General features: G+C 39.4%; 10 protein-coding genes across 13 annotated transcripts; 5 read left to right on the top strand and 5 right to left on the bottom strand.

Moving 5' to 3' along the window:
• LOC109949940 lies at window positions 8,971–11,377 on the top strand. 4 transcript variants are annotated; one of them, XR_002272261.1, is made up of 3 exons: window positions 8,971–9,104; window positions 10,040–10,174; window positions 11,045–11,377. XR_002272261.1 is itself a non-coding variant. In XM_020566934.1 (3 exons), exons 1-3 carry the CDS (start codon window positions 8,978–8,980, stop codon window positions 11,207–11,209), a joined length of 354 nt encoding a protein of 117 aa, XP_020422523.1. In that variant the 5' UTR covers window positions 8,971–8,977; the 3' UTR covers window positions 11,210–11,377. The 4 variants fall into 4 exon arrangements, 1 of the variants encoding a protein (XP_020422523.1); XM_020566934.1 differs by having other exon boundaries at window positions 10,040–10,101; XR_002272263.1 differs by lacking the exon at window positions 8,971–9,104 and adding an exon at window positions 9,601–9,646 and having other exon boundaries at window positions 10,040–10,101.
• On the bottom strand, window positions 27,793–29,393 carry LOC18772334 (geranylgeranyl diphosphate reductase, chloroplastic). The gene has a single exon (XM_007207552.2). The coding sequence runs from the start codon at window positions 29,181–29,183 to the stop codon at window positions 27,837–27,839; it is 1,347 nt and encodes a 448-aa protein (XP_007207614.1). The 5' UTR covers window positions 29,184–29,393; the 3' UTR covers window positions 27,793–27,836.
• Window positions 29,465–31,779, bottom strand: LOC18772000 (GDSL esterase/lipase At1g71250). Its single transcript, XM_020567158.1, has 3 exons — window positions 31,496–31,779; window positions 30,071–30,718; window positions 29,465–29,951 (listed from the first exon to the last, which is right to left on the bottom strand). The coding sequence occupies exons 1-3, from the start codon at window positions 31,752–31,754 to the stop codon at window positions 29,698–29,700; spliced, it is 1,161 nt and encodes a 386-aa protein (XP_020422747.1). The 5' UTR covers window positions 31,755–31,779; the 3' UTR covers window positions 29,465–29,697.
• LOC18773695 (F-box/WD-40 repeat-containing protein At5g21040) lies at window positions 38,945–41,573 on the bottom strand. Its single transcript, XM_007204937.2, has 2 exons — window positions 41,302–41,573; window positions 38,945–41,034 (listed from the first exon to the last, which is right to left on the bottom strand). The coding sequence occupies exon 2, from the start codon at window positions 40,900–40,902 to the stop codon at window positions 39,199–39,201; it is 1,704 nt and encodes a 567-aa protein (XP_007204999.1). The 5' UTR covers window positions 40,903–41,034; window positions 41,302–41,573; the 3' UTR covers window positions 38,945–39,198.
• Window positions 51,733–52,411, top strand: LOC18772663. The gene has a single exon (XM_007206718.2). The coding sequence runs from the start codon at window positions 51,988–51,990 to the stop codon at window positions 52,246–52,248; it is 261 nt and encodes an 86-aa protein (XP_007206780.2). The 5' UTR covers window positions 51,733–51,987; the 3' UTR covers window positions 52,249–52,411.
• Window positions 53,515–57,000, top strand: LOC18773416 (4-hydroxy-tetrahydrodipicolinate reductase 2, chloroplastic). The gene is made up of 8 exons (XM_020565011.1): window positions 53,515–53,971; window positions 54,131–54,368; window positions 54,480–54,613; window positions 54,707–54,781; window positions 55,304–55,405; window positions 56,238–56,347; window positions 56,431–56,518; window positions 56,715–57,000. Exons 1-8 carry the CDS (start codon window positions 53,735–53,737, stop codon window positions 56,781–56,783), a joined length of 1,053 nt encoding a protein of 350 aa, XP_020420600.1. The 5' UTR covers window positions 53,515–53,734; the 3' UTR covers window positions 56,784–57,000.
• LOC18774788 (hyccin) lies at window positions 57,079–58,480 on the top strand. Its single transcript, XM_007206439.2, has one exon. The coding sequence runs from the start codon at window positions 57,368–57,370 to the stop codon at window positions 58,466–58,468; it is 1,101 nt and encodes a 366-aa protein (XP_007206501.1). The 5' UTR covers window positions 57,079–57,367; the 3' UTR covers window positions 58,469–58,480.
• On the top strand, window positions 66,765–68,349 carry LOC109949629. Its single transcript, XM_020565712.1, has 3 exons — window positions 66,765–66,886; window positions 67,029–67,367; window positions 67,413–68,349. The coding sequence occupies exons 1-3, from the start codon at window positions 66,765–66,767 to the stop codon at window positions 68,347–68,349; spliced, it is 1,398 nt and encodes a 465-aa protein (XP_020421301.1).
• LOC18773814 (TMV resistance protein N) lies at window positions 78,838–83,341 on the bottom strand. The gene is made up of 5 exons (XM_020565325.1): window positions 82,704–83,341; window positions 82,019–82,479; window positions 80,799–81,900; window positions 80,347–80,631; window positions 78,838–80,245 (listed from the first exon to the last, which is right to left on the bottom strand). Exons 2-5 carry the CDS (start codon window positions 82,474–82,476, stop codon window positions 79,079–79,081), a joined length of 3,012 nt encoding a protein of 1,003 aa, XP_020420914.1. The 5' UTR covers window positions 82,477–82,479; window positions 82,704–83,341; the 3' UTR covers window positions 78,838–79,078.
• On the bottom strand, window positions 103,892–105,214 carry LOC109949628 (protein FAR1-RELATED SEQUENCE 5-like). The gene is made up of 2 exons (XM_020565711.1): window positions 104,260–105,214; window positions 103,892–104,031 (listed from the first exon to the last, which is right to left on the bottom strand). The coding sequence occupies exons 1-2, from the start codon at window positions 105,212–105,214 to the stop codon at window positions 103,892–103,894; spliced, it is 1,095 nt and encodes a 364-aa protein (XP_020421300.1).

The raw sequence follows: 106,985 nt of genomic DNA, 5'->3' as shown, positions 1-106,985 counted from the left end.
TTTATAATTGCTATTTGGTCCTAAACATAATAGAACCGTGAAAGCATTAATGTCCCAAGGTTATTGTTTCTCTCTTTTCGTCTGGGGCGGCTGACGGAAGGTACTTTTGGTCCTTCTTCTTTTGAATGTGGGGCGTGCCACCACCAAGCCCCGAATTTGGACTTGAATAGAATGTGAGTAGATGGATGTGTTGCGCTTCTAACTTCTGACCAAACGATTGATCGGCTAAGGATGGAACCTCCTCTTGGCCTAGATTCTTTCACTTCCTCGGGCTCGAGGATGGTTAGGTTTCGTACGAATGCTTTTGTGATTTTTAGACACTAAATATGCGTATAAAAGTAAAGATAAGAATTTAAGTGCGATAAAATAAATCAAAGGGATAAATAAAGCAAGAACGAAATAAAAGCGATAAGAACGATAAGAACGATAAAATAAAATAAACTTGAAATTAAACTTAATTGAAAGTACAATAACAATGAAAGGTAAAGCAATTGAAATAGACTTGAATTTAAATGACAAGAAATATAAATCGAACAAGAATTTAAATGACAAGAAAGATAAACTTACACTAGAAAAAGAAATGAAAGGTCAACTCTTTTAAAACTTCTTTCCTTCCAAGGCCCCCCTAAATCCGTACGATTGCATTGATTGAGATATTCTGACATGCTTGATTCTTCCTTGCTTTGGAACACTCGGAGTTACTATACAAAAATCCTTTGATTTCTTTCCTTGTGAGGCCTCCGTCACGTGCACATAATCCTCCGAAAATCCTGGGCTCGAATTGGTGTCATGAGCTAAGACCTTTGATCTCTTGGCATAACATGAGGGTGCCCTTCGTGATCTTTGAATTCTTGGAGCTCTAAAATTGGTCCGCTGAGGAACCTAATTCAATCTTTATATTCTTTCATATATATATATATAATTACACGTATGGGTCACTTGGTTATTGAAGTCGGCACCAAGCATGAATTTTTACATGCATGAATATCAATCTTTCTATGCATACTTAGCTGGGCCTCTTGCCTTTTGAACCTTAAGAGGTTTATCTCCTCTCTTCTTTGTCAACTTACTAACTTCTACTTTAGAGTTATTTGCCTCAAAAGCCCCAGTCAAATGGGCCTCCAACTCCGAGATTGGCTCTTTCGGGGCCATTACTAAGACTCGACCATTCACTCATTCTCGACGTATTTTCATCTCTTCGGCCGCGGCTGCCTCCAAGGAAGCGACAACATCGGCCTTTGCCAACTCTAACTCCTCCAATCGACTAATTGGTCAAGTTGAGCTTGCCTCTTGTCCGCCCATTCTAACTCCGCCTTGCAAGTGGTGGGATATTGCCTTTAAGCCCTTCTCGTTTAAGTCTTGCGCAGAGGTACCTGTGGGAGTTTTGGGCCTCTGCTTCTATACCATTGGCCCACCTTTGTGTTTGGCACTTTGAAAGTTGGTACACCACTACCGTCCGCGGGGCAGGGTCTTGACACATAGGCCACATCTCGGCTTTTGCCTTCTCTCATCGAAATCCACATGCTTCGATTTTGGCTTGAGTCTGGTGAATCAATATCTTCATACCTTAGAGGGGGCATGTTGATTTCTCCGCTTCGGTTGATATCTCAGCCTCTCGTACCTATCTTGGTACTCATGCAATGGCCGTTTGTTCGGCCTCACTTCCATTCTGTCCCTTAGGTTATGTGGGCCGTAATTCTTGACCGGACTTGTTATCATATTCCTCTCAAAATCCTAGATCTGCCCGCTTGGATTTGATCCTTGGTTTTCTCCTTAAGCGGCCCCTTGGTAGGTTCCTTGGTTGACTTATTGGGCTTTAGCGGAACCACTTCGAGAGTCACCTCACATTGGCACCGACTGCATAGCACAATGGCCTTTGGAGGTTCTTCCTTGGTCGAAACTTTTGTCTCGGGAACCTTGGTCACTTCAGGATACATTTTGGCCTTGCCCTTTGCCTTAGGGTCCACCGGAATCTCCCTTGCCCTTCTTTATGTCGTAGCCTTTGCCGAGCCACCCAAGTCCAACCTTGGCCTAGGTTAGTCTGGCCTTGGGAAGTTAGCGTTCGCCATGTTGACTTGAGCATTTAGGAAAGGATTCTGGTCGACGCCCATTGTAGCTTTCTCCAGAAATTTCAAGATCTTCCGATTGATGAGATCCTGCACGACATTTCGAAAAACCAAACAATTGTTAGTCGTATGAGACCACACATTGTGAAACTTGCAATAAGTTTTATTTCTAAGTTCATTAGCCGACGGAATATCATGATTATTAGACTATTTTATGATATTTTCTTTCAAAAGTTGGTCGAAAATTTGCTCGGCTTTAGAAATATCAAACGTGTAGGACTTTGTTACGACCGCCTTTTGGGACGTTCCACTAAACTTGGACATCTGGGCCATGGTCGGCCTTTGATCCTTAGAGGCTTTAGACAAAGCCTTGCACACATATGGTCCTTTGGCCACAATCTCGGCCAAGTTTACCCCAGCCGACTATTCTTCATCCTCTAAGTAAACCTCATCACCTCTTTCTTCTGAGTCTATATCTTCAATGTCCACCGCGTGGACCGCCGTAGTCTTAGACCCGGAAGGTTTGGTTGAATCCTTATAAAATGTCAACTGAGGTGTTGGCCGCCCTTTTTGTTGCTCCTCATTTAGAAGAGCTTCGTATCGGTCCACCTGAAGTAAAAGAACATAAATATCGAGGAACTCAATTCCTTCGAATTTCTTTCGGAGGTTAAGCAACAATCCTCCTTGGGCCAATTTTGCAAACTCGTGCTCCGACATATTGACCGTGCACCTAGCCCTTGCTTCTCTAAATCGCCCCAAATATTCTTGGGCCGACTCACTTGGCTTCTGGCTTATCTTCGCCAAGTCAGCCATCGAGACTTCCGGTTCTGGTCGATAGAATTGCTCGTGGAAGACTTGCTCCATAACTTGCCAATTCAGGACGGAGTTCTGCGAAAGCTTAACATACCATGAGAAAGCTGCTCTCATAAGGGTACTCGGAAATAGCCTTAGTTTCAGGGCCTCGCGGTGCCCAATCTCCGCACACTGGGCTGTGAATTGGCCGATGTGTTCAACGGTTGATTGGAGCCCATCTCCCGAAAATAGTGCAAAATCCAAAACCTTGAAACCCCTCGGAAATTCCTCTTGATCAAAGTGCTCTGGATATGGCCTCTGGTAGACCGGCCTACCAATCCTCCTAGCATGTAGCACCATATCTTGAATCATTTGTTCGACCGCACCTCGGTCGATTGCTTGATTCCCTAGCAATGGGTTGTTAACATTCCCGCCGGGATTATTCCTACCATTGACTCCGGCAAATTGGTTGATATGAGGCCCAGCAAAATTGGCTCCAGCCCCTTGGTGAGCTTGTGGGCGGAATTGATTATATGGCGGGAACATTTGGAATTGGTTGACTGCCGCATATGGATCGTTGCCCATTTGCAGACCATTAAACACTGGAGCTGGGTTGCCCCAAGCTGGTGGATTAGGCTGGGGCAAATTTATTCCAAAGACATTTGGTTGGGCCTCCACTTGAGGCCCGGCCGCTGGTACTCCATTAGGAGCCCCTTGATTCCCATTTTGGCCATTTTGTTGGACTAACCATCGATCAAACCTCTCATTGAGTAGCCATTATCTGTGCCATTGTCTCCATGACACACATGAGTTGTTGGAGTTCCAATAAAGTGGCTGGATTCGGCCTCAAGACTGGTCCCCCTGGGACTTCCGTAATATCTTCGACTAACACTTGGTCGTGGCCGACAGCCGCGTTTCGGCCAGGGCCATTTTGCTCTTGTTGAGCGATCGAAACATTTTGTGGCTGAGTATTCTTAGGGAGCGAACCAGCCATACTTGTCTCTGATTCCAACCGAAGTCTAGATTCTTCAAATTCTTGATCTCTTCTAGGATTCTTCCTAGTGTTTACGACCATACAAAACCTAGTGGTCCCACAGGGCGTGCCAAATTATGTTTCCCTATTTTCGCTAGAGGAGGCCGACGGAAGGAACTTTTGGTCCTTCTTCTTTTGAATGCGGGGCGTGCCATCACCAAGCCCCGAATTTGGGCTTGAATGGAATGTGAGTAGATGGATGTGTTGTGCTTCTAACTTCTGACCAAACGATTGATCGGCCAAGCAAGGAACCTCCTCTTGGCCTAGATTCTTTCACTTCCTCAGGCTCGAGGATGGTTAGGTTTCATACGAATGTTTTTGTGATTTTTAGAGTTTTAAGTAAAAATAATGCAATTAAACTAAATATGCGTATAAAAGTAAAGATAAGAATTTAAGTGCGATAAAATAAATCAAAGCAATAAATAAGGCAAGAACGAAATAAAAGCGATAAGAATGATAAGAACAATAAAATAAAATAAACTTGAAATTAAACTTAATTGAAAGTACGATAACAATGAAGGTAAAGCAATTGAAATAGACTTGAATTTAAATGACAAGAAATATAAATCGAACAAGAATTTAAATGACAAGAAAGATAAACTTACACTAGAAAAAAGAAGAACTCACTACACTAGGTACTTGAAAAATAAAATCCTAAGTTTAGGAAAAGAAAAGTGCGAGACGAAAGATAAGTTTGTTTTTCTGATGTTGTGTGTCTTCTGCCTTCGTCAGGCAAGGTTTATATAGGGCACTCGTCAGCCCATGGGCTGGCCATTGAATGGCCAAAGATAAACTCTTTTAAAACTTATTTCCTTCCAAGGCCCCCCTAAATCCATAGGGTTGCATTGATTGAGATATTCTGACATGCTTGATTCTTCCTTGCTTTGGAACACTCGGAGTTACTATACAAAAATCCCTTAATTTCTTTCCTTGTGAGGCCTCAGTCACGTGCACATAATCCTCCGAAAATCTTGGGCTCGAATTGGTGTCTTGAGCTAAGACCTTTGATCTCTTGGCATAACATGAGAGTGCCCTTCATGATCTTTGAATTCTTGGAGCTCTAAAATTGGTCCGCCGAGGAACCTAATTCAATCTTTATATTCTTACACGTATAGGCCCCTTGGTTATATCAATCTTTCTATGCATACTTAGCTGGGCCAACATATATATATATATATATATTATATACCAACAGCTTGCAATTTGATATATATGTGGCTGGCCCTTTGGTTATTGAAGTCGGCTGGGAACATTGAAATTTACAAATTAAAGTCTAATATATATATATATATATATATATATTAGACTTTAACTTTCAAACCCTACAACCTGACTTCGACCGTAATAATTTGAACATTCCAAACCAACAAACACTCGGCCGCCACTCCTTTGCCCAAGAGCCCAGCCGTGCTTCCTTTGGCGCAAATACTCGGTCGAGATTATTTCAACTTCTCCAACAACAACTCGGCCGCAATTTCTAGCAAAGCCCGACTGCGTATTCTTCAGCCCGAAAAATCCAACTTGCGCATCGCTTGGGCATCTCTGGTCTCCCCATATTTCGGCCGCCAAAGTTCCAAGACCCCAGCCCAAAGACTTGGCCACAGTAGTAATTCAAAACCCAGCTGTGATCTTCCAAAAATCCCGGCCGTGCATCTCCTTGGTCAACAAAGATCCGGCCATAGTATATCCATTTCGAACCCCGCCATAATTTTTTCAAATCCTTGGATCAGTTTTGGCCGTGATAGCTTGTAGCCTGGCCGCGTTAAATTTCCAACTATTGCCTATGCATATTTCGAACACTGCCCAGCCTTTATCGTCCCTCAGTTTCATTCGATTGCCAAACTCAAGGTCCCGGGCTGCCAACCGTTAACATGTTGGCCGTATTCCATACACCCCGTGTGATCTGTGCTTTCGAAAAGTGCCCGAACTTGGTAGATTTTCGTCACCCCCAAACAGTTATCTAATGGATGTTGCAGCACTCGGGCAATAACTATCAACTTATGTAAATTTCATGGCATTTGCATCCGGGTCTCGTGTACAAATCGCTGGCCTCCTAGACTTGCTAAGCATGTAGGGAATACCTGCAGTAGCAAATAGTACTATAAGTTGCCCATACTCTTTTTGAAGATCAACATCTGTTTGAGATATGATCATTAGATGAAAAAACATCAAAACCTCAATCTAACCTAATTCATAACCTAAATACTACCCAATGCCAAGACTACAAAGTAAAATTGAGTATAATATTTGACAACTTGGAAAGAATAAAAAAAAATCAGTTACATTAGCGACTTTAGTGGACAAGTAACAAGTTCGGCAACAAGGTGGGTTTGGTGGTCTCATAGTGTTCGGCAGCCAGCACTCAAATGTGTTTGGTGTTGTGTGATAGTATATTAAGATGTACCAATGATATTTTTGGTAGTTAAATAGAGTGTACTTATTTAATTTTATATTTTGATTTAAATATTAGGGAGTACTTAGATCATAGGTATACTCAGTGAATTTTAGGGTTCATTTAATAACACCCATCAGAAAAGAACAACTAAAGAAAGAAAAGTTGCCTCTAGCAAGTCACCTTATTTGGGATTGTTGAAGCCAACCGTGGGAGCAAATATTTGCCCTCCAATTATTAGAAGGTACTTGGACATAAACGAGTTTAAAAGGACAAAATTACCCTTCAAATAGAAAAAAAGATCGGTACATAATCAACCATTAATTAGGTGCAGGTAATGTTGAGTCACATAGTTGACAAAGGACGCATCCTCTAATAGGGTTAAAAAAAAAAAGGCTTATGCACTAGGGGTGGGCACAATCTGATTCAACCCGGTTCTCTCCTAAACCTGAAGGGGCAGAAGAAAAAAAAAGGAAGAGGAAGGGGAAAAAAGTTTGTGTTTCAAGTGTTTTTCATTGTTTATGTGTGCTTTTGATATTGTGAGTGAATCCAAAGAAGAAAACGGGTAGGTGAGAATATTAGTGCCACATAAACGGACTTGAGCAATTGCGTATGAAATATGGTTTATTCAAAGGCCTCAATTTCAGAAGTTTGCATGTATGGTTGATCTTCCCTACCCATAAAATCAACTATTGGCTTGGCTTTACTACACGCCACATAAACGGTCACATCACAAAGTTATATATATTTATTATAGTAATCAAACATCTTGCACCAATGTCTCTTTCTTTTTGGGTTTGATTTGACATACTCAACCCTACTTTTGACTAATAAAGCAAACTTGGAAAGTGGGATACACATGAACAACTTCTTGGGAAGTGAGGAAAATCATAGGAGTGGTGAGGAAAAATAAAAAAATTTCCTGTTGGTCGGGTTTTTGAGAATGTCAAACCGGAACTAGAAGTTGTCAAAATCGGTCCGCTTTGATTTTTCAACGATTTTTGACTTTTTAGTCACCTTTTTTTTTTTTTTTTTGCCCAGTTTGGTTCGGTTGAACGATTCTTCGGTTCAAATGCCCACTTAATCAAAAGTTCAAAAGCACTTAAAGCTTAACAAGTTAAAACAATGCTTAATAAAAGAAAGCCCATCAAGACCCATCACTAGTCAGCAAGATTTTAATAAGTGAGGCTCAATTACAGAACTTGATATCCATCACAACAGTAATGGACCAAAGATCACATATATCCAAATCCAGTAATTATCCTATGTTCCTACGTCAAATGGCTAATTGACTTGACGTGCGGGCTAATAGGTCTTAACATACCCACTTAACAAACAACACGTAGCATCTCCCGACAATTAAACCACCAAGACTTAACCCTATATAAGCTAACAACCATCTCTTAGAGAAGGTAATTTTTTCTTGAACTAAGAACCTTGTTTTGCTTAAACCTCTTTGCAAAGACTGACTTCGGCATCAAAGGCTCTTTGGCTCAACCACATTGAAGTGACAAATACTTTAATCGTTTTTTCTTCTTGATTTTAGGGTGCAAACGACTATTCAGGCAATCGAAAAATTCATATCCCATAAATTGGTGTTATCATTGAGAATTTGTTACATACTCGTAGCAGTTTCTACCACAAGCAAAAAATCAACTCAAGATCTTAGAAAAAATTATCACAACAATTCATTGTCCTAACACGTTTGGGTAGACTTTGAACGTCGATGGTCGAGAAGCAATCAAGGGGTGCAATAGCACCTAAAGGAATGAGGGAACTTAACAGAGCCTCGCCTCCTAACTTACACCTCTCAACTCTGTCGCCTTAGGTTCATAAATGATCTCCTCGAACAGAATGCAACTTCATTGCAAGAATTTTAATATCTTTATGGTAGAAAAACGTGTACGTACACAAAGGACTCCTAATGAAGAGAAGTACCGTATATCCTAAGGTGGGAGACTTAGGAAGAAGCCAGCATGCTCAGAAGACGAGCCTAACATGGGTCATCATGTTCATAGAAGACGAGGGAAGGAACTAGAGCACTCAATGGATATGCTTCGTTAAGGAAACATGCATCTAATGCTTAGGAAATAAACTTTAGCCACAACTTTTACAACAAAAACATTCTAAATGGTGGATTCATTTTGTTTATACTAGTTGAGCTAAATATTTTTCATTTTAAACCAAGTATCTTAGCCTAGTCTCTTTAAACACAAATAGAAAAGGGAAAAGGAAATAGATCTTTACCCTTGATGACATTTTCTTGATTCACTACAAGAAAAATATACTATGACAACACGTTATTAACAGCGTGCGTAAGTTAGCGTTGTGGAATTAGACTTTCCACAACGTGCAGAAGGTGCATGTTGTGTTATACAACTTTCAACAACGTGCATTTAGTGCTCGTTGTGGAAATGGAATTTTGGGGAAGTTCTAACAACGCACCTGTGCGTGTTGTTGTATATGGAGTTCAACAACATACAACGCATGTTGTCAAAACTATATCAGTTTACTACAGTAAAAAATTCCTGAAAAAACTAGCCGAATTTTTTTGTGGGAAAAACTCCCGCACTCTTCCACTAAATATTTCAGTCTCCCTCTCAAATGCTTTATCGTCTCCTCTCTTTCTTTGGTCTTTCTCTTTATCTTCTAAACTCTCATTTCTTTTCTCTCCATCTCTTGCGCTGGCCTTCTATGTCGCTCCAACTCTCTAAATCTCTCTCACAATCTGGTTTTTTGTTTGTCGTTGGCTCTCTCTCTCTCCAGCCTCTTCCTCCATTCCCGAGTAGATTATCCAACACTCTCAGCCTCTTTATGACAGGTAAAAGCTTTGCTTCTCTTCCTCTCTCTTTTTAACTATGTATGATTTAGATTATTCAAATCAAGCTTAATGGTATTTCAATCTAGGATTATGGTCTAGGGGTTTTGACAAATCGGTTTCAATGTTCCTAATATGCTTTAGGGTTAAACTATTTGGATAGTGAATTGTAAGTCAAAACAAATCGATTTCAAAACTCGTCATCTCTATGGAACCGTCTCTAGGAACAAATCTCCAAGTACTCCTTCGATACTCTCCTCTACAGAGTACTTCTTTTTCTTCTTATTCTTTTAATTTGCAATATTTGTTGTTTTCCCTTCATTTTCTCTTAATTCTTTTTAATTATTTCAAATTTGCTTTTCATTTCCATATACTGTATTGGTTTCTTGAATGCAGAATTTGGTGATTTGGCATCTATTGATAGTTGGCCTATGTAGGCTAGTGTTTGGTTTGTTTAGAACCTACCAGAGTCCGCTAGGGACCTCCTACCCAAGTATTTGAAGCACAATACCCTCTCCAGCTTTGTTAGGCAATTGAACACCTATGTATCTCTCTCTCTCTCTCTCTCTCTCTCTCTCTCTGTGTCTTTGCTCCTCATGGTTTATGCTTTTATTGGTGATTGATTTTTTACCAACAATTGATGGAAACATAGATTGATTTTATTTGTGGAGTATGTTTATAGTTTACCCAAATCTAAATCATTTAGGAGTATGAGGCTGCTGAGAAAAACCTAAATTTTTTGGCTATGAAAGGAAAAGGAAGAAAGGTGGCAATTTTGAGATAGTAGTTTTGTTGAGTATGGCTTGGAGCAGAGTCAAGTCTTTAACCATCTCGACTTGGTCTTTCAGTTCTTACATGTCTTCTTTTTTTCTTATTTATCTTTTTAAAATTCATTTCTTTATATGTGTTTTTTATCTGAACCTCAATTCAGTTTGCAGGAAATTCAAGAGAGGAAATTCATAAGAGAAAAAGAATCATTTTGCTGGATATACTGATTCATGTAAGAATTTGTTTCTCTCAATTGTCAACTAATTCACACACAGATGGCTGCCCTGCTTGCTATTGATCTTGAGGTATGTATGTATTGCTTGTTCTATGTATGTTTTATAAAGCTAGAACAACCTTCTTAGATCCCAAAATTTGCACAGAATCTGTAATCTCATATAAACTATGCTCTAACATTTTTTCTGAGGTTACAATAGTGGTGCATGTGCTTGTATCGTTTTCTTTTTATCCTAATTTTATAAGTACTACTGATTGGGGTGAATGGTATATCCTCATATTTTGGGAAGTCAGTTATATATTAGTAAATGCTTCTCTGTTCAAAGCCTTGCATTCTTGTCTTTTAACACTTGTAAAATTGAATCTAGAAGGTGGAGACCAGAATGAGGACTGTTGCTTCTAGTGAAGGGAAAGCAAGTCCTTCGTTCGCACATTCATTTAAGTGTCATCGTTCTTATTTATCATATTTTAAACTTTTACATGTTTTTTTCTTTCTCTTTTGGTGGATTTTCTGGCATTTTGTGTTTGGTTCTATGTGATTTTAGAAAAGGTGCATGATTTAACAGACATAAAAGATTACTTTTATAATTAGTAGACAGATAAGATTGACAATGTTTAACGATGCGAAATCAAGTTTGTAATGAAGATAGTGTGAATTACAAAACACGAGATAATTGAAGAGCTCAATGTGAATGTTTATCATCCACAACTATTGGATCAAATCCTAACAAACTAACTACTAGCAATTATATATATATGTTCTCAATGTGGGTTGGATAGATGGGTTCCATTAGCAGCCTCATCCCGAATTGTAAATATTATTCATATTTTCTTATACTATTTATTGAAACTTACATGTGCATTTTTTTTTCTTTCTCAATGCACATAGTTTATGATTAGAAAATCATTATCTCTGTTTTTTATTGTCCAAACCTTTTCAGAAGATATTTAAGAGGGTGAAAAAAGCTTGGAAGCATGGTAAGGAGGAGCTTGGTGGATTATGTGATGAAGAGTTTGTTGATATTGGTACAAGTGAAAGAACTATAAAGGAGAAGCTTAAGTGTACCTTATTTAGTGATTATGAAGGTATACATTTATATATGTAGAACTTGACTTGTAGGATAATCATGTATATCAATTTGGTTTAGGTTTATTCTTGTAATTAGGCATGTAGTTAGAAGTCCTAGAATACTTCAATCTTCTAGATTTTATTTTGTTTTATTGTACTTTTGATATTGTATGCTTTTGAATATTAATAAGTAATTGATACGGTTTTTTGTTGATGGAATGGCAACAAAAAATGAAATGGATTATGTATTTTTCATGCAATAAGGTGATTATAGCGATTGGAAATAATTATAACATAATAATATTTAATATCACAACGTGCAAAGGCTGTTGTTAAAAAGTTAACAACAACGTGCATATGAACATTGTCAATTAGGTATTCAACAACACGCTGAACACGTTGTTGTCAGCCTCTTCCACAACATGCGCGCGTTGCATTTACTGGTGTTGACAACGAGCACTAATATCAACAACAACATGCGAAGCGTGTTGTTGAAAGCTGTGAACTTTTTAACGACATCGGCTTCAACAACGTGCGCCGCATGTTGTCAATACCCTTCAACAACGCACAATGTGTGTTGTTGAATGACTTTTTTCTTGTAGTGATTTCTCAAAAATAAACACCTTTGTTGGAAAGGCCTTTTGTTTCTCTTGATTTTGACTCATTCACCCTTAAGACTCCAAGATTGGAGTCCTCTACCTCACCACACGAAATGCTCCTAGAGATGAAGAGAAGGCAATTACGAAGTATGGATGCTAGCTTACTTCTTGATTAGACCAATTTTTGGTTTATGGAAGATGAGATACAAAGATGATCACTCATCAACCAAAGTAGGAAACCAAAAATCCTAGCTAGGTTTTCTCCAACACTTAGCTTATATAGGACAACACAAAAGACAAGGGGAGAGCTTCCCCTTAGTTTCCTAAATTTGGGTGGGTATTTGGGGCTCCATTTGATCCACGGGTCATGTCATCTTATATCATTTATCACTTGGGCCCAATAGCCTTTTGAGCTATTTTGTCCCTTTCCTTTTAAATCATATTTAAAAGCCCAATCCAATATTTCTATATGTCAATATTAATTCCATAATGTTAAATTATAATTATAGTAACCCGATCGAACTATGTGACTTTGAACAATTACTCCGGTCAACATGCTGACTTTCAACCGTTGACTTTGACATTTGATTATCAACCATTGACTTGTGTCTCCTCATTTCATTTCTCCTCCTTTATACTTCTAATCATATTCTTTGGGTGCGTAGATTCGTAGTTTTCTTTAGCAAGGTAGTGGGTTGACTCAACTCCTCAGAGATGATTTACGAATTAAATTCCACAATTTAATTCTTCCTATTAATAAAGGTTAATTGAAACCTTTTATGACATCTATAAACCATGGTTGTTGCCTAACAGTAAGTTACGGTTATCCGAGCTAAATGAGACGTTGTGAAAGAACCTATTCAAATTAGAATGACCATGCAATTGAATCCTTCTCTTATGTCAATACTCCTTATTCACATTATTAGATCATGAAATCTGATTGTCAATATCTTAATGTGAATCATTCTTTCTATGTGATTATCATGGTAAGATTTGAAGACTTCTTCTTTCAAGTCTTATCCACTACTCTACGTAGAGATTTGACCAATCATATCTTGGAGTATTCTCTCTCTTTTACTGAGAATAGAGATTCCTTGCTGTACATTCATTTGCTTCCATGACTCTATTGAGAATCCTAATGAGCACCTTTAAGCTATACCTAATTCAGCATGATCGTATAGTGCCCTCAAAGATTAACAACACAGCCACAAAACATCTATGATGCCTCAGATCTAAGGATTAGTTTGCACCATTGCAATTTATGAGTTCCAACTTGACATGTGAGTAAAGACTTTCATGCTTTAACTCATGTGTTAGATTGCGTTCAGTGTACTTGTTCTTCTATAAGCACCTACACATATATCAATGTGTCTCCACACTTAATGACTTGAAACCTTGTCATTCCCTACATATAGAAATGATATTGTGTGTACTAGTCTTTACAGAATATTGATGCCCAATCAATATTCCTATGACCATGAACATATTCAGGATTCAGGGATGATAAGAAGTCTCCATGTATGCAATCTCATTACATAGTTCTTATATCCACTTGTGTATTATTTGGACTATGGTTATTCAACATATTGAAAGATAATATAGGATGATTTAATGTATAAAACAACCTTTCTTGCCCATTGATAACATAATATGTCTTTTATCAAAGATGTCCTTAACTCTAACTATTACATAACTAGTTGACTTTAAATGCATATTTCTAACACTTCGCAAGAATTATCCCGCGTCGTGATCTTTGGGAATACTCGAACTAGTTGGTGGATTTGGAACCTCTTAATAGGGAAGAACTCATGCGACCAACACTGACCGTCTCTAGCATAGGCGTGGAAACCCAACGAAGTGACCATTCAACTGCTAAAAGAGGTTCCTCTTGTGTGAGTCGCCACAATAAAGGAGACAAAAGAGCAACAAAGGCCAAGCACACTCTCCCAAAAGGCAACTTATCCCCACAAATGGAAGCCTTTTTCAAAATTAGTTAATAGGAGCCAAGCGAAGGTCTATCTACATATTTGAAGGAAGAACCTGATACCACTTGTGCAAAGTAGAGGTAAAGTGGTTTAGATGAGTGTGAAGTCAGAAAAATGATATATGACCGTCACAAAGGGGTAAAAATCTCTGCAACATCGAAGGAAAACAAGTTGTAGAGGGACATATAGTTGATGTCCTCTTCACCCTTTACCAACAAGATTCAAAAGGTAAAGCAACTGAAGAGGTATACCTTATATAAGCAGCCCAACTTCAAAGCCCATATACCTTATATATTCCAAGCCCAACCGTACCTCACCTCTTTCATCTCCCAATCTTCATTATTTTCTTTCAACCGCCTCCTTCTATCTTATCTCTTATCTCCTCTCTCTTCTTCTCTCTTCCTTCAGTAGCTTCATCTTATTTTCATACCCAACCTCTTCCGCCTTGTACGTATAGATATATCATAAGAAAACTCTCAGAAGTGATGATCTCCGATAACATATATTAATTTACACCTTGCTTTTAATTATTCTTGTCTTGCTGCCTTGTATGTAGAATTATTGGCTAGGAATTTGGTAAACTGATGCATGCTACTAGATGCAAATGGCGCTAATGTGGAAGGGATCTTGCTTTGTGGAGTTTCAAGGGTAGGGAGGCAGCATGACCTACTATTGTCATTTTACAAGTTTACAAATTTTAATGGACTTTGGGATTTGTATAACTTTTTTGGATTTGGAGATGTTGTGGAAATCCCTATCTATAGCAATATCATGAATTAAGAAGAGATAGGGGCCTCATGCTTGTTACACAAAATTTAAAAGAATAATTACATGAAATGGGTTTTTCATATTTGAAGGGTGAAAAACAAAAACAAAAACAAAAATGGGCTAAGGCCTAAATCAAAAATCGGCAAAATCGAATCGGAAACGAACATGTGCCTTTTGGTTCGGTTTTCCTAGTCGTTTTAGGCAAGAACGGACTGAACATAATTGTGTATATTATTCTGTTTCAATTTCAGTTTTGGTTCTAGGGGAAAACCAGAATGAACTAGATTGTGCCTACTCCTAGCCACCACTCAAATGACGTGGTTGTTGGATCGAGATGAGGCTGCGAGCTCACTCGCTTCGCTAGGTTTGCTATAATTTCAACCGAAGTCAATGGTTGTGGTGGCGACAATGAGAAGAATATGGTTTTGGTTGTTTTTTTGTAGTTTTTGTTGAAGTAAAATTAATATATTTTACAGTAACATTAAAATAAAATGATGATATATTAAATTTTAAACTTTTTTTTTTGTTTTGTTTCAACTATTAGATTAGATCCAAGGGTGAGTGACCACAATTTTCTTAGACCATAGGCTGTAAGAGAATATGATTGTGTTTTGCGTTACTCTTTCTTTGTATTGTTACTTTCATGATTTTAATTGATTCCTTGTTCTAAAATTTAAGAAGAAAAAAAGCAAAAGAATTCAAATTCGTTTGTTTGAATGCATTGTCTTTACTTCTTCTAACTAATATACACATACCACAAGTAAAAATTTAGCTGGAAACAAGATATGCTTTTGTATACATAATTTCAAAATAAATCAAATGAAACTCTTTTCATACCAAAAGAAATAAAGAACAAAATAAAAGGTAGGTATTGAAATTGCAAACCACCACACAAGTTTCAAGCATAAATTTTGACCAACAAAAAAATTCAAGCATAAATTATAACGTCAACAAAATAATTTAATATATGACAGAAACAATTAAATAATATAATATTTTTCATACTAAATAATATAACAGTTTTAGTTCAAAAAATTCAATTGTTAGGCGCAATATAAAAATATAGGGATTTTCATGAATAGGCCCATTCTAACATGACATATTATACAAGTACCCATATAGAGCTTATTTAAAAACTAGCCATTTGTCATTTTCTAATTGGTTCTTAGAAAATTTTAACACACTAAGAGCATCTCCAACACAGTTGATATCACCTCATCCCTAGCTATTTTGGCAAAAAAAAAAAGGAAACGTGCGACTTCATCAGGATGGCTACCTCATTCGCTATTTTGAAAAACACAATTTTGACTTGCTACATCTGGCTACTAGGCGAGAGAAATTCAAGGCTCGCCATCTCCTTGCTATAAGGTTTATGTTTACTCAAGAAAGTAGGTTTGCTAAATGATCCATCAGTGTGATGGAGAGTTATATTTATAAACAAATTACAAGAGCTAGTTACATGGATAAGATAGGACACCTTCTTGATAAGGCAAACCTTGTATCAGAATTCAAAATACAAATACAACAGACTTTCAAACTGTGAAACGTACAAACAATATCACGAGTTTGAATTCCAATTGATGTATGCTCCAGAGCAAAAGCAACTTGCTATTAGGCATGAAGAAGTTCAAATTCAACATCAAAGTGAGGATTCTAGAATAATGGTAATGGATACTACTAACGTGCTACCAATGCAAGCAGAATACATTATAGGCCTTCAAAAAGACAACTTGGCAAAAAGATCTAGCAATAGTTAAAAGTCTATTTCTATAAGTGCAATGCATTTGAACCTTTTTTTCTTGCATGTTAAAACTTTGTTCCTTTCATATGGTTTTGAACGAATATGGTTTTGAACAAATTCCATTAGTCCTAGAGAACACTCACATGTAGGTTCTTTATTTGGAATTTCCCCCATTCTATCAAAGTTGTGGATTTGACGACAATATCCCTCATCATATTGCTCCTCCTCAATAACCATATTATGCATGCAGACATAATAATTTTCATTGTGTTTTGGTCCCCATAATGTGATTGAAGCACCTCGAATGCACGTTCGACGTCTTCTCTAACTGACTCTTGAGCAGTAGCAAAATATTTCTTCTTATTTCTCTATGGACCAGAGATTGTTTTTATAAATATTGACCACATTGGATATATACCATCAGGGAGATTTCCATGGTATAATCGTTACCATTAATTGAATTAGTTGACTGGAGGAGCATGGCCTTTAGCTAGTTCATTGAAAATGGAAGATCGGTCTAAGACGTTGATATCATTATGGGATTCTGGTAACCCAAAAAAGGCATGCCATATCCAAAGATTATATGAAGCCTATAGCTACCAAAATAATTGTTGGTTCATGGAAGTGACCAGAATACATACCTTGCCACGCATATGGACAATTTTTTCATCTCCAATGCATGCAGTCAATGCTCCCCAACATCCCAAGAAAGTCAAGTTGTTCCCTAATTGCAAGCAATCTTGCGATGTCATTGCTGTTTGGTGATCTCAAGTACTCATCACCAAAGGTTGCAACAATTGCCTTGATAAATCTTTTCAGACTCTCCAAAGCAGTGCTTTCACCAATCCTCACATATTTATCCACGTTATCAGCGGCATTTCCATAAGCAAACATCCTTAGTGTGGCTGAGATCTTTTTAAGGGATGGCAAACTAAGAAGTTCAACAGCATTCCTTCATCAAATAAAGTAAGGATCATAATTTTCCAAATCACTTTTAAGTCGAAGAACAGTGTTGCGAGTTATTGGAACCTCCTCCTAAATAAATGGTTATGAGATACAAGTGGATCAACGAAATAATCTTGATAAATATTTCGACCACCTCAAGCTATGTTGCGTGGAACGACAACACAACATTCAACAAAACCACGAAGCCTTGATGTTTATCTCTCATGGGATAGATTCTTTGTTTTTATATGTGCAAGCAAACCATCTTCATATTGGTCATCAAGGACATCATTGTCGAAGACAATATTACGTAGAAAATGACTTGCTATAGAATGACGGGCCATAGATAATATTGAGAAAATGAAGGAATGGAGGAAAATGAGTGAAGACATGTTCGTATTTATAGATAGACAATATGTCATTTTGGAAAAGAAAAAAACTACCAGTTGGAAAAGTAGATTTTAAGAAATAATAAAATATTCGAGGTTAGCTAAAATAGAGAACATTGCTGAAGGAACCACCTTTTAAGTGCCCCTTTGGCATTACTTATTTGGAGTGATAAGTGATTTTAAAAAAAAAATTAGGAAGCCCAGCCCGTTTGGTAACCTATGAGAGAATCACTTCAGGCTGGTTTGGTACGTCATACTGTACTGATTAATTTCTATATGATAGTATTAATATGTTTCGGAGAGTACTGACTGTTTATCCATAATATTATAAGGTGTTTGGTGTTGTTCTAGATAAATAGTCTAATTAAGTTATACTGTGTTTGGTGTTGTTCCGAATAATATCATATCATACTATTTTTTATATGGAAAAACTATATAAAACCCCCCAAACTATAAGGTCATTTCAAGTTCATACCCACCTTTAGAGACATTTACGAGTACATACTCAAACTCCCAGAAAACCTACAAATTGCCCACATCGTTAGTCAGACTGTTAGTAAGACTGTTAAATGCTGATATGGTGAATGCGGGTTCCATTTTTTAATGACGTGGACTTATAGGTGGACAAATAAATAATAATAAAATTATGTACACATTAAAAATATTTTTTATATCATATTAAAATCATTAACAAAATGAAAAACAAAAATGACAATTCTCCTCTCTCTTCTCCTACCCAACCAACCCTATCTCCCTCTCGACTCAACCAAACCTCTCAGCCATCCCTCTCCCGTCGCCCTTCCCCAAACCCAACTCTCTTTCTTTCTCCTTCTCTTCTTCCCATCCCCCCCAAAAAAATCAGATCAACTGGAGACTAGGGATTTGAGCTAGACGAAGGTTAGGGTTTCGATTGTGTTGGCGAGGGCAAGAGCTTTTTTCTGTTTAGAATTTTCACAAGAAAACATCAGGAAAGCCCTCGATCGAGCCTGGTTGCTACCTCCATTATCTCTGGTGCTTCGTTGTCGGCTTCCAGCGTTGAGTGAATTGCAACTTCTTGATATTTTTTAGGATGGCAATGGCTGGAGATTTTCCAGCTTCTAAGTCGGTGTGGCTAGGCCATATGCGTAGACCGTCGTTTAGAGGATGGCAGTTGCTGAGGATTTTCCCACTTCTTCGTTGGCGAATTTCCGATGGCTGTGGACGGTGCGAACCCTTGGGCTTGGAAGTTGAAGACCCCTTGTCCTGGTGGTATGCGATGTCAATGTCGAAGTCGGCAAGGAGCAACTCCATAGTTTGAGGTTATGGGAGGTGTGGCTGCTGGGTTTGGGTTTGGGGGGGCTGCTGAAGATTTTTTTATTGTTGTATTTTTATTTTTATTCCTTTAATAGAATATTCAGATTTTTTTAAAATATTTGAAATTATAATTTTTAATTAATTTTTTGTTCACATGGAAGTCCATGTCATTAAAAAATGGGTCCCACCTTTGATACATCAACATTTAACATATTCACTGATGGTTTGGCTAACGGAGGGGGTCATTTGTAAGTTTTCTTGAGTTTGAGTATATACTCGTAAATGTCTCTAAAGGTAGTTATGAACTTGAAAATGACCTTATAGTTTTTTCCTTTTTTTATTTAAATTCTTTGATAATTTAATGAAAATTTAAATTCATAGGGAAATTGGGGAATAATTTAGTGGGAAGTTAAAAAGGCTTTTAATTTACATGTTGCTTCTTTCCATTAATCCCATATATCCATCCATCATCATGAATTTTCTTAAATACGTTTTAGTTAATTTAAATAACTAAAATTTAATTTCTAGCATTCACCAAATTAAATTGAACAATCCACTCATACACCAAACTGAAGCTTACCAAACTCATCCACTCATCCACTCCTTAGCAACCAAACCCAAGATTTTTGGTTGCTCTCCAAAACATCGAGTTTCAATTCAATGCAAAACATAGACAAATAAATAAGGACAAACTACAATAAACCCCCCACCCTATAGAGTCATTTACGAGTTCATACTTGATTTGGGGACATTTACGAGTACATACTCAACGTCGCAGAAAACCTACAATTTGCCCCCTCCGTTAGCGAGATCGTCAGAAAATCCGTTATCTGCCTATGTGGCATTTATGGGACCTATTTTTTAATTGACGTGGACTTACAGGTGGACCAAATAAATAATAAAAAATTATTTTACTATTTAAATTATTTTAAAAAATCTCTCTCTCTCTCTCTCTCTCTCTCTCTCTCTCTCTCTCTCTCTCTCTCTCTCTCTCTCTCTCTCTCTCTCTCTCTCTCTCTCTTCTACCATAGCCTCTACCACCAAACCCTCCTCCATCTGATCCACATGTACCACCAAACCCTTCTCCGTCTGATCCTCATCTACCACCAAACCCTCCTCTGTCTGATCTACCCCTACCACCAAAGCTCAGTCACTGCGTCTTGACCATCCACGTCAGAGAAGTAACGGTCATCAAGGAAGTTGACCACATATTTGACGACGGGGACTGAGTTGGCGGCCGAGTTCGTTGAGTCGTAGAAGGGCGTCACGGGTCCCAATCTTGACGACGAGGGAGAAGGGGTTGGACATGTCATTCGAGGGATAACCGACCTGGATGGAGGGTCTGGATCCGAAGAAGGTGCCAAGAAATCCCACCAGACTTGGGATAACCGACCCGAAAAATCCCACCAGACTTGGGAAACTGCAGGAATTTTATTCTCAATAATAACCGCCGAACTGGTGATATCCCATTTGAACTATTCAGATGCAGTAATCTCGAATGGATATCACTCACAAGCAAAAAACTAAGTGGCGAAATCCTGTAAGAATTTGGCCTTTGGTTGACTGGCTATTCTGCAACTTGGGAACAATAGCTTGGGTAGGCAGATACCAGGAGAACTGGCCAATTGCAGCAGCTTGGTTTGGTTGGATTTGAATAGCAACAGACTCACTGGAGAGATCCCACCTCGACTTGGGAGGCAACTTGGGGCCAAATCCCTTAGCGGAATTTTCTTTGGCAATACTTTGGTATTTGTACGGAATATTAGGAATTCTTGTAAAAGAGTAGGAGGTTTATTAGAATTTGCCTGAATCTGACCTGAAAGGAGGTGAAGATTTGGGTTTGGGGGTGGGCGATGGGAGAGGAGTGGCTGGGAGGTTGGGTTGAGTCGGGAGGAAGAGTGGGTTGGGTACGAGAAGAGAGAGGAGTTTTTTTTTTTTAAAATGAATTAAAAAAATTTTAAAAATAATTTAAACAGTAAAATAATTTTTTATTATTTATTTGTCCACCTGTAAGTCCACGTCAATTAAAAAATGGGTCTCATAAATGCCACATAAGCAGATAATGGATTTTCTGACGATCTTGCTAACGGAGGGGGCAAATTGTAGGTTTTCCACGACATTGAGTATGTACTTGTAAATGTCTCCAAAATCAGGTATGAACTCGTAAATGACCTTATAGGTTGAGGGGTTTACTGTAGTTTGTCCAATAAATAATTCCACGATGCAATTACATTCATAACCTAATTTCCACAAAAATGAAAACTCATAACCTAATTTACACAAAATTTAATAAAAGATGAAATATATAAAGAAAGAGAAGATGAAGACAGGAGAATAGAGAAGAGGCATATTGGAGAGAGAGAGAGAGAGAGAGAGTGGATAACTGGAGAAGAGTGAAGAGAACAACTTGTGGAGAAGAATCCTAGGGAGAAGAAGATGAAAATAGGATTTTTCACGTGATTCTTTTTCCCTGACCATATAATTAAGCGTGTATTATCTAAGCCGGGGTGTGTAGGTTGTATTATCGAAATTACACTAGTATTGACATTAACTACCTTTTACAAATATTTAAGAGTAATTTGACATTTTTTGCCGCTGCAAAAGTTTCATCATCATTTCCACCTCCTAACCTTCCAGAGATTGCATTTGCAGGTGTTTTTAGTTTCTTTTATTTCATCGATGCAATCCGATTGAATTTTTTTTTAAATCCCTTTTTGAGTACTTTACTTTTGATGTGATTTATGAGTTCATAATATTGAGTGTGTTAAGTTCTCCATTACTGTGGCGAAATAACATATTTCATGTTCTAGAAAAGTGTAAATGCTTTTATCCTAGGAGCTAGAAGAGTTATAGTCAGTGGTTTCATCGCAACTTTATTTTGATAAGCATGTGATTACCTCAGTTTTTATAGTTGGGTTAACATTTTTCCCCAGGAGTAAATTACGACGAACCTTTTCCTCTCACTTTCAGGGAGAACTAGTTTGTATGCCTATGTTTGTTAATTACTTATGGATGTGATGCAGATCTATTGCTTCAGACGGGTTCAGAAAGTTTACTTTTACTTCTTATATGTGCAAGTGTTTATTTTGTTCTCTGTGACTGTATCATTACTCTTTGAGATCCTTGCTCTATCATATATTAAAGGTGCGGATTGTTTCTTTAGTTCTAGTTTACTTTCTTAGTTGTAAATTTATGTTTCATTATTGTCTTGCCTTTTGTTTTTTCTTTTCCTTGTCTCTATGCCGCTTATCCATAGTTACTTTGTTTTCTTGTCTCTATGCCGCTTATCCATAGTTACCTTGTTTTCTTGCATGCACTAGCCTATTTTGTATTGGACATTACCTTGATTTTCTGGAAAATCTCAAGCCTCTTAGAACATAATCATCAACGAAGATATGATTCTGGCAAGTTCTATTACGAGACCTCTTACATGTATTTGACTAGTTCACCTTTTTCCTGCCGATCACTTTTTTAGATGTTTGTTGAGGTTTGTGGAATCTGAACTGTAATCCTCTCTAATGGAAACCCTTCCTATAATTTGGCCTTGGAGAAAGGTCTTCTGGAGTTGCACTGTGGGTAGTTTGTTGCTTTGCCAAACCTTACCTCCTTATGGAGTTGTTGAATGCCAATTAGGAAAAAAGGAATCTTCTATATTTTACAACATGATATGATGAAAAGGTAGTTGTCTTCCTTTATACTGTACTATTGAATACTGCGATGAACTAATGTTAGAATATATATATATATATATATATGTTGATAGATGAACATCTATGCACTGTTCAGATTAGAGAAACATCTATGTACTGCATTTGAGTTGTGGCAAGTTTGGTTTGTTTTGTAAGTCACTTGTATACCTATTATTTTCTTTTGTGCTTATATATAATGTCTTTATTGCAATATGATGGCAAAGAAAAATACTGGCTTCACCACAACTGAAAATGTTGCAAGTGGATCCCGAAAATTGTCAGCATTGTGGAATGCTTAAACTATAGCCATCTTCATTAACCTTTGTATCAAGGAGGTGGATCTAGGCAATCGTCCCGGTACTCACTTTAATAAAGTTGGATGGGTAAGGTTGGTTACAAATATTAGTAAAGAGATAGGAAGACCATATGAAAAATTACAATTAAAAAACAAGTGGGATTTACTAAAAAATTTGTGGAAATTATGGAAAGCACAAGATCTCTTTCAACATTCTGGTGCGACCGTGAGTAGATATTTTAGTATCTTACTTGTGTCTTTGGATGTAATTAAAGCATTGGAAAATGCTTTTAACAACACTCCAATGGAAATCCTACAAGATTCTAGACATATGCTTCATTTCAAGGTAACTATCACATAGCCGCACTCTGATCCCCTTTCTCTTTGCTTACAACCAACCGCGAGGAACCTAAGGGGGGGAGATGGCCACTGCCCCTCCTCCCCTCCACCTATCTTCCCCTTCCTATCCTTATCTCCCTTTCTTTTTTCCCCATATTTTCCTTTCCTCTTATCCCTTCTTCTCCTTCTCTTCCCCTCCCCAGATAGTATAGATCTGTTTGGATCTAGGTATGTTTCTCTTTTCTTTCTTTTTTTTGGTTGTTTTTGCAGTGTTCCAGGCGCCTGGTGTTGTCTTTGTCTCAGCGGCGGCGACTGACGCTAGATTGTGTCTTTCCTTGGGAGAGTTGTGATACCTGGTGGCTGATATTTTGTCTCTGTTTTAAAGGTGGCGGCAGCAGCGACGATGATGGTAGTTGTTGGGATATTATGCTCTTCTTTACTCTACGCCAACCAAAGAACTATGCTTGGTCATATGAGGTTTTCATTGTCAGGTTCTGAGTTGAAGTGGAGTGCTTTTCATGGGTCTTTTTATTGTTGTTTCCGTGTTCATCCTCCATGTTCTCTCCTGGTTTCTCATATGGTATGACTTACAGTTTGTATAGGTGTCAAATGACTATGACTTTGCTCATAGAAGGCTTCTTTTGACAATTAGGATGTTCTGCGGTCCTCTCCTGTGGGTTTACTATTTGGGGTTTCTACGATCCTCTCACGTGGGTCTACTGTGTTGGTCTCTAGTTGCGGTTCTCGTCGGAGGTTTTTGTGTTAGGTTTTGTTTTTGACTTGTTCTTTTATTGTAATGGTCCAAAGCGACCTGAATTGGACTCTCATGTTAGTCCATGACATGTGTGGTACTATTTCCTCCCTTGGGATTTGTCCCATGAGGTTGTCCTATGAAGGTTTTAACGAGGCCACTGTATCATGTCGCTCTTTATACGTTTGTGGTTTTATGAATGAATTTCTCCTTCTCAAAAAAAAAGAAAAAAGAAAAAAAAAAAAGAGGTAACTATTCCATTTACTACTCTTAAATATTTGTCTATGTTTTATTATGTTATAATTAATATTATGCTTGTCTTTTTATCGTATCTCCTTCTAATCAAATACCATTTATTGGTAGAAATGGAATATCTACTCAAAATGTGATGGCTACATAAAATTTTGACATGCAATTTATATTTGCATGTGCCTGATGGGAAGGCACGGCCCATGACACAAGGATATTTCTATCGGCTTTGCGTGATCAAACTTTGAATCTTCCTAAACCTCCAAATGGTACTTCTTAGGGCCTAAATTCTACATGCCCAGCCCAAAACTATTGGCCCACAATGATAAACAATTCCAGGCTCCATGTTTGAAGAAATTAATTTTCAGCCTCAAATTGAAGAGGCCTATGCCATTTTTAAACAACCACCAAAGTTTACCTTGTGTTTGGGCCAAAACTCTGCACGCTAGCCCATTTTTGTCAAGAGACCCATGAACAAAACATTTGGGCTTTTTTTTACAGGGATTAGGAGTCAAAAACCAAAATGCTAAAATAAGTCCAGACCCTTTTAGCATATTGTGAATTTAGCCATATTCTAAATAAACATCATTAAACCATTTTGTCAGAAAACTCACTCTAACCAAGGAGGAAGCAAGTTAGCAATAACTTTCTAAAAAGGTTTCTCTCAAGAAATCCCCACGTGACTTTCTGACCTTGGAAAAAGTCAAAACTTTCAACTAATACAGGGGAGGTGATGGGAGTTAATGAAAACAGGTATTTTACGAAGACTTCTCCATTTTTTGCGCCAAAAAAGAAGATCAAAATCCCTTTCTATATACGGAGAAATTCTGCGCCAAAGCAGGTGTCATTTCCAAGAGATAAGCATACTACATTTTTTGAGAGATAAGTAGGGAGCAAGGGAGTTATTCATCAGGAAAAGCAAGCTGACCATCATGACAGATTGCATTCTTACAAAGGGCGGTTAGAGAAAAAGAAGGAATTAGTTTTTCTTTCAGGAAAAGCAGGGAAAAGACCACCATAGGAACAGACTGCTGATGGCTTTTCTCTGCCAGAATAGATAACTTTCCCATTTTTTTTGGCATTTAAAAAGAAAGATCTTTTGAAAAGATTTGCAGCCCATTATTCAAAAATTAAAAACCCCACTCCAGCATTTTCTATAAAATAAGTGAGAGTGTGAATAGATGAAGGACATCCAAAAAAATTAATCAAGACAAAAACTCTCAAAGTCATAACTAACAAACTCAAAATGATCAATTGATCTCAAAAGCCTTCAAACACTAGAGCGACCAAAGCTCATTGAGCCAAAGAAACAAGTCAGCTAGAATTCGAAACTCTGATTTCAGTTCAGTTCAGAGAAACAGTTTTACAAAGCGAGATTCCTTTCGTTACAAATTTGGTTCAGCACAAGCCAAGTCAAGTAGAGTCTGGGTTTTTAGAAATATGAAAACCTCAACAAATTTATAGAAAGCCTTGGTCAAGCAGAATAGGCACCATAGCGCAGCTTCAGCTCAGTGACCATCAATCCAGCCACTTCTATCATCGTCAGACTTGAGAGGCCTCAATTCTGCCCGTTCAGCAAGCCTTCCATGGCTCCTAATAAATTGAAGCTCTGCCAAACTCAAACGTTGGTATCGATTTCCAGCTAAAACTCATCAGTTGAAGGTGTTGATGATTCAATCTAGCATAGACACATCCAATCCAGCCCGGATCAGAAGCAGCTACCCAGGCAGAAATTGAAGCCCAACGCTCTGTTGTCTTTTCTGGAATTGGCTTTTTTCTCTTTCTGAGTTTTGTAATAGGCAGTTCTGCCTAAACAGTTTACTTTCTCTTCATATATTCTGGCCAAAACTACCAGTTTTGTACTGTGAAAATTGTGAAAGTCCTCACCAGTCTGATGCAGGAAAAGAACTTACTTGAGATATATTCCTTACCCAAATTCACAGTCGCTTGTTCAGAATCAGTAACTTAGGGCACAAGTTATTTATTTTTAAGAAGTCTACTAGGGTTTTTATTTCTAGCAGTGACATGCTCATACACAAAAGAGAGTTGGATTGTTGACCAATCAGTGGTTTTTAAGTCAATAGGGAACTTCATCCTACCTTCACAAGATTAAAATCAAAACAGGTGAACAGTACTATTTCTATCTAAAGAAAAAAATTCATATAATTTATATTTAAGTTTTTTACATTGTGCATAATCAATTATATTTCTTTTTTAGGAAAATATTATCTAGTAGATGTGGGATACCCACAAATGAGAGGCTACTTAGGACCATATAAAGATGAAAGATATCATCTTCCTGATTTTCGTAGGGGTGTTCAATCGACGGGTCATAAAGAGGTATTTAATCATGCAAACTCTTCCCTAAGAAGTGTTATTGAATGCACTTTTAGAGTATGGAAAAAGATATGGAGTATTTTACGAGACATGCCTAGTTATCCTTTTGCAAAACAAGTAAAAATAGTTATTGCAACCATGTCACTTTATAACTATATAAGAATATATGCCAAACGTCATTGTCATTTTGATGAAAGTTAAGATGACCCAAATGGTATTCAAGGTGAGGAGATTGAGATAGAGGTTGATGCACAACAAGAAGATGGTCTTGTAACACAAGAAATGGAGGCATTGAGAAATCATGTAGCCGCAAGTTTAATGAGTTCATTTGCTTAGAAATGTATATGATTGCTTGTTTATGACTAACTTAATTTTTGTTATGACCATATTATTGTCAATATATTTATTTTTAATGGATCAATATATTTATTTTATAATTAAAATAAATTTTAGGGTATGATGGAAACATATTTAATATGAAAAAAAAAAGATAAAAGATAAAGATAAAATGAAAGTGCTTTTCCTTTAATCAAACACTTGAACAGAAAAACTATTTGAACATAATGCCCTTTTTGTTCATTATACACAGCTCACAACACTTTCATACAAAAAATTTACCGAACACTTAGAAACTAATCATTGTACAAACATCACTTATAACAAAAGTTTACCAAACGCCAAACTGCTTTCTCTCACTGCTGATTTCTCTCATAGCAAATATGACAACGATTATTTTCACAACACAGAATGTCAAACTAGTAGTTTGCTATAATGGCTTTCTAACTATTTTAGCTAGAATTTGACTAAAATTTGGAGACTCTCCTAGAGATGCTCTAAAAACCAATTAAAAAAGGACAACTAGCTAGTTTTTATTTTTTTTGTTCAAATCAGCTCTATGTAGGTATTTGTATAATATGTCATTCAAAAATGAGCTTTTTACTTTTGACTAAAAACCTAAAAAATAATAATAACATGAGCTATTTCACTAATAAGCAACCAATCAATAAGGGTGTTTTGATGTTTCCCATAAAATATTTGGTCACTTGGTTTTTTTTTTATGTGATACAGGATGCAAAAAAGGCTGAAATATGGTCACTTGGCTTTTAATTTTTAATTTTTGTTTTTGAAATATTTCCTCTGCTTTCAACATTACAAAACCAATGCACAAATTCCGTTACCTTCAACAACTACAATTAAAATCCACGAATGCTTTAGTTTAGCTAGAAACAAATCAAACAACTAGAAGGCAAATGAAAATCCCAATTAAGGCAAGAAAATTTAATCTTACAACTTCAAACTCTCCATTTTCTTCCCTAAAATGTTACACCTCATCAAACTTCCAATGGTATTGCAAACCATCTTAGCATCTTCCCACCTATTACCATCTGCCAACTTCTTGTACAAGTAACTCTCAAATGTCATGCGTTGCACATACTCATCCCCACACAACTCCACCAATGCTTCTCTAGCCGCATCACTACCATAAAACACCTTTTGCAACAAATCCAAAAACCTAAATGTTGTAATGTACTTGGCATCCCACTCTTTCAAATACTCCCTCCTCAAATCCTCTTCGTTGATCATCCTTTGCCCTCCTTCAGATGCCTTTACAATCGCTTGGCCGCACAATCTCCCAGATTTTGCAGCAAAATAAATCCCCTCGCCTGAACATTTCGTCACGTACCCAGCTGCATCCCCCACAAGCGCAACGCGTCCTCTGACACGAGTTGGTCGGGGATGCTCGGGTATCGGGTGGGCCTCCACTTTGATGACTTTCCCACCGCTGATCTTAGAATTGGCCCGAGCCCTAATTGCCCTTTGGAACACCTTAATATCCTGCTTGGAGCACACCGTACCAGTCCCCACTGCCACGTGGTCGCACTTGGGGAAAACCCAGGCGTAAAAATCGGGCGACACGTCGTTTCCCACGTACATCTCGGCGAGATCTTCATAGTACTCCATTTTGTCGTCCGTGAGCTTAATCCTCTCCTGAAACGCAATGGCGCATGCGTAGCCGCCGGCCTTGATCGACTTGGCGACTCGGCTGTTGGCGCCGTCCGCGCCGATCACGACGTCCACGGCCAGAGCCTTCTGCGAGTTGTTTGAAATGTAGCGGATGACGTACGGCGCGTCGTTCGAGGTCGGGACCTCGAGATCGGTGACGAGGGCGGAGATGAGGTCGGCGCCGCACGATTGGGCGCGGGACCGGAGGAAGGAATCCAGTACTTCGCGGCGGAGCATGGCGATGAACTCGTCGGGGCGCAGGGTTTTGCCGAAATCGACGGCGAGATTGGAGGGGGAGAAGATCCTCATGCGGGTGACGTGGCGGTCGATGAGGTGTCGCGGGATGTCGAACTCGTCGAGCATGCAGAGAGGGATGGCGCCACCGCATGGCTTGGCGGCGGAGGGGCCGCTCCGCTCGAACAGAAAGGTCTCTACGCCGCCTGCAGCCAAGGCCTCGGCCGCGGAGGATCCTGCAGGGCCCGCGCCGATCACGGCCACACGGAGTTTCCGGCCGGCTATGGGCGGGTTGGTGGTGGCGGGCTTTGAAGCTCTGATCGTGAGAGGGCGGTGCTTGGTCGGGAGGGAAGCTGCGAAGAGGCTCAAAAGCGCTTGAGTTGCTGCGGCCATTGTTGAGGGTTTTGTTTGGCAGCAAGGTGAGTGAGTTTAATTATTTTGATATTGATTTTGTGATATGCTTTTGCTTTTGAATATTATTAAATTAATCAGACAATGTGGACGTTGGGGGTTTCAAAAGTTCCAAACTTTTTACTATTTTTATATTGCAACCCACCGTGGAGCTTGGACAGAGGAATCTGGAATCTGTGAGCTTCAGAAAAATAGTTGAAATTTACATTCATCAAGCCCCAAGTATCTACTTGAACCAGAAAATAGGGAGTTCAAGTGCTAAATTCACTGAAAAAGAATAATTCAGGGAATTAAGTTCGATTAGCGTGATAGTTCACGGGTAAAACGGCAGTTTATCCATTTTAATACAGCATTCCAATTTCCACTTAGGAGTTTAGACAGAGGAATCTGGAATCGCTGAGCTTCAGGAAAATAGTTGAAATTTACATTCATGAAGTCCTAATTTCTACTTGAACCAGAAAACAGTGGAAATTATTAGAAAATTAGAGTTGCAGAGTCAGGTGGGAATTGGATGTGAGGGTGAAGCAGTGGAAAGCAATTCCTGGATGGTGGTAGGGCGGCAAATGCGGGAAAGGGGAGAGCCGGCCCAGGCAGAGTCAGCCAGCAAGGAGTTGACTGCCTTTGTTGGGTTGTACAAATCCCACCACACATGGCTTGTATCTTGTTCGCATGCCGTATCTTTTGAAAGGCATCCAATTGCTGCCCCATACATTCCCAAGCCACAGCAGGCATTCTTTACATCCTCAAATCCTGCAACCAGTAAGTTTCTTAGAATCTTATAATTCGAAGCAATTAAATTCCTTCCTTGAAAATGAAATGAAATCAGTAATGTATGGAAATTTGAAAGAGTTGTTTGTTGTGATTTGTACCGTAGTGTTCTGGGTTGTTTATGATCTTTCTAATTCCTTGGTACACATCACAGAACACAATCTGGGCATCCGGAAGCTCTGTGCGGAGCATAGCAATCTGCTCGTGCAGCATTTTGTTGTACTCCGAAACCTGCGCATTGATCTCCTCCACACAACCCCTTCCATCGTCATCTTCCTCACTGCCTTTGGAATTCGAATTGTACCGGTCCAGCAACATACGCGGTGTGCATCCCAGAGGCAATATCCCCATGCAGATCATCCTCCTCACATTCATGTCATAGAGGTTCCTTATAACATGTATCATCTGATTTGCTAAAACGTGGGAGAATTCTTGGTCACTGTAGTTGGGTTTTGCAGCGCCTGATGCTTTGCGCTGGTAGAGGTCGATGTAGTCGTCTTTGCCAAAGGAGAGGTAGAAGATGGAAGATCGGATGAAATGGAGAGCTGTTTCCTGGCTCAGCTGCAGTTGTAAGAGCTGCATTGAGTCGAAAACTTGGCGTAGTTGCTGGTTTACAGACTGGTAGCTCTGGCTGCTCGGGTTCATGATTGTTGCTTGTGCTGAACCAAAGTTGAGGCCTTTTAGTATTCCATCAATGGATCCATTTTGACTGTAGAAAGGTAGGATATTTGGCATGCCCATCTTCTCAGCTGTTGGTACAAACAAATATGTAAGTGCAAACCCTTTTTTCATTAAATTAAAATCCACACAATTGATTCTAGTTACTGCAGTGCAGAATAAACAGATGCCTTGTTAGCATTTTTCTTTTTTCTTTTTTCAAATTCCCATGATGCATGAACATATAGGTAGCAATAAGCATGTTTTAAATAAAATTCCCAGGATATATGAATGTATTGGCACACTAATATATATTCACATAATTACTTTGGTTAGCCGTAATTTACTGAAGTGGACACTGATAAATTGTGTTTATTATTCAATTAGCAGCCAGGCTCTACATATTTATATACTTTTTGGGCCAGCCCATGCTTACAAGCATCTATGCCTTTTCCTTCATCAGAAGAAAGTTGAAGCAAATTTGAGGGTTGGAAGTCGAATTTTCTTTGATGGTTTAGCGTCTACTAGTCAAATTCCCACCCAAAAAAACAGAAGAACCAAGAACGCCAACTTCAATCATACACATGCCGATTCTCAAATAATTCAAGTCCAAGAAACAAAAAAGCAAAGGCCTAACACAGAAAATGTCATAATTTAAAGGAAATTAAGTCCAAGAAACAGAGCACAATCAATTTTTTAATACAAGCGATAGTTTAAACTATAAGGGAAGGTGGGTTTCTCATACACACTACCATGGAGTCATGGGGATTTGAATTCGAACTTAGACCACTGTTATGCTGGGCTAAATCCGTTGGCAGAAACAGAGCATGCTCATAAAAACAATGAAAAAACGAGGGATTAAAAGTTACCAAGAAGATGGGGAATCAGAGTGGAATCAGAACCGTTGCATGAATACAAGGACATGGAGCTGTGAATGAGAGGGTAAAACAGTGTGTTGTCTCCACAATCAACAGAGGAATCTCCCAAGATGTAGACAGCAGGGGCATTTAGGTCATTTGAAACCTCTGGCGGCAATTTCCCATGAGCTATGACCAAAAGGGCTAGAAGATGAACAAGAAGCAACAACTTGCTTGCTTTGAAATTGAGTTTTTCTTGGGACATTGTCATCTTGCATTTGCTTTCTTGAGTTTGTGTTCATCTGCTTTTGCTTTCTTGAATTGAATTGAAATGCGCTTGAGTTGTGTTGAGGAAATGGGTTTTAAAAGTGTGTTTGTGCAAATAAAGGACATGCTTAGTGTGGGTTAGGCAATAGGCATAAAAATCATGTCTGGGGAAGTTTGGGTGTCACTTGGTAGTAAGCTCCCAATGTTTTTATAGAAACACTATATTTCCTTTTTTCTTTTTTGTTTGGCAAATTTAGGGAGTTTTTCTTTCTCTGACTTATTCCCTTTTCTTTTTCTTTCATTGTTTGTATCCCTTTACTGGCCTCTCAAAACAAAATTAAATAAGATCAATCCTAACTATAATTTCTTCGGTGTGACTGTCACATCGTTACGTAGTGTTACTATTCACTATGGTAAAGCATCTTTGTCTATTTGTAATAAACCCTAATATTATACTTGAAGGATTTTTCTTGAAGGTGTGAAGTTTTTTTTTTTTTTTTTTGGGGGGTGGGGGGGGTTGAAAAGCTAAAGGCCCATTTGATAACCATTTTAATTTTAATTTTTAGTTTTTAGGTTTTCATTTTTTGTGTAAGAGTATAGAGGAAAATAAGAGTGATAATGAGAGTGAGGATTCGATTGAGAGAGGGGATCAGATGGGAGGATGGGAGAGAGGAGTAACAAAAGTGAAAACAATTTCAAATATATTTCCGTTTTTAGTTTTTGTTTTCACTTTTGTTATTTCTCCCTCCCATCTTCCCTTTCAATATCATCTTCACTCTCATTCTCATTTCTATTCTCCTTCTTTTCCCTCTATACTCTGGCACAAAAAATAAAAACTAAAACTAAAATTGAAATAGTTATCAAATGAGTAATTTGGACTTATACGTGAAAAACTTGATCCACGCAATTTGGAGTGGATCAGACAAGCTAATTTACCTGTTGTAAGTTAAATTTATACTATGCTCCTATTTTTATGTGTTGTTGTTATTTTGTGCTTTATTTTCCTATGAAAGAGAAACAATTCTATTGTGAGGAATACTGGAAGCACACACAACTACACCCCCTCTTTTTTCCCCTGTTTTAAATAGTTTTTCAAAATAATTTGGGGTTTTTGGATCTAGGTCTAAAATGATTAGTTGTCATTAGGCTAAGTTCTCACTGTTTTGATTTTAGATGCAGATCCTTTGACTTTTATTACTTTTTTTGTTGTGTCGATTTTACCCTTTGAGGTAAATAAGGAAACACGTTGGAAATCCAAATTTAATGCTAATATTATTTCATTGTAATTGAATTTCAGAACTTAAAATTTGAATTCTTTCCTTGTGAATATTTACCTAATATATGGATAAAGTAAAGATCCACATATTATACTAATCGATGAGGCAAGCACCCACATGAAATTATGTACCTATACATTAGGTAAACACCCAAATATAGAAAATACAATATGTTTAATAATTATCAAGTTGATTCATGGTGTTTCAGCATAGCAACAAATAAAAAACTTGAGAAAAACAAGATGAACAAGAGAATTATTGATGACGTTTTTATGTAACTATGAGCTAATGTGCTTTATATTAATATATGTATATATATGGGTTGAATTTTCTAATGTACCTGGTTACTAGGTAAATATAAGATTATGTACCTAATTACTAGGTAAATATGAGATTATTTACATAACTTACTAGATAAATATAGGATTGTACCTGATTAGTGGGGGAAGTATGAGATAATATATAATCTACCTAACATATAGGTATTTTGTTATTTTCAATATACTTTTTCTTAGGTTTCTTCAATTTACCTAATAAAGAGGTAGTAAACAATAAGAAAGAAAGCCAACGATTTTTTTGGGTTAAAAGAAGAAAAAAAAGACAACGTTAATATACAAAATCATGGATGCAATTAATAGAATTCATGGATGCAATTAAAAGAAGAAGAAGAAAAAAAAAAAAAAAGGGCAACGTAATTAATATACCAAAATCATTATGGTCATAAGCACTTAATTTGTTAATTAATTATGGTCATAAACAATTCTTTCCTGTAATTATCACATAAACTATAGTTATTCAATTCAAGACATATGGGGTAACATTAGAATAAAAAATAATTTATAATAAAAATAAAAAGATTACGTTATAAAATATTAAAAAAAGAATATAATCTTATGTGGTACTAAAGTCAAAAAAGTTGTATGAAAGTCACAAACTATGAGAATTAAGGGAGACTTTGGAAAAGCCCAAAGGAGAGAGAAAAATTTTAAAAGAAGCCGAAATGGACAAAATTGCCCTTATTTATTTTTTGATTTCCTAAGGAATTCTTTACATTTGCATGTCTTTGGTTTGAAAGTTGAGAGGTTTTTCTGTCTTTTTTGAAAAAGCTTTGGCTTTTTCCAAAAGTGAAAGTTTTTTTATGAGTAAAACCTAAATTTACTGAGAATAATTAATAGTGCTTCTAGGGATGGAGAAGCACCTATACGAAGCTCCTGTAGGAAATGGCCACATTGAATATATAGGAAACACTTGGCTTTCAATGGAATTTTTTATCTTCATCTCGTAAAAAGACAATGAATTGATACTGTGCATTGCAAGGATAACAGTTGCTGTTGGAGTGGATGGAATTTTCATGGAGGTAAAGTAATCTGCTGATGCAAGCTTTTATGTTTCATCTTTTCTTAGGATTAAGATTCTTAATTTTGGGGTTTACCAGATAACAAATTAGTTGAAGTTAACTAATTACAATTACCAGTAGTGCACGAAATAATTTTAACAATAATGCTACGTGGATAACTGTTCACCCGTTTTGTTTTTTCTTCCTGTGATGGAAGGGCAAAGTTCTCAATTGCCTTGAAAACCATTGACTGGTCAACAAGCCAACTTTTTTTGGTGTGCGAGTGTGCCACTGCTAGCAATAAAAAATCATAACAGACTTCTTTGAAACAGATAACTTGTGCCCCAAGTTATTGATTTCTAAACAAGCGATTGTGAATTTGGGTGAGGAATATCTCCTAAGTAAGTTCTTTTCCTGCCTCAGACTAGTGAGGACTTCATAATTTATCACAGTATAGAATTGGTAATTCTTGCCAGAATAGATGATAATAAAGTGGACTGTTTTAGGCAGAACTCCCTTTTACAAAATTAAAAAAGGCAGAAATCAACTCTAAAAAGACAAACGATGGCTGGAATCCCATTTCTGCCTAGGTAGAAACTTCTGATCTGAGCTGGACTGAGTATGCCTGTGCTGGATTGAGCGGTTAACAACTTCAACTGCTTAGCTTCAGTTGTAAATTGATATCAAAGTTCAATTTTGGCAGAGCTTTAATCTACTTCAAGCATTGGGAGGCTCTTGAGCGGGCAGAACTGCGGCTTCTTCAGTCTGAAGGAGCAGAAGTGGCTGAATTTGAGAACTTAATAAGCTAGAACTACACTGTAAAATTTGTTGAGGTTTTCATATTTGTGAAAACTCAAACTCGGCTTCTCTTGGCTTTTGCTGAACCAAATTTGTAACAAGAGAAGTCTCGCTTTGAATGACTTGTTTCTCTAAGTCTGAACTTTGGAAGTCCTGATCTATAGCTGGCTTTTTTTTCTGGCTCAGATGAGCTTTTGGTTGCTCCAGTTTGTTTGAAGGTGCTCAGTGATCAAGTGATTATTTTGAATTTTTTGCCTTTGGTTGATTTTTTGATTGTTTGATTGATTGTTCTTTTTGTGTGTGTGTGTGTGTGTGTGTGTGTGTGTGTTTTGCTTTGTTCACCTTCTCTTTATTTTTATAAGAAATGTTCTAGAGTAGGGTTTCTTTCTTTTAATAATGGGCGGCAAAATTCTCAAAAAATCTTTCATTTTTAAATACAAAGAAGAAGGGGTTTTTATCAATTCTGGCAGATAGGCTCTCAATAGTCAGTTCTTTTTAAGACCAATCACTTCTCTGTTTTTTGGAAGAGAACCTAACCCCTCTTTAATTCTAACTGCCCCTTGTGAGAGCTCAAAACTGTGATGTTTAGTTTGATTTCCCAGTTTGAACAACTCTATGTCCTTCTGCTTATCTCTTTTTGAGAACATAGCCTACTTATCTCTTGGAATGATTGCCCTCTTTGGAGTAGAAACATTATTTCCAAATATATAAAAGGGATTTGATCTTTCTAATAGCAGAGTTTCAGAGAAGTTTTCTCTTAGTTGCCAGCCACTGACCTGCTTTTATTTAATTCCCAATCAACTCTGTGATAGTTGAAATTGTTGACTTTTCAAAGTCAGAGAACAACACGTGGGCTTATTCCTCTCTTGGGTCTTTTCCTTTTTTAATCATTCCAAGCCCAGTTTCGAGTTTGGGCCATGGGCTGATCTTTCTTTTCTTCTCTCTTTTTTGAAGCTCAAGTCCGTGTTGTCGTTGGTTTTGACAAATCATGGGCTGGGCTTTGTTGGATTTTGGGCTCTGTTTTCTTGTTTATTTTGCGAAGCCCAAACTGCTTGGTCCCTGTGTCTTTATTCTGAGCTTTTTCCGCGGTGGGCTGAGCTTGTCAAATTAGGCCCAAACAATAACTTTTGAATATCAACACATATAGCACATAACATGGCAATACATTTTATTTGCCACATCATATTTTAATTTCTTTTAGGGCTTTTGTCTTTCACATGAAAGGGAGTCAATATCCAGTCATGATTGACGGACCACCAAACTCCACAGCCACAAGTCAGCTGCCCACCATACCATCACCACCACAGTGGAGCCGCGGTGATACCCAAATGCCTTCTTAGCATTTGAACTTTAGATCCAACTAATAACTTTAATGATTGTTATGAATAGTTACTGACTTTTAGAAGGTCTTCCACGTTTGGATTTGGTCTCGTATAATAATTTATTGACTTAAGTGCTACAGTGCCCCTTGAAATTTTAGTTAATTTCCACTAAATCCCCTTTAAAGTTAAAGTGATCCATTTTGCTCTTTTAACCGATGTTTTGTGTTTCACTTTGCTTCTCATCGTCAAGTTCATCAAAAATTCCATTAAAAATGCTGACATGGCACTAATAAGACCCACTATTTTACTAAACTAAATGGCATGTGTGAAGAAAAAAAATTAAAAATTAAAAATTATCTTTAAAAAAATTTAATTTAACTATTAAAATAAAAATAATACTTTAAAACCAAAAAATCCCAAATTCCCCTCCTCCAATTCCATTATCCCTTCCCAGTCGCCATCACCACCACTACAACCAACCCCGACTGCTCCTCCCTCTTCCTCTCTCGCAGACCCAAAACCCCGCCCCTCTGTTCCAAAGAAAAGAGGAATTGGGGTGGATCCTCGCTGGAGGTCGACGAAACGGACGGGTAGAATTGCTATCAGGTAAAGTTGTCGCAGTTAAGAGGCTTAATTTGTCAGTCTCTAACGACATTCCAGCAATCAATCTCCAAAGTTAAGCCTCTTAACTGCGACAACTTGACCTGATAGCAACTCTGCCTTGTATACTCTTCCAAATCCTCCTTTTCCAATACAGTATTTCTCATGAAAATCAAATCATCTATGGCCTTTACAAAATCCCTGCAAAATAATCAAATGTTAAAACCTAATCCCTTCAAGATCTGTTGCAGAGTGGTTTGATTTAAAATAACTCACGCCGTACCGGGTTCACCTGGTTCAAAGCTTATAACCCACATAGCAAGAAAGTGGTGGGTGTAGGTTTGAGTTCAGCAATTGTTCAGAATATGAGATGAGTTCTAGAGGTAGGAGGATGGGTTAATGGGGATGAAATGGATGTGAAAGTGGATAGGGTAGAAGAGATTACAAGTGAGAATGGGGGGAGGAAGTTTGGCTGTTATGTGATGGTGGAGAGTGGAAATTTGGCTTGGGGATCTGATTTTAGGCACACTGATAAAATTCGATGTAAATGGGAATAAGGTTTTGTGCTAGATTGCTGTCAAGGTACCAAAAACATAGATTTTAAAGTATAATTTTTATTTTTAATAGTTAAATTAAGTTTTTTAAAAGATAATTTTTAATTTTTTTTTCTTCACACATGGCACTTTGTTTAGCAAAATAGTGGGTTCCATTAGTACCATGTCAGTATTTTTAACAAAATTTTTAACAGATTTAATGGTGAAGAACAAAGTGAGAAACAAAACATTAGTCAAGAAGGCAAAGTGAGTCCTCCAATCTACTTGCCCAACTGCCATGGCAGCACACTTGATGCCAAAATTTTGATAAAATTTGAAATGCTCTGAGTGGGATGACAGTGCTGAAATTACCAAAAACCAAAACAGTACAGACAAGATTCTAGGGATTTAAGGCTTAAGCTTGTAGAGTGTAGTTCTCTAACTAGGGTTAGTATTTTCTAAATCCTCAGATCACAATCAGCTAAACAAAGTATCGGAATAATGATCGATGACATCAACTCACCCCTCTTCCGATTCTTCCTCAGCCAGGAGGGAGGCTCCCCAGGTCAGATCAGAGGAAGAGCAGAAGCCCAAGGAACATAAGAGAGAGAAGCTTGGCATGATAAGCGAAGCGATGTATTGGTTTAGGATTCTAAGCTCTTAAATATGATCGGTATTTTTAAGACAAGCTTTGGCTATATCTTGGCATTCCTGTATCTTTTTAAGCAAAACATTTGCAGTTAAAAGTTCTTTTCAAAAAAAGAAATGATATAAGCACAAGATCAATGTCAAAAATAACAGCAGAGGATAGGATACAGACTCCCTTTTCCTTGCTGTTCAAGAATAAAGAAACAGCAAAGGACGCAATCGCCAGTGTCTCATCCGTTGCAACAAAAAGAAAACCCTATCAAGATGACCTCTAAGAAACATTCAAGAATTTAGGATGTGTTCATATGGAAAATTCTTGTGCTCATTTCATAATGCAGAATTGATGCGGATAACAGAACTTAACCCCTTGTTTTAAATTATTTTCAATCTTTGCCAAGGGCCAATATTCTTTTCATGCACATAATGCACATTACTTATGCACAGAAAATAATCTCCATATCATTCTTCATGGGACCAGATCATTCACTCACTGGAGTTGCATATTCAAGGTAATTAGCTATCCACATAGTTATGGCATGCATAACTCTCAGATAAAAATGAAAACACTGGGCCAAATATTGTGCAATCTGTTAAATGAAAGTGCCTCTGCCACTTTCTGAATATAGATTTTAAGCCAAGAGCTGGTAAATTGTTCTTAGTATGAGAGAGAACAACAAAGCTACGCGTCAAAGATTTTAAAAATAGCATTAAACAAAACATAATAAAGCCATCTAACAATAGAATATCATTAAAAAGCAACAAACCCCATCTATGAGATGGCTAGAAACACTGTAAATCCAAATATAGAATGAAAAATCTACAATTAGTCTGCTTACCTGCTTAAACCATAAATTGTATTCTACTGATGCATAATCATCCTAAGAGTAAGCGAGTAGTAAAGTTTAGAAGCATACAAGGTAACTACTATCTGCTACTATGACTTCAGCTTGCCACTCAATGCACGTTTACTGTGCCAACCAATCCTGTCACCAGTGACTGGATTCTTCTTGGCTGCAACTGAACATTGATCATTTCTACTGCCTTTGCTGCTATTTTCTAAATGAAGCTTACGCCGCCTCATCCGGTTCTCCAACCGTATTGCTTTTAAAGCACAAACCCTCCGCTCAATCTCCAAAGCTTCTGTGAAGTTCCAGATCCTAACAACACCTTCGTCACCTCCACATACAATACGATCAGCACCAATGCCCACTGACATGAGATTCTTCCCAAATCCATGTAACATCCTCTGTGGGGGTTCCATGCTACTGCGGTCCACGAGCTTAACACATGAAAAACGTTTCCCTGAATCATGCTTTCTAGTCCTTAGAAGCTTTCTCACATCAATTAGTGCAAGTTTCCCATCAGCAGAAGCAGAAACAAGCCATGGAAACTCAAACGCAAGGGAATAGACACAACCTGAGTGAGGAACCCAAGTCGCAACAAATAATGCATTAGTCTCAAGGCCTTGACTAGTGATTTCGTACATGTGTATTGCACCATCTTCCCCTCCGGTAAATAGAAAATCCCCTGTGTGGTTTCGTGCCAAAGAGTAGGTGTTACCAACATGAGCACTATGAATAATGGTCATCAGTCTCCCACTACTAGTATCCCAAATACAAACATCTGAACCCGATGTGCTAGCAACTGTAAGATCATGAGGAACAAGTGCCCAAACCCAATCACTATGTCTCAAAACCTTTACGCACTTCAGTGACAAACGATCCCATACACGAACAGTCATGTCCCAGGAACCACTATAAATCCTGGTAAGATCCAAGGCAAGAGAAGTTATGGGCCCCTCATGCTCCCATAGTCGAAACTCGGTATTTTGGTTTTGAGGACCCTTAATATCAAACAAGTGTGGAAAGCCTTCCACTGCCCGCCAACACTGGATAAAGCCATCAGTACCACCAGCAACCAACAGTTTTGTATCTCCAGCAACTGCACGGATAGTGCAACCAAGAGATCTTGAAGATGCAATCAACAACCCTTCTTCCATGTTCCACATTTTTACAGTTTGGTCATACCCAGCAGTAAATATGAGCTTTGCGGAAGCCAAAAGGAAAACTGTAAGAACAGCTTCATTATGGCCATACATAACATCAATGCTATAACGTCCCATAAAAGTCTTACTCCTAAACTCCCTTTCCACAAAAAATTCCTTCCATGACATCTCATCAGAAACTCCTGAACCCAAAGATGTTGGAACTGTTGAATTTCCCCATCTCTCACAATAAAAATCCTTCCAAACATGGTGTTCAGACGCAAGCCTACAGAGATACGTTGATACACATGAAACCATACCTAGCTCTTTTGGGTCAAGGAAATTCAGAATTTCGGATAACAAGGCTGGTGGAAGGTCAGTGATTGACCTACGAGAATTAAGAACAACATCACTAGACAAAAACTGTTTTGAACCACAAGAGTCCGAGTTTGGTTTCTTGATCAATGTAGGTTTCGAGAGTGCAATTTTTTCCTTTTCAGTATATGAATCTGATGTTTGTTCTGAAATGCCAAGGTTTTCAGCTTCCAGCTTGGAATTGAATTGATTTGGTTCCCCTTGTTGTCCAAACGAATTGTCTACACAATCTACCAAATTCTTAGAAACCTCAGTACTCACCTGGCATTCAAATTCCATAAAAAGATATGACCTTAACCTTGAATGTAAGGAATGGAGACCCTATTAAGCCCAACACCTTCAACGACACAATTTGATCAAAATCTTATACCTTAGGAAACCTAAAGAAGAACCCAAAAATCCAAAAATTACCTGCAAAATAAAAAGCTGTTAAAAATTGGAGAATGAACCTTATAAATCAAATTGGATCAATTGCACTAGCCAAATAAAACAAAACTAAATCAAAGAAAAGAAGAACCTGCAGTACTTAATGCAGATTAAAACAAAACCCAAGATGGATTTGATAGATAGAATGTTGTTGTTGGATCCAATGAAGACCCAGAAATCAAAAGAAGAAAAATATTGCCAAAAGTAAGTGTAAATGAGATATAGGTTATGAATATTGAGTTTCAAAAGTACCTTTCAAATTAACCGATGAAACTTTGACGTAGAGAGAGACACAGAGAAAGAAGAAGGGCAGCTTTGGGATAGGGAACCAGGAGGAAGACACAGACAATACTTCGTTTGGGGACGGAGAATAGAGAAAAGGCATAGGGTGTTATGGTCCAAAGCGGGGATTATGGGTTTGATCACCGTTCTATTGAGAAGGAATCGACGGTTGGGAGAACGGCTCATAACAAGACGAACCCTACGAGGACAACACTACAAATATCTACGCAACTCGCGTTTCGGGCCATTGTGATCCAACGGTTCATTCCATCCTCGCCCGCCTTTACAGCATCTCCAAGGAATATTGTCATGACAAATTAAAATCTTTTTTTGGTATAGTTTGTCAAAAGAAAACCTCAAGACAAGTCACTGTCGAGGCCCAAAAAATCTCAAAAAAGATTCGTGTGTTGTAAAAGTGGAGTCCCCAAAATGCCCCCAAATGCCTATAAAAGGCTTCCCCCTTCCCTAACTCAGTACACAGAAATACAGAAATGAAACATCAGTTCTTGTACCTCCTCTCTATTCCAATTCTCTCCATTTTATCTCTTGATTTATAACACGTTATCAGCACGAATTCGCTTTAACTATACCAGCTGAATTCTCTGATGAAAACCAAACCACACCACAAAGCCCAACTTCATTTCTTCAGCTCTCATATATCTGTCAAGCAATTTAGCAAACAGTTTGCGAGCATATCCAGGGCAACCGTTGAGCTTCAATCTCACCCAGCAATTCCAAACCTTTTATCTATCAGAAGCAAGTTGCCAAACAGGAAAAAAGAAGAACCAAATTTAAGCGCAATATCTGATATCATCTCTGGCCTCACTTTTGCCAGCCTTGCAATTCCTCAGGGCATCAGTTATGCAAAGCTTGCAAGTTTGCCTCCAATTGTTGGGCTATATTCTGTGCTGGGGAGTTCTAGCCATCTTGCTGTTGGCCTAGTTTCAATAACAGTGCAAGAAATCAGAACCAGCGAAACCCCAGATACTGAGCACAAAACCTCTCCATCTCCTCACCCCCTCTCTCCCTGCACACACCTTCTTCCATCTCCGCAACGACGTCGTCCCAGTTCCTCACAAACCCAGCATCTCCACATCCCCAGATCCTACCTCACTCTCTCCCCACGACTACTACAATCAGCAGATCAATGGAAGTATACTAGACCAGATAGAGCTCAGCTCCACACTGTACTCTTTTTCCTTCATCCAGGTTTTTATCCCACTGGGTTTTTCCTGGTAAGGTTTTAACGAGGCAGTGTTGCTCAAGGGTTTAGGGTATACTATGAAAATTTTTATGGTCGCTTACTGGACAAAAGCTAGTCCTAAATTTTTTCAGGGGGAGATATTCATCAGGGGGAGCATGGTTTTAATAAAGACCTTCATACACTGTACTCTTTTTCCTTCATCCAGGTTTTTATCCCACTGGGTTTTTCCTGGTAAGGTTTTAACGAGGCAGTGTCGCTCAAGATTGACTCACAGAAGCAGTGTCAACTACGATATTCAGAAAGCTGATCAACAATATGACTTAAAGATATTTTGCCAAGCATCAGGGGGGAGCGCACCATCAATAAAGATCTTCAAACACCATACTCTTTTTCCTTCGTCCAGGTTTTTATCCCACTGGATTTTTCCTGGCAAGGTTTTAACGAGGCAGTGTCGCACACGCGTCAATATACATAGAGTTTTATGTTACACATGATTATGTACTCTTTTTCCCTTTGACCAGTTTTTGTCCCACTGGGTTTTTACTGGCTAGGTTTTTAACGAGACATATTCTGTATCATTTGTGGTCTCCAAGGGGGAGTGTTGTAAAAGTGGAGTCCCCAAAATGCCCCCAAATGCCTATAAAAGGCTTCCCCCTTCCCTAACTCAGTACACAGAAATACAGAAATGAAACATCAGTTCTTGTACCTCCTCTCTATTCCAATTCTCTCCATTTTATCTCTTGATTTATAACACCGTGCATATTTTTAGGCCCAATTCATTATTATGCTATAAAAGAGACACAGAGGTCCATTAAATACGGCTACAAAGTGTCTAAAGAAGCTATGATATTAGCGCTATGCTAAGTGAGACTACAATTTAGCACATGGCGAGGTCATGATACGAGTTTATCAATTTCACATGCAAACCTGTAAAGTTGAACAATGTCACATGCTCGAGCTCATTTAGCCCACTGCTTCGTCAAGCATTATCTAACATAACCTCTAGTCACTGCAATACAACGTAGCCTAAGCATAAGCACGCAAACAGCATGTCATGCCAAACGACTCCTTTTAGTGCCAAACCACTCGACAAGCATAAGTGGGCCGAAGCCACATACATGTCTAGAGCTTGCTAAGAAGGTTATGGTATGGATGGGTACGAGGGTCTATAACGCCCATTGAGGGTTTAAAAGGTGGAGGTTTAGGCTGTCACATCCCGGGATCGGCTCCGCCGTAGCACGATATTGTCCGCTTTGGGCCCCCCTCTCTGCCCTCACGATTTTGTTTCTGGGAACTCACGAGCAACTTCCCAGTGGGTCACCTATCCTGGGATTGCTCTAGCCCCCAACTCGCTTAACTTCGGAGTTCCTACGACTCCGAAGCCAATGAGCTCCCAAAAGGCCTCGTGCTAGATGGATGCGGGTGTGCACATATAAGGCACATCACCCCCTCTCCATTGGTTGATGTGGGATCTTACATAGGCTGCTTGGGAGCGCCAAAACTCAAGCCCACTTTCTTGAGCCCAATACATGGGTAAGTAAGAGAGAAATTCCAGCACCCTTTCTTTGAGATCGAACTAGTCTTGCCCAATTCAAACTGAAACCCTTAAAATCCAATTTACATAAATATCTAGGCTAATGAAAGAGATAAGCCTCAACCTTTCTATTTGACCATCACATTTACCCATATTTACCCCTATGAGCTTACGCAAGAAAAGAGAAAGGAAAGCCAAGCTAGAGCATTACGTGGAAAGGAAGCCTTTACAAGGTCCAGCTACAGGAAGGTTTTGGGGCACCAAAATATTTTGTCTCAACAGCCATGGATTCAACTGATTTGAGGAGATTTCACTTATTAGGGCCATATTGGAGAAAGTGAAGGAAAAGAAAGGAGAAGACTTGGCCAATTAAGAAGAAACCATCTAGGATTTTTGGGGTAAAGATGAGTTCCAACGCCTATAAAAGGAGGCCATGGGCTATCCAGCAAGGAGGACTCAACTCAGGCAGAGAGCGCAAGCCTTTCCTCCAACTGCTGGAAACATCAAGCCCAAGCACCATCCATTATATCTTGTTCTTCTCTCTCTCTCTCTCTCTCTCAGAAAGCCCTATTCCATATCTCAAACACTCATCCTTTCAAGCCAAGCTAAAATCATGGTGTAGGGGTAATGTGGACCTGGGCTACCGTAAAAAGCTAATTGTGATGCTCCTTTGCCTGAGTTTGAAACCAAGCCCCAAAACAATCCAAGAAAATGTAGATTTTCATGGAATGCTCTGGTTCTTCTCACCAAGAAGGTGATGGTTGTGGTGAAAGAACTAGAAAGTTATGCTTGGCTTGAAAGGCTTGTGATGTAGGGGCTAAGTTTCCATGAGTTTAGTAAGAGAGAGAGTGAGGGTTTTTGCTGCTTGGGTTGGAACATAAGAACTTGCATGAAAATATGAGTGATAGGGTGATATTTGAGGTTTGGAAGGATATAATCACAAAAAAAAGGTTAAGTCTGGTTTTTTTGGGTCTCCTCGGCAGTAGATTCTTCTTGCCCTTTTATATGCCTTGTGAGCTCACTTCCTCACACGCATGCACTATAGTATCAAGCTGGTCTGGCCTGCTCCTATGACTTCGGGGTAGTTGTTTCCTTTTGGTCGTTTTGCCTTCTAGCTGAGATGACATGACTTCTTCAATCTATGTAGGTGTCAGGTAATGAGTTATTCTAGGTAACGGGTAAGGAGTTATTCTAGGTGTCGGATAAGGAGTTATTCTAGGTGCTGGGTAGTTGGTACGAGAAAAATATGGTTGTTTGTTTTGTTGCCATATAGTTTGTTTTGTTGCCATAGTTTGTTTTGCTATTGTATGGTTTGTTCTGTTGTCGTATGGGTACTTCACGTGGGATATGGGTAGGTGTTGGGTGCGGGATAGATGAGACAACTCTTCTCTCTCCTTACTCATTTAATGACTCGAGAAAATGGGCCAAGTTTTGGTGCCCAGCCCAAAACCTCTATCTTTTGAGTGTCTAATGGGCTTTGTAAAACTTGAAACCATCCACACCACAAATCGATTGAAAGGACCCGCCCCGAATTTTCTCAAAACCCGAGACGAACCCTTTGGAATTCCTGACATCACCCTGATGCCAGGCCCACTTACTAAAAACCGAGACTTCCTGCCGAAATTTCGGCAGAGTCTCCCCTATAAATTGGACATTTCCCAAAATTTATACCTGCATGAAAACGCATTTAATATTCCCAACTGGCAGCATGCACAATATAATTCCATGCAATTCACGCAAATGGCCTTCGGCCTTTCAATAATTCCTAACCAACTACCAAACCATTCAAATACCAAATATGACTAACATTTAGTCTGCGGCTGCGCCTAATAACCTTAGGCTGCCTACGTACCCTCCTTGAGGGATCAAGCCACACGTAGTTCTTCCATAAAACCCAATTCCACCTTTGGGCGATACCTTATTTCATTTCTCTGTATTTCATATAATCTCCCCATACGCCGGTACAACCAACGCCACGTATGAGGCCTGTCAACACGCCGGATAACCTACGCCACGTGCGACCATGCCATACTATCATAATATCTCCCCATACGCCGGTACAACTAACGCCACGTATGGGGCCTGTCCCAACGCCGGATAACCTACGCCACGCGGGACCTCAATTTCATATCACAAATCTCCCCATACACCGGTACAACCAACGCCACGTATGGGGTCTGTCGATACGCCGGATAACCTACGCCACGTGCGACCTCAACTCAATATCACAATAGCTCCCCATACGCCGGTACAACCAACGCCACGTATGGGGCCTGTCTCAACGCCGGATAACCTACGCCACGTGAGACCTGAACATCATATTGCAAATCTCCCCATACGCCGGTACAACCAACGCCACGTATGGTGTCTGTCCCAACGCCGGATAACCTACGCCAAGTGGGACCTAACTTTCACTCGGTGGTACTTGTAGTAATTCCAACATCCGGGGAGGTACCTAAAGTAGTGCGTATAGCACTCCAAACTGACATTCTAGACTCTGTTGTACCCTTGTACAACCGTACATAATTATATAAATAATTCTAATATTGTGTAACCCTCCACAATAGTCTAGCTCTCGATAATCCCCCTAGAAAGGTGAGATTACTCCGGGAGACTCACGGTCGACCAAGGGTCAAACTACTCTAACCCTGGTCAAACGGACCTGCAGAACCCACGACCTCCAATTTCCGGTCTGAAGGTCCCTATGGGTTCTACCAGGTATAGGACGCTTGTCCTACAAGTTTGGTTCAAATCGGACGGTCGGATTGCTCACGATCGCACGATCTGACAATTAATATAAAATATAAATTTTAAATTATTATTCGGAACATCCGGGGCTCCGATTCACGATCCGTGAATTCCTACACGATCCTAGAAATACCTAGATTAACATATATTAAATTTGGGACCATCCGACGGTCCCAACCTATCGAACCTGGATAACGCGCAATATGCGAATATCCGTTCGATAGTCAAACGACGTCCGAATTGAGATCCGCGAAATCCTACGCACTCGTGACAACCTAAGGATCTCATCGGAATACAGTGCTATTTTTCTACAGTGCCCACGCGCCGCCGCACGCGCCGGCAGCACGTGGGTGCCCAAAGCGATAACGCTTCGCCGGAAAATCTCAAAACCACGGCTCCAAACTCCTACCCTAGGTATAACACCCTATTTGGAGTCACTTTTGTTCTTGGGCCTACCCCAAAAAGTGGCCGGAAATGGCCGATCACGGCGGCCGAAGTTCGGTCGATTTTCAATTCGAAAATCGAGTTGTCTACGCTAAGAATCGATCTAATCCTACACAACCATCAGCTAGAGCAGCTTGAGAGGTTCAAAATTCATACCTGGGTCGACGGAATTGGTGGCCGGAGGAGGGAGATCGACGGCGTTGAAGTTCCGGCGACATCCGGGCGAAAATCGCCATTTTTCGGCGGCTGGAGCGGCGGCCGATGGCGGGGATGGGCTGGGTCGTGATGCCGAGGTCGAGCCGGTTCTTTTGACACCGGCCCCGTCCGCAGCCGCGGCCGGTGGCCGGAGTTACGAAGAGAGAGATAGGAGAGGCCGACGGGAGAGAGAGAGAAGTTGCGGGAGAGAGAGAGAGAGAGAGAGAGAGAGAGAGAGAGAGAAAAAAACCAGATTTTATAAAAAAAATCCCATTTCGAAATATTTACGATTATGCCACTGGACTTCTTTTGACCATATCTCTCTCGTTACAACTCCGATTCGAGCCCACTACGTGTCTGTGAACTCGTCTCAGTACGACCTATCCAAAAATATAAGTCACGGTCCCAAACTCTCTCTGGTTAAAAATATGACTAAAATACCCTTAAATAATTAAATAATTAAATGAGGGTAAAATTTGGGGAAATTTGGGGTCGGGGTGTTACATCGATCAGCAAGCCCCAAGCATGTAATTAAGTGGCTTGGGCCCACTTAAGCTTGTTGCGAGATTTGACACTAAAAGGAAGTTGTTTTGCATCGCGTGTTATCACGTTCTTGTGCTTGGGCTATGTTGTATTGCTGTGGCTTGGGCTTTGTGTTAGATAATTCTTGATAGTTGTTGGGGTATTTTTTCGTCAAAAGGCTTATCCGGGCTTGTTCATTTTAGGGCTACCATAGAGTGGTGAATCAAGTCTTTGTTGCCTATTTTTTTAAGTTAGCGAGAACTAGACTCAAAGCATCTCGAGGGAGAAGCAAGTCTTAGAGGAGTACTCTATTGTTCTTTCAGTGGCTCCGTGTTTTGTGTTGACGTTTCCAACAACTTTGAAAATGGGTGAAGATCATTTGCTGATGTTGAACTGAGATTATATGAGCTTAGCAAATGAGAATGCTTATGCTTGGCTTGGTGTTTGATATGCTTGCATTTGGGTATTGAGAATTTGTTGTTTGAAGCTATAGCTATGGTGATTTAAGATTTTCAAGAGGAGGAGAATGGAAGTAAAAGTTTGAGGCTTGAAGGATATGATGTTTATAGCTTGGTAGAGTATAAGGAGAAAGGAAAGGCGTGGAGTTATGTTTGGTGAAGCTTTATAGAGAAGATGATGGAGTTCAAGGATGAGAAAGTAGGAGAGATGGTTGTGATGGCTGTTAGGAGCTTGCAGCAGCCGAGAGAATTGGTCGATGGTTGCTGAGATGCTTGCAACAGCCAAAGGATAGAGGTTGATGGCTTAAGAATGACTGTGATGGTTGCTGGAATGCTTGCAGCAGCTGAAGAAAGGTGAGTTCTCATGGTTGCTGAGAGGCTTGCAACATCCAAGAGGAGTTGGTTTTGCCTGGGCAATGCCTCCCAATTTATAGAAGGTGAAAGCTCTCTGTGGTTTCCAATAGGTAAAAGGAAGTGTTGGAGCTAGTCTATTTCCAACGGGTAAAAGGGAGCATTGAGACATTCTTATTTCCAGCAAGTAAAGCTAGGCATTGAAAAATGACTATTTCCTATAAGTAAAAGGAAGTGTTGGAATTGGCTTGTTTCTAGCGGGTAATAGGGTGGGACATTCTTATTTCTAGCAGGTAAAGCTAAGCATTGGAAAATGACTATTTCCTATGGGTAAAAGGAAGTGCTTGAAGAATATCTTATTTCCTCATCCACATTAGAGAACTCCAAGTAATGGACTTGGACTTTGGTGCTCCCAAGTAGATAGCCTGAAGTCTCCATTATCCAAGAGCTTCCGTGGGCCTTGTGGACCTCCGTAACCTTCTACACCACAATCCCTCGTACAAGCCCCATAAACCACATTACTTAGGTTCATGTGAGCTTGATAGGTGATTGGCATAGGAAAAATGTATTAGCGTGACATGAAGTTATTTGGCATGTACTTGGCATGCTTGGGCATGTGTTATCACTACGCCAAATTTTACTTTACACCACACTATATAGGATAAACCTAAAAACTGATGTTGTTAGTATATTAGGCATCAGTTATATAAATAATCAGACTAAAAGTATATAAAGACATCAGCAAAAATGTCAGGCTTTGCCTACCGATGCCATTGATGCTACTTTAGCATATATGATTAAATATACCGATGCTTAAAATCGTGTTTCAACTTTTCTTAACATCACTTGCTTCCAAATGTATGTACTACTTGTTCTATTTTACATTTGCTTAAATAATATACCCAATCTCTCATAATCCCTTGAAATCTTTAATTTCATCTTTATTATTAGTTTTTTATAATGATTCTATTATTAGTTAATAGTTAAATACATATTTTTTCATTTTATTATTTGAGTGTGATAGGTGAGAATTATTAGCTAATAGTTAAATACATATCCTTCAAAACGTTGGTGACTAATCTTATGGAGGATTCTTTTAGAAATATGGCTGCCTGTAGAAGTATTCATGCTCTGTAGGTGGGAATTATGTGCTTCTGCTTCTCAAAGCACCCTGTTTGTGTTTGGATAGCTAGATTGGTTTGGGTTTCCGTGGATTTGAAATCCAGTGGTGACGAAGCAAAGAATTCTCTTATGTTCAAAGGCTGAAAAAAGGAATAATTTCAATTAGGAATACTTTTCGTTTATTTGGGATTGAGCAAAGGCTAAAAAAAGGAATGCTTTTCAAAACTGAAAAAAAGTGACTGCCAATTATTTAACCAGATCGATAGGGAACGTAGACACTTGGACTGTGTGTTTGGTCTCTCTACGTGTACTCGGACTGTCTTGTTCTTTTAGGGCCTGTTTGGTATTCAACTTGAATTCAACTTTTAAAACTCAAAAACAGAATTTGAGTCCAAAACAAAAAAAACATGTTTGGTAATCCTATTTTTAAAACCTCAAACTCAAGAACAACTAAAAAAGACCCCAATTATTAAAAACAAAAAAATATATGTTTTTTTATTTTTTTTCTAACAACCCACAAGTTCTCAAATTTTTAAGATTTAAAAACAGTTTAATTTTGATTCATTCTAAACCAGGAAATTGAAAGACTTGGTCTTTCTATGTATACAAAATACTTACTTGCGAATTATATATATATATATATTTCCTTTTTATTGAGCTAGTATTTTTTGTATGTTGGATTGGTTTGAGCATCCAATCCAAAATCAACTGATAATTAATGGCTGAAGAATTAAATTCTAAATCTTTTAAAGACTGACACAACTTTCATACTTCAACGTTAAATACTCTTAATTTTGTGACACACTTTGGAAAAATTATTGTATAATTAATATCATCACGTGGTATAACAAATCAACTCAAATTACTATGTGAAGGTGTTCCTGTCACAACCAAAAACTAGTTCATAAGATCGTGGAAGTCAAAAAGAAAGTGTTGGATACGCGTAGTTACTATATATATATATTACACCCTTTGGAAGCCATGCTCTTGTAAAGAAACAATAAATTAAGTCATGATGCTACTTTTGGGAGCATAAACTAAAAGTTCACTTTTGATTTCCATGACTCGTCCAAGATGTTGAGATTATAGAACTTCATATTGAGGGTTTTTTTATATAAAAAAATTATAAATAATTCATAATTGTCATTAATGAGATTTAAATATGTTAATTTTTTTTCTTTAAGTTTTTTGTTTACATTTAAAATAAAATATTACGTAAATTTTAATTAATCATGATATATAATTTAACATAAGAAAAAGACGACGACCTAGTTATGGGACCAAATTGCTGCAAGGAGTTAGTCTTTGATTCATGATATATAATTTAACTGAATATGCTTTATATGCTTTTGCTTATATATGTTTTCGACTTTTCAGAATAGATGGTACCAAGCATTTCAATCATTAGAGACGGCTCTTTCTATTTCAGCTTTGGCTTCCAACTGCACAATTATGTGATGTTACAAAAAAGCCCTTTCAGAGTTGTCCTATTTTCTTTCCATGTTGGTAAAGTTTCGTTGTCGATTGTATTAAATACAATAAGGGAGTCGACTTGGGATGCGACTAGCCAACTAGCCAGGAAAGAGCTTTTAATTATTAACTCCATCGAGAACCAAACCTCTAGTCTCCTTGGACTCTGTCTTGGTCTTTCTGTCTTTGCCCTTTTCTTCTACCCCGCTGTAATATTATTCTCACTAGCGAGTGAATCATTATTTAAGATTATTTTTATGTGATTATCGCTTGTATTAAAAAAATAAAAATAAAGAAACTATCGAATTGTTTTTCACTAAATGATGTCGTTATTTTACGTTTTCTCAAATCTAAAGATATTGACATATGAAGCAACGCATCATTTGATTAACAGATTTAAAAACGCTAACATTATTGTATACAATATTGATGGAATATATATTAAGCTGTTAATTAGAATGCCAACCCAACAGCAATTTGATTTTATTTAAACATAAGACTCGGTCAGTACTAATATATAGTACTTATATAATCCAAAATTACAAAAAAGAAAACCAAAGAACAGAAAAGCTGCCTATAGGCTATAGCTGTACTGTTCTAACTTCTATATGGAAATGGAAGAACTACATGCAGCAGCCTTAGCCTACTATTCCAATGGTTCTCCGGAACGTCAGCGTCTGGCATGGTCTTTCTTCCAATCCATGGACACAAACAACGATGGCCGAATCAGCTCCGCAGAGTTTTATGAATTTCTGCAGCAAAGTGGTTACAGCTGGATCGTCAACGACCCCAGTTTCTTCACGAAACTAGATCGAAACCGCGACGGTGGCCTGGATTTTTATGAAGTGCTCACTTATATAGTGATTTAGGCTCTTGTGACCGAGATTAGTGACATATCGGAATTAAAGGAACAGATTTTTGGCATGACATGGATGCTATTAGAATTTGTATAAAGGCTTGTGTACATATTTATTTTGTCGAATTAATTCCCGAAAATATAAATGGATTTAATACGTGACCGATTTATCCCTATTTCATATGTCTTATTGAGCTTTAAATATTTTTGGACTTATCTTGCTTTTTGGACCTCAACAACAATGTAGTGGACTACGTAGGCTTGCGCTTGTGAAACTTTTGTAATTATTAGAAGTTTGCATGTGAACGTGGTAAACTCGTACCACCACCTCCCCACGTGCCAAATTGTAGCCTTGCTGGGCATGGCATGTATGCATCGACTAAGCTGTTTTTATAGCATGATAGTACATTGTGCTTTTTAAAGATTTTTTAAGTCTTAACATTAGCCCCCTTAATTATTAGGGCCATAAAAAATACCTAAAATTGGCCAAATAATCAATTTCAACCCCAAAACAGAAAGCCATAATAGGTGACTGTTTCTTTTCTTTTTGCAGTGTTTCGAAATAATATCTTATGCAAAGCCTTTAATGTTGGGAATGATTCAAATAACCCATATGCCTATTATTTGATTGTACGCAATGATGCACGCTGAGTAACAATACAAAATTTGAAGTGATAAATATAATGCACAAAGTGGCTTGCATATGGATATAATGTCAAGCTTGTACAACATCAATACACCATCTTCAACTTATTCCGAAGCTGCTGGAAGCCTATCCAAACAAGCAGTATCTATTGAAACACTTATTCCAGCACCTATTCCACTGTGTTTCAAGCAGAGTCCTTCCAACGCTTGCACCACTGTATTGTGAAGCAATGTCCTTACAACCAATTTGATCCAACGATTCTAGAGTGAGGGCCTTATCTAAAGGCCCTTAGATGAGAGCTCATCTTTTAACCAATTTGATTTAACGATTAAGAGATATGATCTTAACATGACTACAAAAGTAACAACCTAAAAGGAAAAACCAAATCGGACAAAATCAGCCTAAACAACTATTATTTGGGACTGGTGTAGTGACTTGGCCTCGATTGGATTTATGCACTTGTTTGGGATTGTTTTTTTTAATTTTATTTTATTTTATTTTTACAAAGTTTGGGATTGCTTTAGCATGAAATACTTATGCTCGCAAACACTTTTCTAGAAGTACTTTCAAATTTTTTATATAAAATCAAAATGCTTCCTGAAAAAATACTTTTCTTGTTTTATTGTCAAACACTATCAAACATGCCCTATTTCCATTAAATTGGAGTAATACTTCGACCAGGATTTGCTGAACTTATAAAAATTGAGACCTTATTAAATTGGATATTTTTTTGGTCGTTATTAAATTGGATGAATACAGGTGTTCCATCCTAAAACCCCTAGCAGCGACGCGCTCTGAGTTTTTATCCAAAAACCCTACACCCCAAATAAGCTCTGCCTTCAGACTCTGTACAATGGCGTCCATGCTCAAACTGCCAGCCAATTGTGTCGTTTTTCAGCAACAGAGGCGGGCAGTCTTAGCTAGAGCTGGAACCAGTAGATTAGATGCTACTGGTTTCAATTGGAAGCAAAGAGCTTCATCATCATCATCATCGGCTATGAATATGATCCCAAAGATGTCAATTTCAGCCATACCCAATCAAAGTCTTGAGAAGTCTTTGCCCAAGAACAAGATTGACATCCCTATCATGGTATTTTGTTGTATCTTTCTGTTTCTAGTAGCTACATTGCTTGCTGCGTTCATAATTTGAGTTCTTATAATGAGCCAACGAAAATTTCGAATGTGGATGTATGGATTATTGTAATTGCTGCTGCGAAATTCATGAATTTGTGTTCAATTTATCGAACAGGTAAACTCATGTAGTGGCAAAATGGGGAAGGCCATTATACAAGCAGCAGATTCTGCAGGACTGAGTGTGGTTCCCGCATCATTTGGCTCTGCCGAGGAATCGGGGCAAACCGTCCAAGTCGGCGCAAACGAGATTCTGATCCATGGTCCTTCTGAAAGAGAAAGAACCCTTGCATCTCTTCTCGAGAAATATCCCAATTTGATTGTGGTGGACTTCACTGTGCCTTCGGCAGTAAATGGTAAATAAATAACACAGGTTTGGAACTCTATTTTGACTTATTTTCGCTTAAAATCTTTTCCATTGCATATTTGTGTCTTCATTCATTTGGATATTTTTCTATCATGTTCAGATAATGCAGAACTATATTGCAAAGTTGGAGTGCCATTTGTGATGGGAACAACCGGTGGAGACAGGGATCGGTTGTACAAGACTGTAGAAGACTCACTAGTCTATGCAGTAATTTCCCCACAAATGGGAAAACAGGTGCTCTGAATTTTGTGCTTTAATGGTTTCTAATATTGTTTACTACTGTGGGGGCTTACCTTCCGTATCCTAATAGTCGTTTGGTATGAATAGGTTGTGGCATTTCTTGCAGCCGTGGAAATTATGGCCGAGCAATTCCCTGGAGCTTTCTCTGGGTATTCCCTACAGGTATTCACTTTTTTCTTGTAATTTGTTACTAATGAAAACTATAGAAGTAGAGATAGTCTAAATATTTGACCAAGTTCATATTTCAGTATATAGACATTCATTTATCTGGTGTGCTATATTTTTCTTTTTTATCATAACTAGTATTTATCTTATCCTTCCTATCTACGAAACCTGCATCTCTTTCCCTTCCAAATGAACTCTTAACGAAGAAAAGGATTACTTTCATGTCTCAGTTAAACCTTTTGTTTTTCTAGCGGTATCTTTTTATTCAATAGAGAACTTTTTGTCCATTGGAACTCCAGCAGTTAGTGTTCATTCTTCTAGCGGTTCATTTTTCTGTTTTCATTTTCTGCGTGCTTTTCCCCTCCCTTGAATTGCATAAACTAATCGTGGAACTCTGCACACTTTTATTCATTGTTAATATCTTTGGAAACAGAAAAATGTTATAAATTTTCAAGGCGCTTGTTTTCTATGCCTTATTCATGTTGCTTGATGCGGCTTAATCATGTTTTTAAATTTCAGGTTATGGAATCCCATCAAGCAAGTAAAGTTGACACATCTGGAACTGCAAAGGCTGTTATTTCTTGCTTCCAGAAGTTGGGTGTGTCCTTTGATATGGAGCAGGTATGCTACAGGATACATAGTTAATTATACCTTCGGATAATTAGAAATAGTTAACCATAGCATCTGTTTTTCTTATCCCTTTCCCCTGTGTTCCTCACTTTCTGTTTGTTCATCTGAAGCTATTCAATGTGGCCATTAACTTGAGTATCTTTATGTCTGGCAAGGATACTGCGAATGATAATGTTATAGCTGCATTTCACTACTTGTGTTTGGGATACATGCATTTTAATAGGTGCGATGGAGAACAATTAATGGCATTGATGCAGGACAAAGAGGGATAAGTGTAGAAAAGATTGATTCTGATTTAACATTAAATCTTTGGAGGCTGTAAGATTGTAGTGAGAAAGAACAACAATGCTTTTATGAAACGAGGAGAGAAAATTATAAGGAAAGGATAGAAACTACTAGAATCACAGAAGTAGGGTTCCAGGAATCACACCTAGAGGCCTTAGGCATGACACTTAGGCAGGTCGCATCACACAAACCAAGAAAGAGGCAAATCTCCAACTGAAAGCAGATTAGTAACAGTGGTGGCTGTATGTATTTATATTAGTACAAGATGGGATACATGAATTCAAATTTCAAAACAGTTGCACCATTGTACGAGCTAACCAACCAGATAGCAAGGAATTAAATCTAAGACATAGAAATTCAAAACAACAATAGAAGCAGTCACAAAGTTTCAAATATTTTTATGTAAATCTAATCAGTAACAACTTGTCTTGGTTGATTATCAGGCCAGTCCCCTTACATGAAATACCAAATACTTATAAAGTTTTATATAATCCTTCAGCATTTCATTTTTACCTTCAATCTTTGACAATTTTATCAGGTCCAATTGGTCCGGGATCCCCAGCAACAATTAGAGATGGTGGGAGTTCCAGAGGAGCATTTGTCTGGTCATGCATTTCATATGTATCATCTGAGTTCACCTGATGAAACGTAATACGGAATATTCCCTCTCTCTCTCTCTCAAATTAGTTTTAATTCTATTCCATTGACTTAATTCCCCCTCATTATTGCAGAGTTTCTTTTGAGTTTCAGCATAATGTTTGTGGTAGATCAATATATGCAGAGGGCACAATTGATTCTGTAATTTTCCTTGCTAAGAAGGTGTTTAAGCTTTTCCATCTCTCTTTTATTCTACTACTTGTTACAGTGCTTATAATGGATATATTCTTTCTCAAATTACCATCTGATATCGATTATTTGGCAAGAAAACTGTTAACATACATTTTTTGTTTAGTTATAGTACTTGTAGTACAATGCACTCCTTCACTTTATGATATGAAATCTTGCATCGATGCAGGTCCATTCGAAGGCAGAGAAGCGGTTATACAATATGATAGATGTCCTGCGAGAGGGTAACATGCGATGATAGTTGGCTTTGTACGAAGGACGTTGTCTGTATTAGTATATTTATTAGCTTACAACAGTTAGATTCTGGTTGAGTAAGATAGAGATGCAAGTTTCGGATTGGCAATTTCAACCTTATCTATGTACTGTTGTTATTTTCCTTCCAGCTTGTGTTTGGAGCATTAAAATTTTGTAGTTTGGTCGAAGGAAATACAAATATAACAAGCTTTACTGATAAATTATGAGGCCAATTGAAATTAAAGGCCAACAGAAACTTAATAGAGAAGCAAACCCAACCTTGATGGTGTGGCGTCTATTGGGACATAAAATTTCTGAAATTTGTTAGAACCCAACCCAAACCGACTGGCGATGTATACGGAGCATTTCCTTTCTCTCTCATATACAAAATTCTTAACTGGCTCACATGGTGGTTGATAAATGTTGTTGACGCATACATTAGTCCCTGTTCCTCCTCCCCGATTATCGGCCAAAAAAGAACATAAAAAAGGAAACTTCTCCCTCAATTATCTCCTCTGACCAAATAGATCACATCTGTTTTAACATACTTTGAAACGCCCCCCATTTAATCTCTCTCCCTCTCAAGCAATGTCCAACGACCCCTCCACTTCATCCATCCTAGAAGATGATCAAGATACCATCAATTCCACCACCACCTCCACCATCACCCCAACCCCAACAACTACCACTTCAGCCTCAGCCTCAGCTTCATCACATAACTCATCCCTCTCCAAATGCCAATCAGCAGTTCAATCCCTCTCAACCATTCTCCCCTCTCTCCCTCCTTCCCTCTCCTCCTCCTCCAACCCCGCCCACACCCTCCTCCATGACCACCACACAGCCTCCCACATCTCTTCCCTTCTCCGCCAACCCGACTCCGGCGCAGGCGACAACAACCTCTGCCGCTGGCTCTACGACACCTTCCAATCCTCCGATCCCGACCTCCAACTCCTCGTCCTTCGCTTCCTTCCCATCATCGCGGGCATCTACATCTCCCGTGCTGCCCTCCGGGTACCCCTAGCTGGCTTTGAGGCAGTCCTCTTAGCCCTCTACGCCCACGAAACCGCAACACGTTCTGGCCACTCCATAACCGTCAGTGTCCCCGACTTGTCTCATCCCAGTCTCTACCACGAAAGCAAAGCACCCACTAAAAACAATTCCACAGGCCTAAATTTGGCTGTCATATCTCCAAGTTTGGAACCCTATGGTACAGTGAGGTCCACAAGGAGGGCTAGGATTGTTGGGGTGGCACTGGAGTTGTACTACAGCAAGATACATGAAATGCCGGTGCAATCAAAGATTGAATTTTGCGAGTTTTGCAGGGTTTGGGCTGGCCAAGACGGGGAAATGTACAAGGAGATGACTGGTAGTAGCTGTAGCAGTAGGAGTGAAAGCAAAGAAGAGGATGGAAATGGAGAAAAGGCGGGGAGCATTCCTTTGCCATGGGAATTAATGCAACCGGTTTTCAGGATTTTGGGTCACTGCCTTTTGTGTCCAAACCAAAACAAGGAGTTGGTTGATAAGGGCAGTGAGGCTTGTAGGAGTTTGTATGCCAGGTCTATGCATGATATCAATCCCAAAGCTATTTTGGTCACTGGGAGTCTTCTTAGGCTCACTAAGCAAGCATTGGACACTAACGATGATTTTGATCCAACTGAGATTCCTAAATCTCGAATTATTAGTATCTAGGTTCTCATTCTCTTCCTGATAATCTCTTTATTTTCTCATTGTCAATAAATTATAAGTTGAGTTCATTTCTAAATCTTTATTCTAAGACAATATCAAATTCCAAGTTTACTTCCCCATCCAAATGCACCGTAAGTACTTTATTCTCTCTTGTAGGGTCTTGATCGATGTTTCTATCTATACATATATATTGAGCTGACTTGGTGGAACACAACAAGATTGATGGAATAATATGGGAAAATGATTTCTGTTGACGTCTTATAATCAATTCTTACATGTTTTGGGTTCCTTGTAATTATATTTGTTGAAGTGTTTTTATTTATTTATTTATATAACCGATAGTCTAAATTACTCTAATTCTTGTAATTATATTGAAATGATTGTTGATTTGTTGATGTGTGTGTGTGTGTTTTTTTTTTTGTTTGAAGTCATCTTCTAACCTTTACCTACGCTACCTCCTCTCCTGCAGTATCTCTATATATTTTCAGCAATTCCATTTTTCCTTGATCGGTTTTGGAATTTCGATGCAAGTATATGATAATACGTATATTAATGTTGATTGACATCACATATTTACATTGATGTAAACACCTCCAAGCATCTCTATTATCTATGAAGGCATCAAAATTGTACCATGGTGAGCTACCCTATTGCACATTGCAATAAAAGCGTGTCGTTTGCCAAATATTCGGGTCGAAACTCCAACTAGTTTCTTGACCATCTGCCAGAATTTGCAAGCCAAGATCATTGTCTGCTGCAGATTTCCAGTGAGTGTTCATGCTTCGCCGGCCCCCTAGCTTGCTGGTAATACGGACAGTCACTCTTGGCCATGGCCACCCGCAAGCTTGTTGGCAAAGCAAAAATAAAACAAATATTACAAAATTGTTTATAGTTTTCATTTTCATAAATACTGTACTCAATATGAAATACAAAGGTAGTGAAATGAAGACTCTGCAAGGCCGCAGTTTATATATGAAACTTTCGAGTATGCTCATGTTATTTATTGAAATCTTCGTTTGTTCGTTATTTTTGTTTATTATTACGTACCTATCTATGAGTTATATGTTTTGGAATTTAATTCTTAACATGTTTAAGAATACCAAGCTAGTCTACGAGCTATGAAACTTTTGAATGTTTTCCATGAAACCCATGATGAAGGCAAAGCGTATACGAATACGATGATGCAGTGATGCATTCCACTTCATCTATTTTGAGATAAAGACGATAGAATATTACATTTACAATTGAGGCACACAAGGTTGTCAGCTATAAGAGCCGGTATAAATACAGATAACTATACAAGGTTATTATAAATACAGAAGTACAGTAACCACAAAGGTTACTACAATTCCACTTCATCTTAGCAAAGGGATATCACTCACCGGGTAGATATCCAATCATATAAAAACAAAGCAGGATATGTCAATAAAAAACTATGCATAGTTCACATGCATTCATATTTAGTATGTACTATATAGGACATCTCTAGGAAGCCTAACAAACCCCAAAAGCGTCCTCAGCCACAAGGCTTGCATTGCAACAGCAGCAAGTGGAGAAAGTAGTTCATCTTCTTGCTTCACACTAATCTCGACGTCTCTGAGTTCAGGATAGACAGCTCAGAAGATTGTTTGATGGTTCTGCGTATGCTCTCAATCATGGTTCCACTTAGATCTAATTCTTGCAATGTGGTTAAGCAAACGAAGAAATCATGAATTTCTAATATACTGCAGTAACTGAGGCTTAGTTCTTTCAAAGAAAGCAAACCGCCTGAGAAGGGTGGAAATAATTTTTGAAGTTTCAAGCATCCATCAAACATGAGACATTCAAGCCAGTTTAAACTGTAGATGCTGCTTGGGACATACTCAAGGTTTTTGCAAACCAGAGAGCTCTAATACTCGAAGCCAATAAGATTTCCAATCGACAAAGGTAGCTCTTTAACGGCTGTTCCTTTTAAACTAAGAGATCCCATATGTTCCTTAGGCTCCAAGATTTCTGGGAAGTTCTTGAATTCAGAGCAACCAGTAAGGTCAAGACGTTGAAGACGTTTCAACTTCCAAATGACCATTGGGAGACTCACAAGCCTTTTGCAATTTTTCAGTTTCATGTCACAGAGACCATCCAGAAGCTCGATTGATGAGCGCAAAACCTCTATTGCTGTCCCAGTCAAATATAAATAACTCAAGTACCTGGGAAGCTCCAAAATGTTGGCAAGAGTTGAGCAACTTTTTAGAGTAAAATAAAGTATGCATTTCCATGACTTAATATTACAAGTGCTGCTTGGAAGATTTTTAAGCTCTTTACAATCTTTAATACCTAGGTGAGATATTTTTTCATGAGACCCAATTGATGAAGGCAATTCCTCCTATTGCGGTACCACGTAATTCTGAAGTTTCCATATTCTGTGGCATCTCTGGAAGATACTTGAGTTTCTTGGAGTCCCAGAGTCCAAGATGAGTAAGTGCTAAAAAGTAATGCACACATGTACCTTGAATAATATAGAATAATTTAGAAAAATTGAGAGATGTTAACAAGTTAAAGTCACTAGAAACATCCTACTAAGTATATAATATATTGTAACTAGATAATTTTAGATTTATTGTACAACTAGTGGCTGAAAATGACTTTAGAAAAGTCGATTACTGTGCAACCGACTTGTCCAAAGCCAAGTTGCCGACTTAGCATCCCTATATATATAAGCTAGCAGCCCACTTATGTATTCAAGCAATTAAAGCTGAAAAACTACAGCTGTCCAATTCATGCTATCATCAAACTCAAGTCTCTAAAGCTTTGTAACTAATTTCCGCCTTCATTCAAATGAAATATAATTACCTTGTTGCTCTCTGAAAAAGTTTTCCATTCCACATCAAGCTATTGTCCTAAATACTAAAACCAACCATTTCTTAAACCTCTTCTTCCATAAACTAACAGTGGTATCAGAGCTTGTTCCGATCAACCTTGGGCGTTGGTTCACTCTAGTCCTCCATCATGTCTACCACTAGCCAAAACTCTGACCCTCTTCCTATTTTCACCGAAAAAAACTATGCCTTTTGGAGTATTAAAATGAAGACCTATTTTATGTCTCAAGATTTATGGGACATAGTTGATAGTGGCTTCAATAATCCAGAAAATCCAATAGTGGAACAGTTGAGGCAACTGAAGAAAGATCAACAAAAAGATGCAAAGGCCTTATATGCCCCGCAACAAGCCTTGCATGCCTTGCAACAAGCCTTGCATGATAATATTTTTCGAAGGATCATGGGAGCCACAACTGCAAGGGAAGCATGGAATACCTTAAATGAGGAATTTCAAGGCAATGCCAAGGTACGTGTAGTTAAACTACAAACTTTGAGAAGAGAGTTTGAAAACATTAAAATAAAGGATTCTGAACAAGACTATTATGCTAAAATTAAAATTAAAATTAATCAATTGAGAGCCTATGCAGAAAAAATTAATGATTTAAGAATTGTAGAAAAAATACTTATAAGTCTTCCTGATAAGTATGATCCTTTAGTTACTACCATTGAACAGACAAAAGATTTAACTAGTCTGTCAGTGACAGAATTAATGGGTTGTCTTGAAGCATATGAAAAAAGACTGAGTAGGTGAAATGAAAATTCAATAGAAAGAGAATTTCAGTCAAAACTAAATTTAAGGTCTCAGAAAACTAAAGAAGGGAAGGGAAATTTGGGGAAAGTTCTGGAAGAGAAGATTATAAATCCAATAAGAATTGGGGAAATAAAAAAGAAATAAAGGAAAGAAAAAACTAATTTTTTGGTTTATTATCACATTCTTAGAGATATTTCTGGTGTATTGCAATGTGTGTCTATTTTTTGAAGTTGATGCAGTTCTCTTTGATAATGAATATGTGTATTTTGTATGGTTTTATCTAATAACTATGAATTAGAGTATTACCGTTTCATTTCAACGGGTCTATTTTGCATAGAATTTTTTTTTTTACCTTTTACACGTTGACCCCTGAAATGAAAATTCCTGGATTCGCCACAGGCTATGGGGTTTGTAAAAATAGAAATCACCAAGAACTATCAAGCCAATTACTCAGAAAAAAGTGAGAAGAATGAGTATGTGTTTTATGCTCATCAAGCCACACAAGAAGGAACCAACAAGAAATGGTATATTGACAGCGGCTGTAGTAACCACATGACTGGAGATGAAAGCATCTTCTCCAACATAGACAAACCCGTAAAATCCCAAGTAAAATTGGGAAATGAAACACTGGTGAAGGCAAAAGGAAAAGGTACAATCTCTATCCAAACTAATAAAGGAACTAAATATATTTAAGATGTTCTACTAGTACCTAGCCTGGAGCATAATCTATTTAGTGTTGGACAAATGATTGAAAATGGATACTCTCTGCACTTTTCTAAAGACTCCTGCACAATATTGGATAAAAGAAATAAAAATCACATAATAAGAAAAGTAAGGATGGAAAATAGAAATTTTCCTATCCAATGGCAATTTGTAAAAGCCACAACCATGAAAGCAGAAGTAGAAGATTCATGGTTATGGCATAGAAGATTTGACCACTTTAGTTTTTATGCACTAAAAACTCTTTATCAAAAGAATATGATGAGAGATCTTCCAAACATAAAAGAGATCCATGATGTCTGTGAAGGTTGCCAACTTGGCAAACAACATAGACAAGCATTTCCATTTGGAAAGGCTTGGAGAGCTAAGGCCTTGTTGGAGCTTGTCCACACAGATGTTTGTGGACCTATGAGGACTTCATCTCTTGATAACAACAAGTACTTTATCCTATTCGTAGATGACTATACTAGAATGATGTGGGTTTATTTTCTACGAGAAAGATCAGAAGTATTTAATATCTTCAAAAAAATTCAAAACCCATGTCGAAAAACAAAGTGGCCACTATATTAAAGCTCTAAGAAGTGATAGAGGAAAAGAATATAATTCTAAAGAATTCAACAAATTTTGTGAAGATGAAGGATTACAGCATCAACTAACAGTTGACTATGCTCCTAAACAAAATGGAGTCTTAGAAAGAAAAAATAGAACTATCATGGAGATGGCAAGATCCATGATATTTGAAAAAGGCATGCCAAACACATTCTGGGCAAAAGCTGTATATACAATAGTATACTTGCTAAATAGATGCCCAACAAAAGCTTTACAAAATAAGACTCCTATTGAGGCTTGGAGCAATATAAAGCCATTGTCAAAGCATCTCAAAGTATTGTATGCATTTGCTTTGTGCACATTCCTAAGGAGAAAAGACACAAGCTAGAAGAAAAATATGAAGTTGGTATATTCTTTGGATACAGTTCCCAATCTAAAGACTATCGAGTCTACAATCCATAACTAAGAAGTTCATGATAAGCCGAGATGTTGAGTTCGATAAATCGGCGTCATGGAATTGGGAGGAAGAAAAAGTTGAAAGGAAAAGTGTTACTATAACACAACTGTGTTGAGAGGAAACTGAAGAAACTCTAGGTACGACTCCACCACCTACAACTCCTCCATCTATACAACATGAAGGCTCTCCAGAACCAGAACAGAGAACTAGATCACTCCAAGATATATATGAGACTTGCAACTTCATATCTATAGAACCAAAGAGATTTAAAGTTGCAATAAAGAAGAAATCTGGAGAAAAGCTATGGAAGAAGAAATCAAAACAATTGAGAAAAACAAAACATGGGAACTCGTTGATCGCCCACAAGACAAAGAGATTGGGGTTAAATGGGTCTATAACACCAAATTTAACCCTGATGGATCGATACAAAAGCATAAGGCGAGGTTAGTAGCTAAAGGCTACTCGCAGTAGCATGGCATGGACTACAACCAGTCCTTTGCACCAGTTGCAAGACTTGACACTATAAGAGCACTGGTAGCACTAGCAGCTTAAATGAAATGGAGAATTTATTAGCTAGACGTAAAGTCTGTATTTCTAAATGGAGAGCTCGAAGAAGAAATATTGTGGAGCAATCACAAGGATTTATAGAACAAGGAGGAGAAGATAAAGCACTCAAGCTAAAGAAAGCCTTGTACGGACTCAAGCAAGCATCACGAGCATGGAACAGCCGCATAGACAAGTACTTCATCAACGCAAGCTTCAGGAGGAGCAAAAGCGAGCCTACTCTCTACATCAAAACTCAAGGTAACTATGATATTTTGATCGTCTCTCTATATGTGGATGACCTCATCTACACAAGAAACAATAAAGAAATAATTCAAGAGTTCAAAAAAGATATGATGAAAACATTTGAGATGAGTGACCTTGGATTGATGCACTATTTTGTGGACATTAAAATAAAACAAGAAGAAGATGGAATCTTCATATGCCAGAAAAAGTACACTGAGAATCTTTTGAAAAAGTTCAAGATGTACGGGTGCAAGACTTTGGCTACTCCACTTATCACCAATGAGAAATTAAGAAAGGAAGATGGATCAAGTAAAGCTGATGAATCAATTTACAGAAGTCTCATTGGGAGTTTACTATACTTAACAACAACAAGACCCGACATCATGTACGCTGCGGAAGCAAATATCTACGGATCCTAGGTCAAATAATTAAGCCAATCAATTTGGAAATTATTTGGCCTAATTGGGAGTTATTTGATTTAATTGGCAATTATTCAATTCTTACCCTAATTAGGGATTTGATTTAAATCAAATCCCTAATTACGTCAATCTCTCCAAATTATGGAAGAATAATTCCTTTCCATCTATGTAATTATTCTTCCGAAACCCTAGCCTCCGAGGCTCCTATAAATACATGGCTACACCAAGGGTTAAGGTACGTCTAAACTTCTGTTTGAAACTCTACAAAAATTCCATCTCACAAACCCTAGCCACCATAACTCTTTCTCTCTCTCACACAAGGCTCGGGCTACCTAGTTCACACCATACATACATCTCCGTACCCTTTTGTTAGCTAGTGTTCCTACAAACACTCAAACTAACTTAGGCATTGGAGGGCCTTTGGCCAACACCTCCCCGGTGTGGTACTTTACTCCGTATTGTTTTGTAGGGAGAAAGAGAATCCAAGAGGAAGACGGAATCTTAGACGAATATTCTCTTGGGACGAAAATCACTCCCACAAATTGGTGCTTTCATTGAAAGCGCGAGTTGTACTCAATGCGTGCTTAAGGAATCCTTCCCTCCTATTTTTCAATCCACCGAAGCCTTCCAAACAACCATGGTTGGAAGCAAATATCCCAGGAGCAAAACCACCGTGACGGCACACTCCGGAACGGCCTAAACCTCGTTGCCACCATTAGGAACAACTGCTGCCAGTGTTTTGTAGCAGCCTCTCATGGCTGCCAACACATTCTAGCAGCCCTCTCGCAAGTTCTAGCAGCCCCTTGTGGCTGCCCATGCCATCCAACCACCTCCGGAAGCCTCTCAACCGCCACCACCGCTCCGCAACCTCACGGAACCGGTAGTAACCTTCCTCACGGCCACGTGGCCGGTGTTGTCCCATCTCAAGGCCTCGTGGCCAATACCTTTTTGCAGCCATATGACCCCGTGGCTTCCTCCGCCGTGCAACCACAAAGCCTAGGCAGTGGCGGCGCCACCCATGACAGTGCCGCCATTCGTGGCCACCTCAATGCCATCTTGGGCCATTCCCTGGTCTTGGAGCAAATCTATTTGCTTCCTCATTTCTAACCAAACTTGACATATGCACCCGTGTACGCATCTAATGGATCCCTAGCCATATGCTATTGGACTTGGTCCACACCTTTCTTCCCAACCTATGCTGTCAAGTGGGCCTTAACTCACGAGTCGATCAACTCACATAGAGGATCGACGACCAAAAAAATCTAATTAGCCAGCTACTCAGGCAAAACAACTTGAATAAAGGCCTTGGCCTTGGAGCCCATGACAAGGAACAAGATAGTGTTGAAAAGACGTAGACATCTGCAAGCTATACTCTGAGCCGGTCGACAATCCGTTCGAGGTTAGGTCCAAGGACCAATGTGCCCGAAAGGTTGGGCCCACAGTCTAATATGCACGAGAGGTTGGGCCCACAGTCTAAAGAAGTATCCATTCTAAGCTGGGCCCACAAAGAGCTCGAGTTCATGAACAATTGCGTGGCGAACGCAACGACCAACGCTCACCAACCTACTTGAGAACCAACTCATGACGACAAACAGTGGAGGAATCCTCAGAAGCTTAATTTACTAATCTGCCCCACGGGCAGAACAACCAAGATGGTCGACTTTTGCAAGCCAACGAGGAAGTCAACCAGCATCTCCCAAATCTTGAAGGTCACCGAAGCAACTAACAAGCCATCCGCACAGAGGATGTCGAGAAGCTTATGAACAACCGGCTTCAAGATTTGAAGATCGGAGAAGGTTTCGAAGATGCTCTGTGCAAGAAATTGGATCAAGCAAACTCCACAACATTCACAGCCGAAATCGAGCATGCTGCTCCCCCGAAGTGATTCTCAACGTCTTCGTTCACACACTTCAAAGGAGATTCTGATCCCGAGAGCCATCTGAAACACTTCAAGAGTGTTATGATTCTCTACAAGGCCGGGTGTTTCAACGTCTTTGTCCTGACTTTGCTAGGAGTAGCCCAGGGTTAGTTCCACACCCTACCATCCTAGTCGATTAGCAGCTTTAAGGAGCTGGTTCACGTCTTCACCAAAGAAGAACCCTAGCCACCTATTCAACATATACAAGAAGTCCGATGAATCCCTCCGAGATTACATCAAGAGGTTCAAAGCAGAAAGGGCAAACATTCTAGGATGTAATGACCAAGTTGCGTTCTCTGCCTTCAAGAAGGGCTTGCCAATTGAGTCCGACTTACACCGCGAGCTAACTATCGATCCCAGCCAGACTCTAGCAGATGTCTACGCGACCACCGAATGCTACGTGCTCTGGTATGACGATCGACTTGCTGCGAAGAAGTCTAACAGGCAAGCTAACTAACTAGCCAGACAGGCATGTCAAAGAGGCGACAGATTCAGCAACAAGAATAGTGCCAAGCTCAAGTCCCAAAGAGACCCCCGGGCATATGAGAACTTCACTAAGTTTTCCATCCCCATACATCACATCCTAGCCCAAGTGAAAGACAAACCTTGGGTGAGGAGACCATCGCTTCTAAGAGAGGACCCAGATAAGAAGAATGCCCACAAATACTGTGCCTTCCATGGGGGATACCGACACTACACGAATAATTTCCTTGCCTGGAAAAAGCACATCGAAGAACTAGCGAGAGAAGGCCACTGCACGGAATTCATTGCAAAGCAGACCATCGAGCATATTGAGGACCACTATACTGCGAAGAAGCCATCCCAGAAGGTCATAAGGATTAACACAATCCGGGCCGACTCTAAGGAGACCTGGCTGACCAATAAAGAAAAGAAGAGGAAGATCAAACATGCTATTGTGATCCCCCAGATCTCAAGCAACCTCCTACTAATGGAAGCCGATCTGCCACATAACTACGCCCTCGTCATCAGCATCCAAATCACTCAAGCCATGGTCGACCGAGTCCACGCAGACAAGGGAAGCGCAACCAACATCCTACAATTGGGGGTCATCCAACAGATGGGTCTGGAGACAAAGATCAACAAATCAGCCAAGCCACTGACTGGCTTCAAAGGCGCAACAACGATTATCGTAGGCAAGATAGATCTCGACGTCTACTACCTACCTCTAATCAGCTTGCAAACATTCATGATCATTGATGAAGTCTCCCTTTACAACGACATTCTGGGTAGATCATGGATTGGCAAGATTAATGCCATCATCTTTGCCACACATCAGAAAATCCGCTACCCAATCCTTGGGGGCGGTGTCGGCCAAATCAACAGCGATCAAGCAATGCTCAGCTCTAGGGTTGAAGAGAAGCAAGCAAAGTCGTATTATTATAATGAATTCTTTGAGAATTTGTAATAAATCCTTTCTTTAGTAAATTTTATAAAATTATTAAGTTTTGTTATAGCATTTATAACGGCCTCCGGTTTAGGCGGACAGCCCAGCCAACAGGCTTCCACAGGAATTAGCTCTAAGGTTGAAGAGAAGCAAGCAAACACAGTTCCTTCCTGTGAATCAGGTAGATCTTAAGGGAGTAGAATATGCAGATGAGAAAGAAGATCCCGTTCCTAATAGCCAAGCAGGCCAGAAAGAAAGGGAATAGCTACTTCCTAATAGCAATCAAAGAATCAAGACCAAGTCGAGGGAATCCGTCCGGAGGTCTCTCCTGAAAAACGATGGAAGCTCGAAGGGGACATCGAGCTAGTACATATTGATCCTAACAAATTAGAGAGAAAAGCGCGGATTGGATTGCTCTTACGCCATGAGGAGAAGGCAGAGCTTGTAGTCCTCCTTTAGAAAAATAAAGACGTATTCGCATGGTCGCCATTCGACATAACATGCATCGATCCCCAGATCATCTACCATCACCTACACGTCAACCCAGCTATCAAGCCTATAGCGCATAAGAGACGCAACTTCGCTCTCGAGCGGGTTGCCATCATTGAGGCAGAGATCAACAAACTCTTAGCTGCTGGATTCATTGAAAAAGTCTCCTAGGCAGAATGGCTTGCGAACGTTGTTTTAGTAGCAAAGAAAGATAAGGGCCTGTGGAGAGTTTGCGTCGACTACACCGACCTCAACAAGGCATGCCCTGAAGACAACTTTCTACTAATAAGAATGGATCAGCTCGTTGATTCAACTTCTGGCAATCAACTGCTAAGCTTCATAGACGCCTACTCCGGCTATAATCAAATCATGATGCATGAAGACGACAAGGCAAAAACCTCCTTCATCATTGAAAGGGTTACATACTGCTACAAAGTCATACTCTTTGGACTGAAGAACGCCGGAGCAACCTACCAAAGGCTAGTAAAAAAACAACATTTTCAAGGAGCAAATTGGCAAGACTATGGAGGTCTGCATAGACGACATGCTAGTCAAAGCTCCCCAGTGAGTAGATCACATCAAGAACCTTGACGAAGCATTCAGCCTACTTCGAAAATACAACATGAAGTTGAACCCGAACAAATGCACATTTGGAGTCTCGTCCAGGTAATTCCTTGGATACTTAGTCACCCAAAGAAGAATTGAGGCACATCCAAATCAAATCAAGGCTATACTGAACATGAAGTCACTGCCACAACAAAGGAGATACAAGGTCTAATGGGTAAAGCAGCAACTCTTAACCAATTCCTCTCGAAATCTACTCACAAATGCAGGCCATTCTTCAACGCTTTGAAGAAGGGGCAAAGGGACAAGTGGGATGAAGAGTGCGAAGTAGCCTTTCAGAGCTTGAAGACCTACCTCACTTCACCTCTCCTACTCTCAAAATTGATACCAGGCGAAGACTTATTTTGGATAATATCTTACTTTGGGGATATTATAATAAATTAGGAATTTGATCCCAATCAAATCGCTAATTGATTCAATCTCCACATTTTGGGAAGATATTCTTTGAAAAACCCTAGATGCCTAAGTTAGTTCGATTGAATCTTTGAGAAGCAATAGCTAAAAACGGGGAGAGCAGGGCCGCTAAAGCCGTGTGTGGTGGCACTTGGCCGTGTAGGAGAGAGAAGAATAGGAGAGGCCAGCGGCTAGGGTGACCGTCGCAAGAACTAAGGAAGCTCAAAGGGTGAAGGATCTACAAACGAATATTCTCTTGCGAGAAATTTGCACAAACATTTGGTGCTTTCATTGAGATATTCAAGATATACTCAATGCAATGCTCTCGAATCCAAGTATTGGGAAATCCGTTTCCTTTCCATCATCGGTTTCATCCGAAACCCTCAAATCACCATGGTGATAGGCCCCACCACCAACCGGCATGAATATCTCTAGGCACCCATAGCCAGTTTTCTCTTTAAAAAAAAAAAAAAAAAAAACTTCTACACGCGATACAAAAGAGAAAAAAAAAACCATGGCTCAAGCAATCTGCTAAGTCATAAAGGGGTATATGTCCTGAAAAACACTAAGCACACTACGGATCAGTACATGTTAAGGTTCGCGTTCATAAGTGCTTCATGTGTTTTGAGATTGCATCATGTGATTATAGATGGTCTGTTCTTAATAAAAGGATAGCAGGGCTTGTCTATAGTTCGTTTTGTCTAATCGCTTTTCATTGTAGCTTGAAGGGAATGACTTAACAATTTTAAACTCATGGCCAATAAAGATTGTAACACCCCAACTCCAAATTTAATGTCTATTTTAATTGATTTAACGTGAAATTTCGAATTTACTCTTGGGGTAGGGGTAAATTGGTCATTTTCTTATTCAGAAGGATTTTGGGACCACGAATAGTATTTTTGGGTAGGTGGTACTGAGACGAATTCGTAGACACGCGATAGGCTTGAAACGGAGTTGTAACGAAGATTTGGCGATCAAAACATTATCAGTGGCAAAACTGTAATTATTTTGAAAATTTTGGTAAAAATCAGATTTTTCACCTCAACACTCTCTCTCCTCGCGCTATCAGTTTTCTCTCTCTCTCTCCTCAATCTCTCTCTTTCCCCGACGCCGATTCTTCCTCTCTACAATTCTCCCAGCACCGGCCATGGCCAGGCACTCCACTAGTCCCGATCGACTCCCCTCGACGTCCCGGTGAAGACCTGCCAGCTTTCCTCGTCGAAAACCACGAACTCCGGCCACGAGCTCGACTGGTTCGAACCGGAGCTTTCCTGTTGCTGCGCCGCCGTCTCCTCCGCCCAAACCCGGTGAGTGAGGTATGGTTTCTCATCCATTTTCTGAGTTCTAGCTGACTGTTTCATAGGTTTGGACTGATTTGTTGTCTAGAAAATCGATTTGAAAACCTAGGTTTTGGCCTGATTTCAAAGTGAAATTCCGGCCAGTTGCCGTCCGAATTGGACCTTCCCGTAGTTGAATGAAGTGATCCTGACCTTGAGTAGAAGCTAGGATAGGAAGGGTGAGCTCGGGTGTGGAATTTTTCCGTCACCGGAATTTACTCTACACACCCACGCACTGCCGGTGTGTATGGCGGTGCATGGACGAGGCTGGTGAAGCTGCAAGTTGACCCGATGGGATCCTTAGGTTGTCACGAGCGCGTAGGAATTCACGGATCTCAATTCGGACGTCGTTTGACTATCGAACGGATTTTGGCATATTGTGTGTTATCCGGGTTCGATAGGCTCTGACCGTTAGATCTTTTCCGAATTAAAATTTGTTGTTGTAGGTATTCCTAGGACCGTATGGGACTTCACGGATCATGAATCAGAGCCCCGGATGTTCCGATTCAATAATGCAAAGTTTGAGGGTTAGCGATAACCGTACAATCGTGAACGATTCCTAAACCTGTAATCGGACCTTAGGATACCTTCTTCAACGTGCACGTATTGGGAATTTGGGGAATTAAGTATTTAATTTGTGATTTCCGCTTCGACGTAATTTTATATTAATTAAAGGTTCGTATCTCGAAATAGGTGTTTCGACTGCACGTACTCAGTAAGCAGGACCCTCTCGTGGTCAGGCAACGTGGGAATATTTGTGAGTGGACTTTGCTTTCAATCATATGCATGGTTTTCTTGACGAAAGATTTATGCATAATGTTTTTAATGGTTTATTGAATATATTATATTCATGAGATGAATTTGATGTTGTATAACGCTTTAGTAATATATTGTGAGTTGGGCATTTTGGGGAAGTATATATATATATATATATATATATATATTCTCTATAGGCGAGATACTTGGGTTGTTGAAGTGTGTTGTGGAAGAACTTGATTATGAGGGGTTGTTGAGAGAAGTTGTATGATTACACTATGTAAGTATCTTCCCCCGTTATTAGACTTTCCACACGCGGCGTTGGATGTTCCGGCGTGTGGGAAGAATAGGTTATCTGTCTCACTCGCGGCGTTGGATGTTCCGGTGTGTGAGACACTTTCCATATGCGGCGTTGGATGTTCCGGCGTATAGAAAGACTCTGTATAGTGTTCATCACCCATGGGGTTGGATGTTCCGGTGTGTGATGATCCAGTCTGCGCGCGTAGGACATAGTTTGGGAGCTACACATGGCGTTAGATGTTCCGGTGTGTGAGCTTTGGAGTTTCGTCCCTCGATTGGACCGCTCATCCCTAGACGCAGGATAGCACCTAGAAATCCTGCGGACTAGTCAAACGATCCCCCAGTTGGATTGTTTCCCCGGTACCTAGGTAGTGTGATGAGTATATCGTATAGCTATGTATAGTTACAGTTATATATATATTTATATGTATATCTATAGTTGGGAGTGTGAAGAAATTAGAGTTTTTCAGTGGTTTGGCAGGAGTTGCAAGATTGAGAGAATGGGGTTTATGAAGGAGATGACTTGTGTTTTGAAGAATTTTTAAATGAATTATGTTTTGAGTAATTAAATAATGAATTGTAAACCTGCATGTCTTGAGCATTATTTTTGCACGGTGGGGTTACTATATTGTTTTTAACTGCAAATCTTTTTTTTGTCCACTCACATGTGTTCTGTTTTGCGCCCCTCAGTTAGTAGTCGCTCCAAGAAGCGTGCAAGAGGTGTACGAGGCTCAAACTGTGAACCTTCCTAGTTAGGATTTGAGTAATTTCTTCTACTCAACTGTTCTTGTAATCTAAATTCAGTAGATGCTCTGTTATCGCCCATGGTAGATTTTACTTGTGAGGTCGGATGCCATTTAGTAGGTTTTGATGAATTGTGAAAGCATGCTGCTGGTTGAGATTTTTATTTTATGTATGTTGCAGGTTGAAATTTTTTGTCGGGTTTGCTTAAATTACAGGGGAGATTCTGCCAAAATTTTGGTAGAGAGTTTCGGTTGTTAGTAAGTAGGCCCGGCATCGGGAAGATGTCGGAACAAAGACGGGGTCCGCTTCGGTTTCCGGGAAATTCCAGGACGGGTCCTGTCAAAGATTATCAAACTTTTGCAATATAGAAGCTTGGTTCTCTAGTGCTTGATCTAGTGAGAGAATGTTACATTCCTATTTAGATCGGTACACTAAATACTAAGTTATATCAGGTTTGATAAGGGTTTAAATTAGGTTATACCTTGAGGACCAAAACCTTGTGAAATAAGGAAAGTTTTGAAGCTAATTAAATGGTTCTATTTATTTCCTTTTGCGTGAATCGTTGCTTGATGGGCTTAGAGTGTTAGTCAAGTCAGCCCTTGGTGATGAGTAGAGATGACTTGACCTAGCCCTATATAAGCTTAAGACCCTGCTCTGGTCAGACACGTTTTCTAACCCTAATCTCGTCATAAAGATAGAGCTGAAACAATTTCTGAGAGAGAGCAAAAGTTTTGAGCAATTCATGTCTTTTGCTAGAGTTGTTGCTATTACGATTGAATGAGTTCAGAGATCATATATACTCAAGGAAGATGGCACCGTGTATGTCTTCTATGTATTTCGAGTTATGTGAAGGATCATGGACACTATATATAGAAATCTAACAGAAGAAGCATCAACCATATTGATAACCTGCAAACCTAGTGCAAGTCAAAACATGGCAATGAGCCTGGACTAGCTATATGTAAACTGGGTGTATATATGCCTACAAGTATCATGCATTTGGATAGAAATATATGCTATGGTTATCTTGTGCATATGAATTTTACATTGGAAGTCCTAATCAGAACAGAAATCATGGATATTTGAGGCTTCTATGCCAATGAAAGTCAACTTTCTAATTCAACTTCAACTTCTTTTGGATGAAAGCCAACAATAGTTGTACCCACTATGCATTCCTTAATTAAAAACAACAAAGTAGACATTGAAAATCCTAAAATTCATCTGCACAAGATAACAAAAATACCAAGTAGACATTGAAAACCCTAAAACTCACGCAACCCAAATCCCTACTCAGCCCTAGGTGCCACAGGTGGATACAGAAGCTAGTGAAGGCTATTGTCCCTTCTCAACATTCATGCCACTCATTAAAATGTTATAGCATCCCATTGTTTTTTCCCTTTTTAAATGTTTCCCAAATTGCTCCATGGAAGCTCTCCGCCAAAAAATTTCACAATTTGCATTCAAGTTGTATGCGAGTGTAATGCTACTATGGCATAACCAAGTTTGGTTAGAATGTCTCTTTCTCCCAGTTCAAAATGTAATGACCCGGTCCTAAATAAATTGGTAAATATTAGTTTATTTAAATAAAAGACCACTTTGCCCCTAGAATATTTTGTTAGGTTTAAAGTTGACTTTTTGACCGGGAAGAAATTTGGGAATTTCGACTATACCGTTGTGTAGAGCCTGACGAGATGAGTTAGTAGACACGTGGTGGGCTCGAATCGGAGTTGTAACGAGAGAGATATGATTAAAATACCTTCAGTGGCACAATCGTAAATATTGCAAAAAGGGTTTGATAAAATCTGGTTTCTCTCTCTCTCTCTCTCTCTCCCCGACTGTCTCTCTCTCTCTTCGGAACTCCGGCCACCGGCCACGGCTACGGACGGGATAGGTGCCAAAAGGACCGGCTCAGCCTCGGCGTCAAGACCCGGCCCTTCCCCGACATCGGCCGCCACTCCAGCCTTCGAAAAAAGGTGATTTTAGGCAGGTTTTCGCTCGAACTTCGCCGGTTCCGATCTTTCTCCTCCGGCCGCCATTGTTGGCGACCAAGGTATCGAAATTCATCCATTCTTCATAATCTAGCTAATGATTGGGTAGGATTGCATCGATTTTGAGCGTAGGTAGCTTGATTTTCGAATTTGATTTCGAGCGATTTTGGGATCGCTATTCCGACCATCTCCGGTCAGTTTTTGGGGTAGGTCCAAGAACAAAAGTGGTTGCAAATAGGGTGTTATACCTAGGGTAGGAACCTTGAGCCGTGATTTTGAGAATTTCCGGCGATGCCTAATCGGTTTGGACACCCACGCACCGCCAGCACGTGGGCACTGTAGAAAAGGGGCATTGTGTCCTGATGCAGTCCCCTTGTTGTCTTGAGCGCGTAAGTGTGCTCGGATTTCAATTTGGATACCGTTTGAGTCTTGAACGGATACCACATATTGTGCGTTATCCAGGTTTGATAGGTTTGAAACGTTGGATAGTCTTAGATTTATAATATGTTAATCTAGACATTCTTAGGATCGGATGGGGTTCGACGGATCGTAAAACGGAGTCCCAGATACTCCGCAAATGCCAACCCTAGGGCTAGGTTCCTAGTAACTGTCCGATCATGCGATCATGAGCGATCCGATCGTCCGATCATGCAATCGTGAGCGATCCGACCGTCCGATCGTGCGATCGTGAGCTATCCGACCGTCCGATCGTGCGATCGTGAGGGATCTGACTGTCCGATCGTGTGATCGTGAGCAATCCGACCGTCCGATCCGGATCAAACTTGCGGGACGTGTATCCTAAACCTTGTAGAACCTATAGGAACTTTCGGATCGGAATTTGGAGGTCGTGGGCCTCGTGAGCCCGTTTGACCAAGTTTGGGTAGTTTGACCTTTGGTTGACCGTGAGTCTTCTGGGGTAGTTTCACCTCCCTAGGAGGATTATAATGACCCTAGTGACAGGTCTTGATCATTAGTTAAGTTATGATAATTAGTGGTTTAAGGTACTAGTTTATTGTTTTAAACTAGGGAAAATCGGGAATAAATATTATTATTTATTGTGGTTGAGGTTTATGCAATATTGAAAATATAAATATATATGTGTATATATATTAAAGAGAGAAAGATGATTGATTACACTGTGTAAGTACCATCCTATGATTGTGAGGTCCCACGTGGCGTAGGATTTTCCGGTATGCGAACAGGCCCCATACGTGGCGTTGGTAGTTCCGGCATATGGGGAGATATTGTGATATTATGTTGAGGTCACACGTGGCGTAGGATTTTCCGGCGTGTTGACAGACCCCATACATGGCGTTGGTAGTTCCAGCATATGGGGAGATACTGTGATATGATGTTGAGGTCCCACGTGGCGTAGGATTTTTCGGCTTGCGAACAGGCCCCATCGTGGCGTTGGTAGTTCCGGCGTATGGGGAGATATTGTGATATTATGTTGAGGTCACACGTGACGTAGGATTTTTCGGCGTGTTGACAAACCCCATACGTGGCGTTGGTAGTTCCGGCATATGGGAAGATATTGTGATATTTTGTTGAGGTCACACGTGGCGTAGGATTTTCCGGCGTGTTGACAGACCCCATACGTAGCGTTGATAGTTCCGATGTGTGGGAAGATATTGTGATATGATGTTGAAGTCCCACATGGCGTAGGATTTTCGGCGTGCGGACAGGCCCCATACGTGGCGTAGGTAGTTCTGGCGTATGGGGAGATATTGTGATATTATGTTGAGGTCACAGGTGGTGTAGGATTTTCCGGCGTGTCGACAGGCCCCATACATGGCGTTGGTAGTTCTGGCGTATGGGGAGATATTGTGATATTATGTTGATGGTTTTGGAAATTTTGTATGAGAGAACTACATGTGGCTTGATCCCTTGGCGATGGTACGTAGGCAGCCTAGGGAAATGCCTAGGTGCAGCGCGGGTTAAACTTTACTTGTGTATTATTGAGTATGATGCAGACCTTGTCGTTGGTCCTGCTATTTGAGTGAGAATGAGATGTGTTTGTGTTAGGAGGTTAAAACCTCGTATGTTGGATGTTGAGAAAATTAAATGTAGTGGATTGCTTTGAAATTCTTAAGTGGGATTGAATTTATTGTTTGCCTTGTTTAAGGTATTAATTGACTTGATAGCGTGCTTGGTGGTTTGCTTCGAATTATCGAAAGGCCGAAGGCCATTTATGTGAATTGCATGAAGTTATATTGTGTGTGCTGCCTGTTGGGATATTAAATTGTGAATTTTGTGCAGGTTGAAATTTGGGAAATGTTCAATTTACAGGGGAGACTCTGCCGAAATTTCAGTAGAAAGTCTCGTGCCCTTATTCTTTTTGGGAAAAAAGGATATAGTTTTAGAAGTGGGCCCGACATCGGGGTGATGTCGGGAATTCCACAGGATTCGTCTCGGGTTCTGAGGGATTCGGGGCGGGTCCTATCACAAAAGCAATTCTTTTGAAACCTAGCCGAGTGGAAAATGACATTGATTTGCAGATTAGTCTCAGATTCGAACCCTCAGGGCTAGTTTGGTACGAAGGAATGTCTTGGTATGGACTATAATTAGAGACTGTCTTGGATTGGCTTGGCCTGGCCTAAACTGGATAACAATTGTCCTTTGTTTGGTGTATGTTTGGACTAGGACTAGATTTTTTTTTTATTTTTTATAAAAACATATTAAAGTGAATTTAATATTATTTTTTTGACTTTTCTTCTCTCTCTGCATTTTCTTTTCTTCTTCCTCCTGCGAATTGCTTCTTCTTCTCCATCCTCTTCTTCTTCTCTTCTTCTTCTCCTTGGCCTCTTCTTCTCAATATATGTTTCTCTTTGTTTTTTTTTTTCAAAATTTTTTCTCTTTGCTTTTTTTTTTCCAAAATTTTTCTCTGTTCCTTTTTTTTTTTCCCAAAAATTTTCTCTTTGCTGCTTCTCAATATACTCTGTCTTCTACTTCTACCTCTGCTTGCACAGTCATCATCGTCTCACAGTCACCATCATTGCACAGTTGCTGTGTCCACAGCCCATAGTTCAAGCTGCGAAGTCATTATCTCTAATCGGTGCTCGCCGAAATTGACTGGAACTGACTGTGATGTTGTATTGGGGGTCACTGCGTGTGGCTGTGACGGTGGGGGTTTGAATCAGTTGCAGGTGCTTGGGTGGTCGGTGGTTGTGGAAGGCGCTTGGGAGGTCGATCGTTGCGGCAAGGGCTTGGTTGTTGCAAGCGCTTGGGTTGGGACTAGCTTGTCCCCCCTCTCCACTCGGGTCTCACTAAGAACACCTAAGGAGGTGTTTTTGGTGGGGCCAGTATTAACAGTCCCACTTAAAATTAGTAGCAAGTCAAAACAAACATGGGATAAAAATTTGTCTAGTCCAATTCAAGCTTATAAGGTGTAACAAACGAGCCATGTGTACTGTGATAGTGTGTGAGAGAAACCCCCCTCCCCCTAAGACTATGGCTTGTACTATTAAAAAACAAAAAACAAAAAAAAAAAAAAAAAACAAATAGACCAACTCTATGATAAAGTAAGTAAAAGAAAAATGAACTTAACCATTTGGTTGGGTTGTGTTGACTTGTGATAACTTTATTAATAAGCTTGAAAGTCTTGGTAACATGTAACGTCAAATTGTAAATATGTCAACTAAGAAATCATAATTTAATCCCTCAATCTTGTAAGTCTTTCTAAATAGGCCCTTATATATAGCATGTTATAATGATCTCCAGCTGATAGAAAGTTTTTGGCATGAATCGTTCACATCATCAAGGAGAATGCAAATGTCTAGTTGGTTAATACACAATAACGATTCAATTTGCTCAATTTGGCTTTCAATTCCAAAATGAAAACCAGTGCCTATCAACCACAAAAAGAAACAAGTACAAAATTTCTTGCAAAGCCAAACTGAATTACAAAGAAGCAAGACAAGCCCATGTCGGAAATTCGAAAACTACAGAGACCAATCTGAATTACAAAAGTTATCATAAAACTAAACTGAAGATCAAGCTTGACAAAAATTAAAAAACAGCCTTTTGTAAGATAAAGTCAAGACATTCAAGTTTGTGGTTCTCTATTCCTCTCAATACTTTTTTCCCAGCAACGAAATAAATCCAAGTGAAAAAAGACTTCTACCTTCCAAGGGCGCCAAAAAATTCTTTTGCCTTTTCCTTTTTCCTTTTCAATTGTCTCAGGACGTAGTTCACCATGTCATTCTTTCTATCCTTCCACTTCCATTCCCTTACACACAAGGTGCCGAAAATATCATCACTTCCACTTGCTCCATACTCATCACAATCTCTCTCAATTTTTGTATCTTCCTCTACTTTTGGTATGCTTGCAGGTAAGCTCCTGATCATGGTTCCACTTAGATCTATATCCCGTAACGAGGTTAAGCAAATGAGGGAATCAGAGATCTCTAATATACCACAGTAACTGAGGTTTAGTTCTTCCAGAGAGCACAAACCAACTGAGAAAAAAGGCAAACTTTTAAGTTTCAAACAGCCACCAAACATGAGAGTTTTAAGAGAGTCTAAGTTGTAGATGCTATTTGGGACAAACTTAAGGTTTTTGCACCCATAGAGCTGTAATGTTTGAAGCCCCATTAGATTGTCAATCGACGAGGGTAGCTCTTTAACCGCTGTTTGTGATAAACTAAGAAAGTTTAGATGTTCCATAGGCTCCAAGATTTCTGGGAAGTATTCAAATTTGAAGCAACCAGTGAAATCAAGTCTCTCAAGAGAATTCAACTTACAAAAGCTCGTTGGGAGACTTACAAACCTTCCACAATTTTGCAGTACAATTTTCTTGAGACAAGAGAGATTCTCGATTGATGAGGGCAATACTTTTATTGCTGTCTCAGACAACTCTAACTCCATTATATTGCTGGGAAGCTCCGAAAACTTGCCAAGAGATGAACAGCCCTGGAAACTCAAATTACATAATTTCAGCTTACAACTGCTGCTGGGTAGATTCTTAAGGTCTTTACACCATTGAATATCCAAGCAAGATATTTTTTCATTAGACCACACTGATGAAGGCATTTCCTTTATTGCAGTGCTACTCATATCTAAGTATTCAATATTTCCTGGCATCTCTGGAAGCGATTCGAGATTCGAGCAGCCTCCCAGGTTAAGATAAGTCAGCTTGTCAAGATATTGGCAACAAGAAGGAATTTGAACCAAACTTGTGCAGCCCTCAAGATTTATATACTCAAGTTTATGACTCTGAGAGAAATCTGGAACTTCAGTAAGATTTCTGGAGTAACTAAGATCAAGTACTTTTAAATTCCCAAGATTCTGTAACAAATTAGAGAGAAATGACAAGAATTAAAAACTTAGCCTGAATAACTTTCCACACCACATTTTCTACAAGAACTAAAATAAACATATAGACCTACCTGGTCTTCATTCCAAAGTAGTTCAACATTGCTGTAGGACATTCGAAGCTCAACAAGATTTTCTGGAGAAAATTCTGATGGCAAAGATTCCAATTGATATCCCACCCAGCAAAGATAACGAAGAGAATTTGGAAGAGAAACATCTAATTCCCAGTAATTCCCAAAGCTAGAATTATCAACATTAAGCAATCTTAGATTATACATCCTTTTGAAGTATGCACGATTCGAGTGTAGCGGTCCAATCTCAGACATGTTCATGAATATGGCTTGAACCGTTGCAGTTCCCTGACAATCAAGAGCAAAGTACAAATGTCAAAACAATAAAAAACAAGAACTTTGTTACATTTGGAGGCATCTAACTTATTTATAACAAAAGAGTTTCTCCTAGGTATCTTTTCATAGAAAGTTCATATTTTTTAATTTTTAAGAAAGTGAAGGACTATGGCTCTTACTGTATTGTTTTTCAACACGCGATAGACATCTTCAGCCATGAACAACCTACTGCGTTTTCCGGGCTCTTCAATACATTGTTCGCGAACAATTTCCTTGCCCATGTCTTGTAGCAAATCATGCATTTCTATGGTCATGTTTTCTGAAACTGATATGAGAGACTTATCACTAAGAACTCTAATTCCCGCTACAGAGAAACCACTAGCATCTAACATTCTTTTGACAATATACAATGTCTGCACTTTATCAAAACATGCTATATCAAGAAATATCTCCTTCTCATTTTCTTCTAATCCATCAAAATTTAGCCTCAACACTTTCTGGATTTTTTTGCTTAGAAATGTTTTCAAATTGATCAATTCATCTAGCCAATCTTCTTTCCTCTCACATTGAATGAATGAGGAACCTAAAATTTGAACAGCTAATGGAATGCCTCCAGCATAACCTACCACCTTTTGGGCCAACTCTGTGTAATCTCCTCTAGGAGTGTTATTTTTGAAAGCATTCAAATGAAAAAGCTGAAGAGCTTCATCACGTGTTAATGCCTTAACCTTGTATATCTTATCATCTTCAACAGTTTTCTTAAGAAGGCTCCTATCTCTAGTTGTTATAATGATTCTGCTTCCGGGGCCAAAGCGAGCATGATCTCCAGCTAAAAGTTCTATTTGGCTTGAGTCATCCACATCATCAAGAACAATGAGGACCTTTGTCCGACCTAGCCTCTTTCTAACAAGATCTGATCCTATAGATGGAGTGTCGATATTTAGATTCTCATCATCTAATATCTTCCGAACAAGTGTATTTCGCAAGTGAATTAGTCCATCTTTTTCTTCTGATTTCACCCTAACATTTGCAAGAAAACAAGAAGCTTCAAATTTAGAAGAGATTTGGTGAAATATAGCATCAGCAAGAGTGGTCTTGCCAATACCACCCATGCCCCAAACACCAACACTGCAAACATCTTGTGAATCAATGCATAATAACGATTCGATTTCCTCAATGCGGCTTTCAATTCCAACCAAGCCCTTTAAATCACTTGATGTTTTGCGATTCAATTTGGTCAAAATATCTTTCACCACTGTCTTAACTAAATCAGACTCCAGCCTGAAATATATGATTATATGAAGAACAACCAATGGTTAGTAAGTACTCATGAAGTGATAATCTACTAAATCAAACGGTCACAAATAGGAATTAATACAAGTTACAGAGAGTTAATTACCCAATTTTGTTTGAATCATCAAACCCTGATATTTTGGCTGCTTTCCTCAAAGCAAGCCTCCACTTGTGAACCTTGTCCATATTGTCCTTGAAACGTTCTTCATGTTGAGCAAATGCATCTGCAAAACTACCCTGCTGTTTTCGTACATGTGATGGATTAATGTCATAAAAAATCGGTATAACAAACTGCCCATCTCTTTCCTTGCATTTTAGTATATGCACAAGTTCATCCAGACACCAAGTGGAAGAAGCATAGTTTTTTGAGAAAATAATAACCGAAAGCTTTGATTTCTCGATTGCTTCGAGAAGGGCAGGAGCAATTTTATCTCCTCTCTCGATTCTGTAATCTATGTAGGTCTCAACTTTCTTCCCAAGTAAAGCAGCATGAAGATGGCTGGTAAAAGTATTGCGGGTGTCCTCACCTCTGAAACTAAGAAACACATCATACTTTTCATCCATAACCTGTGCAAACTCACAAGTCAAAATATGCAAATGTGCACCTGGATCTATCTATATACAATTCACAGCCTGCAAATCCACACAGCACATATATATTCAAAAGAACATGCAAATTAGTTGACATCGTGATACGAGAAAATACAACTTAATGATCTTTTTCTACAATAGAGGTATAAGAGATTAGGACTGTATGATAATTATTAATAATTAAGTTAGAGGGACAGTACCGCTATGGTGTTTTTGATAGAGAATTCTCCAAGGATAAGTCAGTGGGATTACCTATAGATCAAGAAACAAGTTGCAGAGAGATTAATTTCCTTGATTACGAAATATATATATATTAAACGCTGCAGGAAATTACCCCACAACTTCCTGCTAAGAAAAGAATTCTCCAAGGATAAGTCAGTGGGATTACCTCTAGATCAAGAAACAAGTTGCAGAGAGATTAATTTCCCTGATTACGAAATATATATATATTAAACGCTGCAGGAAATTACCCCACAACTTCCTGCTAAGAAACACTCATACGTTCGACCAAACAAGCATGACCGGCGCCATTTTATTTTTATTTTTGGGTCAACAGAACTTTCATTAGAAAAAAGCCCAACAAATAAACAATAACAACAACAATTCAAAGGATGTTTTTATTATTTTTATCAGAAACTCAAAAAAAATATATATTAATAATTCAAAGGATGCATTCTGACCAAAAACAAAAAAAACAAAAAAATAACTCAAAGGTGGGGCCCCAATAGCAATGGAAGTGTTATCCAAGACCAAATTTGTAGTAGTGTGCAGACTCATGAGGAAGTCTTTTAGTTGTAGTAGTATCATGTACAAACACCATTGATGCTCTTGCACCACAAGTTTTTGTTCATCTTCTTGTTCCTTAATAAGAGCTAAAGAGATTTTTCGTCCAAAAAAAAAAAGAGCTAAAGAGATCACTTCCTGTGAACTCATAACCGTCCCTAGTTATGCAATTTCACTACGTGAGAGAGAGACCTATTTTTCTTCATCTTCATCTCTAAGGAATGATAACGTTGTTGCCATGCACACAATTCTAATCAGCCATTATGTTGGGCCATGCATTTTAAGTTGCTTTTTAAGCCCTCGATCCAAAAACTCCATATACATACCACACCAACCTTGTGTGAGTGTGTAGTCCTTGAACTTGACACTGACTTCAGAGATGTGCATCCATATGTGTGCCTCTATCCAACTATCACGAATTGGGCCGGGGTTAAGTTCATTCACCCATTAAAGGAAGAGACAGCAGCCACTTGACTTGAGATATGGGTTCAAATCAGAAAAGTATAGTGCGTTGTGGACAAGGTTTGGCAGAGCTAAAGGGCGGTTATCTAGTGAGAACGCTTATGTGCGAACGTTATATGAGAATCAAATCTAGCCATCCAAATTATCTGAACGGTTAAAGAGAAAAAGCAAGTTTAGGTAAAAACAGGAAGGCTGCAGTTTCCCTTAGCCCAAGTGTCAAGTCACGCCTGTTTCGAAAAAATGCGCCTTTCTTCTTCTTGACAGTGGCCAGTCGCGCCTTTCTTGTTAAAAATTGATGAATTTATGAATTTATGAATCAACCTTAAACACCCAAAATACCTACCATACATAAATTTGTGTATTTATCTTGTCGCAGAAACTCCTTGGTGTACTCTGTCTCTTTCGCTTCCTCCCTCATCTAATATTTCTCATTTGAACGTCTGAGAAGGTACATTTCTCTCGAATTCCCTCTCTTTCATTCATATTAAAGTTTGCATGTTATATTGCATTCAGTTAATGTTTAAATAATGTTTAGGATTTTAGGGCATTGATTTTCTAGGTAAGAGTAGTCTGTCTCTGGTGTAGGATTTTAGGCTTTGATTTTCTGGGTAAGAGTAGTCTGTCTCTGTAGTAGTTGTGTTTGCAAAAATATAAATTTGCTTAAGTTGTTTTTTTGCGTCTTTTTCTAGTTTCTAGTAATTTGTTGAAGCATAGTAACTAATTTTTAAAGTATTTCTGCGGTTTAAATATTATTTACTTTTTCCAAAAGTTGGGTTGTCTTTTTATCGCAATTTATTGTGGTAATTTGTTGAAGTGTAGATTCACAGTTGTTGGTTGTTCCTTTTTTTTTTTGCATTGTGCTTGCTTGTTGTCATTTCTTAAAATTCCAAGAACCTTCATGTGTTGGTCATTGTAATCCTGCTTTGCCCATCTAGTGGTGTAAGTGTATGGCATCATTTTAGGGATTTAATGGGGTTTGGAAAACAAAGAATAAGTACCATTAGAAGTAGAACGCAGAAGAGAGAAAATTGAATCTTAACTGTGAATATGAGATGATTTGGGATGCAAAAGGATCAATGCATCTTGTAGTAGGTATCAATTATGTATGTTAATGTGTTGAAAATAGTGTTAGTAGGTATCAGTTCTGTGTGTTAATGTGTTGAAAATAGTGTTTGTAGGTGAAAATTATGCATCTTAATGAGTTGAAAATAGTGTATCAGTGTTGTATCTTAATATGTTAAAAATAGTGTTAGTATGTATCCATTATGTATCTGAATGTTTGAAAATAGTGTTTGTAGGTATTAATTATGTATGTTAATGAGTTGAAAATAATGTATCAGTTTGCATCTTAATATGTCGAAAATAGTGTTAGTAGGTATCCATTATGTATGTGAATGTGTTGAAAATAGTGTTTGTAGGTATTCATTATGTATCTTAATGTGATGAAGATGTGTAGATAATATTGTGAGTAGGTATCACTTATGTATGTTAATGTGTTCATAATTTTGTGAGCAGGTATCACTTCTGTTTCTTAAACAAAAGGTGTTTGTTGCAGTTATAAAATGGAATGTGGGTTTGAACTTTGTTTGCCGGAGTTAGAGGTCTATGCTGCGTGGGTGAATAATTTGTGTTCGGCAAATTCAGTCCTGTATAATTTTGGGGCACATTTCAGTGAGTCGCTTATGAAAAGATTTAGAGAGAGCTGTTTTGGGCACCTGTTGGGCCTCCATAAAATTGCATTTAGTGGTCAAATTGTGCATGCTCTGGCACTCTGGCGAGTCGGAGGACTTGGTGTTAAGGACATGCTGGGCCTTAGTTATGTAATAGGGTCTAATGTTGCTCAATTCAGTGTAAAGGATTTTTGTTTTATAAGTGGTCTGAAATGTGGAACAGAGCCTGACATAACATCCGGGGGGGATCCTCATAATCGATTTATGACATTACTTGCACTGACTTAGAAAATGCATTCCTAAAGTCCGAAAGAGGAAGCGAGGGTTCAAATTGGGACTGCTGTATTTTGTGGAGTTTGTGATAATGGGTAAACCCCAAAATGTGAAAATAAACGAGGAGTACTTACATTTGGTTCATAAAATGGACGAATTCAACAATTATCCGTGGGGATCTATATCTTTTGAGTTTCTGCAAGATTCTTTGTTTTTTGCTCCCAGGAAGAAAAAGAGTGATGAAGAGAATGATGGGAAGGGAAAAGGGCAGAAAAAGGGAAAAAAGGCGGTGCGGAGTTCAGTGAGAAAAGGGAAGAAAAATGTGGAAGTTGAAAAGCCTAAAAGAATTAACATACCTGGATGGAGTATAAAGGGATTGAGCTATGCTCTCCAGGTATGATGTAGTTCAAAATTAGTGTTTGTAAAATTTTAGTTCGTAATTAAGTACTGACTTTGATAATCTATTTGTTGTAGATTTGAGTGTATGAATTAATTGCTGAATTGGGAATTCCCCCTCCTTAGATATTGTAAGCGGATCGAGGAACCTGCATTAGTCCTTCGAATTTGCCAGTGGGAATCCACGGATAAAGTGCCTGAGTTTAGAAAGCTGAACGCTTATATATTTCAAAGCAAACAGGTGTGTAGTTAATAATTTATTTCAGTACTAAGTTCATTTCATGAAGAAAGCTGTTTAGTATTATGTATGACCTGTTAACTCAATGTGTTTGATAACCTGTTATACTACGCCTTTTACGACCAAGTCAATTGGAGATGAGCCAACCGTATTGGAGTTAGGGTTCACATGTTCCTGAATGTGATGCAACCAGTGTAGGTCGGCGGGTATGTAAGGATCTTGATGAGTTAAACTCTGTTGTGCGGCAGTTGAGGAATGAGGTTGCAGTATTGCACCGTGAGAAGGGTCAGCTAGAGAATAGAGTTTTATGCTTGGAAAAGTGTACCAGTCATGCAGACGCGAGGAAGACTGGGGATGCTGGAGCGGAGAGGAATAAGACTAAGGATGCTGGAGATGAGAGGAATAAGACTGAGGATGCTGGAGAGAAGAGTCAGAAGACTGAGGATGAGGATACTAGAGAGAAGAGTCAAAAGACTGAGGATGCTGGAGAGGAGAGTGATAAAACTGAGGATGATGGAGTAGCCGAATCGAGAGAGCAGTGTGTACAAAATGCTAAAGAAGAGGTGCAATATACACCCCCGGATATAAATTGGGGTGATCCGGGTGTGGTGTGTCTCACCCTTGTTAAATATCTTACGAATCCTCCTCGAAAGATTGACATGTCCACTGCTGAGGGTGAATGTGGCAAAGATGTTATAGTTGGGGTCCGGCAAAAGAAGGGTCGGGGAAAGAGTGAGATTTTTGGCCCTGCGATGAAGAGGCGAAGGGCAGTGGTAAGGGAAACTCCGTGGACAGGTCAGGAGATTCCCAATATTTCGGAGGACACAATTGCTGACCCCCTCAGGCCTGTTCCTCGCGATTCCCTTTTGGAGGTTGCGAAATTCTACTGGAATGGGGACAAGAAGAAAAGTAAGTTCCCACTACCCATCCTTAGTGAAATGTAAATGGTTTATTATGATTAGTTATTGAATGCATGGTGAAACGGAGTTGATAATAATAATGATTCACAAATATAGTTCACATGTGCGGTTATGTTCTTTGTTCGATTGCTGACCAAGGATGGTTGGTTGGATGACTCAGTAAGCATTGATTGATTTGGGATTTTGTCGAAATGCCCATGCTATGTAGTGATTTATTGATTTAATAATGGAAACAACCCTTTTATGTAGAACATAAACATAGCCTTGCTTTTGCTACGGGAGCGCCATGAGAGCTCTAGCAACTAGGTAGGTTCTGGACGATACTAGACACCACTTTTCAGGTCTGTATTATTTCTTAAGCATTGTTTATTTTCAAATTTGGTATCCGTTATGATGCATAACTCGTGTGCCACTATGCAGAAATGTGTTGCCTTGGATTACAAGCAAATGAAGGCGTATGTGGGAAAGGAGGACAGGCAGCACAACAAGGGTACAACTGGGAATGGTCAAGGGCGAAGGGCCTAAGTTGGCTAAATCATGGTCATCTGTGAATTGCGTTTGTTTGCCCTTCAACCTACAAAGGCAGAAGCCCTGGATCTTAATTGTTGTTGATTTAAAAGATTGTGAGATAAGGGCATATCATTCAAAAGTAGATCTGTGCAGAACTCAAGCCATCGAACGGGCCGTGTAGCCGGTGGGGAAAATGTTGTCCCGGTTGTTAAAGGAATCTAGATATATCGACGACGGTCTACTTCTAAAAAGTGAGTGGCCAGTTATTCGCATCATGGATGCACCCCAACCAGTAGGCGTATTAGTAATATTCCACCTGAAGGATTGTCTTATGAAATGGATTTGTTGTACAACGAATAACAGCTTCTTCGATATGTTTCAAGAGCGACTGTGGGATGTACATCCTCAAATACTGCGAGTTTCTGACCTCGAATGTAGACATAGCCAAGATTTCCCATGACGCCATGCCCTTCTAACGGTTGAAGCTCGTTGTATAGTTGTTGCAGGGATATTGGTAGCTGTGATTCATTAGGAGATACTATAACTTGCAAAGTTTTTAACTGGGTGGGTGTAGTGTAGTATATGAACTTGCAAAGTTAATTTAACCGGGTGGGAAATTTTGTTGGTAACAGACCTTATATTCACGAGTTAGAAAACAAACCTTTCTATAATAATATAAGGGAAGCTTGAAGAGCTTTCTTCCAATGCTTAAGCGCTTCTTTCCCCTTTCTATTTTAGTAAGGTTTTGAAAAGGTAGTTTTCTTGTTTGTTAAGGAACAAAGTCTTCTTTATGATCCAACTCCCCCTTTTCACTTACAATTAAAGAATTAGTTTTTGTATTTTGTTCAAATACAAGCTGTATGAAACCCTCAACACATATTGTTGACAGTATGCTGAACCCGAACCCTAAATGGTGCATGATTCTTTTCAAATGTCGAATAAATAGTAATGTATCTTGTTTAGGGCAAACACGATTGTGAAGTTAAGATGCAGGCATATGAAATGTTGAAGTTTGTCATTGACTAATTGTGCTGAAGGCGTAATTATATTTCTACATTTCCAAACACGTCTTATATGTAGCTGTCCGGATTACAAAATTACAAAACATATACTTAAACCCAAAACATTTCTTACTTTTTCATCAATTTAACAGTCAAATTCATAAATGACAGAACTACCAGCAGTAGGAAGATTTTATGAATGCCCTTCAGTATACGGATTACTTCAGCATATGCATTAAGTTCCTTCACATCCACATGGTTTTGAATGTCAGATTCATTTGGGGTGTTGGCTGCTGTCACCCATTCATAGCCACTACACCTTGTAGCTCCCTATAAAAAAAACAAAACAAAACTACATTTTTTAGTCTGGGATTACAATGTCAGACCATATGCTTTTATCTGGAGTAGTTTCAGTTTGGGATTACTGTTTACTATATACAGCTTATTTGGTTTTACATACGAGGTTTGGGAAGATTATACTTACATATGTTGTGAAGCACTTCCGATACGGTCTGCCCAGATTCCTTTCGGATTTGGAAATTAGCTTCATCATCTCAGCATTGCAGTGCCGACACCTCTTTGCTTCGGTGTTTGAAAGAAATCGACATCGCTTTGCCCATAGTTGAAAATGAAGAAAACATAAGAATTATACCCTTCCAAATATTTGGTCAAAACCCCCAAATTATTTTCCTCCGATTCTGAAAAGGAATTGGATTTTATTATTTGGTCGAAACATATATGGAGTTTGAAGTTTGAATTCACCTTTTTTGGTCTCGACAATCCGTGAGCGGGAAATTCCAAAATTGAATATTGTTTTATATTTTTTACCCTAATACATGAGCGGGAAAATAAAAAGCATTGCTGTGGGGAATTTTTAATAATTTTTTTACCCTAAACCATAGCCTTAAAGGCGTTTATCAAATGAAAATATGAGTAAGACAAAAATTAAAATGGAAAAGGGGCGTGTGGCGGCATAGGAATGCACCGCGTGTCGTTGAGGTCTGCAGCTTCCCACTCTAGCTCCGCCACTTGGCATTCCGTGTGTATTTTATTCCTTTTTTTTTTCCAGAAAATCATAAAAAATACAGAAAATTCAGAAAAAAAAAATGGGGGGAAATTCCTAAGTATGTATCGAGCTGAATACTTCGTACTGAAAGTAGAATAACGGATTTTGGTGTGAGGGAAAAATAAAATTAGGGAACAAACCCTAGTGTTGGATGATGCAAATCAAAACACTAGTACACTTTTCAAACCCTAGACTCTTATTTGTTCGATCACATTAATTCCGTATGGATATTTATATGACGCGGCCTTTTTCCGGATATTTCATGGAAGGAAATGTCGTCACGAGTCCGGAGGATTTTTTCTGCAATTTTACCCCCTTAAATTCAATTTTTAAATGAATATTTAATTGAAAATGAATAAAAAAGTTGAAAGGGGCGTGTGGCTGCATGGGAATGCGCCACGTGTCGCTGAGGTCTGCAGCTTCCCACTCCAGCTCCGCCACTTGGCGTTCCGTGTGTATTTTATTCCTTTTTTTCATAAAATCGTAAAAAATACAGGAAATTCAGAAAAAATGGGGGGAAATTCCTAAGTATGTATCGGGATGATACTTCGTACTGAAAGTAGAATATCGGATTTTGGTGTGAGGAAAAAATAAAATTAGGGAACAAACCCTAGTGTTGGATGATGCAAATCAAAACACTAGTACACTTTTCAAACCCTAGACTCTTATTTGTTCGATCACATTAATTCTGCATGGATATTTATATGACGCAGTCTTTTTTCGGATATTTCATGGAAGGAAATGTCGTCATGAGTCCGGAGGATTTTTTATGGAATTTTTCCACATTAAATTCGATTTTTAAATAAATATTTAATTGGAAATGAATAAAAAATTTGAAAAGGGGCGTGTGGTGGCATGGGAATGAGCCGCGTGCCACTGAGGTTTGCAGCTTCCCACTCCAGCTCCACCACTTCGCATTCCGTGTGTATTTTATTCCTTTTTTTTTCTTCAGAAAATCGTAAAAAATACAGGAAATTCAAAAAAAAAGGGGGGAAATTCCTAAGTATGTATTGGGATGAATACTTCGTACTGAAAGTAGAATAACGGATTTTGGTGTGAGGGAAAACTAAAATTAAGGAACAAACCCTAGTGTTGGATGATGCAAATCAAAACACTAGTACACTTTTCAAACCCTAGACTCTTATTTGTTCGATCACATTAATTCCGTATGGATATTTATATGACGCGGCCTTTTTCCAAATATTTCATGGAAGGAAATGTCGTCACGAGTCCGGAGGATTTTTTTCTAGAATTTTTCTCCCTTAAATTCGACTTTTAAATTAATATTTAATTGGCAATGAATAAAAAATTTGAAAAGGGGCGTGTGGCGGCATGGGAATGCGCCGCGTGTCACTGAGGTCTGCAGCTCTCCACACCAACTCCACCACTTGGCATTCCGTGTGTATTTTATTCCCTTTTTTTTTCAGAAAATCGTAAAAAATATAGTAAAATTCAAACAAAATGGGGGAAAATTCCTAAGTATGTATCGGGATGAATACTCTGTCTGTAGTTTTGACTTATACTTCTTAAGGAGTTTTTGGTTAAATATGCTTTTTAAATCATTTTGTTAGTCAAAAGGGATTTCCGGATTATTGAATCGAAATTTTGTATTTTTGTTGTGGTTGCAACAATTGTAAACATTGTATGACAAATTCCGAATGTGAAGGGGAAAAACCCAACACTTATTTCCCCCCTTAAATTCGATATTTAAATCATTATGTTAGTGAAAATAGAATTTCGGATTTCTTTTTTAAACTATTTTTTATCTTTCAAATATAGTTTCAAGTGCAGGACAAATCAAGAAATGTGGGGAAATTGAAAACGTAATTAAAGCATCACCAAAGTATCTTAGAAGATCAAGGATGGCTCAGACCCGGTCTGACTGAAAGGATAATCCCTCATGCGTTGACAACACGCAACCTCCCTGGCATTTGGGTGTCTATCATCTTCAACGAATGACTGCTTCGGGAATCGGAACTAGCAATTCCCCATTTCAGAACACATAGTCAAACCATAGGACCCAAAACCATCCAAAACATATGTACGCAAGCTACAAAGGTCTATGGAACACAAACATCTACAAACCTGTACTTAAATTGGATCTTAAAAGTGCACCGACTACAAAAACAGACCTTCAAACCATAACAGGACTTAAAACCACAAACGTCTGCAACATTACTATAAACAGACCTTGAATTAAAAACATTAAACAGAAGGTAAACTTCCCCTGTAAATAAAAACAAACAAAACCCAAAACACACCTTAATACACATATCATACCATGGATATTTAATTGATTAAATCCAACAGGTCTCCCTACGGAGTTTGTGCTGGAAGCAGTACAGCTCCCTCTTCCATTTGCAGGGTTCACAGCTGTTCTAGGCAACTACCGTGTCAGAGTAGTCGCCCGCCAAGTCCCATGAGAAATACCACTCCCGATTACCCTCACAGTTAACGCAGTTAAGAAAAATTTTTCTATTAGCAGTAAACTTTGCAAGAGTTTGAGGAGTCACCATACCCGAAATTGTATACCTCATCAGTCAATTCATAATTGATGCCCTGCATGCTTGAATGTCAATTTTCTTCGTTTTGCTTAGATGGCACAAAAATTACATCGCATCCTCTTCGCCCTTTGTAGGGTTCACCAGCCTTAGCAAGCCAACAATGTAGCCGAATTCCATATGCCCTGCCTTAGCCTCCACCCAGAAGTTTTTGACAGCCTCATCATCTTTGAATATGAAGAATTGAGTTACAGCTTCTCTGTAAATGATTTCTGGATTGTTGTGTTCCTTGCACTTGTGCAAGAACTCAACAAGTTTCTCTTGATAAAACCCGTACCAGTTAGGATGCCACTGGTACTTCTCTACAGACACGGTTCACCAAACCTGAGGATCATTCAACATTTCTTCAAATAACTTGCATGTCCCCGCCATGCTGTACAGATCTTCAGAGGAGTGCTTTCCAATCAAAAGCAGCACCTTAAACCATGCCAAGTCTGGGATGTCCATCTGGGTTGTTGGAGAAGAGGGAGTGCAAAAGGTATATGGAGGAATAATAAACGATGTGTCTGAACAAATCAGGAAGAAAGGTATATATTGTGTTGATGCTCAAAATGGTTCAGCCAAGATTGAGTCCAACTTAGTGATGAGGTGTGATGGATGATGGATGAAGGTGAGGATCTTCACCAAGTGTGTGAGGATTTGGGCAAACGATAAACATATGGAAGACAAGATATACGTGGTTCACCCGAATGATGGGCTACGTCCACGGAGAAGGGTGTTCTCATTATGATAATGTTTGTTTACATTTGTACAAGGGGATTAGACCCAAATATAAAGATAACAAGTGAGAAGCCCAGTCTAGTGATCTAGAAGAGAGAGTCCAAGGCCTAAGGGTCTAGATCCAAGACCCGGATCCTCTTCTAAGGAAAGAGCAGTCTTCTTTTATAGGTGAGGGGGAGTCTTCATCTCATGTAGTTTTCCGATGTGGGACTCCTCTTGCTTTGCTTAGAGTTGTGATTTGTGGTGATGCTTCTTTGGCTAAGGTGATGACCTCTCAAAGCATGGCACTCGAATGATCTAGCCTAGCTAGTTGCTCGGTCAGTTATGGTACAAACAGTAGTCCCCCAAGTTCTCAAGTAAGAAGGTACTTCTTGGTTGGGGACTTGTAATTTTAAGTGCACTGGCCGAGCAACACCATAATTCATCTTCCAAGCTGTATAGTGCACTACCCATAGTCCCCCAAGTCCCCGGGTAAGAAAGACATTTGGAAGGGAGAGAACTTGGCACGAGGGTGCCGAAGGTGAAGGGGTTGCCGAAGGGACAAAGTTGCATGTCTCAGGGTAATGTGGTTGGGCACGAGGGTGCCGAAGGCATATGAATTGCATGTGTCAAGGCGATGGGCTTAGGCACGAGGGTGCTGAAGGTGACACTAAGCTTGCATGTTTGCAAGGCAATGTGTTTAGGCACGGGGGTGCCGAAGACAAAGAGAATGCCGAAGGAGACATGAAGCTTGCATGTCACAAGGCAATGTGGCTGGGCACGAGGGTGCCGAAGGCACAAAGCTTGCATGTTGCAAGGCGATGTGGCCTAGGCACAAGGGTGCCAAAGGCATAAGACTTGCATGTTGCAAGACAATGGAGCTAGGCACGGGGGTGCCGAAGGCAAAGGGGATGCCGAAGGCACAAAGCTTGCATGTCGCAAGGCAATGTGCCTAGGCACGGGGGTGCCGAAAACACAAAGCTTGCATGTCGCAAGGCGATGTGGCTAGGCATGAGGGTGCCGGTGCTGAAGGCGACACAAAGCTTGCATGTCGTAAGGCGATGTGGCTAGGCACGAGGGTACCGATGCTGAAGGCGACACAAAGCTTGCATGTCGCAAGGCGATGTGGCTAGGCACGAGGGTGCCGAAGGCAACACAAAGCTTGCATGTTGCAAGGCGATATGGCTAGGCACGGGGGTGCCGAAGGCAAAAGGATGCAGAAGGCGACACAAAGCTTGCATGTCGCAAGACGATGTGGTTAGGCACGAGGGTGCCGGTGCTGAAGGCGACACAAAGCTTGCATGTTGCAAGGGGATGTGGCTAGGCACGATGGTGCCAAAGCCAAAGGCAAAGAAGATGCCGAAGGCACAAGGGTGCTGAAGGGAAAAATGCAAGAATGCATTTTTTTATTATTATTTGAAGAAATAATAATAATAATAGCTTCTTTTTTTTTTTTTTTTTTTTAGGTACCTTGTGGCTGTGGCCCGATGTTTCGGCAAGTAGGATGCACTGGGCCACGTGGGGCTGGGCCTGGTCTTGGCTGCAGCAATGAGAGAGACCCATTAGCACATCACTTTGCCTGAGCGAATCCCTTTTCGTTCGGCAAGGGTACCATAGTTGGCTTGGCGTATAGCAAGAGGCTGGGACCATGGTGGCCAAAGTTTGGGCTTTTGGCAAGGAGGCTGGGTCGCTTGAACTTGTGTGAACCCAGGTGTGGAGAGTTGAGGCAAGTAGTGAGCGCTTGGCAAGTGGGCCATGTACATGACCATTGTCGATCGGCAAGGGGGGCCAAGACTGCGCAAGTTGGGCTTTGACAAGGGCTGGTCCTTGGAGCTGGGCCTTCAAGGCTTCGACAAGAACTTGAAGGGCTTGATCCTGCAAGTTTCCAAGTTCTTGGTACGTGAGCCTCATGAGCTGGGCTTTGGCAAAGGCCTGGGGTTTGTGCTCTGTGAAGCTGAGCTGCAAGGGGTTAGGCAAGAGAAATCTGTCGTGATGTAAGCCATGGCCTGAGCATGGACCTTGCCGTTCGGCATGGTCCAGTAGGAATGATTTTCTCTAGGGCCTAAGTACCTTCAGTAGGGGGCTAGGGCCTTAAAGCTTCGGCAAAGGTGTCCTGGGGAGGACTTTACGAGTCCCTTTATTCCTTCTGCATAGTGCCTGCCGTTCGGCAAGGCTTTTTTTTTTTTTTTTTTTTTTTTTTTAGTTTGTGTTCAGCAAGATCTTTCTTGGAAGGAGGTTGGGTTTGGGCCTTTGGTAAAAAGGAGGCGTGGCGCAACTTCGTGGGCCTCCAAGCTTATGTACGGAGCTTGGCCTTAGGAGTTTGTTTTGGAGCCGAGCCTTAGTTGGAGCTGGGCCTTCTATTGTCTGCACAACCCTTGCCGAACGGCAATGGTTGATTGAAAGTTTTTGTAGTGCCTGTGGTGTCTTCGGCAAGTTGGTCTGGGCACTCTTCAGCTAGGGGCTTCGGCAAGTGTTGACTTAGTTGCTAGGGTTTGGAGTTGGGCTTCGGCAAGTCTCCTTGGCATACTTAGTTCCTAGGGTTTGGAACTTAGAGGGCAGGATAAATAGCTCCCCGTAGCCCCTGCCGTTCGGCAGTTGTGAGTTGGGATTACTTCGAGGCTGTGGTAGGAGGGGCTTGGCTTGGCTTCAGCACTTGGGAGCTGTGGCAAGGGCCAGGGGCTGACGTGCCGGACGGTAGGAGCTGGGTCCTCAGGTCTGGGTGTTTCGGCGATCGTTTAGGTAAGTGCTTTTCGAATCCACCTTTTGACTTGCTCAACCCTTGCCGAACGGCAAGGGTGGGTTGAGGGTAATGTTGTTGTCCTTACACGGATGTCTTCGGCAGGAGTGTTTGGAGTGAGGCCTTCGGCAGTTTTGGCGTGAACTTGGAGCTGAGGCTTTCGGCAGTTTTGGTGTGAACTTGGAGCTGAGGCCTTCGGCAGTTTTGGCCAATTTCGTGAGGTCTCAAGTGTTTCTGCAAGAGGTGGGGTGTCTTCGGCAAGAGCTAGGCTGCAAAAAATCCTTCGGCGAGGCGTTTGCTAAGCCGTGTACTTGTGCCCCACAACCTTTGCCGTTCGGCAAGGTCCTTTGGAAAATTTCGGGGGCCTCTTCATTGTCCTTGGCTGCGGTGAGGAGTTGGCATAGAGGCGAGGATCTCAATTGGATCTGCTCAACCCTTGCCGTTCGGCAAGGGTGGATTGGGAGGGTTTGGCAAAGTTTCGGCAAGGTCAAGGATCTCCACAGGACCTGCCGTTCGGTAGCACATCTTCGGCAGGTTTGGAGTTGCTGTTGTAAGTGGGCTTGCTTCGGCAAGACGGAGAATTGGAGCTCTGATCTTCCGTGAGCCTTCCTCCAATTTATCCACGGCCCTTGCCGTTCGGCAATGGTGGCTGGTGATCAACCTTCGGCAGGTCTAAGCAGGAAAAGGTCGGGGATTTCTTGGGTGGCTTGAGCATGGAGATGGCCGTGTCTCAATGCTCTTGGGTGGCTTGAGCAAATGGGTGTGCCATTTGGTGTTCTGACTTTTCATCCCATATTGGGACCTGGGCTTGTTTTATCAGCATAGTGCCGATCGGCAAGAAGTGTTTGGCAAGATCTCGCTCGGGAGGGTGGTTACGGCTTTGAGCTGAAGCATGGGTAAGTCACCGACTGATGGCAAATGAGCTGGGCCTTTGAAGATTTGGCAAGGCTTTGAAAGCGACGTGCCTAGGATCCTGCCGTTCCGCAAAAATCTTGAGAACTTGGCTGTAGCTTTTGGGTACCGACGGAGAGGACCAAGGAATTGGAGCAGACGATTTGCAAGAGGCTGGGCTTCGGTAAGGAGGCTGCATAGTCGGCAATGTGGCTGTACAATCGGGAGGAGGCCGTGCATGCGCGCGCTCTTTCGTAGCTTTCCGCATAGCCCTTCGGCATGACTCTGAAGCTGGGTTCGATCTTTGTGAAGGTGGCCTTGGGAAAGGGAGCCACGAGCATCCTTGTATCCCCTCGGCGATGATTTCGTGAGCCATCCTCGGAGTCGAGATCCACAGCCTGGAGTCTAGCAGTTTGGAGGAGATTTGTCTCAAGCTTTGGACACTTGGGCATTGTAGGCTTCGGCAAGGGCAGTGGCATGATTTTGCTGCTGTAAAGCTTGGGTATATACTTGCAAGGAGTTACAATCCTTGCTGCTCAGTGGCTTCTGCAAGCGGGGTGAGCAGCAAAGGTCTATGCATGGCAAAGCAAGGTGGTGGTTCATTCGGCAAGGTGACCAAGTCCTCACGGCCTCGGCAAGGTGAGGTTCAATTGGAGGGATGTGCTCGTGAGTTCTCCTTGCAATCTTTGGTTGTTCCCAATGCTTGATTAAAAATTGTTGGTATAGAGTTCCGAACTGTAGCCCATGAAAGAGTATATGGATTAAAAATTTCTGGAGCATATGGTTGCTGTTTGGAGGAGGGGGTGCCGTTTGGATTGGCCATTTGAATTGCTTCAGACTTTCGAATATACTAAAATATAAGATAAGAGTTTGGCATTTGCGGCTAGTTGTCTTTAATCATGCAAACGATAATAACCATGCAAGCCATGCAAACAATAATAACCATGCAAGCCATGCAATAAATAATAACCACGTGGACTTCCCATTGGATTGAAATGGTGGTTGGCCCCCTTAGCCCTGCAAAGTGATGTTGTCGGTGAATTGGAATATTTGGCATTTGCCAAATTGGGGCATCTTCAAAGTGGCCCGGACAGCTGTTATTCATTGCGATATTCATGAACCATATTGTTGAATATGTAAGGAGAAATCTTATCTTGTGGTGAGGATGCACGTGGGCATCCAGAGTGGAGTAATTTTTCCTTGGCCGTGCGCAAGCCATGCATGGTGATATGCTTGGTGCACTTGGGATATTTGGCCACCCATAAATTGAGACTCTTTCAACGTGATTGAAAGGTGGTTCCTTGGGCTGAAATGGTGGCTTGGCCATGCAAGCCATGCAAGGCGAGGTGTCGAAGGCCTCGCTCACATCAGAGAGGTCTGCAGAAGGCATCGTATGCACCACATGATGATGAGGTGCCGAAGGATGGCGGGGTGCCGAAGGAAACGGGCCGAATGATGGAGGGGTGCCGAATGGTGAAGCTTGTAGAACAAGCTCAAGTCCCCTATTTTTACTCTTCAAAGAAGTGCCGAACGACACTTTGAATTGAGATGTTGGTTTGGCTATGCAAGCCGTGCAAAATGATAGCCACATTCTGATCGGCTTTTCCTTGAAATATCATCTTGTTGCCTTAGCATTCATTGTTGCTCCAGTAAGATATTGCCGAACGGCAACTTAGGTGACGTTGATTGTATGGTTGCCGAAGGGCATTGGAGAAGAGGAGAATGACATAAGCCTTTTGTGTCAATTCCCACAGACGGCGCCAAACTGTTGATGCTCAAAATGGTTCAGCCAAGATTGAGTCCAACTTAGTGATGAGGTGTGATGGATGATGGATGAAGGTGAGGATCTTCACCAAGTGTGTGAGGATTTGGGCAAACGATAAACATATGGAAGACAAGATATACGTGGTTCACCCGAATGATGGGCTACGTCCACGGAGAAGGGTGTTCTCATTATGATAATGTTTGTTTACATTTGTACAAGGGGATTAGACCTAAATATAAAGATAACAAGTGAGAAGCCCAGTCTAGTGATCTAGAAGAGAGAGTCCAAGGCCTAAGGGTCTAGATCCAAGACCCGGATCCTCTTCTAAGGAAAGAGCAGTCTTCTTTTATAGGTGAGGGGGAGTCTTCATCTCATGTAGTTTTCCGATGTGGGACTCCTCTTGCTTTGCTTAGAGTTGTGATTTGTGGTGATGCTTCTTTGGCTAAGGTGATGACCTCTCAAAGCATGGCACTCGAATGATCTAGCCTAGCTAGTTGCTCGGTCAGTTATGGTACAAACATATTGGAACAAACCGTCGTCTTCTAAACTATGGACGAAGACAACTTGGGTTTAGATCATGTATTATTGGCTTCATTTCCCAACCGATGTGACTGATAGGACAATTCACACAGCTTGATGATCCAGGTTTTGGCGGCAAAATGGTCTTCTCGCGGCTTCATGCTTAGGTACACCTCGTGGATGTTCGCATTTATGATACTAATAATCAACGTCAACAGTCAAAAAATTAAATATACTTTTTATGATAATGATTATGCAAATATCACATCAGTACTTATGGAGATAAAATTCGTTGCATTTTAACATGACCATGTGAATAATTTAACAGCCAAGTATGAAACTAAATATCATATCAATGCACCATTAATAGTACAGAAAATGAAAACAGTGTTTATGACATCACCAGTTATGAAGGTAATCTGAATTTAACATGAACAAGTAAACAATTTCATCTTCTGAAATATGATACTAAATATAAACTCATATCACCAATAAAGAAACAAAAAAATGTGCTTGTGGTACTTATAATGCAAATATCACATCACAAGTTGTAAAGGTAACTTACATTTGAACATGACCAAGTCAACAATTTCATCTTCGCAAATATATGATACTAAATACGAACGGTAAAGGAAATTAAAATATCGTATATGATACAAATAATGCAAATATGACATCATCAGTTCTCAAGGTAACTAAAGTTGCAGCTCCCCACTCGAAGTCAACATTGGCATTTTGGCGGGTAAAATGAAAATGGGGACTCCTCTATAAATACCAATGTAGGAGTATTTTACCTCCCATTGTACCTCCACTTGCTCTAAACAAGCCTAAACTCAGAATGCGTTCCCCTACAAAAATCCCCCCTATACTTATAACAATTCCAGCAAAAAATGCAGAACCTTTGTCACAAAGGAATAATAAAGTTGAAGATGTTGCTGATGAAGCTGCGAAATCCATAAACTTTTCATCTGAGGACCACGATAATGTAGCTCGAATCGGCAAGATGCGGTATGATGCATTGATCATGGAAAGCAAATGCCTGAAGATACGTCTAAGATGGTATGAAGAAACATTGGGGAAGGAGAAAAAGAAAGCGAAATTCCACCTTCGATCAGTCCAAATAATGAAAGTAAGGGTTAGGCTTGCGAAAGGAAAAGGTGTTCGAAGGTTCAGTACTTCGAATGAGTCTGTGCAGATGAGGGAAGCAGAAGCACGCAAAGGGTTTGAGCTATTCCGTGAGTTTGCAAGGTGTGTTGTCCCAAGCTACAACTGGGATGAGATCGCCATGGAGTAAACCGTCGCTGGAGAAAGTTCATTTTGGGGGTTTTCAGTATTTTGTTCGGAACAAATGTGTGGTTCATTTTTAGTATGTTTTTTGGTATTTTGTGTGGGCTCCTGAAGGTGTAAACAATGTGGTTTGAAGTGTTCATATTTCTTAGGTAATGTATCCAACTGTAAGATGTGAAGGACAACTGTAAACAAATGGGGAAACTGTTTTGGGTTTTTTAAGCGTACTTTTGTCTACATAAATTGTTGTGCTTTTATGAAGTTTATTTATATTATTTTTTGATCACATATTTGTTTGTGTTATTTTATAACGCCTAAAAGGCATGGAATAGAAACAACAGAGGTGGATTTGATGATAATCCAGGTATTTATGTCGCATAGTAATCAAGTAATTAAGGGTTGGCTTTATCTCTTTTGAGAAGGGATGGCAATGGGTTGAATCGGGGGCGGGTATGCCATTTCCATGGCCCGCCCCATTAGGGAATAAAAATCAATTATATAACTACTATGTTGAAAAAGAAAAAAGAGTAGTAAGACAACATAATGAATATATAGAATACATACTTAGAAGACAATATAACAATGTTTATATATATGTTGGAAGTTAACTAAATAAATAAGTACTGTGGCTTAATATTTGTATACAATATAATCTACTAATATAAAATATAAAACTTAGTCATACTCTGTATGTTCATAGCATATTTATATATGAGGTAAATGCTCTTGTGGTTTCCATTTTGGGTCATTTGAATAAAATAATGCAGCTATGCAGAAAAATATATTAGTAAATACAGTGCTGAATAAATTTATTTGGAAGTCTGCTTTTGTTTCCCCCTTTTTAAAGTAATTGGGTGAGTTTTGAGGTTTGAGGATTTATTTGATCACTTATATGGTAGCTAATTATATTCGTAACTTGGCATTTTAGAGGTTTGCTTATTGGTTTCAAATATATAATTTTAGCAATGAAATAACAATAACCATATTGTGTCTGTCAATTGAAATGAGAAAATATAGAAATATTTTTCCGAACAATTATATATGAAGCAAATGAAACTGATACTTGTGTTCTTATAAATTAGATAATGAACATTAAGGAAGTACACTTCTAATTTTTACAAAATATAATGTTACGGTTCAAAGGAAAGCAAGTTATCACCATATTCCAAAGATGGAGTGTTCACTCTGTATTGTCACATCAGATGAAATTAAGTACAAAATTGAGTTTTCATAATCACTTTGGATGATTTATAGCTTCCCCCAGTTTTGTAACGGCACAAGGAGCTGGAAGTAATTTTCCGATTTTTCTCCTATTTATTACCATTTTTTAAATCATTTTGCATTAAAAAATTTAAAACATAATGAAATAACACACATGGCAACAGCTGACCGCATCCCCCTTCAGTAGGTGCACACATGTACGCCAGTGGCCATTGCCACATCCTTCCATTCCGTGTGAATTTAAATGAATATTGCTATTTTCTTACAAAATTCATAACTAAATATACAAAAATCGGGAAAACATTTCACAAATTGCTACGAACTCATTCAAACTTGATAAATCAAAATTCAAGTGTGTGCTAACATTTTTACTAATCATGTGAGGCTCCTGTGATTAACTAAATCAAATACTTTGATTACTTTATAAATATATATATATATATATATATTAAAGTGATGGGACAAAAGGAGAAAAGACAAAATGGAAAACTTCCTTACATAATATATAAACGTTGTTTTATGCCTATGGGCTACTCATACCTTTCATCTCTCTTTTCTTTTTTCCAGTCGTCTTTTTTGCACACAAACCTTCAGCCGAATCCCCCAATCTGACGATTTTTCAACATGTCCACCAGTTCAAGCGCCAAAGCGAATCAGGGGGACTCCGATGGCTCATGGGAATATGCCCCCGATTATCCAAGGTCCACACCACCACCGCTGCCTCTTCCAACCTCCTCCGCAAGCAAGGGGGACTCCGATGATCCCACTGTGGAAATAAATGATATGAAGAACAAATTGGAACACAACTCTTCCTTGGTCCATTATTGGACTCAAAAGTGTGTCGGAGCTGAGCAGAAGTTGGCTTATTTAACTTGGCAAGTTAACAAAGCCCGTTACAAAAAAGAGAAACAGAGAATTTGTGCCCAAAGAAGAAAGCACACATCAGAGGATTTGCATATGACAGAGGAGGATGCTACGTAGGAATCTTTGAGCATCCACAAAGGAGGCGATAACCAAGGCCAGGCAATGTCTGTGGCTTTCAACCAAGGTTTTAAGAAATTCCGACGGTTCGTTGCAGATGTCCACAAAGATATTGACTGGGATGCCATAACCCCGTCTGCTGCACAGGAAATAATCACAAGCGGTGCACACCCAACAGAGCAAGGCCACCAACCAGCAAAAGGCAACGATAATGACTGGTGATAGCTGTATCAATCCATAGGCAATCCCTTAGCAGTTTTTTTTTTTTTTTTTTGTTAATGCCTGATCTGGGTTAGTGTTTAAATGTGAATGCTCAATCTGGGTTAGTGTTTAAATGTGAATGCCCAATCTGGGTTACTGTTTTAATGTTAATGCCCGATCATGCTTACTGTTTTAATGTTAATGCCCGATCATGCTTACGTGCAGCTTATTATTTCGTTTTACACTGCTATCAAACCTAGAGTTCAATCACAGTTCGATCACTAACTTCCAGATTAGAAGCGTTCATTTCGTAATAGTGCTCACAATTTTTTGTTTAATTCATTGTCGGTGGGGAGACAAGTTGTTTCAAGATTCTCTGACATAGATATTTGTTGGTTGAGACTTTACAGAGACATAGTGATTGTTTCAAGATTCTCCTACTGACACATAGTCATGGTTTCAAGATTCCCTTCGATATTTTCATATTCATTGCAACCATTGCAAATTTGTGTAGAAAACCCCTTGCATGATTCCCCCGACTCGTTCACCTTCAAACAAGGGCTTCAGGTTCAGAAAATTCCAAACCCCAGAGGACATTCGGTACATCCATCTTCAACAAAAGATGGATTCGAAACTTAGAGTTACGAATTGAAAGCATGGTGCCATTCACGACCAAAAAATATGTAAATAGGTATCAATAAATGTTAAAACTCCGGGACCATAAATGAAATCAAACTCTTCTAGATAGTTATATGTTTAATAAACCATAGTTCAGTATCAATGGACACGAGGCATTTACCTAAGATTCATTAACGCTTCTAGATACTTTCAAAAACATGTAAATAAGTATCAATAAGTGCTCAAATTGCGAGACCATACATGAAATCAAACTCTTACATAAATGACTCTGTCATAGTAGGTTCACTGTCCTGCGTGCTCTGAGTGGGCTGCAAATTCTCACCAACTGGACCACCAAGTTCTGTGTCGGAAGATGAAGCGCTGCCACATCGGAAAAATAATAATAATAAACATCAACAACATAAATTTCAAAGCACAATATAACACATATTCCTTACGGGCTCGCAAGTTTTGGACAACTCCGTCTATCATGATCAGTCTTCCTACATTCAGTGCACCGACATTTATGTCGTTGCGCTGCCTTCTCTTTTTCTTCTTTAACTCTTTTCGCACGCCCTTTTACTTTCACTCAATGTGGATCTTTGATTCTGAGTTGGGGATAACTAGTTCCGACATTTCCATTGGGTTCTTCAACATGAGCTCTTGATGACACCAACCTTGTAAGCTTTCCACGAATGTCCTCAAAAGATTTTTCCAGCAACTCAAAACCTTCATTACACAATAAAGCCGAATCAATCAAATCACTTGCAACTTTGCAAACTTTTGATCTCTTAACCAAAAGCAAACCATGAACGCAATCGTTAACTTCTTTGTGATTCTTATCATATATTACACCGCTTTTCCCACTTTGAAGCCATCGTTTCAATATTTACTTGTCTGGCAAGTGCTCAACCAACTTCATTCTTAAGAATGCTAGGATGTGTCAGCACGAAATACCCCAAAATTCAAATCCTTTGCAGCTGCAATAAGCTTTATCGGCATCTTTATCATGCACAAGCTCCTTCATCCGTGTCACCCCTGGATTTACCCTCTCACTCACTTTGTATCTGCAGTGCGTCTCATCTTCGTCTACAAGCTCGAACAAGCATAAAAAACTTCTGAAGTCTTCCCTCTCAAACATTTCCATAATTTCCCAAGTGTAAATGCGTCCCATTTGATGTTGCATTGGTGTTTGAAATGGCAGTGGAGGTTTTTTATTGTTATCAACACAATCAGCCATTAACTCCTTGTGTCTTTGTGAAGCAAAAGCTCTCTCAAAACGTACAATGAATTCCATCAATGTGTTTTTCAGGTTAATATATTGTTTGAAAAATGAATGACAGCTTTTGGCCCGTTGACTACTTGACATCCCAGCCGAAAACACATGTTTTACATATGATGGAACCCAATTCTCCCACATAGCATGAATTGAGCTCAGCCACGCATGGTCTTGCAACCCATTGTTTGTGATTATTTCCTCCCATTTCCTATCAAATTCTTCTTTCTTGTCCATACCCCATATGCATTTGTTCATTTCCGAAAAACATTCTTCAATGCCGGGTTTCTTTGTAATCTTATTCAAGATATGCCATATGCAATATCTATGGAATATTGTCGGGAGAGTTACAGCAATTGCCTTTGACATGGCTGCATCTTGATCAGTGATGATCATTTTGGGTGGCTCACTCGGCGTGGCTTTCTTGAATTCCTCTAACAACCATACAAATGAATCCGTAGTTTTACTAGTTAGGAATGCACAACCAAACAACCCTGTCTGCCGATGGTTATTAACGCCTAACAAAGGCGCAAAGACCATCCCATAGCGGTTCGTGTTGAACGTCGTATCAAATACCACCACATCTCCAAAAAAACCCATAAGCTCGTCTTGACCTTGCATCTGACCAGAAAACATTACCCATCCTTCCTTCTAAATCTACCTCCATCTTGAAATAAAAGGATTCATTCTTTTCTTGCATAGCCATAAAATGCTCCTTAAGCAGCTCTGCATCATGGCCAATCACCTCTCCACGCACGTCCCTTAGATCATTATAGACATCTCTCTTAACAAACCCAACATTTTCCAATCCCCCTACTTGCACCTTAAGGAGGCTCAACTGTTTATGTACCGGAATATTAACTTTTCTCATATTTATACTATAGGCCTTCGTAGACTCTGTTAAGTTACGGTGAGATCTCAATAGATGGACTTTATCAACTGTGGTCATGTCATGGTTGTGTACCTCATTGAATCCTACAACAATGTATTTATTCTTGTCCTTCACCTTCAATATCGCATGTTTAGCCTCGCAACTAGTTCGAGTACAACCTCGCCATTTTCTTTTATGACTAACAGTGCTTGTCAACACAAACCCTGTTTACAACATACATATTCCTTCCTTGTTACCTTTCCAGTCAGTGTGCACGTCCTAGTTGTAGAACACCGAATGCCGAATCCGGCTTCTGCAGCCTACATATTATAGAAATTGAACACATCGTCATAGCAATCAAATTCAAGTCCCAATTTTGGTTTCAACTCCGACCTTACTTCCGATGTCACCTGTCCTTCACACTCCATTGCACAGTTCTTGCAATTTAACCCTGAATTCACCACTATCATACCAACATTGGCACATGCTTTCAAAGAGCTTTAAAATATATATATTAACTAACATATGACATGAAAATGATTCCCTGGTGAAATATTAATGACTTACATACAAACTAATGTAACTCATGCTTATGCCCAATAATAAACTTGGCAAATACAGTGTAAAGAGCTTCAAAATATATATATTAACTAACATATGATATAAAAATGACTCTCTGGTGAAATATTCAACACCAACATACAAAATTATGTAACTTATGCTTGTGCCCAATAATAAACTTGACAAATAGAGTATAAAGATCTTTAAAATATATACGTTAACTAACATATGATACGAAAATGATTCTCTGGTGAAATATTAAAGACCTACATACAAACTAATGTAACTCATGCTTATGCCCAATAATAAACTTGACAAATACAGTATATCACTTACCTCGTGAGTCATTTCCAACTTCAAAATTTCTACAAATATGACAATGTCGCCCTTTTAGATCTGGACGTCAACCTTGAACACTTTTCTTCTTCCTCAGCCCCTGTTTCGACCGTGCTCAACGATTTCAAAACCAAGAGAACAGAACAACGGTTGGGGTCACCAATTTTCAACTCAAGACGTTGCTCAAGGATTGACAAATATTCTTTCTAACTCAAGACGTTGCTCAAGGATTGACGAATGTTCCGATCAGAAAGATCGAACCACAAAGATGATAATATAAAATACACAAACACTTTCTTTCGCCTGAATGAGAAACCCAGAAAAATGAGGGCTAATACTTTTGTGTTCTTCCTGGAATCAAATAAGGAATAACAGGGGCTCTCTCTCTCTTCAGTGTTATTGGTCTTGCTCAATCAAAGCTGATAAAAAAATTGGCCACTTTGAACAAATACAACACTTAAACTTACAATTGCTTTTGATGCAGCCGTTAGATTAGATCCAACGATATTCTCACGTAACGTTTGCACATAAGCGTTCTCACCTGATCCAAACCTAATGTTATTTAGAGAGCTTCACCAAATTTCGCTCAAATTGATGAGTCTTTTCACTAACTTCCACCATTTCGAAGCCACATTTCCA

Source organism: Prunus persica, chromosome G6 (genome assembly GCF_000346465.2).
Source record: "Prunus persica cultivar Lovell chromosome G6, Prunus_persica_NCBIv2, whole genome shotgun sequence".
In the NCBI taxonomy this organism is placed as follows: Eukaryota; Viridiplantae; Streptophyta; class Magnoliopsida; order Rosales; family Rosaceae; genus Prunus; species Prunus persica.
The sequence above is the reverse complement of the archived record's forward strand: the minus strand, read 5'-3'. Positions and strand labels throughout refer to the sequence as shown.

What these genes read in the sequence shown, in the direction of transcription:
- LOC109949940 (XM_020566934.1), top strand. Translation starts at nt 8,978, where the DNA reads ATGTCGCTCCAACTCTCTAAATCTCTCTCACAATCTGGTTTTTTGTTT. An exon ending in TCTCAGCCTCTTTATGACAG is followed by an intron (nt 9,105 to 10,039) that starts GTAAAAGCTTTG and finishes TTCAGTTTGCAG; the next exon opens with GAAATTCAAGAGAGGAAATT. An exon ending in TGCTGGATATACTGATTCAT is followed by an intron (nt 10,102 to 11,044) that starts GTAAGAATTTGT and finishes AAACCTTTTCAG; the next exon opens with AAGATATTTAAGAGGGTGAA.
- LOC18773416 (XM_020565011.1), top strand. Translation starts at nt 53,735, where the DNA reads ATGGCGTCCATGCTCAAACTGCCAGCCAATTGTGTCGTTTTTCAGCAA. An exon ending in CCCCACAAATGGGAAAACAG is followed by an intron (nt 54,614 to 54,706) that starts GTGCTCTGAATT and finishes TGGTATGAATAG; the next exon opens with GTTGTGGCATTTCTTGCAGC. An exon ending in TAATTTTCCTTGCTAAGAAG is followed by an intron (nt 56,519 to 56,714) that starts GTGTTTAAGCTT and finishes GCATCGATGCAG; the next exon opens with GTCCATTCGAAGGCAGAGAA.
- LOC18772000 (XM_020567158.1), bottom strand. Translation starts at nt 31,754, where the DNA reads ATGACAATGTCCCAAGAAAAACTCAATTTCAAAGCAAGCAAGTTGTTG. An exon ending in TCTGATTCCCCATCTTCTTG is followed by an intron (nt 30,719 to 31,495) that starts GTAACTTTTAAT and finishes TTGTACCAACAG; the next exon opens with CTGAGAAGATGGGCATGCCA. An exon ending in AAACAACCCAGAACACTACG is followed by an intron (nt 29,952 to 30,070) that starts GTACAAATCACA and finishes TACTGGTTGCAG; the next exon opens with GATTTGAGGATGTAAAGAAT.
- LOC18773695 (XM_007204937.2), bottom strand. Translation starts at nt 40,902, where the DNA reads ATGGAATTTGAATGCCAGGTGAGTACTGAGGTTTCTAAGAATTTGGTA.
- LOC109949628 (XM_020565711.1), bottom strand. Translation starts at nt 105,214, where the DNA reads ATGTTTTCTGGTCAGATGCAAGGTCAAGACGAGCTTATGGGTTTTTTT. An exon ending in CAAAGGATTTGAATTTTGGG is followed by an intron (nt 104,032 to 104,259) that starts GTATTTCGTGCT and finishes TGTGTAATGAAG; the next exon opens with GTTTTGAGTTGCTGGAAAAA.
- LOC18772663 (XM_007206718.2), top strand. Translation starts at nt 51,988, where the DNA reads ATGGAAATGGAAGAACTACATGCAGCAGCCTTAGCCTACTATTCCAAT.
- LOC18774788 (XM_007206439.2), top strand. Translation starts at nt 57,368, where the DNA reads ATGTCCAACGACCCCTCCACTTCATCCATCCTAGAAGATGATCAAGAT.
- LOC109949629 (XM_020565712.1), top strand. Translation starts at nt 66,765, where the DNA reads ATGAACAACCGGCTTCAAGATTTGAAGATCGGAGAAGGTTTCGAAGAT. An exon ending in GAGCATGCTGCTCCCCCGAA is followed by an intron (nt 66,887 to 67,028) that starts GTGATTCTCAAC and finishes GGAGTAGCCCAG; the next exon opens with GGTTAGTTCCACACCCTACC. An exon ending in GCTGCGAAGAAGTCTAACAG is followed by an intron (nt 67,368 to 67,412) that starts GCAAGCTAACTA and finishes AAGAGGCGACAG; the next exon opens with ATTCAGCAACAAGAATAGTG.
- LOC18772334 (XM_007207552.2), bottom strand. Translation starts at nt 29,183, where the DNA reads ATGGCCGCAGCAACTCAAGCGCTTTTGAGCCTCTTCGCAGCTTCCCTC.
- LOC18773814 (XM_020565325.1), bottom strand. Translation starts at nt 82,476, where the DNA reads ATGGATGAAAAGTATGATGTGTTTCTTAGTTTCAGAGGTGAGGACACC. An exon ending in GCGTGTTGAAAAACAATACA is followed by an intron (nt 80,632 to 80,798) that starts GTAAGAGCCATA and finishes CTTGATTGTCAG; the next exon opens with GGAACTGCAACGGTTCAAGC. An exon ending in TACTTTGGAATGAAGACCAG is followed by an intron (nt 80,246 to 80,346) that starts GTAGGTCTATAT and finishes AATTTGTTACAG; the next exon opens with AATCTTGGGAATTTAAAAGT.